Source organism: Phyllobates terribilis, unplaced genomic scaffold (assembly GCF_046119375.1).
Source record: "Phyllobates terribilis strain yellow unplaced genomic scaffold, ASM4611937v1 Scaffold_11__3_contigs__length_659146591, whole genome shotgun sequence".
Lineage (NCBI taxonomy): Eukaryota > Metazoa > Chordata > Amphibia > Anura > Dendrobatidae > Phyllobates > Phyllobates terribilis.
Window position 1 is genome coordinate 102,705,705 of NW_027362771.1, and position 144,179 is coordinate 102,849,883.

The 144,179-nt window shown below is 45.2% G+C and overlaps 1 protein-coding gene across 1 annotated transcript; it reads left to right on the forward strand.

The window, feature by feature from the left end:
• Positions 1-1,250: 1,250 nt before the first annotated feature.
• Positions 1,251-117,151, forward strand: SNCB (synuclein beta). Its single transcript, XM_073650658.1, has 7 exons — positions 1,251-1,571; positions 1,674-1,727; positions 2,864-3,000; positions 63,791-63,832; positions 72,304-72,422; positions 94,097-94,186; positions 116,246-117,151. Exons 3-7 carry the CDS (start codon positions 2,880-2,882, stop codon positions 116,276-116,278), a joined length of 405 nt encoding a protein of 134 aa, XP_073506759.1. The 5' UTR covers positions 1,251-1,571; positions 1,674-1,727; positions 2,864-2,879; the 3' UTR covers positions 116,279-117,151.
• The last annotated feature ends 27,028 nt before the right edge of the window (positions 117,152-144,179 follow it).

Genomic DNA, 144,179 nt, shown 5'->3' on the forward strand with positions numbered 1-144,179 from the left:
AGCTATTTAAAATGACCTATTCCTTCACAAATGTTTACAAACGCAGACTCCATGGCTAGGGGCTTGATTTTATAGTCTTGTGTCAATGATACTCATTGAAAAACCTGAATCAAGAGATGTGCCCCAATGCTTTTGTCTAAAGTGTTCTTTTATCACAAATATAGCTAATTTAATTTAGTACTGTTAAGCAGATCTTTGATCAATCAGTAGCTATTTCAAGTCTTTACGACTGTATAAATCTGGCATGAAAACTGGCATCAGACCGGAGTAGGGTACTTAATATATATTTTTAGCCTGTGCATCATCCCTTCTCTGATAATTATAACCTTTTTATTACCATCCACATTTCCTTTTTGTGTTTTATCCTGTCCAATTCAGTAAAACATCAAAAAATAAATAAATAAAACTATGCATAAAATAAAACTACATTATGAGTTCTTATGATTGTGCCTATTATAGCTATACCCCACTTTTCAGTTTTTAATCTTTTAAAAAAGTTTAAAATATCCAATAAATTTTGTTCCACTTCATGATTGTGTCCCACTTGTTGTTGATTCATCCCAAATAAATTAGAATTTTATATCTTTATGTTTGAAGCCAGAAATGTGGCAAAAGGTAGAAAAGTTCAAGGGGGCCGAATACTTTCACAAGGCACTGTATATGACAATAATACGTAGATTATGTTGTTATGATTTATATCTATTTGTACACACATATTATTATTTCCGTATGTTTCTTATATGTATTTAATAATTTGTTAATGAAAATATTGATAACGTGTCTGGCAGCACTGAACAAGGAGAGAAGAAAATGTGACAAATAATGTCATTTGAATTTGGAAGAATTTCCTAATTTTTGTACAAGATAGAATGAGAAGGAGAGACTAGGTAGTAGAACACTTCTAAATACGGCTTCTTTTCTCAATATATACATGTACGCCTGCATTTATACTTGTTTAGGTACCTGAAGCAGGTAATCATGACTAGAAGGCATATTTCATTACAGGGTGAACCATAATATAGACTGCAGAAACTTATTGGTCCGTGGCATGAAAGAATTGAAAAATGGCTCTGCTTTGACCTAGCTATGGGTTCATGATAGTAACTGACGTGTATCTGACCTCATCATGTCTGGTGGGAAAAGGGAAGTTGTAGAGCAACCTTCCATGAAGGAGAAAAGGTCAGAGATGAGAGCTGAGGGAGGGTTTTGCATTTTACATATGTAATTTATGAGTATGTTGGGGGCTGGTAATGAAAGGCTAGGTTCTCCTGTCTTTTAGCAGCAGGGAGGGGGCAGCTATTGACTGTGGGCTCCTGCTTGTGTTATCTGTTCTTGGTTGCTCCTAGGATCTCCTACCACAAGGGGGTAGACAGCACACAAGCATTAAGCACTTTCAAGCATAGCTTCATCTAGGAGACAGAGGCGGGTGTAGAGCTGACAGAGTAGCATCCCATGGCTCTGTAGCACTGACACTGCCTGCTGAGGGACCCCCTGAGATCTCTACATCTGAACCCTCCTCTGCTTCATCATCACATAGAGAGGACTAAAACCAATTTACCCCTGAACCCCAGGTAAGGGAGGGAGAGGGACTGGCAGAGCTGCATTTAAAAGGAGCTTCATCACAGCTGCTCCATCTGTCTGACATTTTCCTCTGCCTTTTTTCACACTTACAGGCAGCCTTGTTCCAGATAAGCAACAGCACCTGCAAAAAGATTGGGACTGAGAAGGTCAGTGTTTGCATTTCTAATTGTCTTCTTGTAGTTGATTGCATGGTTGTCCAACCTAACCTGTTTGCAGGGCCCCTAGGACATGAGAGAGAGTGGGGGTTGTTGCATCTGGCATAGGAGAAAAAGCATTGGCTGGTCTCATCTGCATCATGCCTGGGGAGACAATTCCATGTCTACTAATGTCTCTGTTTATGCCTGACGGTATGGGAAACACACAATATAATATAATCTCCCTATATGTGTAAGTCTGGGTAACAGATGAAATTTCCGGATGCTCGGGGAGGGTGGAACTAAGGTGTCATCAGGGCAATTTCTGGTCTGTCATCATCTCCTGTGTCTTGTATAATCACAAGAAATCCAAACTGTGGTGTTCATATTTCCCATCATAGTCTTTTTAATTATCTCTTTTTTTTTTTATATTTCCATATTTTGCTCATGAAAACTGTGATGCTTGTATACAGGGTAATGCTGGGATTTCTGCACCTCCCCCTTGTACCCTTCCTCCTTTATTTTGCAGAGGAAAAAAAATCCCAGGTTTCAAGGACATGAGGCCGATATCGCACAATTATGGTGATCGGATAATTGCTCAAGAATACACCTGTTCAGTGCATTACTACAATATGCTTTGTACACACACCTTGCACGTCTACACAGTATCAGCATAATTACGTATGGGCAGATATCAGTGGTTGTATGAGCAATACTATATACAAATGAGTAGATTACACCGATATACAAAGAAGCAACAGGAACACTTACACTCAATACGTTCAAGATGTTACTTTCATAGCTGGTATCAAAAGGTGTATCAGATCACCTTATGTATTTAGAATGCTTATTATATTTTGTGTTTTCCCCTATGATCACAAAGGCATATAAATATAATATATATATATATATATATATATATACACATATATTGGATCACATCTAGATTGAGCTGTATACCATACATTTTCCTGACTCATTGTCCCCCCACCTATTCTATCAGAACGAGGAATGTACTAATCTGATGTGAGTAGGGGTAGCTTCCTATTGGAAAAGCAGGTCAGAGTGAGCTGCAGGGGCTTCTGCTATCATTCTGCTTCCTGTGCTTACACTACTAAGCTGCTGCCTCCTCTCCCTCCTCTCTGCAGACTGCAACAGATCAAAATGGATGTGCTTATGAAAGGCTTTTCCAAAGCAAAAGAAGGGGTGGTGGCCGCAGCTGAGAAAACCAAGCAAGGGGTAGCAGAAGCTGCAGAGAAGACCAAGGAAGGTGTCTTATATGTGGGTAAGTATCTCAAGTCTATCATTGACCGGTGCTCCACAAGTGACTGCTGTCTTTAATGATTTATCTAATGGCTTTACTCATTTGTGTAATCCTTGGCAGATGTAGCCTGTAGTAAAAAAACAAACAAACACCATATTCATTACGGTCTAAGGTGAGTTGAGAATTTAGAATTGATTGTATTGAACAAACTTCTACATTTCTGGCTCAAGATTTAGGTGAATGGTAGCTGGTTAAATGGAATATCTAAAACATCTTCAAGGAGTTGTCCACTACTTTTTTGAATTGTCCCAATGTATTTAGCATGTGGCCATAAGTATTTTTGTGATTACGTTTAGTTGTATGTATTGCCTGTGAGCGGCGCTGTCACTGGCCGCTCACAGGCATCACGTGACCCCCGGCTGCAGCTGGGCGTGACTCAGTGCTGCGTTCCACGGTCAGTGATGGGCTGTGAGCAGGGTTACCCCGCGCGTCACGCCCAGCATCCACTGCGCACTCTCCCTCTCCTCATTCATTGGGAAACTGCGCGGCGGATGCTGGGTGTGCCGAGCGGGGTAACCTCGCCCACAGCCCATCATCCACCCATGTCACTGATGTCACGCCTCACTTGACATGATATTAGCTGAAGAAAAAGCCAGAGGTCACATGATGCCTGTGAGCGGCTAGTGATAGCAATATATACAACTAAAGGTAGTTACAAAAAAATTATGGCCATATGCTAAATACATTGGAGCAATTCAAAAAAGTAGTGGACAACTCCTTTAAAAGCTATTTTCTTCAAAAAGAAAACAAGCATATCAACAGTAAGAGGCAACAAGTCTGCAAAGTTTATATGAAAGGATTTTTTTAGATGCTCATTGCAAATTGTCTCTTCAGAAAGGAAGAGAACTAAAACTCTAGTGCCACCTATGGAAGTAGCAATCCAAAAAATCAATATCCACCCTTTAACGAGCCTTGAAATATGACTTAGTATAAAAAGCCAAACCAGAATCTCAATGTGCAGACACATGTTTCAGGGTGTTGCCCTCCTCAGTGCAAAGCAAGAGATCTGATTAAGCTGTATGAGAGGCTTCTGACTGGGATCTAAGGGGTAACATTTCTTCTTGTGGACAGTGACATGCCTGGCATGCCAGTCTAAGGAGGCTTATAAGCCATGCAATGCTCCTCTGGGAAAATATTTAGTTTTCTCATGGTTACACTGAATAACAAGGAGCTGTCCGGTGCTGAAACCTCAAGCTCAATGAATATCCTGATATTTCTTTTAATAATTAGGCCAGGTACTGATGAATATTGTATTTTAATCTGTTTTTTTATCTTTTAATTGTAGATTTTCTATTCTATTTTCTGTATTTGATTATGGGGCCAGCCATCTTGTCTGAGCCTATGTTCACAGCTTTTAGAAATATGCATTAAAGCCACTATATTGACCATAGACAGGAGCAGTTTGCAGATGGTTCATTGTCTTTTGACCTATCAGGCTGGAAATGGAGGCAAGCTGTGACTATAAGTTATTGTGACTGGTGAATCCTGTGGATCCCATCTATATATAGGTGTAACCTTTCATTGATTAATAGGTGACTGCTGAAAAGTGATTTGTACAGAAGGAAAGTGTCAGTTATTATAAGGCAAGAACGGGAAGTGTCAGTTATTAAATTGCAAGATTTCAGTGTTTTTTTTTCAAAAATGTAGCCACTGAAAAGGAAAATAAAAAATCAACAAAACTATTAAAATCATTAGAAAAATATATGTAACATAGAAATTTGCTTTACAAGAGGTAATTTTCTGATAACCAATTCCCTTTAAAATGTGGTACAGAATTAGTAAAAAGGATTTACTTTTTTTTTCCAGAAACAGCACCACTTCTACCTATAGGCTGTGTCTGGTATTGCAGTTCATAACCTTATGGATGTACACACCCCTTTAGGGATGAAAATTCCTAGTACCAAATTACCCAGAGGGTAAATAGACCCAATTAATGGGATACAGTACAGACCAAAAGTTTGGACACACCTTCTCATTTAAAGATTTTTCTGTATTTTCATGACTATGAAAATTGTACATTCACACTGAAGGCATCAAAACTATTAATTAACACATGTGGAATTATATACTTAACAAAAAAGTGTGAAACAACTGAAAATATGTCTTATATTCTAGGTTCTTCAAAGTAGCCACCTTTTGCTTTGATGACTGCTTTGCACACTCTTGGCATTCTCTTGATGAGCTTCAAGAGGTAGTCACCGGAAATGGGTTTCACTTCATAGGTGTGCCCTGTCAGGTTTAATAAGTGGCATTTCTTGCCTTATAAATGGGTTTTGGACCATCAGTTGTGTTGTGCAGAAGTCTGGTGGATACACAGCTGATAGTCCTACTGAATAGACTGTTAGAATTTGTATTATGGCAAGAAAAAAGCAGCTAAGTAAAGAAAAACGAGTGGCCATCATTACTTTAAGAAATGAAGGTCAGTCAGTCCGAAAAATTGGGCAAACTTTGAAAGTGTCCCCAAGTGCAGTTGCAAAAACCATCAAGCGCTACAAAGAAACTGGCTCACATGAGGACCTCCCCAGGAAAGGAAGTCCAAGAGTCACCTCTGCTTCTGAGGATAAGTTTATCCGAGTCACCAGCCTCAGAAATCGCAGGTTAACAGCAGCTCAGATTAGAGACCAGGTCAATGCCACACAGAGTTCTAGCAGCAGTCACATCTCTTCAACAACTGTTAAGCGGAGACTTTGTGCAGCAGGCCTTCATGGTAAAATAGCTGCTAGGAAACCACTGCTAAGGACAGGCAACAAGCAGAGGAGACTTGTTTGGGCTAAAGAACACAAGGAATGGACATTAGACCAGTGGAAATCTGTGCTTTGGTCTGATGAGTCCAAATTTGATATCTTTGGTTCCAACCACTGTGTCTTTGTGTGACACAGAAAAGGTTAACGGATGGACTCTACATGCCTGGTTCCCACCGTGAAGCATGGAGGAGGAGGTGTGATGGTGTGGGGGTGCTTTGCTGGTGACACTGTTGGGGATTTATTCAAAATTCAAGGCATACTGAACCAGCATGGCTACCACAGCATCTTGCAGCGGCATGCTATTCCATCCGGTTTGCGTTTAGTTGGACCATCATTTATTTTTCAACAGGACAATGACCCCAAACACACCTCCAGGCTGTGTAATCCTATTTGACCAAGAAGGAGAGTGATGGGGTGCTACGCCAGATGACCTGGCCTCCACAGTCACCAGCGCTGAACCCAATCAAGATGGTTTGGGGTGAGCTGGACTGCAGAGTGAAGGCAAAAGGGCCAACAAGTGCTAAGCATCTCTGGGAACTCCTTCAAGATTGTTGGAAGACCATTTTCGGTGACTACCTCTTGGAGCTCATCAAGAGAATGCCAAGAGTGTGTAAAGCAGTCATCAAAGCAAAAGGTGGCTACTTTGAAGAACCTAGAATATAAGACATATTTTCAGTTGTTTCACACTTTTTTGTTAAGTATATAATTCCACATGTGTTAATTAATAGTTTTGATGCCTTCAGTGTGAATGAACAATTTTCATAGTCATTAAAATACAGAAAAATCTTTAAATGAGATGTGTCCAAACTTTTGGTCTGTACTGTATATTAAAAATCAACTTATATTATATACTCTTTAAAAATGGTAGATTATTAAAATTACAATAGTGAAACTGTATTTTTCTTCTTAAACTCGACTCATATATTCATATAGCCCCAGCCCCCAGGCGAAGCCTGTACAGGCGAAACTTGTTGGAGAGGCTATGTGTTGATTTTAGTTAGCTCTGGTGATATTTGTGCACTTTATGAAAGATAGTTATCCAAATGATGTTGTATTAATCCATGGGCTGCAGCCATGGTATAGGTAGGATAGGTAGTATATCTTCTAGTGCTAATACAGGTGCATCTCACTAAATTAGAATATCATCAAAAAGTTAATTTATTTCAGTTCTTCAATACAAAAAATTAAACTCATATATTATATAGAGCCATTACAAACAGAGTGATCTATTTCAAGTGTTTATTTCTGTTAATGTTGATGATTATGGTTTATGTTATGCACACGCCCGGACTGACTGGCGTGTGCGGGAGTAGTGGTTCCACTGGACCATGAACCGGAGAGTGCCTGGAGGGGCGTGACTAAGTATCTGGCCGATCCGACCAAGGTGGCACGACGGCATACGACGCCAGTGCACCAGGGAGAAACCGGGCAGAGGGACCAGGTGCTACTCCAGGTCAAACTCCGGACACGGGGGTTGACCCACACAGGGATTACTGGAACAGGCAGGTTAGGCTGGCACAGACTGGTGGATATAAGCGAACACGGCAGGTATGCAGACGGGTGGATACAGGCGAGTATGCAGGCGGGGAGGTACTGGCCGAAAGGACGGGCTGGAGCACAGAGAGGACAAGACCCAGTACAGACTGGGTCACAGAAACAGAACCGCAGATGCGGTAGCCAAACACAGCAGAGAGGGAACGCCCGAAGCGGTGGGCAAGAGCAGAGCAGGACGGGACTGCCGGAGCAGCGAGCACAAGCAGAGCAGGACAGGACTGCCGGAGCAGCGAGCAGATGCAGAGCAGGATGGGGCAGCCGGAGCAGCGAGCAGAAGCAGAGCAGGACGGGGCTGCCGGAGCAGCGAGCAGAAGCAGAGCAGGACAGGACTGCCGGAGCAGCGGGCAGATGCAGAGCAGAAACCGCAGGAGCGGCAAGCAAAGCAAGAGCAGAGTGGAAACCGCAAGAGCGGCAAGCTAAGCAGGAGCAGAGCGGAAACCGCAGAGCGGTAAACAAGGCAGGAGCAGGGCGGAAACCGCAGAGCGGTAAACAAGGCAGGAGCAGAGCGGAAACCGCAGAGCGGTAAACAAGGCAGGAGCAGAGCGGAAACCGCAGAGCGGCTAAGAAGGCAGGAGCAGAGCGGAAACCGCAGAGCGGCAAACAAGGCAGGAGCAGAGTGGAAACCGCAGGAGCGGCAAGCAAGGCAGGAGCAGAGCAGAAACCGCAAGAGCGGCAAGCTAAGCAGGAGCAGAGCAGAAACCGCAGGAGCGGCAAGCAAGGCAAGAGCAGAGCAGAAACCGCAAGAGCGGCAAGCTAAGCAGGAGCAGAGCAGAAACCGCAAGAGCGGCAAGCAAGGCAAGAGCAGAGCAGAAACCGCAAGAGCGGCAAGCTAAGCAGGAGCAGAGCGGAAACCGCAGAGCGGTAAACAAGGCAGGAGCAGAGCGGAAACCGCAGAGCGGCTAAGAAGGCAGGAGCAGAGCGGAAACCGCAGAGCGGCAAACAAGGCAGGAGCCGAGCGGAAACCGCAGAGTGGCAAACAAGGCAGGAGCAGAGCGGAAACTGCCGGAGCGGCAAGCAAGGCAGAGCAGGGGGGACAGGGCTCTGTTCACATGGAACAGACAGGAAGAGAAAGGCAGAGCCAGATACCCACAGGGTACTTGCAGTGAAGTAGCGAGTGGACCACAAACTCACAAACGGGAGTACAGAGACAACAAGCAGGAGTTAGGTACGAGTTCAGACTCTGCAGAAAAAGGAAGGGAACGGACATAGAGGCAAAACAGGTAAAGGATAGGAGAGAGTTCAGACTGAAACTGAGTGTACGGAGGAGACCGACACTGCAGCGGGATACAGGAGCGGGTCTGGGAATACGGCCCCCAGAGAGGCGGGACAAACAGGCAAGGAGCGTGTTCAGACAGGACAGACAAGATACAGGAGCGGGTCTAGGTAATCGGCCCCTAGAAGGCGGGAGGAACAGGCTAGGAGCGTGTTCAGACAGGCCTGGAAATACAGCCTCCAGGAGAGGCAGCAGGCAAGAGTACACAGACAGGACTCAGTTCAGACACGGGAACTGATACCGCAAGGCAGGAGACAAAGAACGGGACCTGGCACCTTCAGAGTGCAGCACACACTGAATGAAACACTATGCTCAGGCAGGGATAGATGGGAGCAGCTGAGCTATATACCAGGTGACAGACAGCAATAGGCTGAGGACGCACAAGGGGTGTGACCCACAGCAGGTACAAAAAGCAGGAAGTGATCGGGCGCCGCCCTTAAGCAGCAGAAACAGACACAAACAGACAGCATGGAGGGAAGCCAGAGAGACATTCTGGACTGGAGACCAAGTGCGCTCTCTTGCACAGTGGGAGATGGACCACCATGCAAGGACGCCGCCAGGTATGTTACAGTTTACAGCCAATGAAAACACAAAAGCCATTATCTCAGTTCAATTAGAATAATTAACAAAAAACACCTGCAAAGGCTTCCTAAGCATTTAAAAAGGTCACTTAGTCTGTTTTAGTAGGCTCCACAATCATGGGGAAAACTGCTGACTTGACAGATGTCCAGAAGGCAGTCATTGACACTAAGTAAATGCAAAGTAAATTTTTCATTTCATTTGGAAATCAAGGTCCCAGAGTCTGGAGGAAGAGTGGAGAGGCACACAATCCAAGCTGCTTGAGGTCTAGTGTGAAGTTTCCACAATCAGTGATGGTTTGGGGAGCCATGTAATCTGCTGGTGTATGTCCATTGTGTTTTATCAAGACTAAAGTCAGCGCAGCCGTCTACCAGGAAATTTTAGAGCACTTCATGCTTCTCTCTGCCGACAAGCTTTTTGGAGATGGAAATTTCATTCTCCAGCAGGACTTGGCACCTGTCCACACTGCCAAAAGTACCAATACTTGGTTTAAAAACCACAGTATCACTGTGCTTGATTGGCCAGAAAACTCGCCTGACCTTAACCCCATAGAGAATCTATGGGGTATTGTCAAGAGGAAGATGAGAGACACCAGACCCAACAATGCAGACGAGCTGAAGGCTGCTATCAAAGCGACCTGTGCTTCCATAACACCTCAGCAGTGCCACAGGCTGATCGCCTCCATGCCACGCCGCATTGATGCAATAATTGATGCAAAAGGAGCCCTGACCAAGTGTTGAGTGCATTTACTGAACATACATTTCACTAGGCCAACATTTCGAATTTTAAAAATATTTTCAAGCTGTTGTTATAAAGTATTCTAATTTACTGAGATAATGACTTTTGTGTTTTCATTGGCTGTAAGCCATAATCATCAACATTAACAGAAATAAACACTTTAAATAGATCACTCTGTTTGTAATGACTCTATATAATATATGAGTTTCACTTTTTGTATTGAAGAACTGAAGTAAATTAATTTTTGATGATATTCTAATTTAGTGAGATGCACCTGTAGATTATCAGCTAAGTGGATAGGACTCTAGAAATATGAGTCAAGTTTAAGAGGAAAAATACAGTTTCACTACTGTAATTTTAATAATTTACCATTTTTAAAGAGTATATAATAAAAGTTGAGTTTTAATACGTCCCTTTAATTGGGTCTATTTATCTTCTGGGTAATTTGGTAGTGGTATTGCAGCTCAAGAAAATGGAGCTCTTTAACAACAATTGAATGAACTTCAACCTCTATATATTATAAAATTAAGCAACACTTCATATTGATGTTTTACACACACACAACTCTGTCTATCTATTTATCTATCTATCTATCTATCTATCTATCTATCTATCTATCTATCGTATTTCATGGACTATAAGACACAGCAGACCATAAGACGCACCTAGGTTTTAGAGGGGTAAATAGAAAAAAAAATGTAAGCAAAAAATGTGGTCATGATGCCCTGTTAAGGGGGAGGGGGTCTGCTGCTGACACTGTTATAGGGGTAATGTCCCCCAATTCTGTTAATATCCCCCATCCAGCTATATATAGCCCCCTCCTTCCTGTTATACGTGGCCCTCATCCCCATCCTGATATGCATGGCATCCCAATCCACCATCTGGTATGCATGGCATCCCAATCCCCCTTCCTGGTATGCATGGCACCCCTCATCCCTTTTCCTTGTATGTATGGCACCCACTTCATCCTGGTATGTATGGTTTTCCCCTCACACCCATCCTGGTATATATGGCACCTTCATCCCTCTTCCTGATATGTATGTATGACTCCCCTCATCCTTGTATGTATGGCACCCTTTGTCCCTGTATGTATGGCCCCCTCATCCTGGTATGTATGGCACCCTTCATCCCTGTATGTATGGCCCCCCTCATGCCTCATCCCTGTATGTATGGCCCTCCACATCCTTGTATGTATGGCCCCCCTCATCCATCTTCCTGGTATGTATGGCACCCTTCATCTCTGTATGTATGGCCCCCCTCATCCTGGTATGCTTGGCACCCCCTGACCCCGTCGCGCTGCACAGAAAAAGAAAAACAATTATACTCACCTCCTCTCTCCTCCAGTTCTGTGTCCCGCTCTGTGCCGGAATAGTCACTGCTCCCCATTCCGGGACTGTGTGCGTGGGGAGCAGTGACTATTCCGGCACAGAGCATACCAGGATGAGGGGGGTCATACATACAGGGATGAATGGTGCCATACATATCAGGAACCGCACTGCAGGCACAGTGTGCCGGCTATTAAGGAAAATGAATATTCACTGCTCCCCACCCCGTGAATATTCATTTTCTTTAGTAGTGGGCACAGTGTAGGCTGCAGCAGGCTTCTGCTGCCTCCTGTGCCCCGCTACTCCACCACTGTCACTTACCCCACATCCCCACCACCTACAGCCACAGTATTTATGTATATCGGATTATAAGACGCACCCCCCACTTTCCTCCAAAATTTTGGAGGAAAAAAATGAGTCTTATAGTCTGAAAAATACTGTATCTATCTATCTATCGATATAATATAGGTATACATATACAGTATATGTACACTATCTTGCCATATGTATTTTGGTACAATTATCATATATTAGATTACTATATAACTTATTGAAATTAGTAATTTTCACAAAAAATGGTAAGATAAAATCTGCTGCTTAGCTGACATGGGGAAGTAAGTAATCTAATATTCAACACTCTCACTCATTAGGCGTCATAGTCCGAAAATAAGGTACCTGTTAGGTAACTGCTGTATATTTTATTGCTTAATATAAGTGAATCTGCACTTTGCGTTATATTTTCATCACATTAGGGAAGATTTATCATTTCTGTCATAAGATACGAAAATCATGAATATTTTATGACATTAATCAAAATGGTAGTAATTTTAGTGATTAAATCAACTTATTTCCATGAAATGGAACAAAAATAATATATTTGTAATTCCATATTTAGTGGTATAATGCACTGTACTTATCCTCCCTGTAAGATCAAATACATGTTTAACTAGATCTCGCAATAATATTATATTATCTTTTATTGAACAACTCCCCAGCTTATATAATAAGGTTATGCAAAAACCCGTGCATTAACAAGTGAATTTTCACAGTATACATTTACACCTACATGGCAAGAGAGGTGCAAGTTACTGTATACTTGAGAGAGTAGCTATCTCAGTAATTAACCCATTGCAAGGATAGCATATAAATAATCTCAATATCATTCCATAGGAAAAGGGCAATGAAACCTATAATGATTGATGAAGTTATCGGCAAGAAGATGTTTATTAGCTCAATAAGCTCCATCCGTGCATGTCCCTGAGTGACACTTCAATGTGCATATGTAATGATTTCTTGACATCCTCAGCTGTTCTGTCTGGCTAAACATGGGTTAATTAGAGTTAATCTTAGTAGCTCTTTGTGTATAGCTGAGTCTATGTCCCTCTGGGCCTCTTGGATAAAATGCTGAACCAAATTAAATGGCCGCTATCAAGGTCTGTTTCATGAGTCATTCGTTATACAGACGGGCAACATTTTCTCTCAAGTGAGTGGTGCTCAATGATTGTTTTAGGGGAAATTGTGTGTTAGTGAGTTGCTTTTTACTATATGATTGTATGGCCAAATGAGCAAACAAGAACGTCATTACGTGTACATGTAACAAATGTGCCTCCTACATGTTACCTCTGTAAATGTCAGATGACCTTGGCATTAATGTGTATCCCCCAATGTGGACATTACAGTCAACAGTACCCTTATTATATTCCCCATTGTTCTGGCACCTACCCATGTTCCAGCGGAAGACGATTCCATTTGAAACTAATTTGGAATTCATCTCTTGTCACTGGAGAGAAGTTTTATAGGTTGATTCACAAATAATTGAATAAAATGTATTAATAATACACCCTAGCCTCATTTAAAAAAATGATTAAAAATGTATGACGCGATCTGTATAGAAAGAGAGCTCAAGCTTAAAGGGGTATTCCCATCTCCAAGATCCTATTCCTATCCTATGCTATCCCAATGTGTAGTAGGTATAATAATAATATTAGCAAATACCTTCAATTAGAAATATAGTATAGTTCTTCGGATTCGCTGTCGCTTAACCCATGTGCAGGGCATTGCGGTAGCTTAGGTATCTATGGTTATGACTACTAACTGCTAACTAACTGTCACTATATGAGTGGTTGTAACCAGGGCTGTGGAATCGGAGTCGTGGAGTCAGAGTCGGAGCCCATTTTGGTGGAGTCGGAGTCGGTATAAAATGGACCGACTCCGACTCCTAAAATATATAATAAATTAGGTACAGTAGTTCAATGCAGTTTGTGGGGAATATTTTTTTCATAGGAATTTGAGAAAGTTATGAAATGTTCTATAAATGTCTGTCCTATTCCTGATGTAAGGGTCTAGATTTTTAGCTGAGATGAATCTGTACTACAGCAAATTTATCACTTAATCATGAGCCGTGTATGGGGGAGTCAGAGTCGTGGAGTCTGAGTTGGAGTGGGTGTCATGGAAATTGAGGAGCCAGAGTTTGGCTTACCGACTCCACAGCCCTGGTCGTAACCATGGATACCTAAGCTACAGGAATGTCCTGCACATGGGGTAAGAGACCTAGCGAATCACAAGAACTATACTACATTTCTAATTGGAGGTATTTTATAATATTATTATTATTATTACACCTACTGCATATTGGTATAGGATCTTGGAGTTGAGAATACCCCTTTAACTTTAAAAACACAAGCCTGAATGCAAAATCAATAACAGGACCCCCAACTTTAAGATATTGTCCCCTTTCAGTTAATGTTTATCCATTAATGATGTTGGTTGAGAAACAAAAATCCATGCTGTAACTCACTTTCCCTTGGTCAATCAATGAATCTCTGCCACTGTTTCCTGTGCCTGGAATTGGCTGTGGTGCTGAGGTCACGTCATCACATAGACAGCCAATCATTGAGCTCAGCAACTCTGAAAGGGGCAGTCTGTCTACATCGGTCAGAGCTGCTGAGCTCATTGATTGGCTTCCACAAAGTGATGTCAGCGCCAGAGCCAATGCCAGAAGACACAGGGATCACCGGTGGAGACTCGATGGGGGACCAGGGGAATGTGAGTACAGGGCATACTGTTATTTAACAAAAAGCAGCCAAGGGTGTAAAATATTTGAAAGGGGAAAACCACTTTAATTCATAGTAAAAAGCTCCTTATATGGTGTACTTGGAACTTTTGGGCTTCTGAAGCTCCTGGGCATTAAAGCAACTGTAACCTCTGCACCGACTTGTAGGACAACACCTAAAATCCTCAGTCCAACATAGATAGATCTTGGTTGGATTTGTTTTTAACTAATGGAAACTAAGATCCCTAATGATCCTATCAAATTTACCCTTGGGAAGATCCTGTTTTCTCAAAGGGCAGAATTGCATAGCATACTGTACTGTTTAGGCACCATAAATAATAGAAACCTGATGGAACCAGGACTGGCAAAAGTCAACTGATGACATTTTACAGCTGAAAGATCTTACTGAAAATATGGATGTTACTGGAAAAAAAAATATTACTGGATGATTATCAGGAACTAGAGTTCCTAGTAATGCTCTTTTCCTTGTTATGATCTGCTACAGGGACTAAGGAAAGACAGGAGAACTGTCCCTACAATAGAACTAAACTAGATCCCTACGATGTAACGGGGAACCTGATCCTGCGATCAGACCCGCTAAAATCCTCGGCTAGTCTGTACGAAGACCTATAGATGTGAGGGAGGGATCCCTACAAGAACTAGGGACTGGGATAAGTTGGACACCTCCTAGCAGAAATAGTAGCAGTCAAAGACAAACACACAACAAAAAGCATAGAGGTCAGAAGACCTAGCAAAACTAACAGAGAACGGCAACAGAGCACCAAGCTAGCTCAAGAGTAGTAAATACAATGTAGTCCAGCAAGACCAGGAGGGCGGAGCCGGATTAAATAGGCAAAAATGGTCATGTGACCAGCAAACTAAAAAAAAACTAACAGGAGAGTTCTAACAGTACCCCCTCTTGTAAGAGGATCCTCCGGATCCCCTAGGCCCAGGCTTACCAGGAAACCTCCTGTGAAACGCTCTGACCAGTCTGGAAGCAGAAACATCATCCGCCCTCACCCATGAGTTATCCTCAGGTCCGAAACCCTTCCAAGCGACGAGATACTGCAAACTCCCTCTATACCATCTAGAATTTAGGATGCGGGAAATTTCATATTCCCCGTCCTCCACCACCGGAGGAACAGTGGCAGAGGCGTCACCATCCGACACATCAGCTTTTTTCAACAGAGAAACATGAAACACCGGGTTAATCTTCCAGGACGTAGGAACCTCCAATCTGAACCGAGCATTGAAATGTTTGGTCATCTCTAGTTTCAACCTTTTTAGGATACATAATACAGCGGAAATATATACATTATTAAATATTGTTTAGCCAATGGTATATAGATAACAGTAAATACTGTAGTCTGGTACAAAGACAGAATTCATGTATAAACAGCAATTATGACATAAAGAGATATTAGGAAAAGGACATGAGGTGATCTGGCTGAGATCTATAACGAGGATCCAGTTTTGGTCACTAGGCGGAACCTTGTACAAAAGTAAAAGGAGGCAATGCAATCCTGTAGAGTAGTAATGGTACCAGAATAGAAGATTCTTAATCCAAAGCGTGAGAACAAATAGATTAGACTGTATATTAGAGGACATGGATATCAGGATGTGACTCCGAGGAGAAGTGAACCATAAGGTAAATGTTATGATCTGCTACAGGGACTAAGGAAAGACAGGAGAACTGTCCCTACAATAGAACTAAACTAGATCCCTACGATGTAACGGGGAACCTGATCCTGCGATCAGACCCGCTAAAGTCCTCGGCTAGTCTGTACGAAGACCTATAGATGTGAGGGAGGGATCCCTACAAGAACTAGGGACTGGGATAAGTTGGACACCTCCTAGCAGAAATAGTAGCAGTCAAAGACAAACACACAACATAAAGCATAGAGGTCAGAAGACCTAGCAAAACTAACAGAGAACGGCAACAGAGCACCAAGCTAGCTCAAGAGTAGTAAATACAATGTAGTCCAGCAAGACCAGGAGGGCGGAGCCGGATTAAGTAGGCAAAAATGGTCATGTGACCAGCAAACTAAAAAAAACCTAACAGGAGAGTTCTAACATTCCTGATACTTGGCCTTTGTAAAACAGGTTGCCGATCATCCAATAAACGTTTGTTGGGTAAAACGCTTTTTACGCTTACTTACAAATTATCATTGTTCTCTGCAGAACATTGTCATATGTAAACGGGCATGTGCTGCCGAGAAGAATGAGAGTCTATTCGTACAGAATGACTGTGCTGTGCACATGGGAAGTGTGGTCAGCTTGTCCAAACAGGTTATTAATCATCTGACTCTCGATTTCTATGTAGCAAATGGGGGCGGTCATTTAACGGCCACCATCGGTCAGTGTAAATGCACTCTAACACAGTTATAACTCTGGACATACTAAGGCAATTGCAATTTATACAAAATGCATTTTTTTAAAATTAAAACCCCCTACAAAAACTACACCGAATTTGGCAGCCAAAAATCACAGCTCCTCCACATATTATTCAGCTACAGAAAATTGAGCAAATTTGTGTAAGGCTGCTCATTGCCCTGCAGTAATAAGGTTGTAACAATATCAATAATATCATTATCTCCTCTTGCTTTTGCAGGCAGCTATGTAAATCTATGAAGGTGTTTTGTTCCCTTAGGAGGTGTATTGCCAAGTTTTTAGCAATAAACTTCGGATACGGCTTTAAAGAAGGCAACCACTTGTAATATAACGCAATTTTGTTTATAATAGTTAATTTGAAAGATAAAATACAGAATCAAAGGAATAGTATGATATTATGATATTGTGTACACTTTTGTAGATTAAAGGTTACAACGGTTAAATACTTATAAAGATTAAATACTTATAAAGGATACATACTTACTATTAGATAGAAGAAGAAAAAGATTTCCCTAGTAGCATGTACATTATCTGTCCGGAAACTCCAGCTGGAGAAGCGTTCAGCGATGGGCAGAGAATGCATCCTAGGTCCTACACTGTGAAGAGCGTCCTCTTCATAGGTCCACAGTGCTTCTGCCATAACTGAATTCTTCAACTGCTTTTATATTTTACAAAAAGGCTTACACAACCTAATATTACGTATGCATGAAAATTCATAGGTTGTTGTCCAACATTCCAATCCCGTGACAGTGGCCAGCTATCACATTTAAGCAATGCCGGACAAGACCTGTTCACGGACCATTCTACTTCTGTCATAATGTTTACATATGGTAAGAGAAAATCCTACAGTGGGTTATAAATCAGAACAAAGTTTTCTTCCCAGACAGTATATTGTGGTAGGCTAAGTGCCCACGTTGCGGAACTGAAGCATATTTTTTACGCTTCTCCCTGGCGGGAAAATCGCATGCGGATTTTACATGCGGTTTTCCCGCCAGGTAGAAGCGTTTGTGAGGCGTCTTTGCAGCGTCTTTGCATGCATTTCCGCATGCGGGTTATCAAGCACTTCTCCAAGTGATTTAAGCATCACTTGGAAAAGTGCTTGTCAACTTGTTCACACTATATAAATCCATGCAACCGGCATGGATTTATATAGTGTGACCAAGTAATAGTTAAAAAAAAGAATCAGAATGGTAAAAAATAAAAAAATAAAGTTTATACTCACCTTCTGATGCATTCTCGGCCCCGTCCGGAGTCTTGAGCGGCTCACGCTGTTGTGTGCAGGACCTGCGGTGACGTCATTGAGTCATGTGATGGGTCACATGACTCAATGACGTGGCAGGTCCTTCACACAACAGCGCGACGGAGGGAAAACATCAGAAGATAAGTATAAACTTTATTTTATTCTTTTTTTTACAGGTTCTTTGGTACCCAGGTCTGGATGAGAGTCTCCTCTCTTCCAGACTTGGGTACCATCCACATGCGGAAACGCAAAATTAATGAACATGCTGCAGATTTTTGACCGCAGCATATACGCTGCGGAAAAATCCGCAGCATGGGCATTGACATTGCGGAATGCCATTAGGGACCATGGGGTGCGGATATACATGCGTTTTACAAGCGTTTACGCTGCGGAAATTCCGCAGCATATACGCTTGTAATCCGCAACGTGGGCACGCAGCCTTTAGAAGCTATGTATCAGTGAGATACATTCATAGATAAAGTATACCTTAACACAGAATATATAATCAGAATGTTAATTAAAGGTTGGATACATCATAATGGGTTTCAGATAGCCACTTATATTTTTGGTACTACAATAAGCGTCTCCATCTTAAGTCATATGCCTGTAATCTTATTTACAATATTGTGCAATCGTCTGTGTCTGGTTCTACATCGGATGACAAACACAGCCTATACAAAAGGCGAATTCCCTTCAGTAATAAGGATTAAACCTCAGACTGTTAGCAAACTTAAACTAAAGCTATGTTTTAGTATGCCTGGACTAATGACCCCTAGTCTACTGAGGTAGGATACCTACAAATGCTGACATGTCTGGTTCCTATTTTATTTCAATATGGATTTGAAATATAAAATAGCCATTTTTCATGTTCATACTACAGGAGGACATATCTTCTCGTGTAAATGAGATCAGTATAGAAATCCTTATAAATAACTTCTTCTGCTTGCCCACAATAGTATTGGATCTTTGTGCCCAGGTTTTAGCCAAGCATCGTTTCATAGATTGGCAAAATAGAACATCTAGTAATAATATAAAGATAGTGAACTAATATCATTCAGCTATGCCATAACATGATTAATGAGGGTCTGATCTATAGGGCCCTCACAGATTCTGAGAATACAAGCACAATGGGCCACCTGTCTAAACCATGAGCTGCCTAACCGCAATATTCAACTGAATTCAAGCTGAAAAAAAATGTGAAAAATTCCAACAATGAATATAATAGAAATATACTTTGGTATGTTGAGATTAAATTTTATCTAACATTTTCATATTTTGATTCTGCACCAAAAATCTAAAAACATGGCACAATAAATTGGTTTGTAAATGGGATTATTATTATGATCATTTATTACGTATCAGATTTTTTTAATTTAACCCTATTCACACGTGGTGGAAAAAATTGTCAGAGGTTTAAAGTCTTAGAGTAGATTTTAAAATGTACAACATGCCCTTTCATTCGCACATTTCTTCCTAATTTACCACAGATATTACATATAACATACGTACATTTTACCAATACATGCATTTCTTGTTGTGGATTTCAGGATATATCTACATTGAATCCATCTTTCAATATTCACAGTGACATTAACCATATTTATCCATTAAAAACCAATGGTTGTATTCCAGTTATTATTAGGTGGCCACCCTAGAAAGATCATCTCTATACTGATAACTCTCCACTGTAGATCCAAACATCACTCCTATTCTTAACCTACATTTTTAAGGCAGTTCCTTAGCAGTCAAGACAGAAGTCTAAACTTCTAAAAGGGAAATCATACTCTAAATTCAATATACAGGAATTAGGAAAGAAGAGTATACAGTCATGGCCAAAAGTATTGAGAATGAGACAAATAGTAATTTTTCCAAAGTTTACTGCTTCATTTTTTGTAATGGCAATTTGCATATACTCCTGAATGTCAAAGAGTGATCAGCTTAACAGCAATTACTGTACTTGCAAAGTCAATATTTGCCCAGAAAATGAACTTTAACCCCCAAAACACATTTCAACATCATTGCAGTCCTGCCTTAAAAGGAGCAGCTAACATCGTTTTAGTGATTGATCCATTAACGCAGGTGTGGGTGTTGATGAGGACAGGGCTGGCGATCAATCAGTCATGATTAAGTAAGAATGACATCACTGGACACTTTAAAAGGAGGCTGGTTCTTGGTATCATTGTTTCTCTTCAGTTAACCATGGTTATCTCTAAAGAAACACGTGCAGCCATCATTGCACTGCACAAAAATGGCCTAACAGGGAAGAGTATCGCAGCTACAAAGATTGCACCTCAGTCAACAATCTATCGCATCATCAAGAACTTCAAGGAGAGAGCTTCCATTGTTGTCAAAAAGGCTTCAGGGCGCCCAAGAAAGACCAGCAAGCGCCAGGACCGTATCTTAAAACTGTTTCAGCTGCGGGATCGGACTACCAGCAGTGCTGAGCTTGCTAAGGAATGGCAGCAGGCTGGTGTGAGTGCTTCTGCACGCACTGTGAGGCGGAGACTCTTTGAGCAAGGGCTGGTTTCAAGGAGGGCAGCAAAGAAGCCACTTCTCTCCAGAAAAAACATCAGGGACCGACTGATATTCTGCAAAAGGTACAGGGAGTGGACTGCTGAGGACTGGGGCAAAGTCATTTTCTCTGATGAATCCCCTTTTCGATTGTTTGGGACATCTGGAAAACAGCTTATTCGGAGAAGAAGAGGTGAGAGCTACCACCAGTCTTAACCCATGCCAACTGTAAAGCATCCTGAAACCATTCATGTGTGGGGTTGCTTCTCAGCCAAGGGAATCGGCTCACTCACAGTCTTGCCTAAAAACACAGCCATGAATAAAGAATGGTACCAGAGTGTCCTCCAAGAGCATCTTCTCCCAACCGTCCAAGAGCAGTTTGGCGCCCAACAATGCCTTTTCCAGCATGATGGAGCACCTTGCCATAAAGCAAAGGTGATAACTAAATGGCTCATGGAACAAAACATAGAGATTTTGGGTCCATGGCCTGGAAACTCCCCAGATCTTAATCCCATTGAGAACTTGTGGTCAATCATCAAGAGACGGGTGGACAAACAAAAACCAACAAATTCTGGCAAAATGCAAGCATTGATTATGCAAGAATGGACTGCTATCAGTCAGGATTTGGTGCAAAAGTTGATTGAGAGCATGCCAGGGAGAATTACAGAGGTCTTGAAGAAGAAGGGGCAACACTGCAAATATTGACTTGCTGCATTAACTCATTCTAACTGTCAATATAACCTATTGGTACTCTTTCCCACAGAGGGTTTAGCCGTGCCAATGCCTCCCCGGTGAGGTGAGACATGATGAACGCCACCTTGGCCCGGTCGGAGGTGAACTGGTGTGCCAGGAGTTCAAAGTGCAGCATGCACTGATTTAAGAAGCCCCGACATAAGACGGGGTCACCACCAAAACGTGGAGGCGCAGAGAGCCAGGGTCCAGAGACGGGTGCCACAGCACCACTGGGTTGAGGTACCGCCGGAGGGGATGCCACTCGGCAAGAGACGGACACAGAAGGGCTGGACAGCGTGTCCAGGCGGGAGTTGACAGTCCGCAGATAGGACAGGATAGTCTCCTGTTGGGATCTCTGACGTGAGACCTCCTGGTACAGGTCAGAGAGCGAACGAGCCTGGGGGCCACCGGGTTCCATGGCCTGTGCAAACTGTTACGGGTCCGGGTGGTGGAACCTCTGTGCTGCGGTGCAAGGAGGTACCAGAGGGGCGTGACTAAGTGCCTACTCGGACTGACCCAGGTCACACGGCTTCTCAGTCTACTCTGTGAACCAGGGAGGGACCAGGCAGGTGGACGAGGTGCCACTCTGGGACTGACCTTGTGTGAGAGCAGGTGACTCCCACAGGTCAGATTACAGGAGCTGAAGGACAGAGGAGCCTCTGAAAGAAGATGTTACAGGTCTGTGAGAGCCAGAAATCTTGCTTGTTTGTAATTGACAAAATACTTATTTTCCACCAAAATTTGAAAAAAAATTCTTTCCAAATCAGACAATGTGATTTTCAGGATTTGTTTTCTCATTTTGTCTCTCATAGTTGAGGTCTACCTATGATGTCAATTACAGGCCTCTCTCATCTTTTTAAGTGGGAGAACTTGCACAATTGGTGGCTGACTAAATACTTTTTTCCCCACTGTAAGAACTAAAAAAGTTTCCTGTAAAATGAACATGTGGTTATTAGAGCTAAATCAAAAAGGGAAAAGTTATTTTACGCCTTGTTATTTCTGGATTTGTTCGAACTTGTAATGTATTGCACCCTAAGGGCTCGTGCAATAGCTGATCTGTGTGCACGTAGCAAGGTATTTGTTACGGGTCCGGGTGGTGGAACCTTTGTGCTGCGGTACAAGGAGGGACCAGAGGGGCATGACTAAGTGCCTACTCGGACCGACCAAGGTCACACGGCGGCTCAGTCGACTCCATGAACCAGGGAGGGACCGGGCAGGTGGACCAGGTGCCACTCTGGGACCGACCTTGTGTGAGACTCCCACGGGTCAGATGACAGGAGCTGACCGGTACAGCGGATGAGCACGGCAGGAAGGCTGACGGGTGGTCCAGGTAGATAAGCAGGCAGGTACGGCTGATAACAAGACAGGAACTCCGGGTAGGCAAGCTGGCGGGCACAACAGGTTACTTGGCAGGGGCTCCGGATTGGCAGGCTGGCGGGCACGGCTGGTAACTGGCAGGTGCTCCAGGTAGGCAGGCTGGCAGGCACGGCAGGTAACTGGCAGGTGCTCCAGGTTAGACAGGCTGGCGGACACGGCACGTATCTGGCAGACTGGTGGGCAGAACCATTAGAAAGACTGGCATGCTGGACTATAGACAGACTGGCGGGCTGGACTGTTAGACAGACTGGCGGGCCAGACTGACAGGCCGCGGGACCTGAGGGCTGAAGCAAGTGTTAGCACACGGAACAACAACCTTGCACAGGCACCTCCATTTTGGAGAAGGTGCCTTAAATAGGAGAAGTTCTCCAGTCATTGGCCGGGGACTCTATAGGACGGCGTGCGTGGCCCCTTTAAGAGGGGGGAGCGCGCGCCCTAAGCTCAGTGCCCGGGAAGCTGCGCGCGGTGTGCGCCACAGCAACAGGGGAGCAGGAAGACGCCGGACCAGGACCGCGGCGGTGAGGGGAACGGCATCTCTGCCCGGCAGGAGGCAGAGACGCCGATGCTACAGTATTTATTAGTCTGTAATGTAACGGGTCTGGGAGGCGGAACCTCTGAGCAACTTATACAAGGGGGCAGTCCTTGTAAGGAAGCGGGTGGCGACCAGGGAAGACAGGCAGGCGGTCACAGGACAGTCTCTGGGTAAACGGGCAGGTACGACCTGTGACGGCTGAGCCTCCAGGTACGCTAGCAGGCAGATGGCAGATGAGTGCTCCCAGGTGAGCAGGCAAGAGTCTCTGGACTGGCAGGTGGTCACAGCACGTGACGGCGGAGCCTCTAGGTAGGCTAACAGGCAGGTAGCAGATGAGCGCTCCCAGGTGAGCGGGCAAGAGTCTCTGGACTGGCAGGTGGTCACAGCACGTGACGGCGGAGCCTCCAGGTAGGCTATCAGGCAGGTAGCAGGTGAGCGCTCCCAGGTGAGCGGGCAAGATGGTCCATAGACAGACTGACAGGTGTCGGAAGGCAGACCGTCGGACCTCAGGCTAGCAAGCAGGAAAGCGGATGACAGGCAGGAATCAGGCAGCAAACTGGCAGGAGACTGGCAGGTAACTGGCAGGTAACTGGCAGGTAACTGGCAACGGGACCTGAGGGCTGAAGCAGAGTAGTGAACAGTGCAACAACATTGCTCGGGCACCTCCATTTTGAAGGAGGTGCCTTATATATGGAGGGATCCTCCGGCCATTGGCCGGGGACTCCTTAGGGCGACGCGCGCGGCCCCTTTAAGAGAGGGGGAGCGCGCGCGCCCTAAGCACAGTGACCGGGGGAGAGCGGGCGCTTCAAGCAGAGCGGGAGGAAGCCGCCGGGCACGGAGCAGAGAGGTGAGGGGAACAGCGTCCCTGCCTAGCAGGAGGCAGGGACGCCGACGCTACAGTACCCCCCCCTTTAGGCCCTCCCTTTTTTAGGCCAGACAAAAATTTAGCAAGGATGAGAGGGGCATGGATGTTCTCCCGGGGCTCCCATGTTCTCTCCTCAGGACCAAACCCCTTCCAATCCACTAGAAAAAAGGTCTTTCCTCTTACCCTTTTGGTGGCCAGAATGTTCTCTACCTCAAACTCGTCTTCAGCAGAAACCGGAGCAGGAGGCGTACCTGTAGACTTGCAAAAGGAGTTAAGTACCACGGGTTTGAGAAGAGATACATGGAAGGAGTTAGGGATCCGTAAGTTGGCCGGGAGTTTCAGTTTATAGGCCACCGGGTTGATCTGTTTGATAACCTCCAGTGGGCCGATGAACCGAGGCCCTAACTTATAGGAAGGAATCTTGAGCCGGACATATTTGGATGAGAGCCAGACTTTATCTCCGGGACGAAATTGTGGGGAATCCAGGCGTTTTTGTCGGCGTGTCTCTTCATCCGCTCGGACGACTGAAGGAGTGCGGATCGGGTACTGTCCCAAATGGAGGAAAATTTGCTAACGAGAGATTCCGCAGCCGGGTTGTCCACAGAGGTGGAGACAGGAAAAGGGATCCGAGGATGCTGACCGAAGACTACAAAAAACGGGGATTTAGAAGAAGATTCGCTCTCGTGATTGTTGTAAGAGAACTCGGCCCATGGTAGGAGATCCACCCAGTCTGAATGGTGGGCATTAACGAAGTGCCGGAGGTAACTGGTCAAATTCTGACTGATCCGCTCCACTTGACCATTGGACTGTGGGTGGTAAGCGGAGGAGAAGTCCAGGGTGACGTCGAGCAGTTTACATGTGGCTCTCCAGAAGCGTGAGGTGAACTGAACCCCACGATCCGACACGATGTGGAGAGGCAGACCATGGAGACGGAAGATGTGGCGGATAAAGTCTTTAGCTAGCTCGGGAGCAGACGGGAGGCCTGGCAGGGGAATAAAATGAGCCATTTTGGAAAAGCGGTCAGCGACCACCCAAATGACCGTACAACCGGCAGAGACGGGGAGATCTGTTATGAAGTCCATAGCTATATGTTGCCACGGGGCAGCAGGCACAGGCAGAGGAAGAAGGCGGCCGGTAGGCAGGTGTCTCGGAACTTTGTTGCGGGCGCAGGACACACAGGCAGAAACAAAGTCAATTACATCCTTGTGCAGGGTAGGCCACCAGTAGTGCCGGGTAATAAGCTGGAGGGTCTTTTTCTGACCGGCGTGCCCAGCTAGCTTAAACGAGTGACCCCAGTGTAGAATCTTCTCCCGATCGGACTCCGTTACGAACGTCTTACCGGGAGGGAGACGATTAAGACCCACGGGGGCTACCTGCATTACTCTGGCGGGATCGATGATGTGTTTAGGCTCCTCCTCAAGATCAGACACCAGAAAGGATCGGAACAGGGCGTCAGCTTTGATGTTCTTGTCAGCCGGACGAAAATGAAGAATGAAATCAAAGCGGGCAAAAAACAAAGACCACCGGGCTTGGCGCGGGTTAAGTCTCTGGGCGCTCTGGAGATATGCCAAGTTCTTGTGGTCAGTGTAAATTATTACCGGGTGGAGAGCCCCCTCGAGCAGGTAACGCCACTCCTCCAGTGCCATCTTAATGGCCAACAATTCTCGGTCTCCTATAGAATAATTGCGCTCAGAAGAGGAGAAAAGTTTGGAGAAAAAGCCGCAGGTTACCTTTCTTCCGGAAAAAGATTTTTGGGTAAGTATCGCCCCAGCTCCGGAGGAGGAAGCGTCAACTTCTAGGAAGAATTGTTTGTTGCCGTCCGGACGATGCAGCACCGAGGCGGAGAGGAAGGCCTGTTTTAAGGAAATAAATGCCTCCTCTGCTTCGGGCGGCCATTCTCTGGGGTTCGTACCTTTACGGGTGAGAGCAGAGATAGGGGCGGTCCGGGAAGAGAAGTGCAGTATGAACAGGCGGTAATAGTTGGCGAAGCCCAGGAACCGCTGAATAGCCTTCAACCCCTCTGGTCGGGGCCACTTCTGGATGGCAGACAGTTTCTCAGGATCCATTTGTAGACCTGTCTGAGAGATTATGTAGCCCAGAAATGGAAGAGAGGTCTGCTCAAAGATGCACTTCTCATATTTAGCGTAGAGGTGGTTCTGCCTGAGCCTGAGCAGGACCTGACGAACGTCCCTCCGGTGAGTAGGAAGATCCGGAGAGAAGACCAAGATATCGTCCAGGTACACCACCACGCAGGAGTAGAGAAGATCACGGAAAATGTCATTGACCAACTCTTTAAAGACGGCAGGAGCGTTACAGAGACTGAAGGGCATCACAAGGTACTCATAGTGGCCGTCCCGGGTATTGAATGCCGTCTTCCACTCATCCCCCTGATGGATACGGACCAGGTTATACGCCCCACGGAGATCCAGTTTGGTGAAGATTCTAGCCCCCCTCAGACGGTCAAATAATTCAGGAATAAGCGGAAGGGGGTATTTATTTTTCACAGTAATCTGGTTTAGGCCTCTATAGTCTATACATGGACGGAGTGAGCCGTCCTTCTTTTTGACAAAGAAGAAGCCTGCTCCCACTGGGGAGGTAGATTTCCGGATAAATCCCCGGGCCAGGTTCTCCTCAATATATTCAGACATGGACCGGGTTTCAGCAGCGGACAAAGGGTAGATTCGCCCACGGGGGGGGAGTAGAGCCGGGCATCAGGTCGATTGGGCAGTCGTATGGTCTATGAGGAGGTAAAGTCTCTGCCTCTTTTTTATTGAAGACATCCGCATAAGACCAATAGGGAACCGGAAGACCGGGCAGATTGGCTGGGGTAGGAGAAGGACGGGCAGGACGAACGGGAACTAGACAAGTCTTATGGCAGTCTTGTCCCCAGCGAAGGACCTCTCCGGTCTGCCAATCAAGCACGGGTGCATGTTTCTGGAGCCAAGGCAGGCCAAGCAATAGTGCGTAAGAGAGTCCAGGCAGAACATGAAAGGAGATGCTCTCAGAATGCAGTATTCCCACCTGTAGAGTCAGAGATTCGGTGATGAGTTGGATGGGATGTGGTAAGAGGCCCCCATCCACGGCGGCGACAGATAAAGGTACGGCCAGAGGTTTGGTGGGAATGTGGTATTTTTCTACCAGGGATTGAGAGATGAGATTTCCAGCGGCTCCAGAGTCAAGTTGAGCCAGTTCAAAATAGCGGTTCTCTCCGCAGAAGATAGAAACAGACAGCATCAGGGATGGAGAGGGTTTACTTTTGTCTAGGGCGACCTCTCCGAGCGATCCTAGACACAGGCGTTTCCCGACCTCTCAGGGCAGGAACGGATCTGGTGCTCCTTACTGCCACAGTAGAAACAGCTCCCCTCGGCACGACGTAAGTCTTGACGGGTCTTGACCATCTTGGTCTGGTCGACCTGTATAGGCTCAGGTGAGTGTGCCTGGAGAGTGACGGGTCTCTGAGAGGTAGGGACTAGACGTGGAATCCTCCTCTCACGGGTGACCTCCCTCGCGCGCTCCTGGAACCGGATGTCAATCCGGGTGGCAAGTGTAATCAAGTCGTCGAGAGTGGTAGGAATGTCCCGACCGGCGAGTTCATCTTTAATACGGCCGGACAGACCCTCCCAGAAGACGGACACCAGGGCGTCGTTATCCCAGGCCAGCTCCGAAGCAAGGGTACGGAACCGTATGGCATATTGGCCCACGGTGAGACTCCCTTGACGGAGGCGTAGCAGAGATGAGGCGGATGAGGTCCTCCGTCCGGGTTCGTCGAAGACCTTCCGGAAAGCCGTGAGAAAGGCTGGCAGGTCGGACACCAGAGGGTCTCCTCTCTCCCATAGAGGATTTAGCCAAGCCAGTGCCTCTCCCGTGAGATGGGACATGATGAAGGCTACTTTGGCCCGGTCGGAATTAAACTGGTGGGACTGGTGTTCAAAGTGCAGGGTGCACTGGTTTATGAAGCCCCGAGCTTGAGCGGAGTCGCCTCCGAAGCGAGGAGGTGCAGAAAGCCGGATTCCAGAGCAGGATACTATGGTATTGGTAGTTGCTGGTGGGGCAGTCAAAGTGTCCAGGCGAGTATTGACATTCCGCAGGTGACCCAGGATGGACTCCTGTTGGGACCTCTGTCGGGACAGTTCATGACAAAGGTCCGAGAGCGAGGGAGCTTGGGTGCCACCGGGTTCCATGGCCCGAGCAAACTGTAACGGGTCTGGGAGGCGGAACCTCTGAGCAACTTATACAAGGGGGCAGTCCTTGTAAGGAAGTGGGTGGCGACCAGGGAAGACAGGCAGGCGGTCACAGCAGGTGACCGGGACAGTCTCTGGGCAAACGGGCAGGAGGTCACGGCAAGTGACCGGGACAGTCTCTGGGTAAACGGGCAGGAGGTCACAGCAAGTGACCGGGACAGTCTCTGGGTAAACGGGCAGGAGGTCACAGCAAGTGACCGGGACAGTCTCTGGGTAAACGGGCAGGAGGTCACGGCAAGTGACCGGGGCAGTCTCTGGGTAAACGGGCAGGAGGTTACGGCAAGTGACCGGGGCAGTCTCTGGGTAAACGGGCAGGTACGACCTGTGACGGCTGAGCCTCCAGGTAGGCTAGCAGGCAGATGGCAGATGAGTGCTACCAGGTGAGCAGGCAAGAGTCTCTGGACTGGCAGGTGGTCACAGCACGTGACGGCGGAGCCTCTAGGTAGGCTAACAGGCAGGTAGCAGATGAGCGCTCCCAGGTGAGCGGGCAAGAGTCTCTGGACTGGCAGGTGGTCACAGCACGTGACGGCGGAGCCTCTAGGTAGGCTAACAGGCAGGTAGCAGATGAGCGCTCCCAGGTGAGCGGGCAAGAGTCTCTGGACTGGCAGGTGGTCACAGCACGTGACGGCGGAGCCTCTAGGTAGGCTAACAGGCAGGTAGCAGATGAGCGCTCCCAGGTGAGCGGGCAAGAGTCTCTGGACTGGCAGGTGGTCACAGCACGTGACGGCGGAGCCTCTAGGTAGGCTAACAGGCAGGTAGCAGATGAGCGCTCCCAGGTGAGCGGGCAAGAGTCTCTGGACTGGCAGGTGGTCACAGTACGTGACGGCGGAGCCTCCAGGTAGGCTATCAGGCAGGTAGCAGGTGAGCGCTCCCAGGTGAGCGGGCAAGCTGGTCCATAGACAGACTGACAGGTGTCGGAAGGCAGACCGTCGGACCTCAGGCTAGCAAGCAGGAAAGCGGATGACAGGCAGGAATCAGGCAGCAAACTGGCAGGAGACTGGCAGGTAACTGGCAGGTAACTGGCAACGGGACCTGAGGGCTGAAGCAGAGTAGTGAACAGTGCAACAACATTGCTCGGGCACCTCCATTTTGGAGGAGGTGCCTTATATATGGAGGGATCCTCCGGCCATTGGCCGGGGACTCCTTAGGGCGACGCGCGCGGCCCCTTTAAGAGAGGGGGAGCGCGCGTGCCCTAAGCACAGTGACCGGGGGAGAGCGGGCGCTGCAAGCAGAGCGGGAGGAAGCCGCCGGGCACGGAGCAGAGAGGTGAGGGGAACAGCGTCCCTGCCTAGCAGGAGGCAGGGACGCCGACGCTACATGTAATACAAATACATTCCTAGAAGCAGTGCTGTTGGGGTGAATACTACCATATTACCCTATCTGATTCAGGCAGAATTATTGAGAAAGCAGTACTTAATTCTACCGACCAATTTATGGCGAGGCTACCATGGCTGGTAAACGACTGACGATTGACTATCTACATGCCAATCGGTGGTCATTAGTGGCCTGTTTAGACCGACCAGAAGATATGCTCATTCCCAATTTCTGGCTTGTCTAAATGTGCCTTTAAATCTTTGGATCCATAACAAGCATTCTCAGAGCCATACAATAAAGGCCCATTTATGCTTGCCAATTGTGTACATTACATGACCACCAATTGCCAATATACAAGCCGAACGACGGTAATTTATTGGTGTGTTTAGACAGGCCAGCTTGAATTACTTGTGCACAGACCGTTAAAACATGGAATATGTATAGAATATCATCATTATTGACAGCAGGTCTACAGTTTACACTGAAAGATGTGATACTGATTTAATGCCGTCAAACAAACGAACGAGCGTTTTGCTCATTCATCATTGTGATTGACTGCATATTTACACATGCCGTTAACGGCCACACAAGCGTTCTAATGATTCCCGATTGTCAGCTCTTCTACTTAGGCTTAACTTAAAGCACCTAGACTTCATAGCAAATCCAGTAACATACGCCTTCCTGAGTCTCTACGTTTGCAAATGATAATATTGGTGTTTTTCTTTTATGGCAGAGGAGAATTTAGTTTCATGAGGCTCTAGGGCCGGGATGTCAAACTCAAACACACAGAGGGCCAAAATGAAAAACTTGGACAAAGTCGTGGGCCAACCAGTATACAGTATAATGGGCCCCACACAGTCCTCCATACAGTATAATGGGCCCCACATAGCCCTCTATACAGAATAATGGCCCCACATAGCCCTCCATACAGAATAATGGCCCCACATAGTCCTCCATACAGAATAATGGCCTCATAGTCCTCCGTACAGTATAATGGACCCCACTTAGCCTTCCATACAGAATAATGGGCCCCACACAGTCTTCCATACAGTATAATGGGCCACACACAGTCCTCCATACAGTATAACAGGCCCCACATAGCCCTCCATACAGAATAATGGCCCCACATAGTCCTCCATACAGAATAATGGCCCCACATAGTCCTCCATACAGAATAATGGTCCCACATAGTTCCCCATACAGTATTAAGGCTCCAAACAGTCCTCCGTGCATTATAATGGGCCCCACATAACCCTCCATACAGAATAATGGCCCCAAATAGTCCTCCATACAGTATTATGGCCCCATATAGCTTTCCATACAGTTTAATGGGCCCCACATAGCCCTCCATACAGAATAATGGGCCCCATGTAGTCTTCCATACAGTATTATGGCCCCATATAGCTTTCCATACAGTATACTGGGCCCCACAAAGTCCTCCATGTAACGGGTCTGGGAGGCGGAACCTCTGGGCTACTATACAAGGGAGCGGTCCTTGTAAGGGAGCGGGTGGCGACCAGGCAGGCAGTCACAGCAGGTGACCGGGACAGTCTCTGGGTGTACGGGCAGGAGGTCACGGCAAGTGATCAGGGCAGTCTCTGGAAGAACGGGCTGGAGGTCACGGCAAGTGACCGGGGCAGTCTCTGGAAGAACGGGCTGGAGGTCACGACAAGTGACCGGGGCAGTCTCTAGGTAAAGGGTAGGTACGACCTGTGATGGCTGAACCTCCAGGTAGGCTAGCAAGGCAGATGGAGGATGTGTGCTCCCAGGTGAGCAAGCGAGAGTCTCTGGAATAGCAGGTGGTCACAGCACGTGACGGCGGAGCCTCCAGGAAGGCAAGCAGGCAGGTAGCGGAGAAGCGCTCCCAGGTGAGCGGGCAAGAGTCTCTGGAATAGCTGGTGGTCCCAGCACGTGACAGCGGAACCCCCGGGCAGGCAAGCAGGCAGGTAGTGGAGAAGCGCTCCCAGGTGAGCGGGCAAGAGTCTGGAATAGCTGGTGGTCACAGCACGTGACAGCGGAGCCTCCGGGCAGGCAAGCAGGCAGGTAGCTGATGTGCGCTCCCAGGTGAGCGGGCAAGTTGGTCCTTAGACAGACTGACCGGAGTTGTAAGGCAGACCGTCGGACCTCAGGCAGGCAGGCAGGCAGGTAACAGGAAATCAGGCAGGATTAGGACAGCAAGCTGGCAGGAATCTGGCAGGTAACTGGCAGGTAACTGGCAACGGGACCTGAGGGCTGAAGCAGAGTAGAACGGTGCAACAACATTGCTCGGGCACCTCCATTTTGGAGGAGGTGCCTTATATATGGTAAAGTCCTCCGGCCATTGGCCGGGGACTCCTTAGGACGGCGCGCGCGGCCCCTTTAAGAGGGAGGGAGGGCGCGCGCGCGCGCCCTAAGCACAGTGCCCGGGAAGGAGCGCGCGCTGCCAGCAGAGCGGGAGAGGGACGCCGGGCACGGAGCAGAGCGGTGAGGGGAACAGCGTCCCTGCCTAGCAGAGGGCAGGGACGCCGGCACTACAGTACCCCCCCCTTTAGGCCCCCCCTTTTTTAGGCCAGATAGAAATTTAGCTAGGATGAGAGGGGCATGGATGTTCTCCCGGGGCTCCCACGTTCTCTCCTCAGGACCAAACCCCTTCCAATCTACCAGAAAAAAGGTCTTTCCTCTTACCCTTTTGGTGGCAAGAATGTTCTCTACCTCAAACTCGTCCTCAGCAGAAACCGGAGCAGGAGGCGTACCTGTAGACTTGGAAAAAGAGTTAAGCACCACGGGTTTGAGGAGAGATACATGGAAGGAGTTAGGGATCCGTAAGTTGGCCGGGAGTTTCAATTTATAGGCCACCGGGTTGATCTGACTGATGACCTCCAGAGGACCGATGAACCGAGGCCCTAACTTGTAAGAAGGTATCTTGAGTCGAACATATTTAGATGAGAGCCAGACTTTATCTCCTGGACGAAATTGTGGAGGATCCAGGCGTTTTTTGTCAGCGTGTCTTTTCATACGCTCGGATGACAGAAGGAGTGCGGACCGGGTACTCTCCCATATGGAGGAAAATTTGCTAACGAGAGATTCCGCAGCCGGGTTGTCCACAGAGGTGGAGACAGGAAAAGGAATCCGAGGATGATGACCAAAGACTACAAAAAACGGGGATTTGGAGGAGGATTCGCTCTCGTGATTATTATAAGAGAACTCGGCCCATGGTAGGAGATCCACCCAGTCAGAATGGTGGGCATTAACGAAGTGCCGGAGGTAACTGGTCAGGTTCTGATTGATCCGCTCCACTTGACCATTGGACTGTGGGTGGTAAGCGGAAGAGAAGTCCAGGGTGACGTCTAGTAGTTTACAAGTGGCTCTCCAGAAACGTGACGTGAACTGTACCCCACGATCCGACATGATGTGGAGGGGCAGGCCATGAAGACGGAAGATGTGGCGGATAAAGTCTTTAGCCAGCTCGGGTGCAGACGGAAGGCCTGGCAGGGGAATAAAGTGAGCCATCTTGGAAAAGCGGTCAGCGACCACCCAAATGACCGTACAACCGGCAGAGACGGGGAGATCAGTTATAAAGTCCATTGCTATATGCTGCCAGGGGGCAGCAGGTACAGGAAGCGGAAGGAGGCGTCCGGCTGGCAGATGTCTCGGGACTTTGTTGCGGGCGCAGGACACACAGGCAGAAACAAAGTCTATTATGTCCTTGTGCAGGGTAGGCCACCAATAGTGCCGGGCAATAAGCTGGAGGGTCTTTTTCTGACCGGCGTGGCCAGCTAGTTTAGACGAATGGCCCCAGTGTAGGATCTTCTCCCGATCAGGTACTGAAACAAACGTCTTACCGGGAGGGAGACGATTTAGACTCACGGGAGCCACCTGCATTACTCTGGCGGGATCGATGATATGTTTAGGTTCTTCCTCGAGATCGGACACCAGAAAGGATCGGGACAAGGCGTCTGCTTTGACGTTTTTGTCAGCCGGGCGAAAATGAAGAACAAAATCAAAGCGAGCAAAAAACAAGGACCACCGGGCTTGGCGCGGGTTAAGTCTCTGGGCATGCTGGAGGTAAGCCAAGTTCTTGTGGTCAGTGTAAATTATTACTGGATGAAGAGCCCCCTCGAGTAGGTAACGCCACTCCTCCAACGCCAGCTTGATGGCCAATAACTCTCGGTCTCCTATGGAATAGTTGCGCTCAGAAGAGGAGAAGAGTTTGGAGAAGAAGCCACAAGTTACCATTCTCCCGGAAGATGATTTTTGAGTAAGTACCGCTCCGGCTCCAGAGGAGGAGGCGTCAACTTCCAGGAAGAACTGCTTGTTGCCGTCCGGGCGATGCAGCACCGGGGCGGAAGAGAAGGCCTGTTTTAGGGAAAGAAAGGCCTCCTCTGCTTCGGGCGGCCACTCATTGGGATTAGTACCCTTACGGGTGAGCGCGGAAATTGGGGCAGTCCGGGAAGAGAAGTGCGGGATGAAGAGGCGGTAATAGTTGGCGAAGCCCAGGAACCGTTGAATAGCCTTCAACCCCTCTGGTCGGGGCCATTTCTCGATGGCAGACAGTTTCTCAGGATCCATTTGTAGGCCGGTCTGAGAGATAATGTAGCCCAGAAACGGAAGCGAGGTCTGCTCAAAGAGGCACTTCTCATATTTAGCGTAGAGATGGTTCTGCCTGAGCCTGAGCAGGACCTGACGAACATCCCTCCGGTGAGTCTGGAGATCCGGAGAGAAGACCAAGATGTCGTCCAGGTACACCACTACGCAGGAGTAGAGAAGGTCCCGGAAGATGTCATTGACCAACTCTTGAAAGACGGCAGGAGCGTTACAGAGGCCAAAGGGCATTACCAGATATTCATAGTGGCCGTCCCGGGTGTTGAATGCCGTCTTCCATTCATCCCCCTGACGGATACGAACCAGGTTGTACGCCCCACGGAGGTCCAGTTTGGTGAAGATTCTAGCCCCCCTCAGACGATCAAATAACTCCGGAATGAGCGGAAGGGGGTACTTATTCTTCACCGTGATCTGGTTAAGGCCTCTATAGTCTATACAGGGACGGAGAGAGCCGTCCTTCTTTTTGACGAAAAAGAAGCCTGCTCCCGCCGGGGAGGTAGATTTCCGGATGAATCCCCTGGCCAGATTCTCCTCAATATATTCGGACATCGACCGGGTCTCAGCAGCGGATAATGGATAAATACGCCCACGGGGAGGAGAAGTACCAGGTAACAGGTCGATAGGGCAGTCGTATGGTCTATGAGGGGGTAGTGTCTCTGCCTCCTTTTTATTAAAGACATCAGCATAAGACCAATAAGGAATCGGAAGTCCAGGTAGATTAGCTGGGGTAGGAGAAGGACGGACGGGATGAACGGGAACCAGACAGGTCTTATGGCAGCCCTGTCCCCAGCGAAGGACTTCTCCGGTCTGCCAGTCAAGAACGGGTGCATGTTTCTGGAGCCAAGGTAGGCCTAGCAAGAGGGCGTGAGAGAGTCCAGGCAGAACATGGAAGGAGATACTTTCAGAATGCAGCATTCCCACCTGCAGAGTAATGGATTCGGTGATGAGTTGGATGGGGCGTGGTAAGAGCCCCCCATCCACGGCAGCAACAGACAAGGGTACAGCCAGAGGTTTGGTGGGGATGCGGTATTTCTCTACCAGGGACTGTGAAATAAGATTCCCGGCTGCTCCAGAGTCCAGTTGGGCTAGTTCGAAATAACGGTTCTCCCCGTAGACGATTGAAACTGACAACAGCAGGGATGGAGAGGATTTATTCTTGTCTAGGTGGACCTCTCTGAGCGAACCTAGACACAGGCGTTTCCCGACCTCTCCGGGCAGGCACGGATCCGGTGCTCCTTACTGCCACAGTAGAAGCAGGTCCCCTCGGCACGGCGTAAGTCCTGACGGGTCTTGACCATCTTGGTCTGGTCGACCTGCATAGGCTCAGGAGAGTGTACCTGGTTAGAGACAGAAGGAGTGACGGGTTTCTGAAAAGTAGGAGCTAGACGTGGTAACCTCCTCTCACGGGTGACCTCTCTGGCACGCTCCTGGAACCGTAGGTCAATCCGGGTGGCAAGAGTTATTAAGTCATCGAGAGTGGTAGGAATGTCCCGACCGGCAAGTTCATCTTTAATACGGCCGGACAGACCCTCCCAGAAGACGGAAACCAGAGCGTCGTTATCCCAGGCCAGCTCCGAGGCAAGGGTACGGAACCGTATGGCATATTGGCCCACGGTGAGACTTTCCTGACGGAGGCGTAGCAACGATGATGCGGATGAGGTCTTCCGTCCGGGTTCGTCGAAGACTTTCCGGAAGGCCGTGAGAAAAGCAGGCAAGTTGGACACCAGGGGGTCTCCTCTCTCCCATAGAGGATTTAGCCAGGCCAGGGCCTCCCCGGTGAGATGGGACATGATGAATGCAATTTTGGCTCGGTCGGAGTTAAACTGGTGGGACAATAGTTCAAAGTGCAGGGTGCACTGATTTATGAAGCCCCGAGCCTGGGCTGAGTCGCCTCCGAAGCGAGGAGGTGCAGAAAGCCGAGGTCCGGGGTAGGATATCATGGTGTTAGTGGACAGCGGAGCTGCCGGATTGCGAGACATGGCACTGGCGGAGGTTGTTGGTGGAACAGTCAGAGTGTCCAGGCGAGTATTGACATTCCGCAGGTGACCCAGGATGGACTCCTGTTGGGACCTTTGACGGGACAGTTCATGACTAGAGATGAGCGTTGTTCTACTCGAACTGTTCGCCAATCTCAAATTCGAGCTGTTTTGGGCGGTGTTCGAGCCGGTTGGCGAACACGAACAATTTGAGAAAAATTCGGCTGTTCGAGGTTATGTTCGATAACTGTTCGTGCACCAAAATCATAACTGGATTTTTTCTCAGTAATGATGAAAATTAATGTTAATACGCAGTTTGAGTGTACAGCGGGGCGGGGGGAGGGGCAGGGGATGGATCTCTGCAGGAACAATGAAGATCTCCATTTTTTTTTCTCTTTCCCGCATTTGCAGTGGGGAGGTGCAATCTGTCAGCCTATCAGCAGCGCACACACGGAGCGAAGTGCTTTTTTTCACACAAGCAAGGGCATGTGTGATTGGCAGTGTATGTAACATGTCCTTGCCCTATAAGACCAAGCCATTTTCCCCGTCGCCACCATTTTCTCACTGCTGCAGCTGCGTGTTAGACGGCACCGCTGTTGCTGTGTGCGCTATACCTTGTTAATTTCAAGCCAATTTTCGCACAAATATACAGATAGCTTGGGAGTAGGGAATAGTTGTGATTGCAGTCCTTTTAAGGACTAGGTTACAGCATTTCCTACGACTTTTATCAGGCAGGTCTGTGCTCTTAAATAGATAGATTGTGGGAGTAAAGACTAATTGTAATTGGAGTCCTTTTCAGGACTAGGTTACATCAGTTCCTATCAGTTTTTGCCAGGCAGGTCTGTGCCAGTGCTGTGCAAGTTTTTTTCACAGCATTTGGCTGAATCTAGCAAAGCTAATCCTTTTTGGCCTATTGCAGAGTGTGTTAGTCAGTGGAGTAGCCTATCTGTGTTGCAAGATATACCACCTGTGTATAGAATACCAATTTTTTTACTGCACCTAGTGAAGTAAAATCTTTTGGGCATAGCATCATTCTATTAGTCCATCTATACTGACCTCCATCAGGTTGCAAACTGAATATAATTTTTTTCTGCATCTAGCTCTGAAAAAATATTTGGGCTTCTAGCAGTGTGTGGGACTTGGTCTATTAGTCCATCTATACTGACCTCCATCAGGTTGCAAATTAAAAATAATTTTTTTCTTCATTTAGCTCTGAAAAAATATTTGGGCTTCTAGCAGTGTGTGGGACTTGTTCTATTAGTCCTTCTATACTGACCTCCAGCAGGTTGCAAATTGAATATAATTTTTTTCTGCATCTAGCTCTGAAAAAATATTTGGGCTTCTAGCGGTGTGTGGGACTTGGTCTATTAGTCCATCTATACTGACCTCCATCAGGTTGCAAATTAAAAATATTTTTTTTCTGCATCTAGCTCTGAAAAAATATTTGGGCTTCTAGCAGTGTGTGGGACTTGGTCTATTAGTCCATCTATACTGACCTCCATCAGGTTGCAAATTAAAAATAATTTTTTTCTTCATTTATCTCTGAAAAAATATTTGGGCTTCTAGCAGCGTGTGGGACTTGTTCTATTAGTCCATCTATACTGACCTCCATCAGGTTGCAAATTAAAAATAATTTTTTTCTGCATCTAGCTCTGAAAAAATATTTGGGCTTCTAGCAGTGTGTGGGACTTGGTCTATTAGTCCATCTATACTGACCTCCATCAGGTTGCAAATTGAATAAAAAAATTTTCTGCATCTAGCTCTGAAAAAATATTTGGGCTTCTAGCAGTGTGTGGGACTTGGTCTATTAGTCCATCTATACTGACCTCCATCAGGTTGCAAATTGAATAAAAAAATTTTCTGCATCTAGCTCTGAAAAAATATTTGGGCTTCTAGCGGTGTGTGGGACTTGGTCTATTAGTCCATCTATACTGACCTCCATCAGGTTGCAAATTGAATAAAAAAATTTTCTGCATCTAGCTCTGAAAAAATATTTGGGCTTCTAGCGGTGTGTGGGACTTGGTCTATTAGTCCATCTATACTGACCTCCATCAGGTTGCAAATTAAAAATAATTTTTTTCTGCATCTAGCTCTGAAAAAATATTTGGGCTTCTAGCAGTGTGTGGGACTTGGTCTATTAGTCCATCTATACTGACCTCCATCAGGTTGCAAATTAAAAATAATTTTTTTCTGCATCTAGCTCTGAAAAAATATTTGGGCTTCTAGCAGTGTGTGGGACTTGGTCTATTAGTCCATCTATACTGACCTCCATCAGGTTGCAAATTGAATAAAAAAATTTTCTGCATCTAGCTCTGAAAAAATATTTGGGCTTCTAGCGGTGTGTGGGACTTGGTCTATTAGTCCATCTATACTGACCTCCATCAGGTTGCAAATTAAAAATAATTTTTTTCTGCATCTAACCCAGCCAATAGTTTTGGCCTAATACCACAGTTTGGCCACTCAGCTCTGCTCGGTTACCATCCATTGTTTTTTTGTGCAAACAACTCCAGAGTTGTGAATTAGTTAACCACCAAAATGAGTGGAAAAAGGCCTGCTGCTGGTGGAAAGGGGAATAGGCGTGTTGGGAAGGGGAAAAAAGGTTGTGTCCGTGGGGTAGGTGCAGAAGAAAGACCATCTTCCAGCCAAACTAAAATGTCTACTTCTTTTAGCGGACAATGTGATAAGATCCCTTTCTTACGGCCACGCCAATCGCTACAAATTCCAGATGAGGCACAAAAACAGCAGGTGCTTCAACGGATATCAAGTGCTCCTTTAAGTGGGCTCTCCTCCACATCAACTTCAACATCACAAATACTCCAGTCCTCAAAGGTGTCACCCAAATCGCACTTGCTTCCTCACAGCTCCCAAATCTCCAGCTGCCCGTCTGAGTATGAGGTAGAACAGATGGTTGAGTCTGCAGAGCTGTTTACTCATACTATAGCCTGGGAATCAGAGGTCGACTCCAGCGCTTCTGTGAATCCAGACGAGGAAATGATCTGCACTGATGCCCAGAATCTTTATGAGTCGGATCCAGGACCAGACGCAGAAGGTTCTGACCATAATGTAGACCCTCATTCCCAAACTGTAACTCCTGTTGGTGGAGACAATGAGGAAGACGATGATAAGACTCAAATACCTGATTGGAGCGACAACTTTAGTTTTTTGTCAGGGCAGGAACAGGTTGGCTCTGAGGACGACGGGTGTGATAACGCACAGGGTGATGATGATGAGGTCGGAGATCCCACTTACTGTCAACCCACAGTCAGCCAAGAGATGAGGTCAGCAGAGGAGGTGGAGGAAGATGCTAGTGACGACGAGGTCAGGTTGCGCCTTCCTGGACAGAGACGTAGTACTGGAAGCACGTCAACAACTGCATCCTCAAACACAACTCTGCCTCTCACCACAAGTCGTGGTGGCTCTTCAGGTCGCATGGGTGCTAAGCCTTGCATAGCCTGGGCATTTTTTCAGATCGATAAAGATGACCCAACTCGTGTTATCTGTAACATTTGTCAGCAAAAGCTAAGTAGAGGCCAAAAAATACATAGTTTGAGTACTTCATGCATGAACCGGCACATGGACATGAAGCATAAGTTGCAGTGGGAAGCTCAGTGTGCTACAATGCGGTCTAGCCGGCCGGGCCAACCACCGTCTGCCATATCTTGTGCATCCGCGGCCTCTTCATCCTCTGTGACTGGGGGGACAGCAGTCACACCTGTTTTGGGGCGCAGACCTGCCACCTCTTTACCCGCAACAGCCAGCGTGATTGGCAGGTCATCATTTTCTTTGGAGGTGGTAACACCAGCTGGTCTTGAGCGCTGTCCGACATCGATAGCACCACCTTTGGATCAAGGCAACCTAACATGTCCGCCTGCATCTTCCTCACAGACCGGCAGTTTGCCGGGGACACCCTTATCAACCCCGTCTAAGCACAATAGCCAGCCCTCGGTCCCTCAGATGTGGACAAGTAAAAGACCATTTCCTCCTAGCCATGAGAAAGCTAAGAGGTTGAATTTCACCATCTGCAAGCTCTTGGCTACAGAAATGCTGCCTTTCCGCCTGGTGGACACAGAGGATTTTCGAGACCTTATGTCCGTCGCAGTGCCCCAGTACCAGATGCCCAGTCGGCACTACTTCTCAAAGAAAGGTGTGCCTGCGCTCCACCAGCATGTCGCACACAACATCACCGCTTCTTTGAGAAACTCTGTGTGTGACAGGGTGCATTTCACCACAGACACTTGGACGAGTAGGCATGGACAGGGGCGTTACATGTCGCTGACTGGGCACTGGGTAACTATGGTGACAGAAGGACAAGGGGCTGCTGTCCAAGTCTTGCCGTCCCCACGAGTTGTGCGTCAATCCTCTTTATGTCATTTTTCCTCCACTGCTTCTGCCTCCTCAACCTCCTCTCGGTCTTCCACCTGCACCCAAAGCCTGTCTGGTCATGCCACAAGCTTTCTAACTGCGCAGAAGGGATCCTGCACACCTCCTTACTATGCTGGCAGTAGGGCTCAACGTCATCAGGCGGTTTTTACATTGAAATGTCTGGGAAATGTGAGTCACACAGCTGAGGAGTTGTGGTCAGCTCTGGAGAACCAATTTCATGAATGGTTGTCTCCACTGGACCTGAAACCAGGGAAGGCCGTGTGCGACAATGCTGCAAACCTGGGTGCGGCCCTTCGCCGGGGCAATGTCACACACGTGCCTTGTATGGCTCACGTGTTGAACCTGGTTGTCCAGCAATTTTTAGCCCACTATCCCAGACTAGATGGCCTTCTGCAGAGGGCACGGTCGCTGTGTGCTCACTTCCGCCGTTCGCATCCCGCAGCTCAGCGACTTACATCTCTACAGAAGTCGTTGGGCCTGCCACTTCACCGGCTAAAATGCGATGTGCCTACCCGGTGGAATTCAACTCTGCACATGTTGCAGCGACTGTGGCAGCACCGACAAGCCCTGGTGCAATACGTTCTGACGTATAGCCTGGGCCAACGAGATTCAGAGGTGGGGCAAATCACGCTGGAGGAGTGGTCTCAGATCAGGGACCTATGCACCCTTCTGCACAGTTTTGAAATGGCGACGAAGATGTTTAGTGCTGACGATGCCATTATCAGCATGACTATTCCGGTGATTTACATGCTGGAGCACATGTTAAACAGAATTCGGAGTCAGGTGGTGGCACAAGAGGAGGTGGAGGAAGTAGAGGAGGAGGAGTTGTATGCGGAAGGGCTAACATCTGCAAGGTCCAGACGGTCGGCAGCACCAGGGCGGCAGGCATGTGAGGGTGGGGGAGATGATTTTACCAGGGCGCATGGTAGCAGCCAAACTAGTGAGGAAGGTGCAGGAGCCCAGGAAGAAGTGGAGGACGAACTGATGGAAGACTCATCAGATGAGGGAGACCTTGATCACATTTCTGTTGTGCGAGGTTGGGGGGAGAGGACAGAGGAAGGAAGCATGATTGTTACCTCGCCACCAACACAACAGGGACTTGGTGCTCCTGGATGCGCAACACACATGAGTGCCTTCTTGCTGCACTACCTGCAACATGACCCTCGAATTGTGAGAATTAGAAATAATCCTGACTACTGGGTTGCCACACTGTTAGATCCCCGGTACAAAAGTAAATTTGCAGAAATTATTCCTGCCATAGAAAGGGATGCACGCATGCAGGAGTATCAGCAGAGACTGTTGCAGAATCTTACATGTGCTTTTCCACAAAATACCAGTGGTGCACGTAGTGAATCTCACAGTTCCAACTTGCCAACCGTGGGACCGTCAAGTGTTCAGCACTCAAACCGTAACAGAACCACAATATCTGCTGGTAACATCAATTTTGCGGAATCATTTCACCACTTTTTTAGCCCATCCTTTGCAAGGCCACAGGAGACAAGAAGTCTGACACATAGTCAACGCCTAGAGACGATGGTACAGGAGTATCTCCAAGTAAACATTGAAGCCACGACTGTGTCACTGGACCCTTGCTCTTTTTGGGCTTCCAATCTGGATAAATGGCCGGAGCTAGCCACTTACGCCTTGGAGATCTTGTCATGCCCCGCAGCCAGCGTTCTGTCTGAACGTGTGTTCAGCGCTGCTGGTGGTGTGCTGACAGATAAGCGCACGCGGCTCTCCACTGATAATGTAGACAGACTCACGTTCATAAAGATGAACAAATCATGGATCCGAAACGACTTTTCTACCCCTGTGTCATCCTGGGGAGAGTAAAAGCTTGATGATTGGTTAAAATCACCCTACCAACCGTTTTAAGCTTTCAAATTACTAATCATGTTTATCTGTATCTTGACTGGAAAATAATTTGGGCTTTGTAGCAGTGTGCAGCACTGATCCTATTAGGCCATCTATAATAAGCTTCACCAGATTTAAAATTAAAAATAATTTTTAGCTGCATCTAGCCCGGAAAATAATTTTGGGGCTCCGAGATGCGCAAGACACATAAGTGCCTTCTTGCTGCACTACCTGCAGCATGACCCTCATATTGTCAGAATTCGAAGTAATCATGACTACTGGGTTGCCACACTCTTAGATCCCCCAAACTTTTCGATCAACCTTTTCATTTTAATAAAGACCAAAAAAATGGTCATTTTTAAAATTATAAGCATTAGCAGGTTGTTAGAAACTGAAATCAAACAGTTTTCAACTCAAAACTTTATTCTAGGTGATGTTACATTTTCACATAGGACCCCTTGTTCGAAAGGAGCTTCTGAACTCTCTCGTCCATTGAATTTGTCAGGTTTTGGATGGTTTCTGCTTCAATTGTTTTGCATGAGGACAGAATACCCTCCCAGAGCTGTTGCTTAGATGTGAACTGCCTCCCGCCATCATAGACACTCCTTTTAATGATGCTCCAAAGGTTCTGAATGGGGTAGAGGTCAGGGGAGCATGGGGGTCACACCATAAGTTTGTCCCCTTTTATGCCCATATCAGCCAGAGATGCAGATGTTTTATGTGCAGCATGAGATGGTGCATTATCATGCAGAAAAATGATCTTGCTGTGAAATACACGGTTCTTCTTCTTGAACCATGGCAGGAAGTGCTGTTTGAGAAAATCCACATACATTATGGAGTTCATCTTTAGCGCCTTCAGGGATCCTAAAGGGGCCGACAATCTCTCTCCCCATGATTCCAGCCCAAAACATTACTCCACCTCCTCCTTGTTGGCGCTGTAGCCGTGTTTGCGTGGGGTGTCCATCAACCAGCCATCCTCCACTCCATTCATCTGGACCATCGAGCGCTGCACGGCACTCATCCGTGAACAAAACAGTTTTGAAATCAGTCTTCATGTAATGTTTGGCCCACTGGAGCCGTTTCTGCTTGTGTGAAGTGGATAGAGGAGGTCGACAGGATGGCGTATGCACAGCTGCAAACCTCTGAAGGACCCTGCATCTTGTTGTTCGGGGGACGTTGGAGGCACAAGCAGCTTCAAAAACTTGTCTGCTGCTATGACAAGGCTTTTTTGCCGCTGCTCTTTCAACCTGACGTAATTGCCTGTAGGAAAGAGTCCTCAATTTGCCCTTATCAGCACGCACACGTGTGTACTGTGAATCAGCTACATACTTCTTGATTGCCAAGACACTTCATCCTGATCATCGCACAATGTTGATTGTAGTCATGCCTTGACCTAAACACTCCACAATTTGTTGCTTCTCAGCAGCCGACACATCCTTTTTCTTTCCCATTTTGGCAGAAAATGTAGGCTGCTTAATAATGTGAGAGAGCCTTCTTAAGTAGTCTTGCCTTTCATTGGACACACCTGCCAAACTAATTAGCACAGGTGTCTGCAATTGCTTACAGTGATATAAAGAGCCCTGACACACATCACCATCAATGAGTTTAACTGACAAACAAACAAATTCTTCCCTTATCACTCCTAAACACTTTTTGCATAATAATTTGGAACGCGGTGTACATGTGCTTTTCCACAAAACACCAGTGGTTCACGTAGTGAATCTTACAGTTCTAACTTGCCAACCGTGGTCTGTATGGAATTGTTCAATAAAGGGCCCAAAATTAAGATAACATAGATGGGAGAGGTCTCTTTGAATAGGAATTCCTAAGTATTTGATACCCTGTGAGGGCCAGGCAAAGGGAAAGTTGGACTGGATGGAATCCTATATGGATTTAGGGAGGGAGACATCGAGGGCCTCAGACTTCGCTGCATTGATTTTAAAATTTTACCATGTAACAAAGTGATCTATTTCAGCCATAACAGCAGGGATGGATATATGTGATTGAGTGATATATACTAGGACATCATCAGCAAATAGAGAGCACTTGTACTCGGTGCCTCCCACCTCAATCCACCTAATATTGGGGTTATGGCGAATTGATGAGAGCAGGTGCTCCGTCACTAGGATGTATAAGAGAGGGGACAGAGGACATCCCTGCCTTGTCCCATTGGTGATTGTGAAAGGTGATGAAAATGTTCTGACGCACCCCCTGGGCCTTGGGACACCCGGAGCCGGACCCTTTTTGGTGGATGCTGGTGGTTGTAGTCTTCGTGGCGGCGATCCGGTTCCGTGGCTCAGGGCGGTCAAACCAGTGGCGGAACTATTTATGTGGTTTTGATGTTTAAATGTCCGACTACGCCACCCGTGGATTGCGGTCAGAGTGAACCGCCGCTACAGGGCAGACCGCTAAGGCTGGTGTTGTGGGTGCAGCAGAGCGTAGCATAACTCCCCACGGGAGGAGTATAGCCTCAGGGCAGTGTATGCGGAGGATGGGGGTGATGGTGCAGGGCAGCAGCAGTAACGACACGGAGTCAGTGATGCAGTTCAGGGCCTTTACTCACAGTTCTTATTATCCAGACCACGTCTGCAGGTAACGGCTGCCCACGTCGTACTGTGCTCACCAGGTGAGGGGCTCAGACAACTCCCAGATAACTTTGGAGCGCTTCACAGGACCCCCTTTGTGTGTCCTTTGTCTGGCCTTTCTTACCAACACTTCTGTCCGGCTGCCTCGGGCCTCCTCTTGGTAAACTTGGCGCCAGTTTCCCTGACCCTATGTGGTGCCTTCCTAGTGGGTGGAGCAAGGGGCTGCGCCACATAAAATGTCAGAGCCTCCGGTTTCTAGCTGAGGGTCGTTTCCTGCCTCCACTAGTTCGGGGACCGGTCTCCCCCTTTGGCCTGACCCCTCCACGCAGGTGGATTCGGGCGTGCGGTGGCGACTCGCCCGTCCGCACCCCTGGGATCCCTTCATTCCTCGTTCCTGGAGCCTTCTCCGCTCCTCTTCCTTCCTTCTCCCTCTTGCAGGCCTGGGCCTCTGTTACTAGGCCCGCCTCCGGAGCAGAGCTCATGCAGAGCCCCTGCTCCCTGCCACTTCTGCTCAGACTTCTCTGCACTGAACTAAGATGGTGCCCACCTTTTATACTCCCTTCTCAATGCACCCAGGAACTGCTTCCTCCCTGCTCCTGCACTGCAGGGTTCCCCTTCCTCAGTGTTCCCTCCCCCCACTCCAGCCAGGGACAGGGACTGTCGTGCCCATCTCAGGGGCATATTGGTCGCCCTGCCCCACGGCAATGTGGTGTAATGCATGCAGGTGTCGGGTCCTGATCCACACTCCATCCTTATCTGAGAGTGAGATATCACACCTCTGGGTGAGGTGCAATACGTCTGTAGCAACCGAGCCCTCGGTGCTACAGTTCCATTTATCTTCAGCCTAGGTGACGTATTGTGATACAGGGCCGTGATTTTGGCTATAAAAGGGTCCCCTAGACCCCTACCCCAAGCTTTTTAAGAGAATCATATATGGCGTGCCAGGAGACTCTATGGAATGCTTTCTCAGCATCCAACGAGAGGATCTACTTACAAATTTTTAACTGCATCTAGCCCAGGAAATACTTTGTGCCTAGTAGCAGTGTCTGCTAGTCAGCGGATTATCCCGGCTGTTAAGCAAGCTACACCACCTGTAGTTTGGACACTTAATTTTTTCAAAGGAAATGCTTCGGGACCACGGGATACTTAGTGAAGAGCATCAGGAGGCACCCCAAGGCATAGGGGCTGGGACTGGCACTAGGATGCCTTGCGGTGGACAGCTGAGCTCGATCCTTATAAAAGCTTTTTAACTGCAGCAGCTTTAGTGGACGCTACTGGAGCTGGAATTACGCGGCTGCTGGCATGAGACTTGCCCTCCAATAGATCCTTGTAAATGGATTTAAAGTGTATTCATTCAAATTAGAGGGACAATTTAAATTAAAAAGCTTAGAGCTGCCTCCACCACAGGGGGGCTCTCTCGACCCACCAGCGGACAGGCACCAGTATTGGGAGAGGGGGGCTGGCCGTCAGGGTTCACCGCGGCTCTGGCACAAACCCGGCGACACGGAGGTGGCACGGGCAGGAGCGGACTGGCCGTCTCGGCTTCTCACTTTTTGGATTTTAGAAGGGCATGACATGCCTATATCTGTGTCTCCCCCTCCTTTTACTCCTCCACCTCTTTTCTTTTCGCATGACTATATGTACTTGTCACTTTTCCATGTGTTAGTTGTGTCTTCTGAGCAGTTTGTCAGCTTTTGGACACCTTTGAAGGTGTTTTCTATGTGTTTCTATGTGTTTTTGTTTGCCTGCCATTGGTTTTAACGGTGTTCGAAGGTGTTCGACGAACAGTTCGACGAACAGTTCGGTGAACACACGGGTGTTCGACGAACCGAACCGAACTCGAACACTACGGGGGTGGCTCAACACTATTCATGACACAGGTCCGAGAGCGAGGGAGCTTGGGTGCCACCGGGTTCCATGGCCCGAGCAAACTGTAACGGGTCTGGGAGGCGGAACCTCTGGGCTACTATACAAGGGAGCGGTCCTTGTAAGGGTGCGGGTGGCGACCAGGCAGGCAGTCACAGCAGGTGACCGGGACAGTCTCTGGGTGTACGGGCAGGAGGTCACGGCAAGTGATCAGGGCAGTCTCTGGAAGAACGGGCTGGAGGTCACGGCAAGTGACCGGGGCAGTCTCTGGAAGAACGGGCTGGAGGTCACGGCAAGTGACCGGGGCAGTCTCTAGGTAAAGGGTAGGTACGACCTGTGATGGCTGAACCTCCAGGTAGGCTAGCAAGGCAGATGGAGGATGTGTGCTCCCAGGTGAGCAAGCGAGAGTCTCTGGAATAGCAGGTGGTCACAGCACGTGACGGCGGAGCCTCCAGGTAGGCAAGCAGGCAGGTAGCGGAGAAGCGCTCCCAGGTGAGCGGGCAAGAGTCTCTGGAATAGCTGGTGGTCCCAGCACGTGACAGCGGAACCCCCGGGCAGGCAAGCAGGCAGGTAGTGGAGAAGCGCTCCCAGGTGAGCGGGCAAGAGTCTGGAATAGCTGGTGGTCACAGCACGTGACAGCGGAGCCTCCGGGCAGGCAAGCAGGCAGGTAGCGGAGAAGCGCTCCCAGGTGAGCGGGCAAGCTGGTCCATAGACAGACTGACCGGAGTTGTAAGGCAGACCGTCGGACCTCAGGCAAGCAGGCAGGTAGCTGATGTGCGCTCCCAGGTGAGCGGGCAAGTTGGTCCTTAGACAGACTGACCGGAGTTGTAAGGCAGACCGTCAGACCTCAGGCAGGCAGGCAGGTAACAGGAAATCAGGCAGGATTAGGACAGCAAGCTGGCAGGAATCTGGCAGGTAACTGGCAGGTAACTGGCAACGGGACCTGAGGGCTGAAGCAGAGTAGAACGGTGCAACAACATTGCTCGGGCACCTCCATTTTGGAGGAGGTGCCTTATATATGGTAAAGTCCTCCGGCCATTGGCCGGGGACTCCTTAGGACGACGCGCGCGGCCCCTTTAAGAGGGAGGGAGGGCGCGCGCGCGCGCCCTAAGCACAGTGGCCGGGAAGGAGCGCGCGCTGCCAGCAGAGCGGGAGAGGGACGCCGGGCACGGAGCAGAGCGGTGAGGGGAACAGCGTCCCTGCCTAGCAGAGGGCAGGGACGCCGGCACTACACTCCATACCGTATAATGGGCCCCATATAGCTTTCCATACAGTATAATGGGCCCCACATAGTCCTCCATACAGTATAATAGGCCCCACATAGTCCTCCATACAATATAATGGGTCCCACATTGTCCTCCATACAGTATAATGGGTCCCACATAGTCATCCATACAGGTTCTTGACAAATATTAAGGATAATTATTTCTCCCAACTAGTACAGGAACCAACGAGAGGGAAGGCCGTGTTGGACTTAATATTGACTAATAGGCCTGATAGAATAACTGAGGTACAGATAGGGGGGCACCTAGGTAATAGCGATCATAATATTATCAACTTCAAAATGCCCTTCAGTAGGGTTATCAATAAGGGAACAACAAAAACATTAAACTTTAGGAGGGCGAAGTTTGATCAGCTGATAGAAAACTTTCAACTTATTGACTGGGACAAAGTTCTTAATCAAGGAAATACGAATAGTAAATGGGAAACCTTCAAAAGAATTCTGAATACTCAGTGTGAGAGGTATATACCGTATGGGAATAAAAGGGCCAGAAATAAGAGGAAACCAATATGGTTGAACAAGAACGTAAAAGAGGCGTTAAATAGCAAAAAAGAGGCATTCAAGAGATTAAACAGGAAAACAGCAAGGAGGCACTAATGTGTTACAAGGAAAAAACGAGAACCTGTAAAAAACAAATAAAAATAGCGAAGGAGGAAACAGAGAGACGTATTGCTAGGGAAAGTAGATCAAATCCCAAACTGTTCTTTACGTATATAAATAGTAAAAGGATTAAATCGGATAATATTGGACCGATAAAAAGTGAGGAAGGCAAAATCATAGAGAAAGATGAGGATAAAGCTAATCTATTAAATAATTTTTTTTCGACAACTTTCACAAAGGAAATAGAACTAACAGGAGAAATGAGAAGTGACAAGCTTAATCCTCCACTAAGTATGACTAATCTAACCCAAGTTGAGGTACAGAAACGCCTCAGTAACATTAAAATAAACAAATCACCAGGACCTGATGGCATACACCCACGGGTACTAAGGGAACTAAGCAATGTGATAGACAGACCGTTATATCTTATATTTAAGGACTCTGTTGAGACTGGGTCTGTACCACTTGATTGGCGACAGGCGAATGTAGTGCCAATATTCAAAAAGGGAGCGAAAAGTGATGCCGGAAACTATCGGCCGGTGAGTCTGACGTCCGTTGTGGGCAAAATTTTTGAAAGCTTCATTAAAGAGGCGATTACGCAGCATCTTGATGCTAATAATCTTTTAATCCCGAACCAACATGGATTCATGAGGAATCGCTCCTGCCAAACAAACCTGATTGACTTCTACGAGGAGGTTAGCTCTCGAGTAGATCAGGGGGAACCAGTGGATGTCGTGTATCTCGACTTCTCAAAAGCGTTCGATAGCGTGCCACATAATAGGTTGATATACAAAATGAGAATGATGGGGCTGGGGGAAAATGTCTGCAAGTGGGTAGCTAACTGGCTAAAGGATAGAAGGCAGAGGGTGGTTATAAATGGAATATACTCAGATTGGGTAAGCGTCACTAGTGGGGTACCACAGGGGTCTGTACTAGGCCCAATGTTATTTAATATCTTTATTAACGACATAGTCAACGGGATAAATAGTAAAATATCAATATTTGCAGATGACACAAAGTTATGTAAAACAATTAATACAAAAGAGGACAGTGCAGACCTACAGAGAGATTTGGATAAGCTGGGTAGGTGGAGCATTAATTGGCAAATGAGGTTTAACGAGGAGAAATGTAAGGTCATACATATGGGAAGGAAAAATGGAAGTCACCAGTACTCACTGAATGGGAAATCATTGGGGAATTCAGAGATGGAGAAAGACTTGGGCATCTTGATTGATAGCAAACTAAATTGGAGTGCCCAAAGTCAGGCCGCTGCTGTAAGGGCAAACAGGGTAATGGGATGTATCAGAAGAGGTATAGCTGCAAAGGATGAGAACATTGTTCTTCCACTGTACAAAGCACTGGTCAGACCACACTTGGAATACTGTGCTCAGTTATGGGCCCCAATATATAGAAAGGATATAAATGAGCTTGAAAAGGTACAAAGGAGGGCAACAAAATTAATAAAGGGAATGGAGGGACTGCAATACCCAGAGAGGTTGGCAAAACTAGGACTATTCAGCCTGGAAAAGAGAAGGTTGAGGGGGGGACATAATAAATGTGTACAAATATGTTAGAGGACAGTATAGAGATCTTGCCCGGGATTTGTTCAAAAGGAGGGATATTACGGTAACAAGAGGGCATTCACTAAGACTGGAAGAGAAAAGGTTTCAGCACCAGCATAGGAAGGGGTTCTTTACGGTAAGAGCAGTGAGAATATGGAATTCACTGAGTGAGGAGACGGTAATGTCGGATTCACTACACCAGTTCAAGCGGGGACTGGATGCATTTCTAGATACCAGGCAGATTTCAGCGTATACTTAAAAATAAAATAAAATAGTAGGTTGATACAGGGATTTATTCTGACTGCTGGTTTCAGAGTCGGGAGGGAATTTTTCCTCAGGTGAAGATTGGCTAAATCATTTGGGGTTTTTGCCCTCCTCTGGATCAACTTTAGCAATTACAGAACTAACAGGTCGAACTTGATGGACGCAAGTCTTTATTCGGCTTTACAAACTATGTTACTATGAATAATGGCCCCACATTGGGGTGATGGTTCTGGTGTCGTGAGCCAAATATAATCATCCTGCGCTCCAGATTTGGTCCACGGGCCAGAGTTTGACATGTATGCTCTAGGGGCACAGGCATTTCTCCGACATCTACATCCTCTGGGCATTTCCATGAATATTGTATGTCCAAAAAAAGTCTGACGCACGGTGCATTTCTAAAAAGCTGGTAAAGCTAATGTCACAAGCTTTACTACATATCTCAAAGTTTTTAGTCAATAAAATGATAATCCAAATAGTTCTAAGTTATAACTAGATTGTGAATATGAAGTATACTGCACATTCCCTCCCACACTGCGTAAATGGAATAAGCAAAACCCAAGTGTCATGTTAGTGACAAGTTCTAGTGAAATTTGAAGGTCCAAATGCATAAGGAGAGACTTGTGTTCCCTTTTATAGCCCGATATAACATAAATCTACAGATGAAATGAATTGGGTGAACAATCAAAACATATTGTTTGCCTGCCAAGATGTGATTATGAAGGAGTTTACTTACAAAAATAGATTCAGCGCACAACACAGTGATAGCAATTGCCATGTGTTCATAACAATACATTGTATTCTAATTAAGTTACTGATGTCATTCTGTAAAAAGTAAAGCCTGTCAGTACATGTAAGGCAGTTATTAATACTATGAGATAATTAATAACATAACTTATAAAACTTTTATGTTCTTAACCCCCAAAATGTCCATCTTATATTGAAGTGAATGTTCAACTCATATCATACATGCTGATTAATTTGTTATAGATATAACAGAAATCTGTCTGCTTGTAGCCACCACTAGAGGGAGCTTAGGAGCATATTGCAGTTTTTATTACTGTATTGGGGTGTTGGCTCAGGAAAGTATTGTTCAAAACTAGTGTTGAGCGAGTATGTTCTGTTCCTTGTATGCTCGGCCGAGCTCCAAGTATTTACAGCTGCTCGGTGATATGGTTGAATTGCTCCCGTGTGCATGATTTGCAACTGTTTGACAGCTTTATTACATGTGAGGAATGTGTAAGAAATAGACATTCCTCACATGTAATAAAGCTGTCAAACAGTTGCAAATCATGCACACGGGAGCGATTCAAACATATCACCGAGCAGCTGTAAATACTCGGAGCTCGGCCCGAGCATACTCGGCGAAAGGGTTAACAGAACATACTCGCTCAACACTATTCAAAACTCAATATAGCGTGTGAAAAAAAGTTCATTTGCCATATACATTAATTAAAAATAATGTGCATCTTGCACACCTGCAAGTGACACCTGCTGCTACTACTTTAGCTGTAGTGTAGTGCAGTCCTTCTTCAGACATGGACTGACATTAGCTACCCTATCCGTGCACATGCTGGGCAGTGACTTACCAGTGAAGAGGATGATACTTTGTGTTAATAAGCTATAAGTTGAAAAAAAGACACGGACCGCACATCCAAAATGTATATATTGATCTATATGCTAAGCAAAAATGTACACAACGTTCTTAGTTAACATTCTGATCAGACTGTATGAAGCCCACTGCTACATCATGATGAACCTCCTAATGGGTCCCTTACCTTAAAGGTGCCATGCCATGTGGCAACCAGCGCTGAAGTGATACCACATCTGCAGCAAGAGGGACACAAACGCCATACAAGACTCATGCTGCAAGGCAAAACTCCCATGACCCCAAGTCACACCATCCCACAGGCACAGCACCACAGCAACAATGGCTGCCAATCAGCACCACAGTTAAAAAAAAAGTCATCTTCCACATGGTCAAAGACCTAAAGCGAAGAGCAAACATAGGCGGAACCCCTCTCACAGTCTCCTGCTAATTTAAAAACATCTGGGCCAAATAGGATGAGTTCTAATACCAAGTACAACAAAAAAGAGGGTGAACAGTATGCAAAATGCTACAACTGTAGAAATAAAGACATGAACCGGACATCCAAAACTCATCTGTTGATCTATTGTGATTATGTTGTAATGAGAGAATAGCTACCCCATAAGGGCGCTTTCACACGTCAGTGTTTTGAGTATGTGTGGTGACAGTTTCCACACATACTGGAGACATTGACACATGTAGACCCATTCAAATGAATGGTTCTGTGCACATGTCAGTGTGTTTCCACAGACCATTTGTCCGTGGGCAAAACATGCTGACATGTGCGTTTTTGCCTGCTACACGGGCTGCAAAACATCCCACACTGATGACACATGGACGACATCCATGTGTCATCCGTGTGACCCGTACCGGTGCCTAGGATTCAGCGGTACAGTTAGTGCTGTTTCCAAGAGCAGGATGCTGAAGGAATTACTCATCATTGTCCACTGCTTGCGCCACAATCAGCGCTAGCAAAGGTCATTGTTGAGGGTAGCATTCATCTCCCAATGTCTCCAAAACCTGTAAAAATGAGAATAAAATAAAAAAAAAACATTATTCTCACCTGGCTTGAGGCAACTGCACAAGCAGAGGAGAATGACTCACTCCAGCGACTGGTCCCCTGACCTGTGCTGAGCTCAGTGAGTGATAGGACACCACTCACTGAGCTCAGTACATGGGTCCGCTCTCTGCAGCGCGTCATTCTCCTCGGCGCGTGCGGTCGCCTCAAGCCAGGTGAGTATAATGATTTTTTTTTCTTTTTTCTTATTTTTACAGGTTTTGGAGACATTGGGAAGTAAATACTACTCTCAACATTGTCCCTTGCTAGCGCTGATCGCAGCGCAAGCAGGGGACAATGATGAGTGATTCCTTCAGCCCCCGGCGCTGGGGAACAGCGCTAACTGTACCTCTGATTCCCAGGCGTCGGTACGTGTGATGTGATTCTGATGCGGCACATGGGTGGCACATGGTTGCCACACGTGTGCCACACAGTTACACACAGACTTGTGAAAGAGCCCTAAAGAGCCCTAAAAAGAAGATGTAAAAAGCAGGAACAAGAGAAAAGAGATAGATAGAGAGATAGATAGAGAGATAGACAGACATTATTAGAACGTAGATATGGCAATAAAAGTAACCGGATTGGAAGTGTTTGTAGGTTTATTGTCCTCCGGAAACCATGCATTATATAAATATATACAGTATATATTGTAAGGCAGCTCTATTCATCATGCTGAGGGGCACTCGCTTCACCGGGTCAATTAAAGCACACATGCAACGTCTTTCCGGTATTTCACAATCCAGCAGTTTATTATTTATCATAAACCGCTCATAACCGAGTCCATCTCAGTGGCACGCCAACATATTACACATATAATGTCCAAGAGCCTTTCCAGTGACAGATATGTCCACTTGGCTCCAGATACAGCCTTCAGCAAGGTAACAATATAAATGTCCACATCAAGCAGCGTTTTTACCTTTGCTGGGTCGTAGCTGCTTCAGTCAACTCGGTTCTGCCACCGCTGTGGCTTCACGGCTTCCCAGATGGGCCTCCGGGCCACATACCTTCAAAGGCTACTGGTATCTCAAAAACACAGGGGAGATCCAGCCTCTGCCATCCAGGCTATTGGAGTCCCACACAGGGACCAGGCCTCTCTTTCTAGGCCTCACCAGGCCAACGGTGTCCCACACACAGGGAACAGGCCTCACGCCTTTCACACTATCTCAAAAGCACCAAGATTTATATATCCTTCAGTGCATACAGGACCTGTGCTGATGTCACAGTCATGTGATCAGTCCTTCTGTGTGCACAGGACCTGTGCTGATGTCACAGTTATGTGATCAGTCACCTGAGGGAGAGGTACATGGTCAGCCAGAACACACCCTGGACCATTACAGTAATGCCGCAAGCCGCTGCATTACAATATATATATATATATATATATATATATATATATATGTATATATTTTTTTTTTGTGTGGTTGTCCTGAGGAAGGAGACAGTGGACTCTGAAACGCTTCGATAATAAACCTACAATTTTATCTACTACTACTTGTGTCATAATTCCAGAGAGAGCGCAGAAGCACTTCCAGTCCGATTTCCTTTATTGATATTTTATGGATCTTCTGCATCTGGTCTTTAGGCTCTTTAAGTGTTGTGTCTCAAACAACCTTATAAGGTGAGCAGTTTTACCTTTATTCATGAAACTTTAAACCTGGATAAGACCCTATTGCGCTCTTGCATTCTTTACAGTAGATATGGCAATGTTTCAGCTCTGAAAATATTGAGTGTCTGATTCATCACTTGCAGTATTTTTAAAGTCACTTTTCTATTTTTTTGTCTTGCTATTTGTTGATGCGTTTTTCACCAAATTCTTGTGGCATAGACGGTTCATGAATTTTGTGCACTATCAAAAATCCTTTTTATTTTGTTCTTTAACCTGTTTTACAACCTTGTAACACAAAAAGTCGCATGTTCCATTAAAATGTCCCAAAGTTTGCTAAAAAATTACAGGCGTACATAAGATCACTCCAGGGACTACAATAGAACATTTGTACCAACATTTTGAAAATTTGGAAAACCTTAATCCCACCCACAATCATGAATATAAAATAAAATCGGGCGAACACATTCAAAATAGACTTTTAAAAAGGCACAAATAAAAGAATAAGGCACAAATTAAAAACAGGCATGCTTTTTTCAATGTTTTCAGAGCCAAAATGTTGCCATATACAGTGGTGTGAAAGTGTTTGCCCCTTTCCTGATTTCTTATTCTTTTGCATGTTTGTCACACTTAAATGTTTCAGATCACAAAACAAATTTAAATATTAGACAAAGATAACACAAGTAAACACAAAATGCAGTTTTTAACTGAAGGTCTTTGTTATTAAGATAAAAAGAAATCCAAACCTACAGGGCCCTGTGCGAAAAAGTGATTGCCCCTTATTCCTAATAACTGGCTGGGCCACCCTTGGCAGCACAAACGGCAATCAAGCGTTTGCGATAACTGCCAATGAGTCTTTTACAACGCTCTGGAGGAATTTTGGGCCACTCATCCTAGCAAAATTGCTGTAATTCAGCCACATTCAAGGGTTTTACGAGCATGGACCACCTTTTTAAGGTCATGCCACAGCATCTCAATCGGATTAAGGTCAGGACTTTGACTAGGCCACTCCAAAGTCTTAATTTTGTTTTTTTAAGCCATTCAGAGGTGCACTTGCTGGTGTGTTTTGGATCATTGTCCTGCTGCATAACCCAAGTGCGCTTTAGCTTGAGGTCACGAACAGATGGCCGGACATTCTCCTTCAGGATTTTCTGGTAGACAGCAGAATTCATGGTTCCATTTACCACAACAAGCCTTCTAGGTCCTGAAGCAGCAAAACAGCTCCAGACCATCACACTACCACCATCAAATTTTACTGTTGGTATGATTTTCCTTTTCTGAAATGCTGTGTTACTTCTTTGCCAGATAGATCAAGATAAGAAAGGACGACGTATAACGAACAAGAAGTAAAGAATACAGTAAACTTTATTGATATAAATCGTTTAAAAAACAGAAAACATATAAAGTCTCTAGTGACAGCAAAAAGATTAATGTTAAGCCATAAAAGGCACCAGAGACATATCACATAGTCATTGAGAGCATATATATATAAGGGTTTGGACAGATAAGAGAGGTGTAGATTACACCTACTCAGGGGCTAAAAAAAACCATAACTGAACCTCATAGAGATAGTAAAGTGGACAGTGCAAATGTACGCTTAAAATACAAGAGCCCTATCCAAACCAACATAAAATACAAAACCTTATGCTCAAGTACTCACATGTGAATGTCTGTCTATGGTGCCACAGCCCCAAAGCGTGTTTTGGCAACATGCCTTCTTCCGGGGGTGTAGCTTCATAGACACATGTGTCACTTAAGTATGGAAATGCTGCCCTATCAGAATGTTCCGTATATAAACCTCCCTAATCCATTACAGCAGAGTTCTGGTGATAGGTCCATAGTCCTCCAATGGCAATGATAGCTGAGGCCGATTCTTCGCCAGATGTAATGGGACATACACCTTCCAAAAAGTTCAACTTTTGTCTCGTTAGTCCACAGAGTATTCTCCCAAAAGTCTTGGTGATCATTAAGATGTTTTCTGGCAAAACTGAGAAAAGCTTTTATGTTCTTTTTGCTCAACAGTAGTTTTTTCCTTGGAACTCTGCCATGCATGCCATTTTTTCCCAGTCTCTTTCTTATGGTGGAGTCATGAACACTGACCTTAACTGAGGCAAGTGAGGCCTGTTGTTTGGATGTTGTTGTGGGGTCTTTGTGACCTCTTGGATTAGTCATCACTCCGCTCTTGGGATAATTTTGGTCGGCCAGCAACTCCTAGGAAGGTTCACCACTGTTCTGTGTTTTCGCCATTTGTGGATAATGGCTCTCACTGTGGTTCGCTGGAGTCCCAAAGCATTACAAATGGCTTTAAAACCTTTTCCGGACTGATAGATCTTGATTACTTTATTTCTCATTTGTTTCTGAATTTCTTAGGATTGCAGCATGATGTCTAGCTTTTGAGGATCTTTTTGGTCTACTTCATTTTGTCAGGCAGATCCTATTTAAGTGACTTCTTGATTGAGAACAGGTGTGGCAGTAATCGGGCTTGTGTGTGGCTAGGGAAATTAAACTCCGCTTTCCAAAGATGTGATAAACCACAGTTAATTTTTTAATGTTTTAAGGGGGGACAATCATTTTTTCACACAGGGCCCTGTAGGTTTGGATTTCTTTTTATCTTAATAATAAAAACCTTCACTTAAAAAGTGCATTTTGTGTTTCCTTGTGTTATCTTTGTCTAATATTTAAATGTGTTTGTGATTTGAAACATTTAAGTGTGACAAACATGCAAAAGAATAAGAAATCAGGAAGGGGGCAAGTACTTTTTCACATCACTGTATGTAGATTAATAATATTCACTCTTTCTCTTTCTAGAAAATGTATTGGTGTGCTGTCTATTTCTGGGAATATGTCTTGTGACCAGTGGTTTATTGTCTGAGACGTGCACCCATATCTAACTTAGATTTGTGCTGCTTTGGTTCATTTTCTAAATAGGTAAATAGATAAGTAGAAATAAGGTAAATATAGATTTGTGGTATTGGTAGCTGATCGATGTGAGGAAGATAATCGAGCACATGATACATTTCTCTAAAAGGGTTGTCCGCCATTGGGGAAGGACAATTTTTTTTTTTTTTCCTAGGTGCATTGAATCGGCTCTTAAAAAAATCATTTTTGCAATTGAGTTCCATTAAAATGTTTGCACCGTTTGACTTCTATAGTATCTGTGTTGTAGTGTTTATTTTTAGCTATAGAATGGGTTAACAGAATCTGTCAGTCAGCTCATAATTTCATGGGTAGTTTGTAACTATTTTATCTGTCTTTTTCTTAACTCTTCTCAGCTGATTTGTGACCACAGACCATACCAAAGATGAATGTATAGGAAAACAAAGCCAAGATTTATCATGAAATCCAATTGCAAAAATGATTTTTAGCCCCAAATACATGCATTTAAAGGGGTTGTGCCACAAAAAAAAGTAAATTTGTAACCAACATATCTTGGAATAAAAATAAGTTCCACAATTGTATGTGTTTAAATAAAATGTTCCTGTGCTGAGATAATCTTATAAATGTGCTCCTGCTGTGTACTGTGTAATGGCCGTGTCTGACTGTGCAGGAACAGGTCGGATATACCACAGGCCCTAGCCAGGAGAGGAAGCAAGAAGCAAGCAAGACTATCCACACATTACAGCAGGGGATCACAGCTGATTCTTTCTTTGAGGTAAAATATTGTTTAAAAACAAGCAGGGAAATGTTTTACTCACAAAAAAAAGAATCAGCTGTGATCCCCTGCTGTAATGTCTATATATTCTCTTTTGCTTCCTCCCCCGCCCAGGAGATGTGGTATGATCAGACCATGATCCTGCATGGTCAGACACAACCATTACACAGTACACAGCAGGGGCACATTTATAAGATTATCTCAGCACAGGAACATTTTTTATTAACAAATCAAATTGTGGAAGTTATTATTATTCCAAGATCTATTGATTAAAATATACTTTTATTCATGGTATAACGCCTGTAAGTCAATAAAAAAAGATACTGTCCCCAAAGGTAGACAACGAAGCTCCATCTATTATGGTAAAACCACAGTAAAAGCCATAACATATTAGATACAGTATAGTATGTGGGACGCCAAACCACAGACATTTTATCATTAGTAAAAATAAACCCAAGGGTCGTGTGATTATAACTTAGTTTTATTATAAACTGTTTATGTTGTGGTATACAAACATTAAGAATTTATTGTGCTCTGTAAACTACATCAGCTCAGCTTAATGTTGTCTTGTAGAATTACTCAAATGCATTTTGTTAGGATGAAAAGCTAGCAGCTGCTGAGTATATAAGGATTGTCGTAACTCAGTTTAAAAGTCCTATGTGGTTGTCTCCAAGGCGGAAGCTATATTTAGTACCTTTATCTATACATCCTTGTATCGTGAGATTATACTCCAGGGACATAAGTGTAAATGTACGAACACTCATTGTAATATCACATATTCTCACTGGGTGATTAGTGACCTGTATTTTCGAATGACTTGCCCTTGCGGAAATGCAGCAGCAGCCTTAACCAATGAGGAGTTTCTCAGACTACCGCAGACTCCCTGTAGACATTGTAAACGAGCTGTAGTCACAGATCACATTTCTGCACTAATGGATCTCCCCCATCCCCACCCACCCCAGAAAAAAAAAATGTCTTGTATCATGACTACTACTAAAAAAAAAAAAAAGAAAGCATTACTTATAGACACTGACTCCATTTTGGGCTTATGCCTGGTTATGTTTATTTAGACATATATTACATGTGAAATTACACAGCAGAGTGATCTGATGTGACATTATATGATGTATGCGCCGTAGTGCAACATTTAAAATGAGTATTAAAAGTGAGCTCTTATCTCATCTGGAAACTGAGAATCCTTATGCTCATTATAATTGATTTTAATACAGTGTATGCAATGAGGGATGGGGCGTGGTGAAGCAAATTCATCAAAATTTTGTGGTGTCAATTATGCCAGAAATGTACGCCACAGCCCCTCATTGGAGTATCATTTCTTGTGGAGTAGTACACCAGTTGTCATATGCGCCTAATTCAATAAAGGGGATCTTTCACCAAATTTTTCATGTTGAACTGTACACACTATGTAATAGTGCAGAGCAAAATAAAAAACTATATTTTTGTTTTGTTGTCTTTTATTTCGCCTCTACGTTGCGGAGATAATAGCGAGTCCAAGTGGGCATTTCCATTGAGATTTATACTTATTCCTCTTTCTGACACTGCCAATCATAAGCAGGCAGCAACACACTGGGGAAAAAAGAACAGGCTAACTCTAAGACAAGTATTGACAGTCTGCACTCCACACTGCAGTGATGATGTGCTATGTCACAGCCTACCTGAGTGTGATAACTAACAGCTTCCAGCTCTCATCTACAGCAGTCAGTGTGGGGGGAGGAGCAGTGCTGCAGAGTTGAGTCTCATAAAGTGAGGACCCCACTATCAGTTTTTGGTCAGTATTCGGTCAGTATTTTTACTCTGGAGTGGGAGCCAAAACCAGTAGTGGGTGATAAATGCAGAATTAGTGACTTGATTCTATTATACCTTTTTCTCTGATTGTTCCTCACCTGATTTTGGCTCCCACTCTTGAGAAAAAGTACTGATCAAATACTGACCAAATACTGATAGTGGGGCAGTGGCCTTACAAACACTTCTAGTAGCCCTCCTCTCAAAGTGCTGCTAACTGTGCCAATCATAAGCAGGCATCCACATATAAGGGGAAAACACCCCTCCTGTATAGACTAGAACAGGCTTAATGTGAGACATAATGTCAGTGTGCTCTCCTCACTGTAGAGTGATTACATGTACGGGAGCACAGCAGACCTGAGTGTGATTAACAGCTTTCATTTTTCATCTCCAGCAGTCATTGTGGGGGAAGGGGCAGTACAGCAGAGTTAGCAGTTCTACACTTGCTTTGGCAATGCTAATGCATGGTTGGTTTTTCCAATAAAGTTTCTAGGAATTAGAGAGGAGAGTTAATAATTATTTTTAATGAGACTAAACTTCTGCAGCATTGCCCCTCCCTCAACACTAACTCTTAGAGAAACTCTTAGAGATATCTCACACGTAGCCTGTTCTAAGCTATTTTGGGGGCATGTTCAGCAGGTGTTGCTTCCTGCTTATGATTGGTCAGGGTTAGAAAAGGAAGAAGTACACAAATTCAGTTAAATCTGTGGGGCCCATTATACTGTATGGAAAGCTATGTTGGGGCCATTATTCTGTATACAGGACTATGTGGGGCCCATTATTCTGTATGTAGGACTATGTGGGGCCATAATACTATATGGAGGACTATGTGGGGCCATTATACTGTATGGATGACTATGTGGGGCCCATTATTCTGTATGGAGGACTATGTGGGGCACATTATTCTGTATGGAGGACTGTGTGGGGCCCATTATACTGTATACTGGTTGGCCCGCAACTTTGTCCAAGTTTTTCATTTTGGCCCTCTGTGTTTTTGAGTTTGACATCCCGGCCCTAGAGCCTCATGAGATTAAATACTCCTCTGCCGTAAAGGAAAAACACCAATATTATCATTTACAAACGTAGAGACTCAGGAAGGCGCCTGTTACTGGATTTGCTATAAAGTCTAGGTGCTTTAAGTTAAGCCTAAGTAGAAGAGTCGACAATCGGGAATCGTTAGAACGCTTGTGTAAATATGCAGTCAATCACAACGATGAATGAGCAAAGCGCTCATTCGTTTGTTTGGCAGCATTAAATCAGTATCACATCTTTCAGTGTAAATTGGAGACCTGCTGGCGATAATGATGATATTCTATACATATTCCATGTATTAACAGTCTGTGCACAAGTAATTCAAGCTGGCCTGTCTAAACACACCAATAAATTACCGTCGTTTGTTTTGTATATCGGCAATCGGTGGTCATGTAATGGACACAATTGGCAAGCGTAAATGGGCCTTTATTGCATGGCTCTGAGTAGGCTTGTTATGGAGAGTGTGTACCGTCTATAAAACAATATGATGGTTACCTTATATGCATCTGTGGATGCATGAGTAATTGGTACTTACATATTATCTATTTTAATAATTTAATAAAGCATATGTATATTAAATAATTATATATTCACACTTTCTTTCCTCCTCTTCCCCCTTTCCCTTTTTGATGTGATTTAATCAGTGGTGTACACCTGTGGATATAGGTCTGATGAGATTTGACTTTGTTTCAGTTGTTATGGATCCAAAAATCTGGAGAATCATGCTGACTTGTCAGTTTTAGCATTCAGTGAACATAGTAAATAAACCCCCCCCCCCAAAAAAAAAAATTGTGGAATTGCCCTTTTTTGCAACTTCACCACACTTGGAATTTTTTTCCCATTTTCCAGTACGTTATATGGTAAAATCTATGGTGTTATTCAAAAGTACAACTCGTTCCGCAAAAAACAAGCCCTCACATGGCCATATTGACGGAAAAATAAAAAAACTTATGGCTCTGGGAAGAAGGGGAGCAAAAAATTAAAGCCCAAAAATGGGAAATGGCTCGGGAGTGAAGGGGTTAAGTGGTGTGCACTTCTTACTGAATTAGGCGCATCTTCCTCAAGCAGTCCCTCCATTAAGGCTATGTGCCCACGATACAGAAATGAAGCAGAAAATTTCTGCAGCATTTCTGCATCTCCCTGGCAGAAAAAACGCATGCAGATTGACAAGCGCTTTCCAGGCGATAGCATCACTTGGAAAGTGCTTGACAACTAGGTCACACTGTATAAATCCATGCAAACAGCATGGATTTATACAGTGTGAACCGTAAAAATTAAAACAAATAAAGCTATACTCACCCCCGAGGCCCCGGCGTGGCTGCAGCGCTCGTTCCTGTCTGGTTCCCGGCTGCCGGCATATCGCGAGACAGAGCGGTGAAGGGCCTGCGGTCACATGACTGTGACGTCACCGCAGGTCCTCAAGCGATGTCGGCATTCAGAGAGAAGACGCCGGACAGGTGAGTATAACTTTATTTGTTATTTTATTCTTTTTTTTACAGGTACAATGGTACCCAGGTCTGGATGAGAGTCTTCTCTCCTCCAGAACTGGGTACCATCCGCACATAGAGACGCATAGAAGCCGCTTGTAGAAATGTACAGTCGCGGTTTCTATGCGTTTCAATGCAAGTCAATGGCGGGAGTTCCACTGTGCTTCCGCAAAATGAAATGACATGCTGCGGATTTTTGTGCGCAGCATAAACGCTGCGGAAAAATCCGCAGCATGTGCATAGAACATGCGGAATCCCATTGGGGACCATGGGGTGCGGATTACCTAGCGTTTAACAAGCGTTTCCGCTGCGGAAATTCCGCATCATAAATGCTTGAAAAACGCTACGTGGGCACCCAGCCTTAAGGGGTTGCCAGGACTATTTTATTTTTTCTTATGGGCCTAGGAACTTACAGGCAGTTAGTTGTTAACTACCTGCTTGTTGTGTTCGACGCCCATCTCTGTCAGCTCAGAAGAGTTATGGACAGAGAAGCAGCTGCTCTTCTGCTCTGCCCTGTTGACAGGGCGTGGCTGCTGATGTCTTGCTTATTGACAACCGGCTCCCTGCAGCTTAACTGCGGGGAGCCGACTGTCAATCAGAATGGCGTTGGCAGTCATGTCCCGTCAACAGAACAGCCAGGAAGACTTGAAGCAGCAGAATAACTGGCAGGAGCAGTCTGTGCCCACTCTGAGCTGGTGTTGGGCAGAACAGGCAGGTAGTTAGCAACGATCTGCCTGTCAGTTCATAGGCCTAAGTTAAAAAAATAATTATAATCCTGTATAACCCCTTTATGCTGGCATTCAAAACACCAGTCTTGTTTCATTAGCAGATTCTTGATAGGGATCCGGTATAGTAACATGAGCAGTGAAATGGTTTTAGATGTGGTACAAGGCATCCCTTGGATTGAGCTAAATATTATAGTAAGAAGGTAAGGTCATCTGTAATATTTCAATTAACTAGGTGAACCATAGCTGGTCATGTTTATATGGAAACATAATAATGTCCTTTATCAAATAATGTTTTGCTTTATAATTGGTACTCATTTTTTAGTGAACATATATAAAATGTCGATAATAATTAACATTTTGTGACAATCCATTTCTTATTCTTTTAGGAAGCAAAACCAGAGATGGAGTAGTACAAGGAGTGGCTTCAGGTCAGTGTCACCATTGTTTGAAAGCTCTGTTGTTAGTGCCGCCACAAAGACTGCTAATCTGTATGACACAGCACCTCAGGCGGTCAGGCAGCCAGAGCCAGCTCTGGTCATAATAGGATCAAAAGCTAACGGGTGACTGAGATCACCCAGGCTGAGCTAATGCAATTAATACAAGTAGCTGCTGCTCATCTTCTGCATGTTTCCATCTACACTGAACGTAGAAACATGGAATGTGCATAAATTCATGATATGATATGACAGACAAGCAGATTGTTAGGTCACGTGTGGCTTTGAGCATATGGAGCTGTGCAGTTTCAATGCATAATATTTTACATAAATAGAGTGCAATTTTCAGTCTCTCAAGCAAGGAATGTTGAAAGCATCTCAGGAACCTTGGTGCATCTTCAGAAATAATAAACTGTAAATCAGTCCATAAATAGGTTGGCTTATTACTAGTTGGTGACATACAAAGGCTGAAATTAGGTCTCATTCTAGTGTGGGCTAATATTACAAAACCCATAAATATCTGAGACCAGAAAACATGGTAAGGAACTCCACAGCTCATCATTAATTAGAAAAGTTGTGGCATCACGCCTCTGTGCGGTCCCGACCCACCCCAGCTCAGCTCATTTTGGCGCAGTTGGGGAAAACTGGCATGAAAAAAAGGGCCAAAAAGTTGCAAAATTTAGGCACAACTCCGAGTTGTACAAAAATGTACAACTTTTGAAAGCAAATAACTCCAGAATTTTTGGAAAAATTGCTTTGAATTGGGGTCAAAGTTCTTAGAAATCTCACATTAAATCCATACAATGGCTTGAATAAACCACTTATGGCTTGAATAAACCACTTATCTGGGGCTGTTGTTAGCAGCTTTAAAAAAAAAAAAAGAATACAAATTAGTTCTCCGTTATAAAAAATAAAACTGCCTATGTAGTGATATCTATAGGTAGCTAAAGCGTAAGTCAATGCCTGACCCTTAAAAAAAGCACTTTAGAACTTAACTGTGAATTTCAGCCAAACAAGATACCAATCTCAGTACATACTGTAGATCGGTACTGTTTGGCTGGATGAGAGGCTTTTGATGCATCTTTCAAGGGGTAATTGTTCTCTGAGAGTGTCAGAGGCATCTCACCTAGTCAAGCAGTACCCTGCTCTGTACTCGCCAGAAGCAAAAACTCTGATTGGTGGCTTTGGTTTGGCTGGTATCCCAACTCATGTTTCAAGACTCTTTAAAGAGAACTGGTCACTAGATTCATGTTGTCCGAAACACAGACAGTATGAATCAGAGGCTGGATATGTGATTGCAGCCAGGTATATTTTACTATGAAATTCTACAGTGTTGAAAAGCCAGCTGGGGATCATAGGGAAAGACCTGACTAGTCCAATGATGTCCTCGGTCACCTTCTCCCCACCCCACTATAGTTGATTGACAGGTCTCTCGGTTTTTCAAAATATGTTTTCTTTCAAATACGCATTTCAGAGTAAAACATACCTGGCTGCAATACTTGCAATAGATGAGTCCTGTGCGCCACACTGTTGTCCGTGCACACTTGGTGCAACCCTCCGCAAGGTTGTAGCAGTACAAAGAAATCCAGGAACCAGGGCACCAGACACCCTCCTTTGGTAACTTTATTGGCACAGAAAAGTCACGTTTCGGTCATGCAGTGCCTTTATAAAGCCATAAAAAAAGAGAGATGTGCTTTTTTATGGCTTGATAAAGGCCCTGTTCGGCCAAAACGTTGTGATTTTTCTGTACCAATAAAGTTACCAAAGGAGGGTGTCTGGTGCCCTGGTTCCTGGATTTCTCTATACCTGGCTGAAATCACACAGCCAGGCTTTGATTCATACTACTGACGGGTCGGGCAGCCTGAATCAGTGACAGGATCACTTTAATGATTCAGAGATTGAACTACACAGTATTTATCTATAGTTGGCCCTGGAGAGACAGTTTTATTTCTTCTAGAGTTAAATTAATTTGCTTAAGTGGACCCTTGAAAATTAGATTTCTTAGTAAATAGCCTTCATAGTTTGGTTTTCTAAAGCACAGTAACTATAGCACTGCAGTCACATAGTCCCAATAAAGTAGTTCTAACAATATCATGTTGAAAACATGCACCTCATGAATATCATATCAATGAATGTAATATAATATTGATTTTAGCTGCATGTAATAATTTGTGAGCCCAGCTTTAGAGTAGTGATGACTATAAAGTAGTAAGGGTGGGACATACTTGCTGCTTTCGTCAAGCTGCAAAGTACTGAAGAAAGTAGAGCAGGGCACTGTCACCCTGTTGCGTATAATGTTGCAGATTTAGGATCGCTGCAGGCTTTGTTACATTATTTAGGTTGCTAACTTTTTCAAGCCTAATGTTTCTTTTGTAACTCCGCTTGTTACCTCAAAGTTTATAAATAGTAGGAGTGTGCAGGCTAGGCTTCTATAGAGTCACATTCGGAAACAAGAACTCATTTCTGTATGGCCTTTTATACTGACCTAATTTAAGACATCTTATCTGCTTGTTATATTATACTGATTATACTTACATTTACCTATAATCGACAAACAAGCATTCATAAGAATCCTACTTTCTAATCATCGGCCCACGTAAACAAGCCCATATGTTAATCTGCAAATTAGCAAAACTCTTGATCATTGGTCTTTCATGCTTGCCATTAAATTGTTATTGGCATAACATCACCCCGTGTAAACAGGCCAACAACATGCATCATGTACGGGGAGATCATTACTGCCCCATACCATTGCATAGGCTTGTGTCAATGGGCAAATAAACGAGCATAGATCAACTTGATCAGCGGTTATTTATGGGCAGAAGTCATCCCATGTAAATGGACCTATAGATAACTGCCACCAATTCTTCTCTGAATAAATAAGTTATCAAGGTACATTGAATCCAACAGAGGAAGTTATTCTTAGGCTGTGTTCACACGTTGCTGCTGCAGTGCCTTTTTAACGGCAAATGTGGCAATTCCACACTTTTTGCAGTGGTTTTCAAAAATAGCAGCAAAAACTATACTATAATTGGATTGCTCTACTGTGCTTATTGAAGAAGTGTTATTATCCTCTGTCACTCTCATGAATCTTTCTTTCAGATCTTGGGCCACAAGTCACAATGCTCTGGGTTCAGAAATGCATCAGAGACTTTACATTACTGTTTCAAAAAATTAAACATCCAAAACCAAAAGCCTTGATTTAGGATTAATGCCTACACGTTTGCAGAATACAAACCCATAAATTGTGTAGTCTGATTCTGCAGTCATTTCATCGGCTCCATTAGCAAAAAGCAAAGGGGCAGAAGGATGGGAGCATTATACAACTATATGGCTACAGAAATCCTGTGTAGTCTTATTTTAAAGACACCCATAGGCCTTAATAGAAGCTGTATACACAAAAATAGTAATATACACATATATATACAGTGAAGGAAATAACTATTTGATCCCTTGCTGTTTTTATAAGTTTGCCCACTGACACAGACATGAACAGTCTATAATTTTAAGGCTATGTGCCCACGATGCAGAAATGCTCAGGATTTTTTCCTGAGCGTTTCTGCATCTCCCCTGGCAGAAAAAAACCCGGATTGTACATGCGGATTGTACATGCGGATTGTACATGCATTTTCCTGCCAGGGACATGCGGAAGTGAAGCGTTCTTCACATGCATTTCCGCATGCCGGTTGTCAAGCGCTTTCCAAGCGATTTTAGCATCACTTGGAAAGTGCTTGACAACTTGGTCACACTATATAAATCCATGCAAAAGGAATGGATTTATATAGTGTGACCATAAAGAATGGTGAAAAAAAAAATGTATACTTACCTTCCAATGGTCCCCCCAGTCTTGCTTTGCTCCATCCAGGCTGCCGGCAGATCGCGGTAAACTGTACTAGGACCTGCCGTCACATGACTGTGACGTCAGCGCAGGTCCTACAGTCCACCGCAAGTTGGAAGGAGGCGGAAGGTGAGTATAATATTTATTTTTTATTTTATTCTTTTTTTTACAGTTTTCTATGGTACCCAGGTGTGGATGAGAGTCTCCTCTCCTCTAGACCTGGGTACCATCCGCACATTGAAACGTTTGGATTCCGCTTGTGCACATGTAGTGATGCGTAATCCAAACATTCCAATGCAAGTCAATGGCGGCGATTACGCTGCGTGTCCGCAATATTAATGGACATGCTGCAGATTTTTGAGCGCAGCATAAATGCTGCGGAAAAATCCGCAGCATGGGCATTGACATTGCGGCTTGTCATTGGGGACCATGGGGGGCGGATTACCAAGCGTTTCCCAAGCGTTTATGCTGCGGAAATTCCGCAGCATAAACGCTTGGAAAACGCATAGTGGGCACACAGCCTAAGAGTAGGTTAATTTTAACACTGAGAGATAAATATCCCAAAAAAATCAAGAAAATCACATTGTATAAATTAGATAGATTTATTTGTATTTTGCAGTGAGAAATAAGTATTTGATTCTTCTGGCAAACAACACTTAATACTTGGTGGCAAAACCCTTGTTGGCAAGCACAGCAGTCAGACTTTTTTTGTAGTTGATGATGAGGTTTGCGCACATGTCAGGAGGAATTTTGGTCCACTCCTCTTTGCAGATCATCTCTAAATCATTCAGATGTTGAAGCTGTCACTTGGCAACTCGGAGCTTCAACTCCCTCCATAAGTTTTCTATGGGATTAAGGTCTGGAGACTGGCTAGGCCACTCCATGACCTTACTGTGCTTCTTTTTGAGCCACTCCTTTGCTGCCTTGGCTGTCTGTTTTGGGTCATTGTCTTGCTGGAAGACCTAGCCACGACCCATTTTTAATGTCCTGGCGGAGGGAAGGAGGTTGTCACTCAGGACTTTACAGTACATGGCTCCATTCATTCTTCCATTGATGCGGTGAAGTAGTCCTGTGCCCTTAGTAGAGGAACACCCCAAAAACATAATGTTTCCACCTCCATGCTTGACAGTGGGGACGGTGTTCTTTGGGTCATAGGCAGCATTTCTCTTCCGGTGAGAAAATGGCATTAACTCAACGGTGAGTTGAGTTAATGCCAAAGAGCTCAATTTTTTTCTCATCTGACCACAGCACCTTCTCCCAATAACTCACAGAATCATCCAGGTGTTCATTGGCAAATTTCAGACGGGCCTGCACATGTGCCTTCTTGAGCAGGGGGACCTTGCGGGCACTGCAGGATTTTAAACTTTTAAGGCGTAATGTGTTACCAATGGTTTTCTTGGTGACTGTGGTCCCAGCTGCCTTGAGATCATTAACAAGTTCCATCCCCGTGTAGTTTTAGGCTGATCTCTCACCTTCCTCATGATCAAGGATACCCCACGAGGTGAGATTTTGCATGGTGCCTCAGATCGATGTCGATTGACAGTTATTTTGTATTTCTTCCATTTTCTTACTATTGCACCAACAGTTGTCTCCTTCTCACCCAACGTCTTACTTATGGTTTTGTAGCCCATTCAAGCTTTGTGCAGGCCTTAGAAAGCTCTTTGGTCTTTCCCATGTTGTAGAGGTTAGAGTCTGACTGATTTATTGAGTCTGTGGACAGGAGTCTTTTATACAGGTGACTATGTAAGACAGCAGGTAACGAGTTGATTAGGAGTATCTAACTGGTCTGTAGGAGCGAGAACTCATAATGGTTTGTAGGTGATCAAATACTTATTTCCCACTGCTAAATGCAAATAAATGTATCTAATTTATACAATGTGATTTTCTTGATTTTTTTTTGGATATTCTATCTCTCAATGTTAAAATTAACCTACCCTTAAAATTATAAACTGTTCATGTCTTTGTCAGTGGGCAGACTTACAAAAACAGCAAGGAATCAAATAATTATTTCCTTCACTGTATATACATCTTCATGTATATATTTAAAAGTAAATTGAGAAATGCACTAAGCCTTTAAGCTGCCGAATGAAATGATATCATTGTAAGTCAATTACAGGAGCTTTCTGGTTACAGAAAAGTTCTGTCCCCGGGTGCAGTTTGATGTTCATAAAATGAGGATAATCCAGCACAATGAACCGTGAATAGGCTTTTATTCACACAACGTGCATAACAGAGGACAAGATAAGCAGTGCAGCTAAAAGAAGTGCGGCATCAATGCGTTTTGGGTGACAGCCCATGTAGCGCCCCGAGGGTTCGGCCACTACAGAGGTATTGCACCTCTGCCAGAGGTGTGATATTCCACTCCCGGGTAAGGATGGAGTATGGACCAGGGCTCAGATAGCTGCATGCAGCACCCACACCCCATTTCCGAGGGACAGCTCAACGGTGCTCCCATTAGACAGTAATGCAGGCACGACAGAATCTGTCCCTGGCTGGAGTGGGGAGTGGGGAGGAAAACCCGGTGATGTAGGAGCAGGAGGGGACGGTTCCTGAGCGTAGGTAGGAGCCCATTGGTTGCTGGTCACCTGGGCTCATGTGCTAGAGGGAGGTATATAAGGTGGGCACCATCTTAGATCGAGGTTCAGTCTGTTCGGTGGAGAACGCAGAAGAGAAGACAGGGAGCAGAGGCTCTGTAGGAGCTCTGCTCAGAGGCAGGCCTAGAGAAAAGGCTGGGGCCTGAGACGAGAAGGAACAGGAAAGGGAAAGAAGTGGCCGAGAAACAGAAGGGCTCAGGAACAAGAAGGAGGAAGGGACCCTAAGGACCAACGTGAATCGGGTGACGGGTCAGGCACGAAGAGGGTACCGGATCCCAATTTGGTGGAAGCTAATAATCTTCAACCAAGAACCGGAGGTCACGACCATCACTTGGTGCGACCCTTTGCTAAACCTTGCTAGGAAGGCATACCATATAGGGTAGCGGGAAACGGGGCCCACTTTTGCCCGCATAGACCCGCGGCAGCTGGACAAAAGCTTGGTCACTGGCGGGGCATGAGCCGAAGGAAGGATAGGAAGGAGCTCTGAACCATACTCCTGAAGTGCCTGGGGGTTGACCGAGTCCCTCACCTGGTGGACACTGCACGGCTTGGGTGGTCACTGTTGGCGCTGAAGTGACCCGGAGCATATGAACTGTGAGTAAAAGCCATTGGACTGCAGTACGTTGTCTGTGTACTCCTTGCTCCTCCAGCACTAACGGCACTGGGACTCTCTGCACCATCACCCCCACCATCCTCTACACTGCCCTGGGGCTGCACTCTTCCCGTGGGGAGTAACACTACCTCAGCTGCAAACACCATCAGCCTCAGCGGTCTGCACTGCAGCGGCGGTTAGCCCTGACCGCAATCCACGGGTGGCGTAGTCGGACATTACCTAAAACACATCATAGACTACCACTGGTCTGACCACCCTGAGCCACGGGACCGGGTCGCCACTACTACTCCCCGCATTGCCCTGAAGACCGGTCCCGAGTGCCCCACGGCCCAGGGGGCGAGTCACCCACCCTTAGTCATAATGTGTGAATAAAAACCTATTCACGATTCGTTAAGCTGGATTATCCTCACTTTATGATTGCTCCACGCCTTGACGAGGCGTTTTCGTGCTCCGAACACCTTCAAGATGTCTGTCATGGTGAGCTGGATCTAATCTTGTAGTTTGATGTTACACCCCCCACTCCCCACGATCAGGCTCTGTTGTTAGTCTGCAGTGCTGACATCACAATACCAACTCTACAGCCAATCACTGATCTCAGCCATCTACATGGGCGGAGTTGTTGAGCTCAGTGAGGAAGAATAAGTAAAATATAGTTGTTGTTTTTTTCACAAACCCCCAGCTGTGCCTGGGTAAAGAACTCTTCTGAAACCGAAAACCTTCCCCAACTTTAGGCCTCATTTAGAAGTCAGTTTTTTTGATGTACAAGAATCAGAATTTGGTCAGAGTTTCATCAGTTTTTTTCACTAATGAGAAAAGAAAAAGTTTCTTCACCTTCTCCTATCTATCAGTCAGTGAAAAACATACAGCACATGGACGGCATCCGATTGGCTGTCCAACTTTTTCACGGAACCATAGACTTGCATTGCCGATGTTGAGTCGACACTCGGATCAATATCGGACATGTCTCTTAGATTTTGCATGGACAAAAAAAAAGTTTGGACATGTGAGCAGCCACACAGACTTTCTTAAGTATGAGTGTTATCCATGAAAAACACGGACATCACTCGAATGAGAGAACCTGAATGAATGAAGCCTTACAGTAGTCTATCTATATGTTTGTCATGTGAATTTTATAGATGCAAGAGAAGATAAAAAAAATAACAATAAAGAATACAACTTGCCCAGAGTATTTTTTGCCACACACAAGAAACCAGTCTAATCTGTAACTAAAATTATAAATCATGGCTATGATTTATTCTCTGGTTGTAAAGCCTTGGATGCAGCCATCCTGAAATATATATCTTAAATTATTATGTAATAATAAAAGCAAAGAATGCTAAGAAGTCATAGTCTCTCTGTGATAGTACCTCTATTTTACCATCTCAGCCCCATTTATTTATTTTTCCTCGTTTTCCAATAGTGGCCGAGAAGACCAAAGAGCAGGCATCTCAGCTGGGTGGAGCTGTCATGTCTGGAGCTGCGAACATTGGTGCAGCCACTGGCCTAGTGAAGAAAGATGAATTTCCCACAGATCTAAAGGTGCGATATCATGACTTCTATGTGATTTGTGTGTGACCTTTTATTATCACCCTGTGTCATTATAACTGATATAAAATGCCTTTACATAATTTGAGAACGCACACGGTTCGCCCAATTTCAATCATGGCTGATGCCATTTCAGATTGTCAAAATAGTGATCTCAGATCTCAAGAAAAAATTTTGATCATAGGACTCTGGTGCAGATACACAACCTATTTAGACTTGTTTGCCCTGTTTCTATGTCATGTAACTATTTCAGTTTTATTGCAATGATAAAGAACTGTCAAATGTGAACACAAGACATTACATTTTTTTAAAGTCCATCAGTCAAACAAGCAAGATATTGCGGAATCATATGAAATATAGTAGCTTGTAAAGCCACCTATTTAAGAATACATTTCCTAAACTTTACATGTCCACATAATTCAATGTAGTCCTATGGCTTACCATTGCTGTTCAACTATAAATAGCCCCAGTGTAAATGTCAAAGCGTATATAATCCCTAGGTATAACAATAGATAATAACATTTCAGTCCAGGTTTGAGTTGATCTCTCCTACAGCAAAGGAAAATCTATTAATACAGATGCCAGGGTGGATCGTGATTCACTATCTTTACATTTCAGCCATCTGTTATGTAAGAATCTAGGAGGCTAAAGTCTTGTTTCATGGGTTAACAATGGCTCCAGACCATTAGCCTTTGTAGACATGGCAGACTTTGGCTGACACACGAGTGATCAGCTTTCTGCTGGCTGATAACATGAGCAACATGGTGGCTCAGTGGTTAGCACTGGGGTCCTGGGTTCATATCCCACCCAGGACAACATCTGCAAGGAGTTTGTATGTTCTCCCCATGTTTGCGTGGGTTTCCTCCGGGTTTCCTCTCACATTCCAAAGACATACTGATAGGGAATGAAGATTGTGAGCCCCAATGGGGACAGCAACGATAATGTCTGGAAAGCTCTGCGGAATATGCTGGGGTTATAAAAGAAAAGCATAATAATATCTTTATTATGGCCTGACAATAAACTGTAGAAGGACCAAATATTTGCATTAATTATATTGTTCACCATGTACAGTTTGCACAGCTTCTTATCTAAAATTCTTTAAACGAACATTAATCAATTTATTTTATTGTCAATTGGTAAAAATATGTAAAAATCGGAGCAAAAATTTGCTTGTCTAAAAGGACCCTATGATATGGTAGTTTTTTTTTGTCCCAATTGGTTAGTTGGGTATATTGGATATTTATTTTATATGATTTCAAATATTTAAATAATGATAGACATTCAATCCTATGTATACAAAATGTTCGACAAATTGGCACAAGTGGCAGAGGTTCAGAGTATTGTGTACTCTGATACATATGTAAATTAGCACTCTTCCAAGAGGAAGAAAGCTGGCTCTCTAGTGCCGCTTATTATAGGTGGCCAACTTAATGTCAACCCTATAATGAGCCTTGCCACATGACTTAGGATATTTAGTCAAAAGGATACACATATGACATGTTTAATGATGGCGTAAGTAAAATATTAGTTCTTATTAGTGAGTGATATTTAGTTGAAGAAAACATAATTAAAGAATGTTCACTCACAAGTTCATATGGGGTGGACATTAGTTAGGTGAGTGAAGTGTTCGTCATTTAATTTATATAAAATACACTTCACTTTTAAAATTTATTAAGCTGGAATATTAATAACAGTAAGGGCAGCCCATACCAGTAGTGGAGAATAGTGATGAGCGCAAGTGCCCGGTACTCGAGTTTGCCATGACATATTCCCGTCTCCGCGGCCCCATGTTTCTCGGCTATTAGACAGTGACAGAACATGCGGGGATTGCCTGACAAACACGGGCAATCCCTGCAGCAACAAATAATGTATGGTCACTGTAGATAAATGAGAGCAGACATTGTAATAACTTATACATGATCAGCTATTTTCACTTTTGAGAAAAAAAAACTTTCAACATTTTTGCATCCTTATTTTTGATCTATATGAATAATACTTAAGCGTGTGTACCGGAGCAATATACATGATCTCAGGCATTGTACTAGCGGCAGCAGAGGTAATGGATATTTAGAAGAGTAAAGATAACAGGAGGGAACTCTGCAGGATATAGAAGCATGCTATGTGCCCGCTGCAGCCAGCAGAGAAGCAATCTTGGAATACGCACACTCCTCAGACAATGAAGGGACTGCTTCCAGCTTAGCTTATAAATAGCAACAGCTGAGAAAATGAGGCCACAGCTTATACCGCCAGGATGAGAAAAAAACACTGACGGAAGGCAGCATGCCGAGCTGGAGAATGATTGGACGGAATAAGCTTCCCCCCTCACCCAAGGTTTCCTTTTGATCCTATAAATCCCTCTGTTCATATGACCCACAGACTAATATGAGTGGCCCTCTCCTCTGCTCTTGCAGATTACACTCAGAATACAGGCTCATTCCCCAGTTTACACTGCTTAAATCTACTGATTTGTTTTACCTGCTGTATTTTTTTTGTCTGCAGAGGCGTAGCGCGGCGCTGTGACTCGCAGCAGCCTGGCTTTATAGGAAGATTACCCTCTCTGTAAATGGAGCACATAACATTAAACTAATTATTATATTTATTTCATAGGCATAGCACAGATACAAGGAAGGTCTTTTATTTAGTTAATAACATAACCTTAATGAAGACAAAAGATCACAGCGAGAGGTTAAATTGTATCACTCCCAGTAAGATAAAAGACGTGTTATTAAATGGAAACGATGATTGAAATGCAATCGGAAATATGGACCAATGCCAAATGGTATCTTGGCATACATATTCATATAGCAGTGTGAAATCATCATCAGAGAAAGATTTCTTCTTAAAATCTACCAACTAAATTGATCTGGTTACTTTGATTGATGGTTAAAGTTAGCATATCTCATTGCCTAAGTAATTGAAACACAATCAGATTTCCATTGAAAGTGGCACACACTTCCACGCTTGCTAAATCATTCAGATTTCTGCATTAACGGCTTGGTTGCAGATCCTTCACTCCATGGCTTCTTTATGACACAGGGAATGAACCTCCTTTTGCCTGCACAATGGGATCACTTTTGATAGCCCTGCTACAAAGATGATTGGATGATGTCCAAGCTGTAGGAACTAAACCATTAGTAGATCCAATATAGTGCAAACAACTTGATTAACAGACAATGACCCACAGTCTTTTGACTGGTACACCCCTTTTTCAACACAATTAGTGATCCTGATGAAACCTTTTGTCACGCCAGGTGTGGGAAATACTTAGTGCAACACAGAGGGAAGAGGGAAAGGGAGCCCAGACATTAGGGAAAGGGCGAAGTGGAGACCTCCTAGTCCGGTCTAGTGTCACCCTGTCTCAACTACCGTCCCTATATTGCCTCTTCAGCAATCGCCGCATGCGTGCCTCGCCCTGTCTTTCCCTGGCGTATGGCTAAGGCTAGGGATGGGAGGAAATGAGCACTTGTTGATCTCCACTAAACTCTATAGACAACAAGGGTAGACAAACGGGGAGAATGCTTAACTTTAGATGACTCCAGACAAATGCGAACTCGGCCTCAAGCTCCAGAGAGGACGAAGTACTGCTCTTGCTAAGCCTTCACAAGTAGAAATTAATATAGCCGGCACTTCCCTCTCAGACACACCAGGTATATATACACCCAGGCCAGGGAGCTAATTACCAGAGGGAGGTAGCCGCTAGGTCCCAGAGATAGCCTCTCATCTAAGAAGATGTCTGTAATGCCAAACTTAGAGATCTCCTGCAACCAACTGCAGGGCGACTGTCTGTCATCTCTGATACACCTGTGACAGTACCCCCCCCCTCTAAGAGTGGTCTCCGGACACTGAGTACCGGGTTTCTCAGGAAAAGAGGTGTGGAATGAGCGAACCAATCTGCAGCTTTCACCTTTGACGCTGAAACCCACATCCTCTCCTCTGGACCACAGCCTTTCCAGTAGAAATGAATATAGCCGGCACTTCCCTCTCAGACACACCATGTATATATACACCCAGTCCAGGGAGCTAATTACCAGAGGGAGGTAGCCGCTAGGTCCTAGAGACAGCCTCTCATCTAAGAAGATGTCTGTAATGCAAAACGTAGAGAGCTCCTGCAACCAACTGCAGGGCGACTGTCTGTCACCTCTGATAAAGCCGTGACACCTTTCCATCTTCTCCCTGATGACTGTCAATACACAGGCAAATACCAACAAATGCACATGGTACATGGCAGCATTATGCACTTTTCCTCATTGCATTGTTCACTTATTCTTTATGTGATTCATACATCATTTATTCTTCAATGGTCTTTTCTATTGGCTCATTGTACATTTAAATATTAGGTTTGACCAATAAATACACTACCGTTCAAAAGTTTGGGGTCACCCAGACAATTTTGTGTTTTCGATGAAAACTCATACTTTTATTTGTCAAATGAGTTGCAAAATTATTAGAAAATATAGTCCAGACATTGACAAGGTTAGAAATAATGATTTTTCTAAGAAAAAATAATTTTCTCCTTCAAACTTTGCTTTCGTCAAAGAATGCTCCCTTTGCAGCAATTACAGCATTGCAGACCTTTGGCATTCTAGCTGTTAATTTGCTGAGGTAATCTTGAGAACTTTCACCCCATGCTTCCTGAAGCCCCTCCCACAAGTTGGATTGGCTTGATGGGCACTTTTTGCGTACCATACGGTCAAGCTGCTCCCACAACAGCTCAATGGGGTTGAGATCTGGTGACTGCGCTGGCCACTCCATTACAGATAGAATACCAGCTGCCTGCTTCTTCCCTAAATAGTTCATGCATAATTTGGAGGTGTGCTTTGGGTCATTGTCCTGTTGTAGGATGAAATTGGCTCCAATCAAGCGCTGTCAACAGGGTATGGCATTGCGTTGCAAAATGGAGTGTGTTACGGATCCGGGTGGTGGAACCTCTGTGCCGTGGTGCAAGGAGGGACCCAGAGGGGCGTAACTAAGTATCACCTCAGACCGACCCTGATCGTACGGTGGCTAATGACTCCTTGACCAGGGAGGGACCGAGCAGAGGGACCAGGTGCTACTCTGGGGACGACCTTGTAAGAGAGCAGGTGGCTCCCACGGGTCAGATGACTGGGACTGACCGGTATAGTGTAGCGCCCCGAGGGTTCGGCCGCTGCAGGGGTATTGCACCTCTGCCAGAGGTGTGATATTCCACTCCCGGGTAAGGATGGAGTATGGACCAGGGCTCAGTTAGCTGCATGCATCACACACACCCCATTTCCGGGGGACAGCTCAACGGTGCACCCATTTATACAGTAATGCAGGCACGACAGACCATGTCCCTGGCTGGAGTGGGGAGGGGGGAGGAAAACCCAGTGATGTAGGAGCAGAAGGGGACGGTTTCTGAGCATAGGTAGGAGCTCATTGGGTGCTGGTCACCTGAGCTCACACTCAGAGGGGAGGTATAAAAGGTGGGCACCATCTTAGGACAGGGTTCAGTCAAGTCAGTTCAGAGTGAGAGGAGAAGACAGGGAGCGGAGGCTCTGTAGGAGCTCTGCTCAAAGGCAGGCCTAGGGTGAAGGCCGGAGCCTGGGAGGAGAAGGAGAAGTAGGCCTGGAGAAGAGGCCGAGGGAAGGAGGAGAAGAAGGAACAGGAAAGGAGAAGAAGTGACAGAGAAACAGAAGGGCTCAGAAACAAGAAGGCAGAGGGGACCCTAAGGACCAACGTGAAATCGGGTGACAGGTCAGGCAAGAAAAGGGTACCGGATCCCAAATTGGTGGAGGTAAATTATCCCTCAGCCAAGAACCGGAGGTCGTGATCATCACTTGGTGCGACCCCCTGCTAAACCTTGCTAGGAAGGCACCATATAGGATAGCGGGAAACGGGGACCACGTTTACCCGCATAGATCCGCGGCAGCTGGACAAAAGCTTGGTCACTGGTGGGGCACGAGCCAGAGGAAGGATAGAAGGGAGTCCTGTGCCATACTCCTGAATTGCCTGGGGGTTGACCGAGCCCCTCACCTGGTGGACGCAGCACGGCTTGGGCAGTCACTACCTGTACAGAAGTGGCTTGGAGTATACGAACTGTGAGTAAAAGACCCTGGACTGCAACACGTTGTCTTTGTGCTTCTTACTTCGCCAGCACTAACGGTACTGGGACTCCCTGCACCATCACCCCCACCATCTACACCTCGCTGCCCTGAGGCTACACTCCTCCCTTGGGGAGTCGTACTATTCCCTGCTGCACCCACAACACCAGCCTCAGCGGTCTGCACTGCAGCGGAGGTTAGCCCTGACCGCAATCCACGGGTGGCGTAGTCGGACATTGCAAAGCACATAGTAGACTACCACTGGTCTGACCACCCTGAGCCATGGGACCGGGTCGCCACTACTACTCCCAGCATTGCCCTGAAGCCCGGTCCCGAGTGCCCCACGGCCCAGGGGGCGAGTCAATAGCAGTTGGGCACAGCAAGCAGGCAGAAGTCTCAGGGTTAGCTGACAGGTGGTCACGGCACGTGACGGCAGGAGCCTCCAGGTAGGCTATCAGGTGGTCACGGCAAGTGACGGCAGGAGGAGCCTCCAGGTAGGCTATCAGGTGGTCACGGCAAGTGACTGCAGGAGCCTCCAGGTAGGCTATCAGGTGGTCATGGCAAGTGACGGCCAAGCAGGCTGAAGTCTCTTGGTTAGGCAGGTGGTCACGGCAAGTGACGTCAGAGCCTCCAGGTAGGCTAGTAGGTAACAGGCAGGTAACAGGCGAGTGCTCCCAGGTGAGCAGGCTAGCAGGCTCGGCAGGTAGCAGGCAGGTAACTGGCAGGTGCTTCCTGGTAAGCAGGCGGGCTTGCCCATAGACAGACTGGTGGGTTGAATGGAAGACAGACTGTCGGGCTGGAGAGTAGTCAGGCTGGCTTACTGGAACAGTAGTCAGGATGGCAACTGGACCTGAGGGCTGAAACAGAGGTAAGTATACTTGTGCAACAACTATTGCTCGGGCACCTCCATTTTGGAGGAGGTGCCTTATATTTGGGAGGTCCTCCGGCAATTGGCCGGGGACTCCTTAGGATGGCGCGCGCGGCCCCTTTAAAAGAGAGGGAGCGCACGCGCGCGCGCCCTAAGTACAGTGCCCGGGAAGCTGCGCGCGCCGGCCGCAGCAAGAAGAGGAGTGCAGGAGGACGCCGCGCGGGGAGCAGGGAGGTGAGAGGGACGGCGTCTCTGCCTGGCAGGTAGCAGAGACGCCGATGCTACAGAGTGATAGCCTTCCTTATTCAAAATCCCATTTACTTTGTACAAATCTCCCACTTTACCAGATCCAAAGCAACCCCAGACCATCACATTACCTCCACCATGCTTGACAGATGGTGTCAGGCACTCTTCCAGCATCTTTTCAGTTGTTCTGCGTCTCACAAATGTTCTTCTGTGTGATCCAAACACCTCAAACTTTGATTCGTCTGTCCATAAAACTTTTTTCCAATCTTCCTCTGTCCAATGTCTGTGTTCTTTTGCCCATATTAATCTTTTCTTTTTATTAGCCAGTCTCAGATATGGCTTTTTCTTTGCCACTTTGCCCTGAAGGCCAGCATCCCGGAGTCGCCTCTTCACTGTAGACGTTGACACTGGCATTTTGCGTGTACTATTTAATGAAGCTGCCAGTTGAGGAGCTATGAGGCATCGATTTCTCAAACTAGAGACTCTAATGTACTTGTCTTGTTGCTCAGTTGTGCAGTGGGGCCTCCCACTTCTCTTTCTTCTCTGGTTAGAGCCTGTTTGTGCTCTCCTCTGAAGGGAGTAGTATACACCGTTGTAGGAAATCTTCAGTTTCTTGGCAACTTCTCGCATGGAATTGCCTTCATTTCTAAGAACAAGAATAGACTGTCGAGTTTCACATGAAAGTTCTCTTTTTCTGGCCATTTTGAGAGTTTCATAGAACAAACAAATGTAATGCTCCAGATTCTCAACTAGCTCAAAGGAAGGTCAATGTTATAGCTTCTCAAGTCAGCCAAACCGTTTTCAGCTGGGCTAACATACTTGTGCAAGGGTTTTCTAGGGTTTCCTAAACATCCATTAGCCTTCTTACACAGTTAGCAAACACAATGTACCATTAAAACACTAGAGTGGTGGTTGTTGGAAATGGGCCTCTATACACCTATGTAGATACTGCAATATAAACAAGACGTTTGCAGCTAGAATAGTCATTTACCACATTAACAATGTATAGAGTGTATTTCTGAATCATTTAATGTTAGCTTCATTGAAAAAAAATGTGCTTTTCTTTCAAAAATAATGACATTTCTAAATGACCCCAAATTTTTGAATGGTAGTGTATATTCTATGGCCCCTTAGACTCTAGGGCCCAGGTGCAACTGGAATCCTTGCATCCACTATAGCTACATCCCTAGGAATAACTCTAAGGATGATACTATGGGTGACTTTTTGGACAATGTCCTATAAAAGCCTCCATACACATTGTACTCTCATCGACTGAACCTTGTGATATTGATGGCTTTAGTCAACAGTCTAATGTGTATAGGGGCCCCTAACAGATGATTGCTGGGGACGTTAAGGATCGGGCAAGTCTGATTTTGGACTGCCGATCTTTTTGATCTTTATAGATAAGCCACCACATGATATGTCTGGCAGAGGCTCTCTCGTAGACAACACACGAGTGCTCGGCCTGGCAAGATAGCTGCCAGCTATCTGAAGTGTATGGGGGGGTGGGTCTTTATCCTGCTTGGTTTTTAATTTCGTCCCATTATTTAAAACATTAAGGCAAGTCGTTATGCCAACAATTAAATGTCATGCAGAAATTAGGTCTTTTTTTTTACTCATAGAAAGACTGTCATAATAATGTTATATTTAAACAATAATCGATCAGTAGTACCATTTAAATAAATGTTGAAAGTAGTCACGTGATCATCAAGTTAAATGTCTTTTAGGTCTTGGAGATAATCTGCACAGGGACAATCTATGCCTACTCAGCCGACGATTCCCCTGCTTCATTTCATCTCTTGTCCACAGAGCAGCTCTTCCTCTTCTGTCTGCTCTGTCAATGGGGCACTGCTGCAGACATCATGCTGATTGACAGCCTGCTCCCTGCAGTTACGTAGCGGGGAGCTGGCTGTCAATCAGCATAACATCGGCAGTGATGCCCCGTCGAGAGAGCAAAGTGGAAGAGAGATGTTCCTCTGATGACGTGACGTCAGCAGAAGTAGGGGAATCACTGGCAAGAGTGGTCTGTGACCGATCTGAACCGGCAGACATGTAGCTAGTTTGAAACTATCTGACTGTTAGTTCTTATCCCCCCTTGTGCAAAATTAATAAAAGTCCCGGAAACCCCTTATGTATGTAGGGGATGCAGAGATACTATAATTGTCACACTTGGGCCCTGCTGCCAGAGGGGCCCCAAAGGTGTCCAAGCACACCAGCACTATAAATGGTACATAGATGCTGGAGGCTCTATTACAGAGTTAGCTTTAAATCCAAGTAGCAATACATTACAAAAGGGAGGAGATGAGGTATTAAAATATACATAAGCTTTTCCTCCAGTTTTGAGAAATGAAGTTGACTTGGCCATCGTTTCTACAAAAAGTGAACAAGGCAGGAGTCAGAGCCCCAAGGGGCTGTATAACTAGATTGCAGAACCAAGATGTGACGCCATTATGGAGTGTAAGAGGAACAGTAACCACAATCACAAATCAAATGTAGGTCAGACAAAGACTCATACTGAAAACAATGTCTTGCCATCAGCACAAAATGTAGGGATTTGCCAGTCATGGAGCAGAGGACATTGCTGCATTTTGGAGAAGTGAGCGGCAGCTGTACATTTAATACAACAATCAATGTCTTTTTTTCTTTATGGCATCTCAGCACTTTTTTTCTTAACTAAGATGCCGTATATTTTAACACTTCTGGAATTATAATGAATTACCTTGTTTTTTACATCCTAAAATCCCAAATTAAGCACAGCACTAAACTGGCTGTTCTTATGTTATTGTACTGTTTGCTTGACCTCATCAAAATAAAATATCTTGAGAATATCCCAGAGGATAACACCACATCATCATTTAAAAGGAATTTTTAAGCCAAAAAATGTGTCAGTGAAAAATGATTCTCCAGCCGGCAGATCAATAAGACAATATTAAGCTGAAATATGATCTGTTATAAAGTGAAGTGTGGCGTGCAACTAGAACTCAATCCCCTTGTCATTAAATCTGTCATTCATAAATCTTACAGGGGGTCACAGTTACTTCCAATTTGAACTATGCTCAACAATTCATACGATGAGCATACAGAAGATATTGACATTCTTCCTCCTGGCATACATAAAGCCTTATAATGGGTCCCATAATGGAGGGTATGACAATGCTGTTTTAAGGGGAGTCTTTAATGAAGTTGTTGCAGAGATTTATGACCTCTATTAGATCTATTCTGCAGTGCAGGCATAAATTGTGACTTGTTTTGTCAAATAAATCTCTTACACATTTGAAATCACTTTAAGTCCACTTTCACATACCACTATTTGAGGTACAAATATTTCCATGATACTTTTTTTCTATTCTTAGAGCCCAATACATCAAGACCGGCGTTGTTCGTGTCATTACTGATGAGGAGCTGTGCTGGCGTCAGACGCTCCTGATTCATGAAGAGGCACATGCCTTTTCATGAATTAGCATAGACGGGCTAGTAACGTACACCTCAATGTGTGCCTTGCCTCATATCCTACTCCAGTCCCTGCTGGAGTAAGATTTGTGACATAGCGGCGATCACCATACCCCCGTCCCACCCCAGCTTCGCCCACTTTGACAGAGCTGGGTTAAAATGGCATGAGAATGCCAAAAGTCATATAATTTTAGTGCAGCTGCCAATTGTGCCAAAATTAGGCAACTTTCAAAGCTTTTTTTTTACCCCAGAATACTGGCGTAAAAGCTTTGATGTATCGGGCCCTTAGTTTTGAAAAGTACCAGGTTAAGGTGGCCTAAAGTGGTTTTATACATGAGCGCTGACTCATTGTGGATTTGGAGCATTGTGGATTTGGAGAAGTTTTTGAAAATGATTTGTTTAAGTATGACTAATGCAGATCCAAACAAAAAATTCATGGACATACAGACAAAAACACCTCCAACCACCCCCACCACAGTCAAAGGCACACACAAAAAGTTTAGTTGAGATGGTCCTAGGAGATTTTAAAGTGCCCAGTGTAAGGTTTCTGGTAGTCTGGGGTGGATTTGTGGTAAATGGTCAATAATCCTAGTAATTTAGGGGAGCGTAAGTAATAATATATTATTATCCCTTGTGACCTAAGGCGTCAGCCTCTTATCCAACTGGTCTAAAAAAAATTAAGGTTAATATTCCTAGTAGTCTGCTGAGGTTTTTGACGTTAAAACATTTGTTTCTGATGTTCTATGCTAGTAAAGGGGTTAATATTAATATCTGTGGTGGTCTAAGGTTGTAACAGGGTTAATGGTAACATCCGAGGCCACCGAAGAGATTAATGGCTATGTCTTTTCTGAGTTAGGGTGGTGATTAGGTTCCTCATGTCTCCAGGGTCTAGTAAGGTGTTACCCACTCTATTATTATTTTCAAATGTATAAACCCCAGTTTGTAATAAGAAGCAATGACGTTGCATTTATATCCTTGGCTAAGTAAAGTGGTTTTCCAGGATTTTATTAGCATTTTTCGTACAAATGTACATAGCAGCGTAAACATTGAAGAGGCAGAAGCACTCGCACAAGCGTTGCACAGCTGATTGGTTGGGTGCCAAAAATCCTAAGGCCATTAATATTGTTATCCTGGAAAACCCCTTAAAGAAAATCCATTAAGACAATTGTTAGCATAAATCTTTCCTGCAGGACTATGGATCTAGAACATATAGACATTCAATTAGGACAATATTTCTAAAACACTTAATGGATATTTTAGATGTTTAAACACTACTTGATAAAACCGTCTCCATACATTATTACTACAGGGATAGCTTTTATTAGGTGCTTAGTACAGCCCACTGCCAGTTCTGACTTTCCAAAATATTCAAAATGCAAATGATCTGAAGAAACTCGCAGTTAGAAGTGCTACATATAAAATATTGAATACCTATAATGCAACCTGACACATTTGATCAAAGCATTGTGGCCTGTGTGCTCTCAGTGCTATCTGTAAAGACACAAAGAAGGAGGCGCTGATAATTCATTTGCAGGATTTAATAACATGATTCTTGATTGAAATGTTTGTGTCTTGCTACCGGCATTTACAGATTCTTCAGACAAGATTAATGCATTCACACGTAGGTACCAGAGGAGGAAGAACTGCAGTGCAGTGACAAGTGAGAAATAAGTGGCGCTGGTTCTATACAAAGGTGACAGGAACAGGATCTTAGATCACACTCGGGATACTTGGCAGTCAATGTGTTTTGACCAATGCTTTTATCTATCCCTATTCCCTGAGGACTGACCTTATGTTCCAGTGATAGACAAAGGTGTAATTCTCAGCTTTCACTGTAAAGAGGTCGTTCCTAATCTAAAAATCTGAGAATCTATCAATTACATTCCTATTACAGTAGTGCAGTATCCACTTGTTCAGGCCAGTGTATAACATATAGCAATTCACATGTTCACACTATGTTGAAAAAATAGTGTACTTTTGATTGATTCTGCAACATTTCATATCTTGAAAGGGTTTTCCCTCTAACAAAGTACAATTTAATTAATAGATCTAGAAATAAAAATAAGTTCCACAATTGGATGTGTTAAAATACAAGTTCCTGTGCTGAGATAATCTTATAAATGTGCCCCTGTGTAATGGCCGTGTCTGACCTTACAGGAACATGGTCTGCTCATACCACAGCTACTGGGCAGGGGAGGAAGAAGCAAAAGAGTATACAGACAGGACAGCAGGGGATCACCGATTATTCTTTTTGTGAGGTAAAACATTTCACTGCTTGTTTTAAGCAATGTTTTACCTCAAAGAAAGAATGTAATGACTTTATACTCTTTTTTTGTGTCCTCCCCTGCCCAGGAGATGTATGATCAGGCCATGTTCCTGTGTGAGAGGGTGGACAAGAAGTTCTTTCCCCCTCATGAAGACGTTGTGTGCTGAAAGTTATTTTGTGTGGTTATATTTGTGCATAACATAAAAATGTATTTATCCCTATGGCCGCTGTTTGTGTCAGGTTCCTGCAGTGTTAACTGGAAGGGTGGCCCCTAGGGTGGAGGGGGTAAAGGCAGCCCTATAGGGGAACCAAGGGGAAAGTTTTAGACATATATGAAGTAAGTAGTCAGTGTTGGAGAGGAGGTGAAAGGGAGAGGACAGGTTTACCAGTGATGGAACTGCAAGGCTCAACATGAAGAGGGACTAGTTACAGAGGTGGCAGGACATGCAACTCATGCAAGAAGAAAGCTTACAAGTCCGGGAATCGCACTGTCCAGTGAGAAGGGGACCTTGGGACAAGGTAGCGCCCTGTTGTGGGTACTGAAACGGAGCAATGCCACTGCGAGTGGCCCCTGGGAATGATATAGGCAAGGACTCAAGGTATCAGGGTCATAGCGACATGCCAGGACCCGCATGACCCTACCCCTAAGAAAATGCAGGCAATTCAAACTTCTCCTCATTCCTTTGCTGTACCTGTTGCCGGGAACAAAATGCAAACTGTAACTCTTGGAAAGGAGCCGGTGTTTTGTATGGAATATGGCAAAGGGGAATGTATAACCTGTTCTCCCCCGTTCACCAGTTTGGCCATGCACAAACTTGTCATTGTTTGTAAGAACTTGTCTGGCTTACTGATTGAAAGGGTTAAAGGGAACGGTACTGTACCAAGTACATCAGAATGGACAGTGACGGTAACAGATGCAGGAATAATGTCGCACATGCACATCTACAACACTCGTTTCTCTGTAGCATGGCGGGGTGTCGGAGACATAACACTCGCCTACAGCTAACACCTTGGGCACGTTTACACCTGTACGGTCAGACACGGCCATTACACAGTACACAGCAGGGGCACATTTATAAGATTATCTCAGCACAGGAACATTTTATTTCATACATCCAATTGTGGAACTTATAATTATTCAAAGATCTATTGATTAAAATGTTGATTAAAATTAACTTTGTTAAAGGGAAAACCCCTTGAAAGAAGCACTCCTAGCAAGAATTGTATTCCCTAATTCTTTGTAAATAGCTATGTAATATGGTGTCATCACATAAAAATTATTAACCAATTGCTATCTACCTCAGTGGAGTGATGACAGACAGCGTCCAACCAGGGGAAAGCGTATAAAAAAGCAATTTTTTTCCTGCCAAATGCAAAATAGCTACATTTTGACCTATCACAGGTTTTTAACAGGCTTTCTTGACTAAAAGACTTTAATGGGTGCGCATAAACTGATTTGCGGAGCTACTTGCGGCATACGTAAATTTTTTTTCTCCTGCTGAATCAGCATAAAAAAACACCACAGATCAGCACTGCCCCATAGTATAACATTGGTTCGAGTGCTATCTAATAAAACATCAGATAGCACTTGTCTGTTCGAACCCTAAGACTGATCATATAGTTCAGATCGTTTGGCCTTCAGCTATTGCACATGACCCCCCTTGTAACAGGCATGGTGAAGTCTAGCTGCCTGAGATGGTATACCCCCATACACATTAGATGATCAGCCATTCCCTACGAAATTAGTAGAGTTAGGTGATGTATACGTGTGTTTAATTGTGAATATATGTGTTTTTGTTTATATATCCTACACTGAAATTTCATATTTATTTCACGCTAGATGGTGGCCCGATTCTAACGCATCGGGTATTCTAGAATAGGTATGCGGCTGACCGGGCGCAATCAGCAAAGCGGTGTTAAAATTTGGCGCCTATATCGCAGATTGGTCACGGCCGGCGGTCGCGAATAATCAGCATAGCGGGGTTTAAATTTGGCGCCAATAATGCTGATTGGTCGCGTTCGCTGGCCGCAACCAATCAGCAGAGCGGTGTTTAAATTTGTCGCCAATAATGCTGGTTATTCGTGACCGGTAACCGCGACCAATGAGCAGAGCGGTGTTTAAATATGGCGCCAATATCGCTGATTGGTCGCGATGGCCGGCCGCGACCAATCAGCGAAGCGGTGTTTAAATTTGGCGCCAATATCGCTGATTGGTCACGGCCGGTGGTTGCGACTAATCAGCAGAGCGAGGTTAAAATTTGGCGCCAATACTGCTGATTGGTCGCGGCTGGTGACCGCGACCAATCAGCAGAGCGGTGTTTAAATTTGGCGCCAATATTGCAGATTGGTCGCGGCCGGAGACCGCGACTAATCAGCAGAGCGGTGTTTAAATTTGGCGCCAATACTGCTGATTGGTTGCGGTGGCCGGCCGCGAACAATCAGCAGAGCGTTGTTTAAATTTGGCGCCAATCTCGCTGATTGGTCGCGGCAGGCGTCCGCGACCAATCAGCAGAGCGTTGTTTAAATTTGGCGCCAATCTCGCTGATTGGTCGCGGACGCCAGACGCAACCAATCAGCAGAGCGTTGTTTAAATTTGGCGCCAATCTCGCTGATTGGTCGCGGCTGGCGTCCGCGACCAATCAGAACAGCAGTGTTTAAATGTGGCGCCAAAATCGCTGATTGGTCGCAGGCAGCGGCCGCCACCAATCAGCACAGCGGTGTTTAACTTTAGCGCCAAGATCACTGATTGGTCGGGTGCGGAGACCGCGACCAATCAGCGAATCGTATTGGTAAGGACCGGGGAGCGCAGCTGCCTGTACCGCTACTTCCGCTGCGAGAAGCCGGGACATGAGCGCCGCACCCCGGTCACCCTTGACACCCTAGCCGCTGATCTCCCGACAGTAGCCGCATGGTGTTACTAAGGTCCTGACATTTGTGTTCAAAATCGCTGATTGGTCGCGGGCGCTGCCTTGTGACCAATCACCGATTTGGGCTCCACATTTAAATATCGGCTGCGACCAATCACCGATCTTGGCGCCACATTTAAACACCGCTGTGCTGATTGGTGGCGGACGCTGCCCGCGACCAATCACCGATTTGGGCGCCACATTTAAATAGCGGCCGCGACCAATCAGCACAGCGGTGTTTAAATGTGTCTGCAAGATCGGTGATTGGTCGCGTCCGCTATTTAAATGTGACGCCCAAATCGGTGATTGGTCGCGGGCAGCGTCCGCGACCAATCAGCACAGCAGTGTTTAAATGTGGCGCCCAAATCGGTGATTGGTCGCGGGCAGCGTCCGCGACCAATCGGCACAGCGGTGTTTAACTTTTGCGGCAAGATCAGTGATTGGTTTCGGCCGAAGATCGCGACCAATCACCTATTTGTGCGCCACATTTAAATAGCGGCCATAAGCAATCACCGATCTTGCAGAAACATTTAAACACCGCTGTGCTGATTGGTCGCCGACGCTGCCCGCGACCAATCACCAATTTGGGCGCCACATTTAAATAGCGTCCGCGACCAATCAGCACAGCGGTGTTTAAATGTGTCTGCAAGATCGGTCATTGGTCGCGGGCGCTATTTAAATGTGGCACCCAAATCGGTGATTGGTCGCGGTCAGCGTCCGCGACCAATCATCACAGCAGTGTTTAAATGTGGCGCCCAAATCGGTGATTGGTCGCGGGCAGCGGCCGCGACCAATCAGCAGAGCGGTGTTTAACTTTTGGGCCAAGATCAGTGATTGGTCGTGATCTCTCGCCGCGACCAATCATCGAATCGTATTGCTGAGGACCGGGGAGCGGAATCGTATTGGTGAGGACCGAGGAGCGCCGCTGCCTGTGCGGCTACTTCCGCTGCGAGAACCCGGGACATGAGCGGGCGCTCGCAGCAGAAGTATCCCGACCCGCAGCGCCGCTCCCCCGTCCTCCCTTGACACCCTAGCCGTATGGAGGTCAGCGTCGCCGGCGGTCGGGAGATGAGCGCCTCGCGCCCTTCATCTCCCGGCTGCATCACCACTGAGCTCCGTCCCGCAGATGAGCCACTAACGGCTGCCATCTTTTTTCAGAAATCCCGCGGCGCTCATTGGCCGCTGGCGGACCAATGAGCGACGCGGGATTTCCTGGACAGACAGACAGACAGACCGGATAAGACGATTATATATATAGATAAAATTATATATAATACACATTTTGAATTTAATTTCAAGAACTGGAGTTTTTTCTTTTTTATGCTTTTGCTTCATCCTCCATTTCTTTTAAGAGCCATAACTTTTTTATTCTACCATCCATATGAGGGCTTGCTTTTTGCAGAACGAGTTGTAGTTTTGAATGACACTATTAATTTTGCCACATAATGTGCTGAAAACTGGGAAAAATCCAAGTAGAGTAAAATGGTGAAAAAGTTACAATTTTGCTATTGTGGTTTGGATTGTGTTTGTTTTTACAGCAGTGTGCTGTACAAATTGCCTTTTCAGAGAGGAAGAGGACTTGAACAGGATAGCTCCACCTATTGGAATCAGCTATCCTGAAAGGATCGATATTGACTTTTAGGATCACTGCTTCCAATAGGTGGCACTAGAGTTCTAGTCCTCTTCCTCTCTGAAGAGACAATTTGCATATTTAATTTCCCAGCGGAGCATGCATGGCTTTTAAGTCTCCTCACTCTGACATGCCAGGCTTAACATGTAACTCTCCACAAGGAGAAAGATTACCCCTTAGATCCCAGTGTGCTGCACAAAATGACCTGACAATACGATTCTCTAGGTCAGTTCTATTCCAGAGATACTATAAGGTTTTTTATTATAATTTAGTGGATAAAAGAAATTCTGAACTTTGAGTCTGATTTTTGCACATTGAGCTGTAATTTTTATTGCTACCATTTGGGGGCACATACAACCTTTTGAGCGCTTTTTATTACATTTTGAGCGGGGAGTGTGGTGACCGAAAAAGGCAATTCTGTAGTTTAATTTTTTTTCTTTCTGGCGTTTACCATTATTTTTAAATAATTTTATATTTTTAAAGATTAGACTTATGAACACAACAATACCAAATATGTTTCATTTTAATATATTTTTTAAACTGGAAAAAAATGGTTGATTTAAATTTTTATATATTTTTGAACATTTTTGAAACATTTTTTAATTTTATTTTTACTACTATATTGCAGTCTATAGTGTAACTAATATTCTCCTATGATAGGAGGACTAAGATGGCAGCCAAGGCAACCTTCAAACCCCGATGCTATGCTAACCTATTAGCAGTATTGTGCCAATGGGAGTCGGCAAATAATTCATTTAAAGGAGTTGTCCAGCCTTAGCCTACAAGTCTGCACTGCGCGATTTGTGGATTCTCAGGTGCTGGCACTGGGAGTGACGAGCGCATGACCACAAGTATGTAATTTGCATCCAAGCGGTCACGTGTCGACTAGATGGGCGCAGACTCGCTCAACGCAAGTGTGTGGAGCGAGGCCAGACACAGTCTATTCAGGATGTGGCTGGAAGTATGCAAATTGCATACTTCCGGTCACATGACCGCCCATTCCCGGCACTGGAGAATCCCCACAGCGCATAATGCATGCGATATGAGGATTCACAAGCCTGCAGTCACATAGTCTGACCTGTCTGTAAACCTCATACTATATTTTATTTGCTCTGTAAACTGAGAGTGAGCCGCTTGCTGCATAGAAATTGCTTCCGGCCAGGAGAATATAATCCTTGTAAACAAAGCCAATAAAATATCGAAAGGGACCTGCTGGCTGGTGCCCTTTAATGTAAGGCACAAGTAAACAAAAGTTTTCTTCTACAGAGGCTGGAGCTAACAGCACTATGTGTGCGTGACTCATGTTTCTAATGCATGGAAAAGATCAAAGTTGTATTTATCTGCAGTTCTAGAGTATGGGTAGGACAGAACACTACCAGTAGGTCTGACAGCAGAAAAGATGTATAAAAAGAGGTGATAATGGTTTCATGTACACATATCAATGTCGAATTTACACATTGTAACTTTATAGCATTTGGGTATAACATGAAATATGCTACGAGATGTAACACTGTACTCCAGAACGTTTTTCTTATATGGTAGGTGCGAGACTTGAATTCTAGATCGGCACAAGTGGTATAGTACCTATTGGCATCTTTTAGAAAACATCTCCTGGAGCTGCTCCTCCGCAACCCAAAAAGATTCAACTAGCTCATCTTTAATACCAGTTCATAGCAGGACCCCACCTCCACCTTGCTGGCATTTAAGTGAAAGTCGAGGTCTGTGCTTGTTATTAATCCAGCCACAGGCCCATCCATCTAGTCCAGTGTTTCTCAACTCCAGTCCTCAGGACCCCACAACAAATCATGTTTTCAGGATCTCCTTAGTATTGCACAGGTGAGAGAACTTCCATCACCTGTGCAATACTAAGGAAATTCTGAAAACATGGCCTGTTGGGGGGTCCTGAGGACTGGAGTTGAGAAACACTGATCTAGTCCATCAAGAGTCACTCTCAGATCACCAGTCCATAAAACCTTTGAGAAGATTTGTCTTCAGATATTTCTTGGCCCAGTCTTGGTGTTGTAACTTCTGTGTCTTGTTCAGTGGTAGTCGGGTTTCTGTCCTATCCTTACCTTGGCCATGCCTCTGAGCACTTGACACCTTGTTCTTCTGGGCTTCAAACCAATAATCATTCTAGTTTATTTATAGTTTGGAGTTGGAAAACGTGTTTAAAATGATAATATGGTCGAAATACTCACTTGCCTAATAATTGTGCACACAGTGAAGAGAGCGTTATGTGCCTACTCCAAATTGCCACTCAGTTGAATGTCCAGGCATTATTCCACTATTCCACCTAAGACATGTCCAAAACCACACCTTATCAGGCTTTGTGCACATGCATCAGCCACTCTGGCTAAAAAAATCAACAGCCAAGTGCTGCTGCATTCTTCATACTGTTCCTCTGCACAATCATCTAGTTTTGCAGGTGAAATAGGGAATTTGTTAGCACAAAATGACTATTCAAACCAAGCACAGGTGCTCAATGCACCCTTGGCTTGACCAAACACTTGAGTTTATCTTCTTACTTCCTTTTTTTGCATATATAGCTGTCCTCCACTGGCTCCTGTAAATCCAGAGCTATCAATCAAAAAAGAGAAGAGCAGAGATAGATGGATACAAGTAGGTAGGAAGGTGCACTGAATTGTTTGGCCAAACCAAGGGCGCACAGGTACCTGTGCTTGTTTGAACAGTCATTTTGTGCTGACAGACTCCCTTAGATGCAACTTTTTATAGAGCCCACCTGTTTTGAGCCCAGTTTGCAGCAAAATCGAATACAACATGCCAAGCAGAGATCTATTCAAATTACTAAAAGTTTGTCAGATTGTTAGTAACAGAAATTTCTGGGATTATTTTATTTTTTCACATGGGGCTTAGAACTGACAGGCAGATAGTTACTAACTACCTGCCTGTTCTGCCCGGCGCTGGCCCAGAGCAATCACAGACTGCTCCTGCTGGCGATTCTGCAGCTCTCACGTCAACAGGGCAGCTCTTTCTCTTTGGGGCTGCTCTATCAACAGGGCAAGACTGTTGACATCATGCTGATTAACATCCGCACTCCTCCCCCAGTTATGTAGCAGGGAGCTGGCTGTAAATCAGTATCACTTTGGTAATCACTCCACATCAACAGAAAAGATCGGAAGAGAAGCAGCTTCTCTGTCAATGTGACATCACTGAAAAATGCAGATTGCCAGTAGGAGTGGTCCATGAATGCTCTGAGCCGGCAGAGAACTTCTATGAGCAGGATAAGCAGGCAATTAGCAACTATCTGCCTGTAAGTCCTTAGGCCCATAAGAAAAAAAAATAGTCCCGAATAACCCCTTTAATATGGACAGTTGCACAGTCACAGTCTACTGCCCCAATTTTAAAAAATAATTGATCTTCACAAATATAATTACTGCGTAAAATTGAATCGGTCAGAATTTTTCACCCCCAAAATACCCCATTAAATTGTTTTGTTTTTGTTTAACCTGGTTAAGTTCTCTTTTTTTTCTAGATTGAGCGTATGCAGTCATTCTCCATTTTCTCCATGCTTCAGTGTAGGACGACTCGTCTTCTCTATGTGCAGTGAGACCTTGCCTGTGTGCTATGACATATTACTTATAAGAAAGTAGTAAGGCCTCAATGATTTCTGCTATCACCTTGAAGAATTTCAGCCTATGGTTCAAATCTATCCTATAAACATCCATGTGGCATTTACGGTACATGTTTTTCCTAGGTTTAAGTCTTGTCCTTTGCACTGGAGAATGGAGAACTCCATGTACAGAACAATCAAAAATTGCTGTTTAGAGTCGCACAGCAAATTCATAAGTAATACTCCCTCTGCTGGACAACACAGGATCCAACAAAGGGAGTTTCTTACGGAAATCTCGGAGCAGCTGATAATCCTACTGACAATCCTGTGCTAGAAGCAGCGGCAAGGTTAGGCCATGTTCACACGTTCAGTATTTGGTCAGTATTTTACTTCAGTATTTGTAAGCCAAAATCAGGAGTGGAACAATCAGAGGAAAAGTATAATAGAAACCCGTCACCACTTCTGTATTTATCACCCACTCCTGGTTCTGGCTTACAAATACTGATGTAAAATACTGACCAAATACTGAATGTGTGAACGTGGCCTTAGAATTTAAAGAGCAAATATATGACATTGTTGCTAATTGAGAATGTCAGATGCTTTACATAATATTGAAGCAAAATGTTATTAATTACTATCATTTACAACTACTGCTTCTGTATTTTCCAGCCTGAAGAAGAAGGCCAGGAAGCTTTGGAAGAACCTGCTGCTGAACCACTGCTGGAGCCAGAAGGGGAGAACTACGAGGAAGCCCCCCAGGTGACTAATTATATATTGTATATAGAATGCCTGGAAAAAACCCAGGGGTGTTTTCATATCGCAATCATAGGCATAAAGTAATTGATAGATTTACTGTAGTTGCCTATGGGCTTTGTTTGGTAATATATCTAAGCCACATGTAAGTTACTGGGACTGAGCAGCCTACCGAGAGAAATGTGACACAATTTCTAGAAAAAAGAAGACACTATTTTTTCAAATCTCATAGTCACATTAAAGCTAAATAACTGAACAGCTGTCATGTGGGTTATAATTTCAATATTAAAAATTTGTACCATTTACCCAGACAACCCCTCAATGCCTTTAACAGCTGACGAAAACATAAGGGCTAGTGATGGGCGAGCATGCTCGGGAAAGAGAGAGAGACGTGCCCGAGTACTGAGCATTCGAGCATTTCAGTGCTTGATCAACGCTAATAAGGACCTGTCAGCCCCCCGACTTGTGTTTAAGTAACTACTTGTATTCTTCATGAAAAATTAATTCTGGTCATCCTTTCAGAAATCTCAGAATTATGTTGTTTGTCTGTAATTCCTAATAGAAATGTATGAATACATTGACAGCCAGGGCTGTGGAGTCAGTAAGCCAAACCTCAGACTCCAACTCCTCAATTTCCATTACACCGACTCCACCTCCCTCATACAGGGCTCATGTTTAAGTGATAAATTTACTGTAGCACAGATTCATCTCAGCTAAAAGTCTAGACCCTTAGATCAGGGATAGGACAGACATTTATAGGACATTTCATAACTTTCCCAAATTCTTATGAAAAAATATTCCCCACAAACTGCATTGGACTACTGTACCCAATTTATTATATATTTTAGGAGTCTGAGTCGGTCCATTTTATACCGACTCTGACTCCATCAAAATGGACACCGACTCCACGACTCCGACCCTGTTGACAGCTGGGTGCTATCTGCTGGATGTGGGTCCCTGCACTTAGCAATTACTGCTAAATACGGTCTAGAAACACACCCCTTTGACAAAAGTAATGATACATCCAGTTGTCAATTTATTCATAAATATTCAGGAGGTATAAATGAGGAACTGCACAACGTAGAGTTCTGAAAAAAAAAAAGAAGTTCCAGAATTCATATTACTGGGGAAGCAAAAGTATTTGGTAAAGCAGACCTGTCTGGTGACAAGTTCCTCCAAAGTGAGTCAACTGAATTAAAATGAATTTGTCAACAGGTGTTTACTATGTAACCCGAGGGCAGCATGATGTACGGGCAAAGACACTGTTTCCAGTGATGGATCACTTAATGGGCTGTATATTGCTGTTTTAATTAAATCATTGTTTTGTCATCAGGAGATTATCAATACAGGACTAGGTGTCTTGTGCCTCCTAGTCCAACCATTCCCCTCAGCACTGAAAAAGCAGCTTTCTCTCCGCAATGTACACAGAAAGCTGTGATGTGAGTGGGGTTACACAGAGCTCAACAACTGAACTATGTTAGATCTGCAGCAGAGAAAATTGTGATTTTATCATAACTGTTGCACCCAGTAAACTAAATGATACATTGCTGGAATCAGGGTCTCTGCCCCTACCTCATGCTGTTGTCTTATTACACAAGAAAAACCTTGTGACAGATTCACTTATCAGCTTCTGAGAAAATTAATGTCACCACAAGGGCACATGCAGATAAGCATATTTTATGGATGTGCGCTGTCTGTGTTAAAATAGGGTAGCACAAAAACGAATGTTATTGAATTGGGCTGTGCAGATAAGAATTTTTTACACGGACCGAGTGTTCATGTGAAAAAAATCACAACGTGCACTAGTCTCTTTAGTTTATTTTTTTGGATAAGACTTGCCTATTCAAGTGTAAGGATGCACAAAAAAAAAAAAAACATTCTGTATGGATCATCAGTTTTGGACTCTTTTTTACTGATACATTGCAAATATTAACATAGGAAACTGCATTTGGTCTGGTAAGTTTTATTAACTGCTGATGTTCAAAAACGGATACTACATGGATCTACTAAAACGGATGATAATTGGATAGCATACCGATAAAATCGTCATTTTTCTGCATGAAAATTGGATGATTTTTCACACTTTCCTGTGAATATGGGATAGCATACAGATAAAATCGTCCTTTATTCGACATGAAAATTGGATGATTTTTCAAACTTTCCTGTGAATATGGCCTAACTTTCAACATTGCACTTTAGACATAAATTCAAAATATAGAGATTTTGGGAGTAAATTCTAACGCTACAGTCGACCCCGCTTTTGTGCCCGCCTGAAAAAGTGGGACACTGGCAAAAATGAGGTCTGAGAGAACACAAAGTGACTCCATCTGCGTTAAAGTTAATTGCTTCTTGGGTGGATACCACTGATTCCCCTTTTTTCAGGGCTTCAGGCTGAAGCTCTGATGGAGCCACTTACGTGTCGCTAATACATGATGCTCTCCCCATTGGTCCCTGGTCATTTTTTTTTATTGAAATGAGCATGGTGACCTTTCTTTAAACTTAGAAAAGATAAAAACTTCACACAGTGATTTTCTTAGCGTTTATTGCATGTTTTGTTTATTAAAAAAAAAATTCTTGATCATGATGTTGGCTGTGTGCTTGTAAAAATGCATAAGGCTACGTTCCTGACGCGCCCCTGGGCCTGTGTCGCGCTGCGGTGCGCACGCGGGAGCTTACCCGGAGCCGGATCCGTGGAGGGTTGTAATCTCGTGGCGGTGACCCGGTCCGTGCCCAGGGAGTCAAACTGGACGGCAGTCTGTTAGCGGTAGAAAATGGTTGATGACTACGCCACCCGTTGAATGCAGCCAGGGGGCTGCTGCTGCAGGGCAGACCGCTGAGGCCGGTGGAAGGATGGTGCAGCGTGATAGTATAACCCCCAACGGGAGGGGTATGGCCTCAGGGCAGCCGACGTGGATGATGGGGGTAGCAGGAACCACTCAGAGACGGTATGGTAGCGTTCAGGGTCTTTACTGGTAACAACGATAGACCCTCCCGGAGTACTTGCTAGCGAACGGGGCCTGGTCAGTCCTTGAGCAGATGGGATCTCCCCTGGCCAGGCGTAGTTGTAGGCCTCCCAAGCTGACTGTACTCTTCTGGCTACCTTGCTAGAAGCTGATGTAAGTAGCCCACGTCCCTGAGTGTACCGTGTGGTGCTCACCCGTATGGCCGGTGACTCGGGGCCTTCTAATGGCTTCCGCTCCACGATGGCGGTGCTGGTCCCACGCGTGTGACCGGGCCTTCGGGCTTCTGGGCCAGGGGACCTGAAATCCCCTGCCTGACGGATTCTGCTGCTGGGTAGAAGTTAGTCCCCACAGCCTCGGACTCCGGGTCCGGTAAAGAATCTTCTTAGTCAGGGCGAGCTCTTTAGCTGCCAGCCCCTGACTCCTTGTGACTCTGCTGCTTCCTATGCTGCTCTTGTCTCTACTCTTCCTGGACTCACTAACCCTGCCTCAGCCCCGGGTTTATACAGGGGAAGTTCTTCCCCTCCCAAGGCTGGGCAGGAGGTGTGGCATGCACAGGATCCCTGACCAAAGGACCTCCCACCTGCTCTCAGACGTAATATCTCTATCACTGTGACAACCAGACCCCTGGGGTGTCACACTCCCCCCTAGTGAAATTTAGTACTCCGGGACTAAACACTTTTTAGAAAAATATAACAAGGTATATCAAAGAACAATAAAATACAATAAGGAAACACAATAAGATGGTCACGGATGTCCGCAACCGGGTGCAGTCTTTGAAGAAAAGCAAAGGTGTCCATTTCACCAACACAGGGAGACGTAACCAGGTAGGGGTCTGTCCTACCCCGAGTCCTTATCAGTCTCTAGTCCATCCTGGGTTACGCTCCAACTATATACAAAGGATTCCCGGTAAATCCACCGAAGACTCCTAAAAACAACTAGAAACACAAAATTACACACAAGCAACAATAAACAGGTAAACATTATAAAACAACTTAAACATTTAGATCCTCCAACGTGCGGGTAACTGGCCTCTAGTGGCCCTAGTGGACCTACGGAGCTGACTGTCTGGCCCTGAACTACAGGGTGTAGGAGCTGTCAAGGGTAAACTGGGCAGCTGTCTACCGGCTCTTTGTCTCACTAGGGGTACGGCAGGCTCACTATAAGCAGAGGGTGGATTCTCCTGTTCCGCTTGGGTGGAGTCTTCTGCCTCCTGGACCGGCTGCTCTTCCAGCTCTACCCGTTGCTCCGTAGGTTCTTGGGATGATGGTTGGAGGAAGGTGAGTACGGGTACCACAACTGCACCATTGACTTGAGTCCAAGACCGAGGGAAGTCCCCGAGCACGGTACTAACCATATCTTCCCTTTCTTCCACGGGTCGATGGTCTTCCTGTTCCTCCTCAGGGTTCCTCAGTTGTTCGGGGCACTTCTTCAGGTGGTCCCGGGATACAATGGCTGTGGTTTCCCCTCCGTCTTTACTGATGGTACAGACCTTCGGGTTCTCGTGGCTTGAGGGCAGTACGGTGTACGGGTCCTTCTCCCACTGGTCGTCCAACTTGTGGAGCCGTCTCTTCCTCTTCAAGACCTGCTCTCCGGGTACCAGGGGAACAGCGGGAGCATACTGGTTGTAAGTCTTCTCTTGTCTTTCCCTAGCCTGACAGAGACTTCGCTCCACGCTCTCCTGTACTTTCCGGTACTGCTGCTGCCTCTCTGTGTCCCAGTCTGTTTCTGGTGAAGTGTCCTCGGGCGTCAGGACTCCCATTTCCAGGTCAACAGGTAACTTACCAGGTCTTGCCCTCATTAGGTAAGCCGGGGTACAGTTGGTGGAACCTACCGGGATGTGGTTGTATAGGTCCACCAGATCGGGCAACTTCTCAGGCCACAGACTGCGTTCTTCCAGGGGCAACGTTTTTAGAAGATCCATTACCACCTGGTTCATTTTCTCACAAAGTCCATTAGTTTGCGGATGGTAGGGTGTCATCCTTATCTTCCGGCAGCCATACAGATTGCAGAATTCCTGGAAGACCTCCGCTTCAAAGGCAGGTCCCTGGTCCGTCAGCACTTGGTCCGGGTACCCGTGTGGACGGCAAAAGTGCTGCTGGAAGGCTCTAGCTGCTGTTCGAGCCGTTAAGTCCTTGACGGGGACGACAACCAGAAACCGGGAGTAATGATCCACGATGGTTAACGCGTAGACGTAGCCACTTCTGCTGGGGGTCAGTTTTACATGATCCAAGGCTACCAGTTCCAACGGTTGCCGGGTGACGATGGACTGCAGGGGAGTCTTCTGGCTGGCCCGGTCCTTCCTTCTCAGATTGCACGGGCCACAGTCTCTGCACCACTTCTCAATGGTTCCCCTCATGCCTACCCAGTGGAACCGCTCGCGCAGCAGGAACTCCAGCTTTTTCCACCCGAAGTGTCCAGCTCCGTCGTGGTATGCCTCCATCACCATGGCTGCGTCTCTTCGTGGCACCACTACTTGCCAGAGTAGTTCATGCGTCCTGGAGTTAACCATTCTGCGGCACAACTTCCCCTTGTAAAGGAACAGTCGACTCTTCTCTGCCCATAGTTGTTTGGCTTCCTCTGGAGCGTCTGATTCCAGGCTAGCCTCCGGGCGAGTCAGCATCTCCTTCACCAGTCGGACGGCAGGGTCGCTGTCTTGCGTTTCCGCCCAGTTGTAGTGAGGTAAGGGGTTCAACGTAGCAGCCTGCTTACTCCTTACCCGGTGGGAATACTGGATAGTCCCATGACGGTGGAACGCAGGGAGTTCAACTTCTTCCAGTCCCTCCGGATCTTCTCCTCCGTCCGGCAGGTTGGGCATCCTGGACAGGGCGTCCGCGTTGGTATTGGAGCGCCCTGCCCGGTATTTAATTGTGAACTCGTAGTTGGACAGACGGGCCATCCACCTCTGCTCCAGGGCACCGAGTCTTGCCGTGTCCAGGTGTGTCAGCGGGTTGTTATCCGTGTATACGGTGAACCGGGAAGAAGCGAGGTAATGCTTAAAGCGCTCGGTGACTGCCCATACCACGGCCAGGAACTCTAGCTTAAATGAGCTATAATTCTCGGGATTCCTTTCGGTGGGTCGCAGTTTTCGGCTGGCATAGGCGATTACTCGCTCTTTCCCCTGCTGAATCTGGGACAGTACGGCTCCTAGCCCGACGTTACTGGCGTCGGTGTAGAGGATGAAGGGCTGGCTATAGTCCGGATACGCCAAGATTTCATCCCCCGTGAGGGCCATCTTCAGCTGGCGGAAGGACTCTTCCTCTAGCTCTTCCCATTTGAAGGGCGGCTTCTGGTTCTTGGCCTTCCGGGACTGGCCTATCAGGAGGTCCTGCATAGGCGCCGCCTTTTTGGTGAAACCGGGAATAAACCTTCGGTAGTAGCCTACCAACCCTAGGAACTGCCGCACTTCTTTTACGCTGGAAGGGCTTGGCCATCCTTTGATTGCGGTGATCTTATCGGGGTCGGGAGCCACTCCGTCAGCGCTCATCACGTGTCCCAGGTATTGCACCTTTGGTTTCAGGAGGTGACACTTGGAGGGTTTCACCTTTAGGCCGTAACTCGCCAGAGCTTCGAACACCTCCGCCAGGTGTTTCAGGTGGTCCTCATAAGTTTTGGAGTATACGATGACATCGTCCAGGTACAACAGGACCGTCTCGAAGTTTCTGTGGCCCAGACAGCACTCCATTAATCGTTGGAAGGTTCCTGGGGCGTTGCAGAGTCCGAACGGCATGCAGGTGAACTCGCTAAGTCCCATCGGGGTGGTGAATGCGGTCTTCTCCCGGTCCGCCTCTGCTACAGGAACCTGCCAGTACCCGCTAGTGAGATCCAAGGTAGAGAAGAAGTTAGCAGATCTTAAAGCAGCCAATGACTCCTCTATCCTTGGTAAGGGGTACGCATCCTTGTGTGTGATACGGTTGATTTTCCGGTAATCTACACACATCCTCATGGTGTTGTCTTTCTTTTTGACTAAAACTAGTGGGGCTGCCCAGGGGCTACAGCTATCCCGGATTACCCCAGCCTCCTTCATGTCTCTAAGCATCCCCTTGGCGTGTTGGTAATGTGCAGGGGGTACGGGTCGATACCTCTCTTTTATGGGAGGATGATCTCCCGTGGGGATGCGGTGTTCTACCCCCTTGACTCGCCCGAAGTCTAACGGGTGTTTACTAAACACTCTCTCATACTCTTGAACCACCCGATAGACTCCTTGTTTCTGGTGTGAGGGAGTGGAGTCAGTACCCAGATGTAGTTGCTGACACCAGTCCTCCATGTCTTTCTTAGAGCCGTTACCTTCCTCCGGGTGAGATGGAGGCAAGGGTTCCACAGATTGTATAGAATTTTGATTAGTGGTATATAATTTGGCTAGCGTGGCATACCGGGGCAGGTACACTTCCCTCTCCCCGATATTTATTATGCGAACGGGCACCCTCCCATGGCGTACATTGACCACCCCCCGTGCTGTCAAAATGGTGGGCCTACTGTCTGAGTAAACTGGTTCTACCATTGCCTGGTAATCTCTACCTCTCAGACCAATAGCTGCCCGGCACCAAATCATCATTTCACTTTTTGGGGGCATGGCAATAGGAAAAGGGTCACACATTCTTACGCTACCAATCTCACCGCCGGAGAGTTCCACTTGTTGCCGTTGCATCAGTGCCCGGATCTCTTTCTGGAGCACCCGCTGCTCGCCGGAGCTGGCATTCTTGGCAACCTGCTGTAAAAGGAAAATCACCTCTGCAAGACAATTTTCAATTACATTAGTTCCTAGAGTTATTTTTGGGTGACTCTCATGTTTGTCAATATCTACAATGATCAGTCCCTGTGCGGCCAGTTCGACTCTACCAATTTTGATGGTCACCTCTTTAAATCCGATCTGTGGCACGGGCTGACCATTGCTGGCGATGATACTCAAGTCGTCGTCAGGGTAGCGGGTAATATCCGAGTCATTCCAGTACTGCTTGAAGAGCACGTACGGGATGGTGGTGACCTGTGACCCGGTGTCCAGTAGGGCACTCATGGGAATGCCATCCAGTACCACAGGCAAGACTGGACGTCCTCCCACATATCTGTCGCGCCAGTTCGATGGGCCTGGTGATCTTTTTCCTGGGGGTTGGCCCTCTACCCCAGGTTGTGCCCGTTTAAAGAACAGTACCTTTCCATATGTCCGGGTTGATTGCAGCGGCGGCAGATGGGTCGTCCGTCCTCGCTGTATCGGTCACTGGGTCTTCCTCTGGCCGGTGGGGTCCTCCTTGGTCGACGCCACGGGATGTCCTCCGGTCCGGATGCCAGCTGGATCTTCCCTGGAGTGGAAACCTGTAAAGACTGCACAGTTCGGGTTAGCGCAGCAACGCTTTTAGCTAGCTCTTGGACCTGATGGTGTAGGTCTGGAGCCGGGTCATTGTCCAAAGCCTGCGCATCAGCTCCCACAGGCCCTGCTGACAAGGGCGCCGCCTCCTGGTAGTAAGTGGTAGTGGGGCGTCTGTGGGTCACAACGCCACCTGGTGCCGGTTCTCGGAGCACCCGGATGGCTCTGTCCTTGAACTGTGCAAATTCTAGATGAGGGTCCTGTAAGGCCATTGCCCGCAACTGGGTGCGGTGGGCATTGCAATATAAACCCTCTATAAATTGTTCGGTCAACAGCCTGTCCTCGTTTCCCACTCCATTAGGGTCGGTCTGCTTAATGGCCCTCAGGGCCTCTTGTAGGTTGAGTGCATAGTCCCTTATACTCTCATGCGCTCGCTGCTTGCACCCGTAGAATCTAAGTTTAATCTCGGCTGAGGTGCGGGTATCAAAAGTGTCCTTCAGCCGGGTTAGTATCCCTGCGACAGTCTTCCTCCCAGGTGGCCAGGATTTTACTTCCCTTTTGGCTGCCCCAGTTAGTTGGGCCACCAGGATGCTCACTTTTTGCTCTTCTGTGAGGGGGTACACCTGGAAGAGGCTATCCAGCTTTTCTCTAAAGTCATGCAGGGTATGTGACTCCCCTGAGTACTGGGGTAGCCAAGCTGCTCCCGGGATATAGGGCATGGTGAAGGGCATAACTGCAACAGCGGTAGCGCTGGCGGGGGTTGAGGCAGTGGAGCTCTCCTCCGTATCCGACATCTTCCTCCCCCCTAGTGGACCGTGGCCTACCTTGCGATGATCCTGTTCCGTAGGCCGCGGCTCCGCAGTGGATCGTCAGGGTTGAGGACCTTCCGTCGCGCTCCTGTGACGTCGGCGTCTGCTGGGCTCCTTCCAGGACCTTACGCAACGTCCGGACGTGAGGCGGGGCTTCAGTTCTCGCGCGCTTTCGGAGTCCACGCCCCTCTTCTTCCCGCGCGGCGTCCTCAAGATGGCGTCCAATGGCGGGAAAACTCCACGGATGGCGGGAAGAAGGCTGAAGATGGCGCCGGATGGCGGGAATCTTCACCGATGGCGGGAATCTTCACCACTGGTAAGTTTGAACAGTCTTTGCTTTTCAGGCACGCAGTACCCGGTGGTTGCGGGCACGAAATCCTGCCGACTACGCCAAAGTTGACGCGCCCCTGGGCCTGTGTCGCGCTGCGGTGCGCACGCGGGAGCTTACCCGGAGCCGGATCCGTGGAGGGTTGTAATCTCGTGGCGGTGACCCGGTCCGTGCCCAGGGAGTCAAACTGGACGGCAGTCTGTTAGCGGTAGAAAATGGTTGATGACTACGCCACCCGTTGAATGCAGCCAGGGGGCTGCTGCTGCAGGGCAGACCGCTGAGGCCGGTGGAAGGATGGTGCAGCGTGATAGTATAACCCCCAACGGGAGGGGTATGGCCTCAGGGCAGCCGACGTGGATGATGGGGGTAGCAGGAACCACTCAGAGACGGTATGGTAGCGTTCAGGGTCTTTACTGGTAACAACGATAGACCCTCCCGGAGTACTTGCTAGCGAACGGGGCCTGGTCAGTCCTTGAGCAGATGGGATCTCCCCTGGCCAGGCGTAGTTGTAGGCCTCCCAAGCTGACTGTACTCTTCTGGCTACCTTGCTAGAAGCTGATGTAAGTAGCCCACGTCCCTGAGTGTACCGTGTGGTGCTCACCCGTATGGCCGGTGACTCGGGGCCTTCTAATGGCTTCCGCTCCACGATGGCGGTGCTGGTCCCACGCGTGTGACCGGGCCTTCGGGCTTCTGGGCCAGGGGACCTGAAATCCCCTGCCTGACGGATTCTGCTGCTGGGTAGAAGTTAGTCCCCACAGCCTCGGACTCCGGGTCCGGTAAAGAATCTTCTTAGTCAGGGCGAGCTCTTTAGCTGCCAGCCCCTGACTCCTTGTGACTCTGCTGCTTCCTATGCTGCTCTTGTCTCTACTCTTCCTGGACTCACTAACCCTGCCTCAGCCCCGGGTTTATACAGGGGAAGTTCTTCCCCTCCCAAGGCTGGGCAGGAGGTGTGGCATGCACAGGATCCCTGACCAAAGGACCTCCCACCTGCTCTCAGACGTAATATCTCTATCACTGTGACAACCAGACCCCTGGGGTGTCACATTCCCATGATGAGTTTTTGGTGAGATTTTGACGCTGCGTATTTTAGAGAAAATGCAAGTCACCTATCTTACTTAATGGGTGTAGAAATGGTGCAGAAAATCTGCAACATCAAACACTCACCAAGAAGCTCATCATTGGAACGTAGCCTAAGGGCAGAGACAGACTGTTGTATAACTCGTGTGATGATCGCATCGCACTGAACGGATTGGCCGGCACCTCTTCTGACCGGAGCATGACAGCAAGATGGATTTCTGTCCAGGTCAGGTCATGAGAGTAGACAGTCAGTACGAGGTTTATAATACGATCCTCGCACAAGAAGTACAGCAGTCTGTCTCTGCCCTAAAAATCAAAATGTTCTATACAAGTCATAAGAATTAGGTTTTTCCTCATTTATTATTTTAAATGATCTATGGTCAGTTCCAGCAACTTCCAAGAATATCGCAGAAATTTTGAAAAACAAAAAGGAGATTTCGGGATTTTTTTTTTTTTTTTTTTTTAAAGACAGAATTGGTTAGGCACATTAGTGTCAGTGCCCACTCTCAGGCACATACACTCTGAAATTATATGCCTGATAGAGGCCACAATTATAATGGATGCGTATGCTTCTGTCCAACATAGGGACCTAAAAAAGGTAAACCACATGGTGTACATTTCTTTATAGTGTGCTTTTGTATAGGAAAGTGCAGTCTGTTTTACTTTACAGAAAGTGTAGAAAACTGAATACAGATACATATTTGCCACATGGAGGCCAAAATAACACACTTTTGAATTGTGGCCTAGGGGAACCATTGCGTTATATGTTCGGAAAATCTCCTGATGTATGCTGTAGGCTGACTGCACAGAAGCAGTGTGTACCTGGCCTAAGAAGGGTAAAGTAATTTAATCATAAGCGGAACATTTCACCCGAGCTGCGGCAATTGTTTAAGTATGATTAAATGAGTTTAATAATTAATGAAATGCAGGTGCAGAAACTTATGTCTGCCAATGAGCCCAGTAGAACAGGTAAAATGAATAATACAACCTCAGTACTATTCCCAATTACAATGTACTTTAGTGGATTTCGTCCGAACATGAACCCCTTTATAGCTAAGGAATGTATGAATTGTTTGACTAATATCATAGGAAGCATATGGGGCTTCTTTATCAATGAGTGTTCTGTAAATTCAGGATGATACAGGAGATTTACTGGAGATAGGTGACATTCTTCATTTTCTCAGAGTTCAGCATGAAATATCCGTATAGACTACATATAATTTATCCACTGATAACATCAACTTATCAGCAAACTGATTTCTACAGATCATACTGGAAATGTCTATGAACAGTCACAATGGGACATTTTTTGGGTGTATTATTCGATATATGAAATGTTGAATTACCTATATGTACAGCTATTGTGGGTTTATAAGGTTAAGTTCCTACAGAAAAGTAGATGAGATTTGGTAAAATATCATCCATCCATGCAGTAAAATATTGATGTAGTATAAGTGCATTTTTTTCCTATATGTGAAAAACAGTCCATTTTTTCAGTCTGCTATAGACCCTTTTTTGGTCCATGTGCCAGTTTTTGTTGTATCTGCTTTTCTGATATGAAAGAAAAATTGTTAGCTTCTCCCACCCATTCATCCTTGTGCTATCCATTTTGTTTCCATGGGCTATTGATATGCATTGCCTAGTTTGATCACAGAGGGACATGTCTCCGTGTCAAAAAAAGGCAAAACAAAAAAAAGGATATATAAAAAGACACATTCATTGTAATGGGTTTATGTTATAGCCATAAAAATAACGGATAACACACATACCAAGAAATGATGTGTAAAAGAGCCTTTATCTGCATGAAAAATGACCTGTAGAGTTGATTTCAAATTTGCAGCTTGTCATTTTATACTGTGGATTTACACCACAGATTTTCACATTTGTAATGCATGGGTGAAAGCCGCAGAAAAAATTGCAACAAATCTGTTGATGTGGATTCATTGCTGATTTTTTCCACATACAATACTTTATGTCTAGTGTGGACGTACCTAAAGGGATAGTACGGTTACAATGCATTTTTTATCATAGCTGCATATCATCAATTATAGGTGCTAGTTCTTGATTGTACCTCTAATCTATCACTTAACTACATAGAAAAAATACTCTAGGATATGTTCACATGGTATACAGTACTACTAATCTCATCAACATGTTGCGTTTATTTTCAATCCACAAATTGACCTGATTTTTAAATTTTGCCTGTGTATATAATGGAGGTATGTTGAGGATTTTCCACATAGACAAGGTTTGGTTTCTAAAATTTCTAATAAATATACAACACAGTGGAGTTTGGGTGTCTGGAAGGCGTGAAGAAAATTATATATACCTGTATATGTAAATATATTTTATATATACACTGTGTTCTGAATTATTAGGCAAGTTGTATTTTAGAGGATTATTTTTATTATTGATCAACAACTATGTTCTAAATCAACCAAAAAGACTCATAAATATCCAAGCTTAATATTTTTGGTAGTTGGAGTGGGTTTTTTTTAGATTTGGCTATCTTAGGAGGATATCTGTTTGTGCAAGTAACTATTACTGTCCCGAATTATTAGGCCACTTAATAAAAAACAAATATAATCCCATCTCACTTGTTTATTTTCACCAGGTAAACCAATATCAGTGCACAAAATTTAGAAATAAACATTTCTGACATGCAAAAACAAAAAACAAAATAATTAGTGATCATTATAGCCACCTTTCTTTATGATGACACTCAACAGCCTTCCATCCATAGATTCTGTCAGTTGCTTGATCTGTTTTCGGTCAACATTGCGTGCAGCAGCCACCACAGCCTCCCAGACACTGTTCCGAGAGGTGTACTGTTTTCCCTCCCTGTAGATCTCACATTTTATGATGGACCATAGGTTCTCTATGGGGTTCAGATCAGGTGATCAAGGGGGCCATGTCATTATTTTTTCTTCTTTTAGACCTTTACTGGCCAGCCACGCTGTGGAGTAGTTGGATGCATGTGATGGAGCATTGTCCTGCATGAAAATCATGTTTTTCTTGAACGATACTGACTTCTTCCTGTATCACTGCTTGAAGAAGTTGTCTTCCAGAAACTGGCAGTAGGTCTGGGAGTTGAGCTTCACTCCATCCTCAACCCGAAAAGGTCCCACAAGTTCATCTTTGATGATACCTGCTCATACCAGTACCCCACCTCCACCTTGCTGGCTTCTGAGTCGGAGTGGAGCTCTCTGCCCTTTACTGATCCAGCCTCTGGCCCATCACGAGTCACTCTCATTTCATCAGTCCATAAAACCTTTGAGAAATCAGTTTTAAGATATTTCTTGAACCATTCTTGAAGTTTTATCTTATGTTTCTTGTTCAAAGGTGGTCGTTTTTCAGCCTTCCTTACCTTGGCCATGTCCCTGAGTATTGCACACCTTGTGCTTTTTGATACTCCAGTAACGTTGCAGCTCTGAAATATGGCAAAACTGGTGGCGAATGGCATCTTGGCAGCTTCACGCTTGATTTTCTTCAATTCATGGGCAGTTATTTTGTGCCTTTTTTGGCCAACACGCTTCTTGCGACCTTGTTGGCTATTTTCCATGAAACGCTTGATTGTTCGGTGATCACGCTTCAAAAGTTTGGAAATTTCAAGACTGCTGCATCCCTCTGCAAGACATCTCACAATTTTGGACTTTTCAGAGCCCGTCAAAACTCTCTTATGCTGGAACAGGCGCCCATTTTGTGCAAGTCCCCGCCTGTTCCCCAGTGACTCGCAGCAGCGGACGGGGTTTCTTCTTCCTCCACCGCACCCATCTGGGGCAGGCACCGCTCATGATGAGACGTCTTCGCCATACAGACCACCGCTTAGGCCGGACGGGCTTTCGCGCCTTTTTGCTCACTAGACGCCCATGATAGGCGGAACCTTCACTGGTTTTCACATCTTCGTCTTGGGTCCCTCAACAGTCGCCATCTTAGCTTTTACTAAAATCTTCCCCGCATTTTTCACATTTTCACGATGTATGATTTCATCCTGCCGACTACGCCAAGGTGTGAGGAGCCCAGGGCGATAGCCGTGGGCAAGCTGCTGCTCCATAGCACTTTACAAACAGACAGCATCCCAGTCTATATGTGTTGTGCTGTGAAGTTTGCTTTACACTCAACTGTAGGCCAGAGGCCTTTGCTTCATCTAAGTCCTTGGTTCCAGGATCAGCTGCACACAAATCAGGGGACACCCAATTTGTATTAACAAGATCAACTTTACTGGACAGTTCAAGTACATCATTCTTTAGCACGCAGTATCGGGCACAGCACCCTCCGATTCCAGTTCCATCAACACAGTACATTTCAGGCCTTTGCTTACGGTCAGATTGGACTATCCCTTCTCTTAATCCTCTTCTCAGCCCCAGGGATTTCCCGTCCGGCCCCACAGCACTTCCAAGAGCTGTTACATCTTCCTCTCACGGTTACCCATCCGGCTTCCTCTGTATAGAAGGGATTAAGGTACACTCCTCAGTGCCTAGTTCGCGCCGTAAGCCCCAGATGTTACCGGAAGGTCCGCAAGAAATTTGGCATAGACTCATGCGGCCAGAACTATACCGATCTTGCTCTACCTGTCACTGCTTTGGGACGTAAACCCTTACATACATCTAATTCTTTGCTTACCCTACACCTTAGCTTGGCTTACCTTAGAGTTGCATTAGGCGTTACCTTACCGTACCCACACAGCAGCATCAGTACTAAAACACTGTACATTAGTTACATTACACATTACACAATTTGTTGTCTTCAGGGGCAGGTACACGACAGTCTCTGTCTCACCCTTACAGATGCGTGATTGTGTCATCATGCTCTTCATGTGCGTCACTTCAAGCAATCACCATGGTAACATTAAACCTTACTATACATTAGTACAGTTAACATAATGTAATACTTTATACAGATATATTTCAAATAATACACTGGCAAAATAAACATAAGAAGAAAACCTTTTGAAGGGTTCTCCACTACTGGACAAACGCTGTTTAATCAATTCAAGGCCCCATAGAAAAAAAAACAGTATATACTAATTTCCTGCAGCGGCACCCTCCAGTGTTGTTAGAGTTGCTGTTTGTGGTGGAGTACACTGAAATAATTTGTATCATTAAACCCTAACGTTTCCCGGGCTCCCATCCTAATAATCCATCTAGCTTCTTTTGTAATAATAGTCTATGTTTATGATTTCCATTTTTTGGAATGAGTACAAAATTTAAATCTGCAAATCTCATCACTGTTGGATCACCTTCATGGACCTCGTACATGTGTTTAATTAGTTAAATTAACCCTAACCCTGCTTGGATTGAATAAAAATATTCCCAAAATCAAATGTCTAATGATTTTGCCCAGTGTCGGTCTGGGGTGGCAAGGGCACAACAGTAACATTAACTCTGGAGGCCCACTGTTCAGGTACATGCAAATATTACATTTCCCTCATTCACAGATTTACCTATACTTCTATATAATAATATAGAAGTATAGTTTGTTAAATGAATGAATGATGAGATGCTGCTTTTGTCTGTACATAGTGATTAAAATATATTAGGCCAGGGGTCTCAAACAAACGGCCCATGCGGCCCCTCCGGCTGCTTCATCCAGTGTATTGCCGTGCAGAGACCGGCTCTCTGCACAGCAATACCAGTGTCAGCCGCGGCCTATCAGAGGCCAGCAGCTGACCTCTGCGTCCCAGCGCAGCGGCGTATGACATCACTGCCATGCGCAGAGACTGCAGGGCATAGACCCAATCCTGGGACCGTCCTGCTGTATCCAAGACGGTTTGTAGTAGAGATAAGGGGATCAATTCACTGGACTCCGGTCTAGCGTCCAGATCAGTGGTACCTGGCAGCTCAACGGGAGGTCTGTGAATCTTTTACCTTCAAGTGTCCCTGGCGCAGCTTTTGATTAACCAGGGCTGGAGCGACGTCATCTGTTCGTCCTGCTCATCTCTAGTTTGGACCTGTGGAGTTATTTTTTGTTCATTCATTCATAGTCAAAGCAGCCAGAACTTTCTCACACGTAGCATAAATACTGTGTTTTTTGTTTTATACAGGTATCCGCACAAAAGTACGCAATAACCATCTTTTCTGGTTATTGCATATTTGCTGCATTTTTTACGCCTTTGCCCTCTAATTTGATCGGTGTTTTATGCAGATGTGAAGCCGAGTTTTTCACATGTTTTTTTATAGTACAGAAAAGTTTTGATTCTGCACTTAAAAAAGTATCTGCAGTTTTTTACATGTGAAAAAAAAGCACCAAAACTGCACAGTTCAGCAGCGTCTTTAGACCACAGGGGGCGCAGTTTTCATGAAATCACCTCCACTTTGCTTGGACAGTTTAACACAGCAGAATTTCAGTGAAAAAAAAGCAGCAGAAAAAACGCATTTATGCTACATGTGAATATGGTCTAAATAAATGTCCAAGCAAAGTGGATGTGATTTCATGAAATCTCCGCCCTCGGTGTGTCCAAAGACGCTACAGAACTCTGGGTTTTGGTGCTTTTTTTCCCTCTATAGGCTCTTTTGTTGAGCCTGAAAAAAAACAAATGCCATTGCATTTTTAAGCGCAGAATCAAAGCTTTTCTGTAGTATTAAAAAAGCCTTAAAAATGCAGATACACATCTGCAGCAAAAACGCATTACATATGTGGCAGCCCACATAATAAAAACACAGCAAACACGCAATAATCAGAGAAGATTATTATTGCGTTGTGTGGTGTGGATACCTGAAGAAAAAAATTGCAGTAGAAAAACGTAGTATTTACGCTATGTGTGAACGCGGCCTCAGTGTTATATTTTTATTCCATTTTTTATGGGTTTAATAGAGAAGAATATCAATCACGCCATTTTTTACACAATTTACCGATTCCCTTAAATAATCTGACCGCTTTGTTGTGCTGGTCGTCACATTTACAGGGACACCAAATATGTCCATGTTATTTGCTGATTTATGATGTTTATTATTTTTTTGAAAGGCACATTAAAAATGACTTATGTATTTTTTTTCATTATTTTTAGTTATTTTATAGGAAGAAAAAAATCTTTCCTTTATTCTCCCTCTAGAATACAGAGACATAAAAATACACTTATATACAATGTATCTCTGTGTCTCAGTATAATCTGCCTTTTATATACAAAATTCTCTTAGTGATCTCGCAAGAGCCTGTTTCTCAATAGCTTTTGCTCCTGCCTGCAGTTATAGAGGTTGTCGGTTCGGGACCTTGGAAGACTCAAATGACTTTTTTGTAATTTATTTTCATTATTTTTGGTAGTATTATAGGAACAAAAAAATCTGACTTTTTCTTCACCAGTAGTATTGAAATACACTGCTGTATAAATATATCTCTATGTACAAGTATAATCTGCGTCTGGATTCGCTGACTGCAATACAGCTGAAGATTACTAAATTCTCCTATCTACATCATTGTGGGCTGTGACTTATCTCTACAGCTGCTACCTGCGAATATGAGACTTGGTTTGAGTCTCAGGGAGACCAAATCACAAGAAGGGAATAGTTAAATTTAATTTGTGCAAAGAGATGTGGCCCTGCCCCCAAGTATGAGGAGTGACGGAGAGATGGAGACTTCCGAGAGAGGTGAGTATTTAGAAGGTGGGACAAAGCCTTGACGTGGCGGGACAGTCCCGCTGAATCCGGGACAGTCCCGCTGAACCCGGGACAGTTCGGAGCTATGCCTATAGTATTCGCACAGCTCTTCAAACTCTCCGGAGTGTATCACAGGTGACAGGTTTTCTATAACAGCGCAGAACTGTTAAAACATTTTTATCTGTGTTATTGATTCAGAGTCAGCAGTTTTCTAAATTGCCCTATATAGAACTATAACGGAACATGATCGTCCCTTATATAGCCTCTAATATAGCAGTAAAAGAAGTGTAACAATTTGCAAGTACAAAATACAACAGCGATCCTTAAAATTTCTGTATTACATATGATTGTGCAATCCACATCAATAGATGCAGCAAGGGACTTGGGTACCATGATCTGTGAAAATAAGCAGGTCTCAAAGAGGACATGTTCAGCCAAAGCTCAGCTAAAAATAGGGAAGACACACTGTTATTTCATTACCTTTCTCTCCCTCTGGTGGATAGTGATGAAAGCTCACATGCTGCAAGTCATTTGCAACCAATGCTTGTTCTTTATCATTATGAGCCCTCTAGTGGCCTCCAGCAAATCCCTGATTACTTAATCCAGATCTAGTTTACAGGCACGTCGGTGCACTACAAGTGACATGAGTGCTAAAATGCTTGTTGCATCAGAGAAGATACAGCAGTTACGGATGCTGTGTTATACAGTATTACCATGACCAAGATGTCTGATCAGATCCTCACAACATTTTACTTACAGCAGTTCTAGGGATATTCCCATTTTGTAAACTGATGGCATATCCCTAAATAGGCAGTCACATTATGATTGTGTGTGCTTAACCCTTGCTGATACTGAGAATGGATTGTTGTAGCACCGAGGCCAATTTAGAGAATTTCCCCAACCATATGCTAGTATGAAACTCCAGCCCCATTAACTTAAATGGGGCTCTGCTGGTATCGATTCCCGGCACAGATGGGTGCAGCACCTGTACAGGTTATATTTCAGGTGCTGCGGTCCCTTCGTTTTCAGAATCAATGGAGGTTCCCAGAAGTCAGACCTGACTGATAGTAAAGTGATGGCATATCATAATGGCCACAGTTCCCCTTGATGTGAATAGTAAGTCTACAATGCCCCCCGAAGTAAATAGTGGCCCTTTTCCTCCTGAAGTAACTACCATTGTACCCCCTGAATTAATTAGTGCCTGTGTGCCCCTGAAAGAGAACCAGTCTTTAGGTAAGAAGTGGCTAGTTTTTGGTCTTATTTTATTCCCACTGCTCCCCCGAGTATTTTGTGTTTTATTAAAATCTTCAATACTGTTCCAGAGATATGGGCCTTTTTATTTGGTAATCATTTTAAGGGCTCGCTCACACTAGGATGAGTGCTGTCCGATGTTTTATCAGATAGCACTTGGCCCAATGTTATACTATGGGGCAGGGCAGATCTGCTATTTTTTTCTCATAATTATTCAGCATGAGAAAAAAATCACAGCAAGCTGCGAGTAGCTCAGTAAATTGGAGCATGTGCACCTATTCAAGTCTATGGGTGTGTGTAAAGCATATCTGATATCTGAGTGCAGTCTGATTTACGCGCACAGAGACAATGGAAAAGATGGGGAAATCATGTTCTCCATCTTATCCTCATCCGTGATATGATTCACTCCTCCGAGTGGATCGGATCACAGTAAGATGAGATTCGTCTCAAACTCTGACTGAGTTTGAGCCGAGTATCATTAGCATAATAGATCCGATTCTCTCGGAGGAGAGGATCTACGCTCGTTTGACCCAGGACTTATGGTCTTTACCAAGGGGCGTGGCTCATTACCAAGGGCGTTTAATTAGACTGCTCTGCATCATTACCCTGTAAGCAACACCCCTTTAGTAATGACCACCTCTCTGGAACCGTATGGCGGACTTATAAAAAATAAAAGCTGGCATACTCAGGGGAGCAATGGGAATAAAATAAGAGCAAAAATTGGACACTTTGATCTAGTGACAAGTCCTCGTAAAATAATCAATAATTGTCCCTGTTGCTCCTAAAGCAAAGAGTGAAATAATAAAAATGACAACGGTGTCCCCTTACTTTGATCACCTGTCCTAGTTCTCACACTGCTAAGCAATGCTGGTCTTTACTAGTCAGACATTTTGTCTGACAGCCGTTACTGCAGTGCATCAGTGCACATCCGGCTGTCAGGCAAAGTGTCGGGGCGTGCTAGCAGTGCTATGAGTGGTGACTGTAGCCACGTCGGCACGCCTGTACGATTGAAAGCCGGCAGCTCCTGGGACGAATAAAGTTAATTTTCTCCTGGGTGTCGCACTTTCAGTTCTGTAGCCAAGCATCTTTCTAAGGCCACGGCCCCACTATCAGTATTTGGTCAGTATTTTTTCTCAGGAGTGGGAGCCAAAACCAGGAGTGGGTGATAAATGCAGATTTGGTGACTTGTTTCTATTATACCTTTTCTCTGATTGTTCCTCACCTGGTTTTGGCTCCAACTCCTGAGAAAAAATACTGACCAAATACTGATAGTGGGGCCGTGGCCTAAGGGTGCAGTCAGACTGCCGTATTACTCGCATGAGGATCGCATTGCAATCCTCGGACTGGCTGTCTGCTCTCCTGATTTGAGCATGGGTTTATACTCAATCATTTTAACTTCTTTTCTGCTAATCAATGGGGTGGTGCTTCTAGACTTATTCATGGAAGGTCATGAGCAATCATGTTCACTTTTGGTCAGCAATGTATGTGAAACCTCATGACAGCTCTCACTATATGGAGGAAGCTGTCAAATAATGTATTGTATGTTGGATGGGAAGCAGAGACGGCCCCAAAAAATTATTGGATTTTCGCTATGCATTGCACACTGAAAATCAGAAACACTTTATAGAACACATCTAGATGGGAGTTTCCAAACCCAATTCAAAACTAGTGTTTGTAAGCAGAGGCTCTTATGACTAGTGGATTTTTCCTCTATGCCTATGGTTGTTGAAGTTCCTATCAGTATTTGGTCAGTATTTTTTCTCAGGAGTGGGAGACAAAACCAGGTGAAGAACCATCAGAGCAAAGGTATAATAGAAACAAGTCACCAATTCTGCATTTATCACCCACTCCTGGTTTTGTCTCCCACTCCTGAGAAAAAATACTGACCAAATACTGATAGTGGGGCCATGGCCTCAATATGAAATTACTAGTGAAAAGAGAGTTCATATCCTACAAAACAGAACAGATTTTGTATTGCATTACATGCAGAAAGGATTCCACCATTATCCACCTGGAGATGTTTTTTTATGAAAATACTAATTATTACTGTAACCCTTAGGCCGGCCATTCACATTAGATGGCTGTCATCTTCGGCTGATTGTTCGGACGACAGCCATCTCAGCCGATACTTCCATTCACAGGAGTGCTCACTCGTCCGAGTGCTCCAATGTTCTCTATGTGAAAGCTGCCGGCTGACACGTCGGCTGGACGCTTATCTCAGGAAAAATAATTAGATCGGCAGTCTGAAATCGGACATGCGCAATCAACATCCCTCCTGAACATCACTCAGCAGGTGACCCCACACACGTTGAACGGTCGGCTAAACCCCTCGATATCAGCGGATTCAGCCAACATATGTTCAGGATTGCCAACTTGACTTTTTAATTTTTTCAGGAAAGCTTATCAAAAAAATCACGAACAAACAATATTTTTTACAGACACATTGGAAAACCATCATAAATCATTCCGATAAGTGACACATGTCCACAGCCCATAATTCTGTAATTCTGATATAAAGACATCAGCTGCATCACTGTAAACTGTAAAATGATGATAGTTACAGTCAAAATAATATGTAAACGTTTCTTCAGGTTCAAAAAAATCACAGACGCCTTAAATGTATTTTACGGACAAAGCAAAAAAGTGCGATATTTTTAAAGAGTATGTAATATATCAATGGAAAATATGGCGGAAATATCTAATGTATCGTATGTCTATTCTAAAACGGTTATCTATTATTTTACAGGATGATTACCAGGAATATGAACCAGAAGCATAACATCCCTTCACTCTGGATCCAGCCACCAGCAGCATCAGCACAAAGATAGCTATAATGAAGATACTAATAAGAAAATCCCCATATCCCTAACACCCTTTCCTATCCCAAAAGGAGTGTGGTTTACCCATTCTCTTTCCTCAAAAATTGAGCTCTTCCTCTACTCCACCTTCAGAGAGCCTCATGTGAAGTGGTTTTATGTATGGTAATCCTTAGCGTTGAGTCATAGTCCAAACAAACTGGTGTTTAAAATAACAAAAAGCCCTTTGTAATGTATGAACCCATGAATGCATTGTACTTGTCTTTGCAGTCATAATGCCCCCCGGGAAATTATTTCTGTTTCCCTCCCAGAGAATAATTGCCGGGGGTTTTTAGTGAATTTTGTCTATCATAATTTATTTTGTTCTGATGTGTCTTCTTGTTCAGTAGCAGGGGGGCCTGCAACCACCTGCGATTGAACCCAATGGTATTCTTTTGCGTCTACCTACATTAATAAAGCATGTTCTAACTTTTTATAAACAGATGGTGCAAAACACCTAAAAATGTTATTTCCTTCTTACCAAAATGACTGGCATAAATTTGTGCATCTGTACTACGGTACTACGGTGGTCATCTGGTTGAGGAAAAAACACACAAAAAAATGTAGTCGTGGATGACTGACCTTTGAAATAGTTTATTCAGTGTTCTAATGTGATATTTATTTTGCTGTTGTTTTTATACATATATACACATATCTAAAAACATAAATGGGTGAACTTATTTGTGACTGTTCTGTAAAGCAGATGAAAATCTGTGAGAATTCATGCAGAATCTTTTCAATGTCCTTGTGTTCCGAATAATTTTGCAAAAGGAATAAAAAAAAAAGAATTAACCAAACTGTTATTAAACTGTTTTTTGTTTGTGTATGTGAAAAATACAGTGAGTAGTAAAACATGCATGTGTTAGGCTAGGTTCTCACTTACACAGTGTTCTCCGCTTAGCATTACATTAGGGTTTCTGTTGGACTCTCCGCAAAACAGGATTCCAACAGGAACCCTGATAATGGAGTCACTGGGGCCACTGTATGGGCTCAATCCTGGCAGTATTTGTCTATTTCAAACATGCGCAAAAATGTGGTTTGATAAGGAATATGCTAAAAGCGATAAAATCTGAAGTGTGGTCAATAATTTGCACAGATTCATAAAATACCCTAACCATATGTATTATTCTATTGATTGAATTTTTGCAGGCTCTGTGCTGATTTTGGCACATTATGAAAAAATATATAACATGAGCCTTCTACACATCTACAGCAAAACAAAATAATATACAATGGATCACTGCAGGATGCAGCCAAGCCCTTTAGTGCTGGCTGGGTAAATTGGGGTGTCTGTCTCGTAAGATGCACTTACAGGTGCATCTCACTAAATTAGAATATCATCAAAAAGTAAATTTATTTCAGTTCTTCAATACAAAATGAGTCATTACAGAGTGATCTATTTCAAGTGTTTATTTCTGTTAATGTTGATGATTATGGCTTACAGCCAATGAAAACACAAAAGTCATTATCTCAGTAAGTTTGAATAATAAACAAATAACACCTGCAAAGGCTTCCTAAGCATTTAAACAGGTCTGTTTCAGTAGGCTCCACAATCATGGGGAAGACTGCTGACTTGACACATGTCAAGAAGGCAGTCATTGACACACACCACAAGGTCCCAGAGTTCCAATTTTCATTTGGAAATCAAGGTCCCAGAGTCTGGAGGAAGAGTGGAGAGGCCACAATCCAAGCTGCTTGAGGTCTAGTGTGAGGTTTCCACAATCAGTGATGGTTTGGGGAGCCATGTCATCTGCTGGTGTAGGTCCACTGTGTTATATCAAGACCAAAGTCAGCACAGCCGTCTACCAGGAAATTTTAGAGCAATTCATGCTTCCCTCTGCCGACAAGCTTTTTGGAGATGGAAATTTCATTCTCCAGCAGGACTTGGCACCTGTCCACACTGCCAAAAGTACCAATACCTGGTTTAAAAACAACAGTATCACTGTGCTTAATTGGTCAGCAAACTTGCCTGACCTATGGGGTATTGGCAAGAGAAAGATGAGAGACACCAGACCCAACAATGCAGACGAGCTGGAGGCTGCTATCAAAGCCACCTGGGCTTCCATAACACCTCAGCAGTGCCACAGACTGATCGCCTCCATGCCACGCCGCATTGATGCAGTAATTGATGCAAAAGGAGCCCCGACCAAGTATTGAGTGCATTTACTGAACATACATTTCAGTAGGCCAACATTTCGGATTTTAAAAACATTTTTCAAGCTGTTGTTATAAAGTATTCTAATTTACTGAGATAATGACTTTTGTGTTTTCATTGGCTGTAAGCCATAATCATCAACATTAACAGAAATAAACACTTGAAATAGATCACTCGGTGTGTAATGACTGTATATAATATGAGTTTCACTTTTTGTATTGAAGAACTGAAATAAATTAATTTTTTGATGATATTCTAATTTAGTGAAATGCATCAGTATATAGTGCTGGGCAGCCCGTCTGATCTAATAGTATGGGCGTCATCAATAGGCTGTAAGCCAGACATTGTGCATCACACTTATTGTGTGACTGGTGCCCTATGTAAACTTCATCTGTGTGCATTTTTAAGACTAGGCAACCACACCCTCCATGAATTGGTATGTTTGTGAGTGGTTGATTCATTGGTATTTTGCACCTGTGCTGATCCTGCCTTTATCATGAGGGTCTCCTGCATCCTTCTAATGCACTAGTAATCTGATCTGGAGTTGGTAAGGCTGTTTTTCCTGTGATTTTTCTTGATCACTGAGGCGCCCGAGAAATAAACACAAGTGGAGCATTGAGGAGTTACAAGTCCCAGCATAACCATTTCATTTGTTGGTTGAAGAGAATGGGGCATCAGACTGCGCTGCTCGCCTGTCTGAATTATGTACCAGAGGAATCCAAGTCAATGTAATGATGAAATAGACTTTATTTCTACGCGTTTCGTGGTGATCACACCACTTCTTCAGGGCAGTCTAGACTTCAGGACTTCGATTCCTCTGGCACGTAATTCGGACAGACGAGCAGCGCAGTCTGATGCCCCATTCTCTTCACCCAACAAAGGATCATTGCTTCAGGGTTTGCAGCAGCTGCCAATGCTAAGTACAGTGGTTGTGTCTTACACCTCATAGGTGAGTGAATTTGAATTATCTCTCACGAATATTTCTTTTATCTCGGATAAGACCCTATGTGCGCTCTACATTCCTTCTAGCATAACCATTTCAGAAATACACAGTGGCACACTATACTACAAGTCCCAGCAGAATCTAGTCATAAATAACTAAACAATAGAGCATTGAGTTACAACAAGTGTCAGCATAACCTCATCATGAATAAATGCACAATTAAAGAGGTATTCTTATGCTATTAAATTGCTTGAAATAGACAGCATGAAAATCAGCAAGGTGCAGTTGACTTGCTTTTTCTATCTGTTGTCATTCTCCTGCAATGAGAGCTTTTATCTTACATAGTTTACAAGTTGTTTCCATTTAGCTTGTGTTACACGCACGCCGCCTAAGTTCAGAACCGTTATTCTGGGCGACGATAGGCTGCAGCTTCTCTTAGGCACAGGACAGATTCAATTGCTGACCAGACACACTTGACAAGGGTCCTCATAAATGGTAGAACAGTAACATTTAATGAGGCACAGCCAGTGCAATGCAAATGTCTCTTTGAGCGACAGGCTCCAGTAATAACAGTAAAGTCTCCTTTGCAGCACAGCAGTACACAGTCTATTATCTGGTAGCACAGTATAGCACAGTTTTAATGCATACACAACCACAGGCTTTTCCTTCACAATGACTCAATAGTACACAGCATTCTTTATCTTTATCCTGCATGGAGATGGAGGGGGGGAGGGTTTGATGAGGGAGATGATCCCTATGACAGGATTCCTTCCAGTTCTTATCTTCCTGGCCGACAATACTCCACACTGTTAGCTCAGGGAGTCTAACTGACCTTTGTTTAGCTTCCCTCATGACCTGAATTCTGTTCCCTTGCCTTCTGTGAGATACAGATCATAAGCCACCTTTCTCTTCGGCTCCAGCCAGACAGTAAACAACTTCCCCACAATCCCCCTGGGGCTCTGCTAAAACACCCCCTGTCTCCTGTGACTGTGTTAACCCCTCTAGTTGCTGGATGCTTCTGGAGCACAACACTTCCTGCCTCCTTTACTTGTGTTACTTCTAATAGTTGCTGAATGCTTTTAAAGCAATAGCACTACTTCTGCATGTCGCACTCTTCCCTCCTTTTTGAATGTCGTCCTCGACATTCGTCTTAATTGGTGAATCTGACCAATTCTAAGACAGTGGTGAAAGTTGGATAGCTTTATATGCAAATTGGCATTGTCAAATTGGTATAACGTTCATGAACATTGATAACCTATTCTTACAACCTTTTTCTTGTGCAACGCCTGTAAGAAATAAACAATTAACACCATTAAAACAATCAGCATGTCTTCAGCTGGAGCTTTTTGTATGTCTTCAACCAGCTCTCTCTATGCTTTAACAGTTTTTTGTTTCTACAATGTCTTTTAAGGAAAATCAAAGCATGAAAACAAGTCTTTCCACCAGGCAACATCTTCCATACTGCCTCTAGGTGGTGAATACCACTTAAGTGGACTTACCTGGTCCGCAAGCAGAGACACCTGTTTCCAGTCGACAGTCCTTGGTACTTGACTCGGTTCACCAAGTGTCTCATACGTCAGCATCACGGGCCTCCTCACTTTCGAGTCGACATCCTCCTGGTGGGTTGTTCCTCAGATAACACCAGTTCTTCGCTCACAGGAGTTTCTTCTGCGGCCCTTATTTCCCATGCTTCCTCAGATGCTTTGGAGCTGCCTCTGTAAGTTCCTGTACTTCTCCTGAGTCACCTTTTTCTGCACGGTCTGGTAATTCCGCTCCTCCTGAGTGTCAATCAGTCTCTTCAGGAACCAGTGTTCGATCATCAGATCTGAATTGGACTTCATCTGTACTCCTTGGTGCGAACTCTGGAGCCTCAGGGCTTAGTTCACTCTCCTGAGAATGGTACATCCCTCTCCTTGCCGGTCCGAGAAATACAACGGTGTGGTCTTCTTCATCTGAACTTTCAAGGTCACTATCCACCTCCAGAACTTTAGTCTGTGATGGTCCCTTAGTCGATCTCAGACGATGTCGGTCTACTTCTGGGAAGTCTTGTTGTGGTGGGAGATAATCACAGGGTAGTAGTAAATTCCGATGGACTATTCTGGTTTTCTTGTCTCTCATTTCCAATCGGATTTCATACATTGGGCTGTCATCAGCTTTCCTCTTTATGACCACATACACCTTGTCTTCCCAGTATGAACAAAGTTTTTCAAGACCAAGTTTCTCACGTACAGTGGTGGCCAAAAGTATTGGCACCCCTGCAATTCTGTCAGATAATACTCAGTTTCTTCCTGAAAATGATTGCAATCACAAATTCTTTGGTATTATTATCTTCATTTAATTTGTCTTCATGAAAAAACACAAAAAGAATTGTCCTAAAGCCAAATTGAATATAATTCCACACCAAACCTAAAAAAGGGGGTGGACAAAAGTATTGGCACTGTTTGAAAAATCATGTGATGCTTCTCTAATTCGTGTAATTAACAGCACCTGTAACTTACCTGTGGCACCTAACAGGTGTTGGCAATAACTAAATCACACTTGCAGCCAGTTAACATGGATTAAAGTTAACTCAACCTCTGTCCTGTGTCCTTGTGTGTACCACATTGAGCATGGAGAAAAGAAAGAAGACCAAAGAACTGTCTGAGGACTTGAGAAACCAAATTGTGAGGAAGCATGAGCAATCTCAAGGCCACAAGTCCATCTCCAAAGACCTGAATGTTCCTGTGTCTTCCGTGCACAGTGTCATCAAGAAGTTTAAAGCCCATGGCACTGTGGCTAACCTCCCTAGATGTGGACGGAAAAGAAAAATTGACGAGAGATTTCAACGCAAGATTGTGCGGATGGTGGATAAAGAACCTCGACTAACATCCAAACAAGTTCAAGCTGCCCTGCAGTCCGAGGGTACAACAGTGTCAACCAGTACTATCCGTCGGCATCTGAATGAAAAGGGACTGTATGGTAGGATACCCAGGAAGACCCCACTTCTTACCCCGAGACATAAAAAAGCCAGGCTGGAGTTTGCCAAAACTTACCTGAGAAAGCCTAAAACGTTTTGGAAGAATGTTCTCTGGTCAGATGAGACAAAAGTAGAGCTTTTTGGGAAAAAGCATCAACATAGAGTGTACAGGAAAAAAAAGAGGCATTCAAAGAAAAGAACACGGTCTCTACAGTCAAACATGGCGGAGGTTCCCTGATGTTTTGGGGTTGCTTTGCTGCCTCTGGCACTGGACTGCATGACCGTGTGTATGGCATTATGAAGTCTGAAGACTACCAACAAATTTTGCAGCATAATGTAGGGCCCAGTGTGATAAAGCTGGGTCTCCTTCAGAGGTCATGGGTCTTCCAGCAGGACAATGACCCAAAACACACTTCCAAAAGCACTATAAAATGGTTTGAGAGAAAGCACTGGAGACTTCTAAGGTGGCCAGCAATGAGTCCAGACCTGAATCCCATAGAACACCTGTGGAGAGATCTCAAAATGGCAGTTTGGAGAAGGCACCCTTCAAATATCAGGGACCTGGAGCAGTTTGCCAAAGAAGAATGGTCTACAATTCCAGCAGAGCATTGTAAGAAACTCATTGATGGTTACCGGAAGCGGTTGTTCGCAGTTATTTTGGCTAAAGGTTGTGCAACCAAGTATTAGGCTGAGGGTGCCAATACTTTTGTCTGGCTCATTTTTGGAGTTTTGTGTGAAATGATCAATGATTTGATTTTTGCTTCATTCTCTTTTGTGTTTTTTCCTTGCAAGCAAATTAAATGAAGATAATAATACCAAAGAATTTGTGATTGCAATCATTTACAGGAAGAAACTGAGTATTATCTGACAGAATTGCAGGGGTGCCAATACTTTTGGCCACCACTGTATGTTCTTGACTAGCACCCGGCTTCCCGGTGCCAATTCTGCTCCATAACATTTTCGATCATAGTACTCCTTACTCTTGCTCTATCCTTGCGTAACCATTTTGGACACTATGTTGTATGCTTCTGCCATCTGTTCCTTCCATTTCCGAATGTACTCCAGATACGTTCTGTAAGTCTTTGACACCGGGGTATCGAACATGGTGTCGATTGGCAGTCTTGGCGATCATCCATACAGTAAGAAAAAGGGTGAGTAACCCGTTGCATCGCTCTTTGTAAAGTTATAGGCATGTACCACTTTTGACAGAGAACTCTTCCAGTCTTTCTTCTCATCAGCTGTTAAAGTGCGCAACATCGACAATAATGTCCGGCTAAAACATTCCACTTGTCCATTACCCTCTGGGTGATAGGGCGTTGTATGGGATCTCTGAATTCTACTGTACTTTCCTAGCTTGGCAAAGAGCTGGTTATAAAATTCTCTTCCTTGATCGTTGTGTAACCTCGTAGGGAACCAAAACCTCAAAGCAAAATCATTGAAGATCTTCTCTGCCGCTGTTCGACCCGATTTATTGGTGTGGCATATTCTTGAGCAAATCGAGTGAAATGGTCCATCACCACCAAGATGTGTTCGTAACCACCCTTGCACGTCTCGAGATGTAGAAAATCTATTGAGACCATCTCAAACGGATACGTAGTTTGGATGTTGCCCAAAAGTGCCCGGGTTGATGTGTTGGGACGTTTATCTTTCAGACACCCACACTCCCTGGTCACGTACCTTTCAATCTCTCTCTGCATGTATGGCCAGAAGAAACGTTCACGGATCAAATTTGTTGTCCTTTCCACTTCCAGGTGTCACATGTTTTCATGGCTTCTTTGAAGACCAACCTACGGAATACTCTGGGTAGTACCAACTGCTGGTTTTGTCCTGCTTTACGATACAGGATACCGTCTGCACTGACGTAGAGTTTCATCCATTCTTTAATTAAAACAGATACTGCTGGTGACTCATTGTCTCTCTCCTGTTTACTTGGAAACTGATTTTGGTCTATATAAAGTAGTGTTCTACCAATTAACTGATCTTCTCGTTGTGCTCTACAGATTTTCCCTTTTGGTAGTTGTTGAATAGACAGGAGGTGATCTTGTTCTCTTGCTTTTATGGTGGTTTCCACCGTCAACGGACACCACAATGGTGTGTCTTCCTCCTGATAAGCTTGAACTACTTGAGAAGTGCTCTCAATTGCTTCCAGACTGACTTCCTCCGAGCATGAACTCCTCAGGCTCTAGTGGCATTCTCGACAATCCGTCAGCATCCGCATTGCATTTTCCTTGCCTGTACTTGATGCTGAAATTGAAGTCAGCTAGTTCAGCGACCCTTCTCTGACCCGTTGCATTCAGTTTGGCTCTAGTAAGCACATAGGTCAAAGAGTTGTTGTCAGTGTATACCTCAAACTCTTTGCTGTAGTAGAGATAATCTCTAAATCGTTCACAGCCCATTTCAATGCCAGGAACTCCAGTTTTCCGAAATATAGATGGTAATTCTTCTCGGCGTCTGTCAATGTTCTAGAACCGTAACCGATGACTCTCAATTTTCCATCTTGATTCTGATACAGGGCAGCTCACAGTCCAATTTGAGAAGCATCACAATGAAGAACAAATGGTAAATTGAAATCAGTATATCCCAAGATAGGTGGTTTTACCAGGTAGTCTACTAGTTCTTCCAGTACTTCCTGGTGGTCTGCTGTCCAGAGAATGGGCTGTTGGGACGAAATGGCATTGTTTCTTTTAAGCCCGGTCCTACCCGCGTTCTTCTTTTTCTCTGTGGGTGTTGTCATCTCTGTCATCCCCCCAAGAGGAGGCATAGTGGGGTGACAATCCTGGAGAAGTTCCGAATGTAAGTACGATAGTAGGAGAGGAATTCTAATATCTGCCTCAACTCCCCGATGGTAAAGGGCCCCTTGTCTTTTAAGGCCAGTACCGGAGTGATTTCTGCTGGGTCCATGATATGTCCTTCTCCAGACACAATTTTCCCTAGAAATTGGACTTACCTTTTGAACAGTTCACACTTCTTTGGGATCAACTTAACTCCGTGTTGTTGATACCTCTGTAATACGGTCCTCACGTGTTCAACATGCTCCCGGAAGGTTTTGCTGTGTACCACATTGTCATCCAAGTACAGCTGGCAGATATTGTCCCTCAATCCTTCTAAACAGGTCTCCATGCTCCTCTAGAATTCTGCTGGAGCTGAACTAAGCCCAAACGGTATGCAGATCCACTCATATAATCCCCACGGTGTGATGAATGCTGTCAAGGATCTACTGGACTCTTCAACAAACCCTTGGTGGTATGCCTTATCCTGATCGAGGACAGAGAACCAGGTACTTCCTGATAGGCTATGCAGCATATCTTGGATCTTTGGAATCGGGTGTCAATCAGGTACTGACTTTTGGTTTAGTTCCCGGTAATCACAACAGAATTGTAACATCCCTGGAGGCGAGCTGGCATGGCTTACCACCTCCCACCATGCAAGACCGCCATCTTACCTATCAATCCAGGCTGCACACTTTGCTCCAGTACCTGCTGTGTCTCTTGTCTGATTGCTTAGGGCGGCAGCGCGGCTACTGCCTGATTCTTATAGTTACTGTGTGCGCACTCCTATTGCCTCCCCAGCCTATTGCTGTGAGTCACTGGATACTTAAACCCCCTCCACCCGGTAGGGGGTGCCTGAGCAACACTTTCATTCAGTGTGTTCTGTGCAACTGAGTTGCCAGGTTCTGTCCTGTATCTTGTCTGTTCCGCCACCCTGGGGGCTGTATACCCAGGCCTGTTGCCTGTATCTGTGACTTCTAGACTGCTTCTGCCACCCTGGGGGCTGAGTTCCCAAGCTCGTTCCCGTATCTTGTTCCTGGTTCAGTTCCTGTCTGAACAGTGTCCTAGCCCATTACCTGTTTGTCTCTATGTCCGAACCTTCCCTTTTCCTGCAGTGTCTGAACCTGCACCTAACTCCAACTCGTTGTCTCTGTACTTCTGTTTGTGAGTTTTGTGTCCATTCGCTACTTCATTGTAAGTACCTTGTGTGTATCTGGTTCTGCTTGTCCCGTTTCCCTGCCTCTGTATCTACCTCCTGTGTTCTAACTATCTTCCTGTATTTTCCAGTCTGTTCCATGTGAACAGAGCCCTGTCCTGTCTGCTTGCACCTTCTGCTCTGTTCTGCTCTGCTTGTTCACCGCACCTGCAGTTCCGCTCTGCTCTGCTTGTTCACCGCACCTGCGGTTTGACTCTGCTTGTTCACCGCACCTGTGGTTCCACTCTGCTTGTCCACCGCACATGCGGTACCGCTCTGCTTGTTCACCGCACCTGCGGTTCCGCTCTGCTCTGCTTGTTCACCGCACCTGCGGTTCCGCTCTGCTCTGCTTGTTCACCGCACCTGCGGTTCCGCTCTGCTCTGCTTGTTTACCGCACCTGCCGTTCCGCTCCGCTCTGCTTGTTCACCGCACCTGCGGTTTTGCTCCTCTCTGTTTGTTCACCGCACCTGCGGTTTTGCTCCGCTCTGCTTGTTCACCGCACCTGTGGTTTCGCTCTGCTCTGCCTATTTCAGTGCAGCGGTAGTTCTGCTCTGCTTGTTCACCGCAATGGCGGTTTCGCTCTGCTCTGCTGTCCACCACACTTGCGGCTCCGTTCCTGTGTCCCAGTCTGTACTGGTCCCTATCCTGCCTGCGTTCCTACCTGCCAGTACCCGCCTGTCTGCATGCCAGCCGTGCCTGCCAGTGCCCACCTGTCTGCATGCCAGCCGTGCTTGCCAGTGCCCACCTGTCTGCATGCCAGCCGTGTCTGCCAGTGCCCACCTGTCTGCATAGCAGCCGTGCCTGCCAATACCCACCTGTCTTCATACCAGCCGTGCCTGCCAGTACCCATCTGTCTGTATGCCAGCCTAACCTGCCTGTTCCTGCATTCCCTGGTGTGGGTCAACAGCTGTGACCGGGGTCTGACCTGAAGTAGCACCTGGTCCCTCTGCTCGGTTCCTCCCTGGTTCACGGAGTCGACTGAGCCGCCATGTGACCTTGGTCAGACTGAGTTGATACTTAGTTACGCCCCTCTAGGCACTACTCGGTTCATGGTCCAGTGGGATCACTAACCACGCTCACGCCAGTTAGTCCGGGCGTGAGCGTAACAAGAGTGTCAACGTACCGTCCTTCTTCTTAACGCAGACAATAGGAGAGGAATAAGACGACTTCAACTTTTGGACCCAACCTCTGTTGATGAGATCTTGTAAATATTCTTTCAATTCATGATGTAATGGTTTTGGCACAGACATGTAACTTCTGGTTACTGGGGTCGTGTCTTTCAAATTGATCTCCAATTGCATCGACGGGATACAGCCTATATCAGAGTCATCTTTAGAGAATGCATGACACTCTTCTCTCAGCATCTGTTTTGCTATAGCTACACTGCTCCAAAAAATAAAGGTAACACTCAAAATAACACATCCTAGATCTGCCTGAATGAAATATTCTCATTGACTACTTTATTCTGTACAAAGTTGAATATGCTGACAACAAAATCACACAAAAATCATCAATGGAAATCAAATTTATTAACCAATGGAGGCCTGGATTTGGAGTCACCCCCAAAATTAAAGTAGAAAAACACACTACAGGCTGATCCAACTTTGATGTAATGTCCTTAAAACAAGTCAAAATGAGGCTCAGTATTATGTGTGGCCTCCACGTGCCTCTATGACCTCCCTACACCGCCTGGGCATTCTCCTGATGAGGTTGCGGATGGTCTCCTGTGGGATCTCCTCCCAGACCTGGACTAAAGCATCCGCCAACTCCTGGACAGTCTGTGGTGCAACGTGACGTTGGTGGATGGAGCGAGACATGATGTCCCAGATGTGCTCAATCGGATTCAGGTCTGGGGAACGGGCGGGCCAGTCCATAGCTTCAATGCCTTTACCTTGCAGGAACTGCTGACACATTCCGGCCACATGAGCTCTGGCATTGTCCTGTATTAGGAAGAACCCAGGGCCAACCGCACCAGCATATGGTCTCACAAGGGGTCTGAGAATCCTGGTGTTCTGTGGCAAATGCAAAGCGTCCTGCACGGTGTTGGGCTGTGAGTACAACCCCCATCTGTGGACGTCGTGCCCTTATACCACCCTCATGGAGTCGGTTTCTAACCGTTTGTTCAGACACATGCACATTTGTGGCCTGCTGGAGGTCATTTTGCAGGGCTCTGGCAGTGCTCCTCCTGTTCCTCCTTGCACAAAGGCGGAGGTAGCGGTCCTGCTGCTGGGTTGTTGCCCTCCTACGGCCCCCTCCACATCTCCTGGTGTACTGGCCTGTCTCCTGGTATTGCCTCCAGCCTCTGGACACTACACTGACAGACACAGCAAACTTTCTTGCAACAGCTCGCATTGATGTGCCATCCTGGATGAGCTGCACTACCTGAGCAACTTCTGTGGGTTGTAGAGTCCGTCTCATGCTACCACGAGTGTGGCACAACCAACATTCAAAAGTGACCAAAACATCAGCCAGAAAGCATTGGTACTGAGATGTGGTCTGTGATCCCCACCTGCAGAACCACTCATTTATTGAGTGTGTCTTGATAATTGCCAATAATTTCCATCTATTATCTATTCCATTTGCACAACAGCATGTGAAATTGATTGTCAATCAGTGTTGCTTCCTAAGTGAACAGTTTGATTTCACAGAAGTTTGATTTACTTGGAGTTATATTCTGTTGTTTAAGGCTGTGTGCCCACGATGCGTTTTTTAAGCGTTTCCGCAGCGGCAAAAATGCTGCAGAAACGCTTAAAAAACGCATGGTAAAAGGCCTGCCATGTTCCCCAATGATAATCCGCATGTGCTGTGCACATGCTGAGGAAATTTCCGCTGCGGATTATCATTGCGAAAAAAAACACAGCACTACCAATTATTTTGCGGAAGCGCTGCTTTTTCGCCGCCATTGACTTGCATTAGAACGCATGGATTCCGCATCACTGTATATGTTGATGTGCATTCCATGCATTCCAATGTGCGGATGGTACCCAGGTGTGGAGGACAGGAGACTCTCATCCAGACCCGGGTACCACAGTACCTGTGAAAAAAAAGAATAAAACAAAAAATAAATGTTATATTTACCTTCTGGCGGCCCCCGCTGCGCTCGTCCTCCCATGCCGGCAGATCACGGTGGACTGAGGGACCTGCGCTGACATCATAGTCATGTGACTGGTCACGCGATGCTGACGTCAGCAGCTCCTTCAGTGTACCGCGATCTGCTGGCAGCCAGGACGGAGGGAAGCAAGACTCCGGGGGCCATCGGAAGGTAAGTATAGATTTATTTTTTTATTTTTAACCATTCTTTGGGGTCACACTATATAAATCCATGCCGTTTGCTTGGATTTATATAGTGTGATCAAGTTGACAAGCACTTTCCAAGTGATGCTAAAATCGCGGAAAGGCATGTGAAGAACGCTTCACATCTGCATGTCCCTGGCAGGAAAAACGCATGTACAATCCGCATGCGTTTTTTCTGCCAGGGGAGATGCAGAAACGCTCAGGAAAAATCTGGAGCATTTCTGCATCATGGGCACATAGCCAAAGTGTTCCCTTTATTTTTAGAAGCAGTGTATATCTTCAGCACACAAGTGTTCCAGGGATACTGGGGGATCCCAGGACCATGAGGTGGGTCGTGCAATTTCTTCCCCTGGGCAACTCCTGTTCCTTGATGGGGAGACTGAATTCACGGTAGAACCCTGGGCGGGTCTCACACTGGCTAGATATACCATTTTAATGGTTTCAATGTGACCTAACACAGTCTTTGGATCCAGTCTAATTTCGTGTTTCGTAGTATTCATCACCGGTACTATCACTCGAGCAAACCCACCAGTAGGAATCGTAAGCACAGTCTCACCTTGAACTAGGCCTTCCGGAAGTTCTGAGAAGTCTTTTGGCATGAACTTTTCTGGACTTTTCTTCCCAGTTCTACCCGGACTCCACACCTCACCCCCACCATTTTGTTTGCAGGGATGATGATTGGGCACCAGCCTACCTTGACGCCTTTTAGGTCCATTGTATTCTGTGCTTTCTTTACTCTATGAATCACATTTTCCACCATGGCGTTGGGTATGGCAAGTGATGTGGCAATTGCATTCACCACCAGCGTCCCTGACTTGTGTTTCGCGATGACCTCACTGATTACATTATAACCCAGGATAGGATCCTCTGCCACGTTCTGATCACTGGTCACGAGAAAAGGTACCAAAAGCTCAATGGTGTTGCTGTTCTTTGTGGCCCTCAGTTGGAAAGTCACTTCCACCCAGCCTATGAAAGGAATTTCAGTCTGGTTGACAGCTTTTCCGTGGAGTTCCACTGGTCCTAAGAGTTCTTTTAGCGACCGAAGGCAGGCATGTGGCAGGTAGCGCCTTCTCATTCTTCATTTAAAAGGCTCGCTTGGGCTTCTGTGTCCCACAGTGCTTTTACCAAGAGTCCATCTAGCTGGCACTATATAAAGCGCCTTTCATCTATTAGGCTGATGAGGCTATCTTTACTGACCAAGGAATCCTCCTCCCAGGAGTATATTGTTTGACCTCTGTACTGGGCATTAAGTAATTGATGCCCCTGTCTCTCTTGCTACTGTTGTAGACAGGAACACACTTGGGGATAGTACTGACGCAGCCGTTTTACCTCATGCGCCGTTCTGGGGTTTGGTGAGATTTGGATTTGCTTCTGGGGCCTCCTCCGTGTCATGGTTACCAGTCGCCCCACACTGGTAACCTCCTGTCTTTTAACCCAAATGACCGTGACCATTGGCATTCCTTGGCATAATGTCCTTCCTCACCACATCTTAGACAGTGGACACACACCGTACTCTGATTTGATGAATGGCACGCTACACAAGCCGGGTATCTTATGTTTTGGAACCCACTCCTGGGTCTGAGGGATACAGCTCCTGGCCTGGAACGAATCAACTTTTTCTCCTCAATCAACTTGGCTCGCCTCCTATTACTTCCTCCCTTAAATCACTTTTGTTAGTGATTTAAGGTTCCCTCTCGGAGGTGGCACTGGAGCGTCTCTATGATCTTCGGACTGGCCACTGGGGGTCTCCAACTTCAGCTGACTCATTTTGGTGATTTTAGGAGCAGAGCCTTTCTTTAACTTTTTCAATTAGGACTTCGCCCAGAATGCCAGGATCTTCTAGGTACTGTTTCAGCTGCAACATGATGTCTTTGCTGATTAGTCCCATTCCCAAAGATCTCAAGAACTTCTTCTGGATTAGTCCAGCATCAAACTTCTCCGCTTCTACATCTCTGGATGCAAACAACAGTCTATCCTTCAGTTCAATTGCTCTGAACAAGAAACTTTGGGGTGATTCATTATTTTTCCGTGAGAGGTTAATCAGTCCGTGGAACAATTCTGAAGTACTCTCTTCTTTATAGTGCCCTTTATAGTGCCATTTTAAAATCATCTTCAGCTGTTGCAAGGTCAATTGACTCTTCATTTCTAGCATACTTCGGAGGTTCAGTCTGGGGCTGATCACTTTCACCACACCCTCAGCAATCTCATCTGGCGGGTAGCCTTTCTGTAAGCCTGCATCGATCTGGTGCAACAAGTTCATATAAGACAGTTTCTCTTTCTGTTCACACTCTCCAATCTGTCCCAGGAGCTTGAATTCTTTCCGTATGGTGATTTGTGGTGTTAGAGAGGACTGTCTCTCTGATTTATCTAACCCGAGCAGGTTAAAGGTCCTGTCTGAGTCTATCAATCGTTTAGAGGTTTTGGTCGATTCCTGCAGGGCTGTTGTTAGGGCTTTGAATTGTTCTTTCAATTCCTGTAGTTCTGTCTGCGGATGGAGATTCCCGATTTTGGTAATTGGTGCCGCCCCTCCATCCTCCAACTTAAGCCTGGTTAGAAACTGTGTTAGTGACGCGCCCCCTGGGCCATATTCTTTTAGGGGGAATATCCGGAGCCGGATCAGATGGGGGTTGTAGTCTTCCGAGTGGCTGTGACCCGGTCCGTGCCCAGGGTGTCAAACTCAGTTGTATGTGGCAGTCCTACAGATGTTATTAAGTTCTTTATTGTCGACTACGCCACCCGTTGTATTGCGGTCACTATGGCCGCCGCTGCAGCAGGGTCCGCTGAGGCTGATGGTGTAGGTGCAGCTTGTGATGGTATAACCCCCAACGGGTGGGGTATAGCCTCAGGGGGTCAGGTGCAGAGGATGGGGGTTGTGGTGGTGCAGCATAGGTGTTAAAGGAAGACAGAGTCGGGTTATGCAGTTAAGGGTATTTACTCACTGCTGATGTTCCGGTCACTCTAGCTTCAAGTGACCACCCGAGCCGTGCTGCATCCACCAGGTCCTGGATCCAGCCAACCCCCAAGCGAGTCCGGAGCGTGACCCTGAGCTCTCCTTCTGTCCTTTCTCTGGCCGTCCCCACTATTGATCCACCCAGGTCCAGCTCCCTCGGGCCTTCTGTTGGGAGACCCTTGGCCTTGGGTTCCCTGACCCTCCACGTGGTATGCCTTCGTGGTGGATATGGTGGGTGGCCGTGGCAGACGCTGCCCACGGCCTCCGGTCTCTGGCTGGGGTGTGTTTTTGCCCCCACCAGCTTGGGTTCCGGTACCCTGATGCCGACTCTTCACCCGTGGATTGGATTTGGGGTCTTAGAGTCCTCTCTTCTGTTTCCCCCTCTGGGTCTCTCTTTCTTCTCCTCTCTCACTCTGGCTCAGGCTGCTCTGCTCCTCTGCTTCTTACTCTGACAGACTGACCCTGTTCTTTGATGGTGCCCACCTTATATACACCCTCTATGTGTGAGCTCAGGTGACCAGCACCCAATGAGCTCCTATCTTTACCCAGGCTGCTCCCCCTATCTGCCCCTACACTACTTGGGATGTACCACCCCCCCTCCCACTCCAGCCAGGAACAGACTCGGTCGTACCTGCACATTTCTAAGTGGGAGTACCGTCGGTCTGCTCCTCGGAAATGGGATGTATGTAGTGCATGCAGCCTACCGAGCTCAGATCCACACGCCATCCTTACCCGGGAGTGGAATATCACACCTCTGGGTTGAGGTGCAATACCCCTGTAGCAGCCGAATCCTCAGGGTGCTACATTAGTTCCTGGAGTAATGTCCTCATGATGTCTTCAGCTTCTTTCTCCCCCAGCTCATCCATTTTTGCATTAATGGCAGCTAACAGTTGCCTGCGGTTGTGTGCTTTGGAAATCTGTTCTTCTGATATCTTTATAATTTCTGCTACTGTTCTCAATTCTTCACAGGTTAACTGAAGAAGCAGCTTAATAATTCTGTCCATTTGTATTTCCACATCCATTGCTGCTAGTGAGCTTTCTTTAGGGCTGGTCCCCTTTAACTGGTGTAGCAGAGTTGATTTGAGGTGCTGTGCTGCTGTGTTTTTCCAGACACTTTTCCTCTTCTCCCTCTACACGCTAATTAAAGCTCAGGATTACCCGTACGGGCCACCAATGTTACACGCACGCCGCCTAAGTTCAGATAGGGGCGAGATCAGTTACATGAATTCGTTGGAATCCTGGGGGAACCATTATTACGGGCGACCATAGTCTGCAGCTTCTCTCAGGCACAGGACAGATTCAATTGCTGACCAGACACAGTTGACAAGAGTCCTCCAATGGTAGAACAGTAACATTTAATGAGGCACAGCCAGTGCAAGGCAAATGTCTCTTTGAGCAACAGGCTCCAGTAATAACAGTACAGTCTCCTTTACAGCACAGCAGTACAGTCTATTATCCGGTAGCACTGTACAGCACAGTTTTAATGCATACACAACCACAGGCTTTTCCTTCACAAGGACTCAATTGTACACAGCATTCTTTGTTAACCCCTCTAGTTGCTGGATGATTCTGGAGCACAACACTTCCTGTCTCCTGTGCTTGTATTACTTCTAATAGTTGCTGAATGCTTTTAAAGCAACAGCACTACTTCTACATGTCACACACTTCCCTCCTTTTTGAATGTCGCCCTCGATATTCATCTTAATTGGTTAATCGGACCAATTCTGAGACAGTGGTGACAGTTTGATAACTTTATATACAAATTGGCATTGTGAAATTGGTATAGCGTTCATAAACATTGATAACCTAATCTTACGACCTTTTTCTTGTAGGATGCCTGTAAGAAATAAACTATTAACACAATTAACACAATCAGCGTTTCTTCAGCTGGAGGTTTCGTATGTCTTCACCCAGCTCTCTCTCTCTATGCTTTAACAGTTCTTTGTTTCTACAAAATCTTTTAAGGAAAATCAAAGCATGAAAACAAGTCTTTCCACCAGGCAATATATTCCATACTGCCTCTCGGTGCATAAATATTAAAAGTTTGACAATTGCGAAATTTTCTGCATTTTCGCCAAATTGCTGATATTTTCACAAATAAACGCAAGTCATATTGAACAAATTTTACTACTATTATGAAGTACCATATATCACGAAAAAAAACACAGTCTCAGAATCACTGGGATCCGTTGAAGCATTCCAGAGTTATTATCACATAAAATCACACTGGTCAAATTTCAAAAATTTGGCCTGGTTATTAAGGTCAAAATTGGCTTGGTCACTAAGGGGTTAAACTGTCATTTGTTTAAGTGTATGCTGCGACAACTTATGTGAAGGATTGGTGCTGTCAATACATTTTGGGAGAGGTATGACACAGGTCTAACATGCCACTGAGTAGCCGAAGTGATGTCAGAAGGTATTAATGTAGAATATAAACAGTTAATACACTGAGCTGCTATGTGAGATGCTAAGTCATTGGGAGTGTGGAGTTTGCATAAACATGTTTGCTCACGCCCCTTGATGTTTACAGGTTTCCTCAAAGATACAGGAGATGTCCTAAATATTGCCAAGGATTTTATCTGATCTCCAGAACTGTCTTGGTTGGAATGTGACCTTGTGTCTCTCTACAGTCTAACCCGTATTGCATTGCCCCTGGATGCTCTGGATTTTCACTTGAAAAAATACAGAGATCTTCCCTCTGACTTCCAAGAATATTCTTGGATTCCTAACTTCTTGATTACTGACAACTATTTCAGCTTTAACAGTCAAATTTATGTACAGGTTACAGACGTGTTCATGGAAGCAAAATATGCCCCATCGCTGACCAAACTAGTAATAAGTTGGTGGGAAGAGATAATTGTATTAAATGGTATGGCAGATACATAGATGACCTGCTCATCATTTGGGAGGCTGATGTACCTGCCGTACAGTCTTTCATTCCTTATTCATTACATTAATTGCAACCCTCTAAACTTTTATTTCACATATAACCATCAAAAACATAGCATTTAATTTTTGGATTTGAAATTAACAGATCAAAATAACATTTTTATACAGACATCTACTTTCAGAAAAAAAACAGCGGTGAAATACAATTCTACACTTCACCATCCATGAGACACAATAAAAGCTATACCAATGGGAGAATTAACTAGAGCTAATCCTAACTGTAGTATAATCCTGGCATATCAAAAGGAAACCAAACAGATTTGATCTAGACTGAAAAAATGAGGGTATAAAAAATGGATGCTAGACAGAGGGGATAAAATTGTTCAGAACAAACCTAGATTCAAACCTTCTAGGTCTAAACAAAAAAACATCTAAACCCTGCATCCACAGCTTTAGTATTACAATACAACAACCAGTTATCTGCTAGAAAAAATAACTTTTTAAGAATGTATCCATTTTGAGAACAGATGAACGCACAGCTAATGTGGTCGGCAAAGGTTGTTGAGTAGTTCTATAAAAATTTCTATAAATGATACTAAAAAGACTAATTGGCTGTAACTTCAGGGTTTTTGTGGATGTGGTGCACATTTATGTAAAAGCTGCAACTATACTAATAAATGTAAAACATTTGGTGATTCATCTTATAGTGATCACTTTCAAATAAAATCCTGTATAAATTGCAATTCTAATTATGTAATTTACAAAATAGAATGGATTGCCTGCAAAATTAAATATGTAGGCTGCACTACACGGCAATAAAGAACCCGCATAAGAAAACACATGTATGACATTAAAAACAAAAGCAATAATAGAACAATGTCGCAAGCCTCTAAACTTTTTATCAATTATCATAAAGGAAATACTTGTTCCTTGAGGGTACATTCCCACGTTCAGGATTTGCTGCGGTTTTGATGCTGCGTCTTCATGCAGCGTCAAAAATGCAGCAGACAGATGTTACAGCATAGTATGTCCACTGTGCAACTATGTGCAGCTGCGGATCACCGAAGGAAACTGACATGCGGCACGTCATTTCTGGGGCAGCTGAAGGCTCCTGTTTCTAGTCTCGGAGGGGGCCAATATTCATGGCCCCTTCCTAGGCTATTAATATCAGCCCCCAGCTGTCTACAAAGATTATGCTAGCTGTTAAAATAGGGGGACCTCACGTCCTTTTTTTGGGGTCCCCCATTTTAATAGCCAGTAAAGGCTATGTATACAGCTGGGGATTGATATTAGTAGCCTGAGAAGCTCCATGGGTATTACCCCTTTCCCAGGCTAAAAACATCCCCCCCAGCTGTCTGCTTTCCCTCTGCTGGTTAATAAAATTACGGGGGACCCAACGCCATTTTTTTTTCCAGAAATTTACTCATTTATTCATCAATTACATGAACAGTAAGGTGCACATCCAAAGTACGGATTATATATATCACATATTTATATCTATCTGTATATCTATCTATTATCAATCTATCTATTATCTATATATCTACTCATGTATCTATTATCTGTTGACCTATCTAATTATCTAAGATAGACATGGACAATGGCAGAGCTTCGTGGGAACATTTTGGGTAATAAATTGGTGAAACAGGGATTGTCTATCTTTTTTTGTTTTTCAGGTATCCTTTTCTGGACTACTTCGGATTCGATTGACTACGGCGGACCTGCTTGGGAATTTTTATTATTTTTTTTCAATAAATTGGTGCACAAAGGATAGTTTGGGAGAGTCTTTTTTTCAAATAAAATATTTTTGTGTGTGTTTTTATTTTTGATTACTGGTTTAGTAATGGGGATGTCTGATAGATCCCTATCCATTACTAATCCCAGGGGTTGATGGCAGCTGTGATTTTTGACAAATCACAGCTGTCACGAACCCTAACTAGCATTACCTCAATAGCCACCACACCAGGGCAATCGAGAAGAGCTGGGCAGAGCACCAGAATTTTCACATCTCATGGGATTTTGTGATTTTTAGGCTTGCAGGGGCCCAATAAACAGGGACTTTCCAAGCCTGAGAAATAAGCCCACAGCTGTCTGCTGTACTTTTGCTGGTTATCAAAAATAGAGGGGATCAGAGTCATTTTTTTTATTACTATTTATTTATTTAATTGGTTAAATAAGGCTAAGCACCCTTTAGTTCCACATGAAAGACACTAGAAGGTGCAAGTTTATTATATGTAGGGGGCTTGTGAAATTAAATAGCTACATGACATCTAGCTATGCTATATATTCTATATAGCTATCTATTTTATCTCTTTATTCTGATGGTTCGGAATGTGAATTTACTGTACTTGGCTGATGAAATTTCGGGTTTCCTTTGAGATGTGTGCGTGAAAATTGGGTGGCGTACGCATGGTCTGTGTGCTGTCCGAATTTTTTCTCACACCTATAGACTTGTATAGGCGAGTTACGTTCGATATAGAGCGATATAGAGCTGAGGAAACCTTGCAGCTCAGCACTTACTCATTTAATAATATTGGTCAGTCATAGGTCATTGCAATCCTCCTCTCTATTATACACCAGTGTGAGTGAGCCCTAATACTGAGGGAAATCATCTGATTTATAAATGACCCATGTTTGAAAAAAAAAAAAGGACTATTTCATCTTCTATTCTTCTATCCCTTTTTTTTCATAAGTTATACAGTACAGACCAAAAGTTTGGACACACCTTCTCATTTAAAGATTTTTCTGTATTTTCTTGACTGAAAATTGTACATTCACACTAAAGGCATCAAAACTATGAATTAACACATGTGGAATTATATACTTAGCAAAAAAGTGTGAAACAACTGAAAATATGTCTTATATTCTAGGTTCTTCAAAGTAGCCACCTTTTGCTTTTATGACTGCTTTGCACACTCTTGGCATTCTCTTGATGAGCTTCAAGAGGTAGTCACCGGAAATGGTCTTCCAGCAATCTTGAAGGAGTTCCCAGAGATGCTTAGCACTTGTTGGCCCTTTTGCCTTCAATTTGCGGTCCAGCTTTCCCCAAACCATCTCGATTTCATTCAGGTCTGGTGACTGTGGAGGCCAGGTCATCTGGCGTAGCACCCCATCACTCTCCTTCTTGGTCAAATAGCCCTTATACAGCCTGGATGTATGTTTGGGGTCATTGTCCTGTTGAAAAATAAATGATGGCCCAACTGAACGCAAACCATATGGAAAAGCATGCCACTGCAAGATGCTGTGGTAGCCATGCTGGTTCAGTATGGATTCAATTTTGAATAAATCCCCAACAGTGTAACCAGCAAAGCACCCCCACACCATCACACCTCCTCCTCCATGCTTCATGGTGGGAACCAGGCATGTAGAGTCCATCCGGAACCAAAGATCTCAAATTTGGACTCATCAGACCAAAGCACAGATTTCCACTGGTCTAATGTCCATTCCTTGTGTTCTTTAGCCCAAACAAGTCTCTTCTGCTTGTCGCCTGTCCTTAGCAGTGGTTTCCTAGCAGCTTTTTTACCATGAAGACCTGCTGCACAAAGTCTCCTCTTAACAGTTGTTGAAGAGATGTGTCTGCTGCTAGAACTCTGTGCGGTATTGACCTGGTCTCTAATCTGAGCTGCTGTTAACCTGCGATTTCTGAGGCTGGTGACTCGGATCAACTTATCCTCAGAAGCAGTGGTGACTCTTGATCTTCCTTTGCTGGGGCGGTCCTCATGTGAGCCAGTTTCTTTGTAGCACTTGATGGTTTTTGCAACTTCACTTGGGGACACTTTCAAAGTTTTCCCAATTTTTCAGACTGACTGACCTTCATTTCTTAAAGTAATGATGGCCACTCGTTTTTCTTTACTTAGCTGCTTTTTTCTTGCCATAATACAAATTCTAACAGTCTATTCAGTAGGACTATCAGCTGTGTATCCACCAGACTTCTGCACAACACAACTGATGGTCCCAACCCCATTTATAAGGCAAGAATTCCCACTTATTAAACCTGACAGGGCACACCTGTGAAGTGAAAACCATTTCCGGTGACTACCTCTTGAAGCTCATCAAGAGAATGCCAGGAGTGTGCAAAGCAGTCATCAAAGCAAAAGGTGGCTACTTTGAAGAACCTAGAATATAAGACATATTTTCAGTTGTTTCACACTTTTTTGTTAAGTATACAATTCCACATGTGTTAATTCATAGTTTTGATGCCTTCAGTGTGAATGTACAATTCTCATAGTCATGAAAATACAGAAAAATCTTTAAATGAGAAGGTGTGTCCAAACTTTTGGTCTGTACTGTAGGTGCCAACTAATTTAGGGATTGGTTGAGTTCATATGCAATGGTGCTTTACTGCAATAGCCTTGTGCTGCTGCAGACTTTGTATTATTTCCCAATCTTGCAGGAAAACAGCTGTTTCCCTGCAAAATTAATTAATGGTTCAGGGAAACAGTGGAAAGATTGCTGCTGCACAAGACAGCTAAAGAAGCACTCCCATTAAGTTTTTTTTTACTTCACAAAATCTGTGTATGTGTGCATGTAATGTAGCGTGAGTGTGTTAATATACTCAGCTACCGCCACCTTCTCCGGGATCCAGCGTTGTTCTGCTCCTCTTCTGAGTGACATAACCGCTCTGCAGACTCTCCAGGTCACACTGGACTCTGTGTGACCCGGAAGTGTCTTTTACAATGTAAGCCTATCAGTATTTGGTCAGAATTCGGTCAGTATTTTTTCTCAGGAGTGGGTACCAAAACCGGGTGAGGAACAATCAGAGAAAAGGTATAATAGAAACAAGTCACCAATTCTGCATTTATCACCCACTCCTGGATTTAGCTCCCACTCCTGAGAAAAAATACTGACCAAATACTGACCAAATACTGATAGTGGGGCCATGGCCTAAAAAAGACTTCTGGTTCCTGCATAGAGCATAGAGAGATCTGGAGAGTTTAAAGAGGGGTCACGTCTCTGTGAAGAGGAGGGGAATGGTGCTGTATATCGGATAAGAAGGCATTAGATGAGTATATTAACACATACACATATACACATATTTAGTGAAAAAAAAATTTCATGGGAGTATTTCATTAATTCATGCTCTTCAAAAAACTTACTCCAAATTTTTCCAGTGACTGGCTGCTCATGTATCACCCTGTAAAGTGCTCTTCCAGGCTGACAACTCTGAGATACTCTAGGTTCAGATAGCAGAGGCAGGATCTGCATCTATTAGATGTTTTTTTGCAAATTCTGTCAATATGGCATAAATGTTTGAGAAAAGAACACCATATAAAACAGGGGTCTCAAGCTAACATGGGTTCCAGGGCCACTTAAAAACATCTTGTTAAAGTGTGGGCCTTATTGTTAAATTTAGGCCAGGACTACACTGTAAATTTGACCATTACAGAGACAAAGTCACCCAAATTGTACCCCTAAATATATAAATATATGCACCACACCATTAAGATATAATTTGCCACTGTGCAATCCACCATTCAAAATATAAAATATGTCAGCACTGTGACCCACATTAACTATAATTGGTCACTTTTCCCATTGACAATAAAAATATAAATCAGACACTTGTCACGGGTTTACCACAACAGGGAGGAGACAAAAGACCGCGCTGTCTGATTTCTCCTACTCCTGCATTGATTTGAAGCACTTCACATTAAAAGGTTCAAGTTTCTTCTAGCAGTGCAGGGGTTAATCTGTTCAGTTGAGAGCCCCTGGAAGCTTTCCTTAGAGATGCTCTCAGCTGTTCAGTGTTGGCCACTCCCCTCTCCTATATATACTCACCTCTGGCTAGCAGACATTGCCAGAGTTAGTGTCATGCTGCATGATTCAGGGGTTGATGGACTTTTGTTGTTTGAGGAGGCATTTGGTGGATTTATCTAAAGACTGTTGCTTGGTTTTGGTTGTGTGCAAATCCTCTCCTTCTCCTACTTTGGATGATTTGGATTATCATCTTTAATACCGATTGGCATACCCACTTGTCCCACTACAAGCGGTGGTGGCTTCGTTCAGAGCCGCAGGCTTGACAGTGATCCCAGAATAATGTGCAATAGGCCTCGAGGAAGCCTGGTACTTGGGGTACGTGATTGGCCGTTGGGTCATCAAACCTCAAACAAACAAGATTGAGGCCATTCAAACCCGGCCCCTGCCTCTTACTACAAAACAGGTAAGAGCGTTCCTCGCCATTATTGTGTATTACCGACTGTTTATACCTATTTTTTTGGGAGATCGGCACCCGTGACCGATCTCTTAAAGGGAAATAAATTGGTCATGGTGCTGTGAAACTCGCAGGCAGAGAAAGCATTCAAATCCATGAAGTTGGTGTTGTGTGGACAGCCTATACTCACCAGCCCTAACTTCAAGAAAGGCTTTATCGTGCAAATGGAGGACTCTGAGGTAGACCTAGGAGCGGTTCTGTCACAGGAGGTGAAAGGAGAAGAACATCGAGTCACCTACTTAAGTAGGAAACTTATCCCGGCAGAAAAAAATTATAATGTAGTGAAGAAGGAGTGCTTGGCCATTAAGTGGGCCTTGGAGTCCCTACGTTATTATTTGCGCAGGCGACAGTTTTTCTTAGTGATGGACCATTCACCCTTGGTCTGGATGAGAAATGCCAAGGAGAGGAATGCTCAAGTCACCAGATGGTTTCTGTCACTGCAAAATTTTAGCTTCTTGGTGGAACATCGAGCTGGGAAGTCGCAAGGGAATGCGGATGTCCTGTTATAGGCACCTTGTATGATGACAGGTGTTCAACCCCATAAGTTTGAACAGGGGGGGGGGATATGTGAGACAGTGAGGGGAATCATATGTGAGGGCTAGTATGTGTCTCCTATGATGCGCATAGAGGCATATTGGATTGCATTGTAATCACAGCCACAGCTGTAGTTGCAGTGCAAAATAAAAGTAAGAGTGGACTTGGTCAAGCTATTTCACCAAGTCAGATTTAAGAAAACCTGACATGGGCTTTTATTTTTGGAGAGGTCTATAGGATTAGTAGTGGGATAGACCTCTTCCTCCACTCTGGGTTTTGCAAGTGGCTCAAGCCCACTATTCACATTTAAACTTTGAGTTGAGATTTGGTTGTGGCAGTGTTTTATTTAGAAGTTTCAGAGCAGGTCTGTGTGAGACTGAACTCAGACCAGAGAAAGCAAAGCTACTGACGCACCCTTGAGTGATCCAGTGGTGTAATCACCCACGGCATTGTAGTGTTACGGACTATTATGGACGATTCGGTGTAACGGATCTGGGAGGTGGAACCTGTGTGCAACTATACAAGGGGGCAGTCCTTGTAAGGAAGCGGGTGGCTCCCAGGGAAGACGGGCAGGTAGTCACGGCAAGTGACAGGGACAGTCTCTGGGTAGAGGGGCAGGTAGTCACGGCAAGTGACAGGGACAGTCTCTGGGTAGAGGGGCAACAGGCAGGTGGCTGGTGAGCGCTCCCAGGTGAGCGGGCGAGAGTCTCTGGACGGGCAGGTGGTCACGGCAAGTGACGGCAGAGCCTCCAGGTAGGCTAGCAGGCAGGTAGCAGGTGAGCGCTCCCAGGTGAGCAGGCAAGAGTCTCTGGACAGGCAGGTGGTCACGGCAAGTGACGGCGGAGCCTCCAGGTAGGCTAGCAGGCAGGTAGCAGGTGAGCGCTCCCAGGTGAGCGGGCAGGCTGGTCCATAGACAGACTGACAGGTGTCGGAAAGCAGACCGTCGGACCGCAGGCTTGCAAGCAGGTAAACGGATATCAGGCAGGTATCAAGCAGGAATCTGGCAGGTAACTGGCAGGTAACAGGCAGGAATCCGGCAGGTGACTGGCAGGTAACAAGCAGGAATCTGGCAGGTGACTGGCTGGTAACTGGTAACGGGACCTGAGGGCTGAAGCAGAGTGAAGGCTTTGCAACAACATTGCTCGGGCACCTCCATTTTGGAGGAGGTGCCTTAAATATGGGAGGTCCTCTGGCAATTGGCCGGGGACTCCTTAGGACGGCGCGCGCGGTCCCTTTAAGAGAGGGGGAGCGCGCGCGCGCCCTAAGCACACTGCCGGGGAAGGAGCGCGTGCCGGAAGCAGCGGGGAGAGAAGCGCAGGAGGACGCCGCGCCAGGAGCGGGGAGGTGAGAAGGACGGCGTCTCTGCCTAGTACGGGGCAGAGACGCTGATGCTACTGTACCCTCCCCTTTAGGCCCCCTCTTTTTTTGGCCAGAAAGAAATTTTTCAAGGAGAAGCGGGGCGTTGATGTTCTCCCTGGGTTCCCAAGTTCTCTCCTCAGGACCAAACCCCTTCCAATCTACCAGAAAAAAGGTCTTTCCTGTTACCCTCTTGGAGGCCAGAATACTCTCTACCTCAAAGACGTCATCAGCGGATACCGGAGCAGGAGGGGCACCTGGATTATTGGAAAAATAGTTAAAGACAACGGGTTTGAGGAGAGATACGTGGAAGGAGTTGGGAATCCGTAGGGTGGCCGGGAGTTTTAATTTGTAGGCCACAGGGTTAATTTGCCTGAGGACTTCGAAGGGACCGATGAATCGAGGGCCCAACTTGAAGGAGGGTACTTTGAGCCGCACATGTTTGGACGAGAGCCAAACCTTGTCTCCCGGACGGAATTGAGGCGGATCCAGACGTCTCTTATCAGCATATCTCTTCATCCGCTCAGAGGACAGAAGAAGAGCGGACCTGGTACTCTCCCAAATAGTAGAAAA

What these genes read in the sequence shown, in the direction of transcription:
- SNCB (XM_073650658.1), top strand. Translation starts at nt 2,880, where the DNA reads ATGGATGTGCTTATGAAAGGCTTTTCCAAAGCAAAAGAAGGGGTGGTG. An exon ending in AGTACAAGGAGTGGCTTCAG is followed by an intron (nt 63,833 to 72,303) that starts GTCAGTGTCACC and finishes GTTTTCCAATAG; the next exon opens with TGGCCGAGAAGACCAAAGAG. An exon ending in ACTACGAGGAAGCCCCCCAG is followed by an intron (nt 94,187 to 116,245) that starts GTGACTAATTAT and finishes ATTATTTTACAG; the next exon opens with GATGATTACCAGGAATATGA.